Genomic DNA, 144,179 nt, shown 5'->3' with positions numbered 1-144,179 from the left:
GATATTTTTGCAGCAGAAATCCGTTTGTCACTTGGCACATCTCATTGTAATGTTATGTTTTGGTACAGCAGGCAAATCTACGAAGTCCTTAGACACCCAAAAAAGTTAATTTCATAGGAAACAAATTGACCTACAGTTAAAAATGTGGATGTGGGAGGAAACTCATGCATTTCCTTCAGGCATCTAAGAAGAAAATGTAAAACTCCATGCAAAAGTTACACTCAAGGCTGTGTCAATTATTATATTTTTAATCCAAAAACAAGATTGTATTTTAAAGGAGGAGATAAGAAGTATACAGGAAAGAAAGTTTCATAGTTCCCATTTTTTGGACTTCTGGAACTTGAAATCTACGGAAAAAGTGCAGCTTGCTGTGCTACGCTGTTTTCGTAAAGGTATGTTCACACGCAAACTCAAAAACGTCTGAAGGGGAGAGAAAACAGCCTCTGATTTTCAGGCGTTTTTGAAGCTGAAAATGAAGTTTCTTTTAATTTGGAGCTTCTTTTGAGGCTTCTTTTAAAGGAACAGTGTCATCACAAATTATTTTTTTATATGTTAAAGATGTTAGTGCTTTATTAAAAACGTTTATATTCATTTGTGTGTTTGTGTTTTACTTTTTCTTATTTTTACACTTTTTCTTCCCTATGGGGGCTGTCATTTTTTGTTCCATTTCTGTCTGTGTCGATTAACGACACATACAGACATGGAATACGGCAGCCACAGTCCCATAGGGACTGCGAACGGCTCCCGTCCCATTGACTTCAGTGTACGGCGTCTGTGTGGGAACTGCGCATGCGCCGCTCCCACACAGTCCAATTCGAAATTGGCGCCGTCCGGCGCCATTTTCCTGTGGACCGGAAGTCGCGGCCGGACAGTAATATTACTACTTCCGGTCGCGGCTTCCGGATTTGTGCACTTGGACCAGCGGCAGCAAACGGAGCGGAGGGGCCGGAGGGAGCCGCGGCGGCAGGAGCAGGTAAGAGATTTCAATGTATGTTCGTGTTTGTGTGTGTTTACTACTGTATGTAAACCTACTACACTGTGTGTTAGCTCAAAAAATGGCGACACACAGTGTAGGAGGTTACACCGTTCAAACCGCTCGTTTATCCCGGCACTAGCCAGGATAAAGGAGGGGGGGATGCTGAGAGCTCACTAGAGCGAGGGCTTTTAACCCAATGTTGCAATGCTGCAATTTTGGGAATAGCTCCATCTAGTGACCAAAAATGGGTAGTATTATAAATTAGAATTAATTTATAATATTTCCTGACTCGTGAAAAAAATAAAAAAAATGTGAACAATGTTTAATCACCCACACACTAAATGTTTAATTTAAAAAAAAAAAACATGTTTTTCTGGCAACACATTCCCTTTAAGTTTTTTTTTGAGGCGTTTTTCATAGTGTTCAATGGAAAATCAGCTCCAAAAAAATGCCTCAAGAAGTAACATGCTACTTCTTTTTACGGAGCGTCTTTTTACGCTCCGTTTTTTAAAACAGAGGCGTAAAAATCCGCCCCGTATGAACTAAATGCTGTTTTTGCCATTGATTTCAATGGGCAGATGTTTGTAAGCGTTCAGCTTCCGTTCCTACAGGTGTTTTTCGGGTTGTAAATGCCCCAAAATACGCCTGAAAACACTGCGTGTGAACATACCCTTTGGGGATGTTCACACGCAGTATCAAAATACGTCTGAAATTACGGAGCTGTTTTCAGGCGAAAACATCTCCTGATTTTCAGACGTTTTGTGTCACGGAGCGGGTTAGTGGACCCACTAGGCCGTACCGCCGCAGCGGGGAGGCAGCTGGCCAAACTACAGGACACCCCAGAAATACAATGTCCCGCACAAGGGTACCTGAATAGTCCAGATGGTGGCCACAGCTCAGGCACAGATGAGATGGGTGCAGCAGATGGCGCCAAACGTGGCGGATGACACAGGAGCCGCAAGTTGCGCCAGACGTGGCGGATTCCTCCGGACGTGGCAGATAACACAGGACGTGGCAGATTCCTCCGGACGTGGCAGATGACACAGGACGTGGAGGATTCCTCCAGATGTGGCATATGACACAGGACGTGGCGGATTCTTCCGGACGTGGCAGATGACACAGGACGTGGCGGATTCCTTCGGACATGGCAGATGACACAGGACGTGGCGGATTCCTCCAGATGTGGCAGATGACACAGGACGTGGCACGACTTGATACTAGGGCAAAGCACGGGAACCAGGAACGGGGAACAAGGTACGGGTAACAAATAGAAACGGGAAACACTAAGGGACCATTTGCAAGACAGACTGGGAAAACTAACAACGCTCAGGCATCGAACTAGGGGGCTGGACCCCTCTTATAGCCCAGGGTACACACGGGTCAAAGGTCGTTCAAGATGTCCGGTGCGCGCGCTGCCCCTTTAAGAGCGGGGACGAGCGTGTGCACGCACCCTGCGGGTTCCGGCGGAGGTGAGTGGATGCAAGCGCTGGCGTCTCCTGAGGAGGAGGCTGGGGCCAGCGCTTGCCGACTCGTGGTTGCGGCTGTCAGCGGGAGGCTGGAGCTGACAGCTCGCAGCCACGGACATTACAGTATCCCCCCTCTTACACCCCCTCTTCTTGGGACCGGAGCGAGAGAGAAACTTCTTTAGAAGAGATGGGGCATTGAGTTTCTCCTCTGGCTCCCAGGATCTCTCTTCGGTACCAAACCCCCTCCAATCCACCAAATAAAAGGTCTTTCCTCTCACTCTCTTGGTGTCCAAGATCTCCTTGACCTCAAAGATGTCCGAGGAGCCGCTGGGAGCAACCGCAGGGCTGGGAGTCTTGGAATAGCGGTTTAGGATCACAGGCTTCAGGAGGGAGACGTGGTAGGAGTTGGGAATCCTGAGGGTAGGAGGCAGCCGAAGCTTGTAGGCGACAGGATTGATCTGCTGCAGGACCTTGAATGGTCCAAGGAACCTGGGAGCGAACTTGTATGAGGGCACCTTCAAGCGAATGTTCCGAGAGGACAGCCAGACTTTAGTCCCCGGAAGATACTGAGGCGGCTCTCTTCTCTTAGAATCTGCCTTTCGCTTCATGCGATCTACTGCCAGCAAAATAGAGGACCGGGTCTGTTGCCAGATTTGCAGGAAGTCCCCATATGCAGAGTCAGCAATGGGAACCTGAGATGAAGTCGACACAGGAAGAGGGACTCTGGGATGTTGACTGTACACGATGTGAAACGGAGTGGAAGTGGTGGACTCACTTGTGTGGTTGTTGTAAGAAAATTCGGCCCATGGTAGAAGCTGTACCCAGTTATCGTGCTGTGAAGAGGTGAAGTGGCAGAGATAATTCTCCATGATCTGGTTGATCCTCTCAACTTGCCCATTGGACTGGGGGTGATAGGCAGAGGAAAAGTCCAATCTCACATCCAGGAGTTTACAGAGGGCTCTCCAGAACCTAGAGGTAAACTGAACCCCCCGGTCGGACACAATGTGAAGAGGCAAGCCATGCAAGCGGAATATGTGCTGAATGAAGAGACTTGCCAGACGAGGAGCAGAAGGTAGGCCGGTCAGCGGGATAAAATGAGCCATCTTAGAGAACCGGTCCACCACCACCCAGACAGTGTTACATCCTGCTGAGGGGGGGAGGTCTGTGACGAAGTCCATCGCAATGTGCTGCCAGGGGGCATTGGGTACAGGCAGAGGTTGAAGCAGGCCGGCAGGCTTGGAGTGAGTCACTTTGTTAGAGGCACACACCGTGCAAGAAGAGACAAAGTCCAGAACATCCTTAGGTAGCGTGGACCACCAAAAGTGACGAGCAATCATGTCTCGGGTTTTACGGACACCGGCGGGGACGAGCGTGCGTGCGCACCCTGCGGTTTCCGGCGGAGGTGAGTGGATGCAAGCGCTGGCGTCTCCTGAGGAGGAGGCTGGGGCCAGCGCTTGCCGACTCGTGGCTATGGCTGTCAGCGGGAGGCTGGAGCTGACAGCCCACAGCCACGGACATTACATTTTGTAACTACTCACGTTTTTCACGGCGTATTTTACGGATGTTATTGGAGCTGTTTTTCAATGGAGTCAATAAAAAACGGTTTCCAAATCGTCCCAAGAAGTGACATGCACTTCTTTTTCGCGGGCGTCTTTTTATGCGCCGTCTTTTGACAGCGACGCGTAAAATAACACCTCGTGGGAACAAAACATTGTAAAATCCATTGAAAGCAATGGGCAGATTTTTGTAGGCGTAATGGAGCCGTTTTTTCAGGCGTAATTCGAGGCGTAAAACGCCCGAATTACGTCTGAAAACAGTGCGTGTGAACATACCCTAACTCTTATTCACATCTATGGAAGTTACAGATACAGCATAGCTAAGCAAGCTTAGCTGTTTGCCTACTCCATACCACTTTGTCAGACAGTGGCCGGAGAGCAGCGGGAGCGGGACAAGGTAGGACAGAAGTCAGAGGGCCATGTACTAGAGATAGGTGCGGGCAGTGGCGGATTAAGTAGACCATGGCCCTGGGCTGTTACCAAAACTTGGGCCCCCCTTCCGCACCGCCGCCCTGCTGCGCCGTAACTATTTTTAACACTACCTTTTTGGGCAAGCATTAACAAATGGGTGTTACGATTCCCCTTGTCACAGGGCTGTGTCCCTACATACTGACAGGATCACACTGTGCTGGGACACATCCTCCTGACAAGGGGAATTGTCTATCAGTCCTGGACTGCAGAAAGACTTTGTGAAATACAAGGATCTCCTATAATAAACATGTCAGGAGAGGTGACAGATTCTCTATAAATCTAGTGACTCACAGGTGACGACGTCACAGATTCTAGTAGTTTTTTTTCCTCTTTTCTTTCTCCATCCGGTCCAGAGCTCATGACGACTTCTCCCGGACATGACTCATTTCTGCATAATTTGCCACTCAGATGTCTTCGGCTCCTCACTTTTCCAACATTTCCACACCTATAAACAAAACTAAAGTTATCATGGTGCCACGTACTGTGCCCCTAAGTATAATAGCACCAAACTCTGCGCACCTGAATATAATAATACCACACACTGTAAAACACCACATACACACAGCTCCCTGTACATAGTGCCACACACAGCCCCTGTAGATATTACACACCCCATAGATAGCACCACACACAGCCCCCTGTAGATATAACACATCCCCCCCATAAAGAACGCCACACAGCCCTCCGCCTCTTGTAAATAGCGCCAAAAAGCCCCCCCTATAAAGAGCACCACACACATACCGCTGTGGATAGCGCTACACAGCCCCCCTTTTATATAGTGCTACACAGCCCTCCCCTTTGTATATAGTGTACACAGTGCTCCCCCCCTTTGTATATAGTGCCACACAGCACTCCCCCCTTTAATATAGTGTCACAGAGCACTCCCCCCCTTTGTATACAGGCCCACACAGCGCTACCCTCCCCCTTGTATATAGGGCCACCCAGCACTCCCCCTTGTATATAGTGTAACGGAGCAATCCCCCCCTCCTTGAATATATACACAGTGATAGTCCTCAGCTAAAAAAATATATACAGTTTACTTACCTTAACCCGTGGCGGCCACTCCAGCTGGACGCGTGTGAATGCTCCGGACTAGACGCATGTGCAGAATGGCGTGATGCAGTACCTCATCACGCCGGCCTGCGCAGGGAGTCTTCCCAGCATCTTATAGGCTGCAAGCCGAACGTGACCTGCAGCCTATAGTATTCATTTGTATCTAAGTCCTGAGGACTCAGATACAAATGAATGTGGCTGCCACTAGCACCGGGGCCCGCTCTGGTGCTAGCGACGCCACCGGGCATGAGGGGGCCCATGCGATCATGTGCGGTTCGGCCGGCCATGGGCCCCCCGGAAGCCTTGGGCCCCAGGCGGCCGCCCGAACCGCCCTAACAACAATCCACCACTGGGTGCGGGTAACAGAGGTGGGATCTGCGTCTGTTGGACGTTTATGGCATATCCTTTAGATATGCCATAAATGTCCAAGATGGGGAATCCCAGGCTATGTACACCTTTTGAAACTGTTTATATACATATATATATATATATATATATATATATATATATATATATATATATATATATATATATATAAAATAAAAATGTGTATTAGTGTGATTAGTGCAACTTTCAAAATACTTTTTATTAAAAATTATTTTACTTTTTGACATACAGCTGCTTTGTATCCCGTATACAGAGCAGCTGTATCTAGAGCTGAAACCTCTATCTGTCTGGTCCGCGGGACTAACAGGTTTAGTGTCAGTTGGTTCTGCATGTGTCTGACACGATGGATGGAACTGTTACCGATCACATCTAAGTTATTTCCAGGGGAAGCTTCGGCCAGGCACACATTTCTCATTAATACTCCTTCTCTGCTACTTTTAGATCTACTACTGGTTTTAACTAAAAAGACAACTGCATCAACAACTTCTCTATGTGAACCTGGCTATAAACTATCATTATCTGTTGTAAAGGTTGTTGGATAAAAAAATGTTATTAACATTTTTGATTTTGTGTCAGTTTGATAATGTTAATACCATAGAGAGTTATACAAGTTTCTGAGAGAATGCTTCTAATAATAATGTTCAAAAAAAGGAAAGAATTTCTGGTGTGTATGGTCCCATTAACTTTTGCAAAACTTTACTATTGTAAAATTAGGCCATGGCTTTTCACAGACATCAGTTTGCCTAATAGCAGTGGCGTAACTACCATAGCAGCTGCTACGGAGCCCTACACAAGGCTGTATGGCACTATCTACAAGGGGGAGGTGGGGTACTATCTACAAGGGGGGGCTGTATGGCACTGTCTACAAGGGGGGATGGGGGCCCTATCTACAGGGGGGAAGGTTGACACTATCTACAAGGGGGCGTGACACTGTCTACACGTGGAGCTGTATAGCACTGTCTACATGGGGGGCTGTATGGCAGAATCTACAGGGGGCTGTATGGCAGAATCTACAGGGGGCTGTATGGCAGAATCTACAGGGGGCTGTATGGCAGAATCTACATGGGGGCTGTATGGCACAATCTACAGGGGGCACTATCTACAAGGCGGGGCTGTGTGTGGCACCCAGGGGAGGGGCGCGCCCAGTCAAAAATTTGCAATGGGGCCCAGTCTTTCCTAGTTACGCCCCTGCCCAATAGGATACCATATCTTCACTGCATCGTGCCATTGCCCACAGTCTTATAATTTAATATCTCCCATCTGTAAACTGACACAGTTTTCTACAACAGGTGTCATTCCGCCAAGAAACTGAATTTCCTGTTATCATCGGAGGTTTCCCAAGTTCCCCTACGTTGTATAGCATAGGTCTTTGTTAATACCCTTAGGGTATGTTCACACACACTATTTACGGACGTAATTCGGGCGTTTTAGCCCCGAATTACGTCCCAAAATGCGCCTCAATAGCGTCGGCAAACATCTGCCCATTCATTTGAATAGGTCTTACGATGTTCTGTTCAGACGGTCATTTCTTTTACGCCCCGCTGTCAAAAGGCGGGGCGTAAAAAAGTCGCCCACGTCAAAGAAGTGTCATGTCACTTCTTCAGATGTAAATGGAGCCGTTTTCCATGGACTCCATGGAAAACCAGCTCCAGTTACGTCCGTATGGGACGCGGCGTTCAAGCGCCTGCACATGCCGTTACGGCTGAAATGACGGGGCTGTTTTCTCCTGAAAACAGCCCCGTAATTTCGGCCGTTACGGATGCTGTAGTGTGAACATACCCTTACAGAACTAAGATCAGCAAAGCCATTATTTCATGAAATATAAATGATGGATTCTCCTATACAGTTTGTCAGGTAGCATACAATATGTTTCTGCCTATGCTACAATTCTATATACGTGATGTGAATCTTCTCCACACATCTAACAGCCAGAAGCATCAATCCTTGTAATCTATTAACTGGCAATGTTTGTTTGTCCTTTTCTGGGTGACAACATAAAGTGGTAAAAGAATGACCTTATTATGTCAAGCTGCCAGCTGTAACTGATGCCAAATGATGGATGATGATGGCGGTGAATTGTTGTGATAAAGCTAAGTACTTGAAAGTGATGAATTCATGCTGGTAGCAATCTTTTACAAGCAACCGAGGTAAGCAGGTCAGCAGCCTGTACTGTATCACAGCTGCCAATAACTCATGACTTTTTACAGACAGAAGAGGGCTCTTGTATGTATTTTGAATCAGCTGTCAATCTCAGGTACAGTAGGTATTCAAGGGTAATGCAAAATTCCTTCATGCTGGCTTAGGCCAGATAAATACTGGTAGCAAAGAAGAAGTAACAAAAAGAAATGAAAAAGAACCACCTGCGTAATATTCTTTCGGTCCCCTTCATGCTGCCAAAACCGCTCTGACCCATCGAGGTACAGGCTCCACAAGACCTCTAAAGGTCTCCTGTGATATCTAGCATGTTGCCATGAAGGGGTGTACTTGGTCTGCAACAATGTTTAGGTAAGTGGTACGAGTCAAAGTAACATCCACATGAAAGCGAGGACTCAAGTTTTCCTAGCATAAAATTATCCAAAGCACCCCACTACCTCCGCTGGCTTGCGTCCTTCCCATAATGCATCATGGTGCCATCTCTTTCCCAGGTGAGTGACACACACGCACACAGCCGTCCACATGATGTAAAACAAAATGTCAGGCCACCTTCTTCCATTACTGCATGGTCCAGTCCTGATGCTCACGTGCCCATTTTTAGGCTCTTTTGGTGGTGGATATGGGTCAGCATGGGCACTCTGACCGGTCATCGGGTTAGCCTTCGCTCTGCACGTGTATCAATGAGCCTTGATCACCTGTGATCCAGTCGCCAGTTGCTGGGTTGTACCTCCTTGGACCACTTTTAGTAGGTACTAACCACTACATACTGAGAACACCTCAAAAGACCTGCCGTTTTAGGAATGCTCTGACCCAGTCATCTAGCCATCACTATTTGGCACTGGTCAAAGTTGCTCAGATCCTTACGCTTGACCATTTCTTCTGCTTTCAACACATCAACTTCAAGAACTGACTGTTCACATGCTGCCGAATATATCCCATCCCTTGAAAAACACCATGGTTACAAGATTGATCAATGTTATTCACTTCACCTGTCAGTGGTTATAATGTTAAGGCCCCATGCACACGAACGTGGTTTTGCGGCCCCAATTCCCCCTAAAATCCACGGGAGAATTGCGGCCCCATTCATTCCTATGTGGTTTTCACGGTCCGTGCATGGCCGCGGCCATGTGCACGGCCCGCGACTTGCGGGCGGCTCACGGCTGTCACTCCGTGGCCGCCCAACCCGGAAATCACGGCCGCGCACGTGGCTGCGGTCGTGTGCATGAGGCCTATGTCTGAAAGTATATATATATATATATTTATTAATTATCTATCACCTTACCTTGGTGTCCTCCTTAGCACCGAATTTCAATTTTTTCAGCTTGAAGGGACATTCCCATCACAGACACTTATTGCATAGCCACAGGAGCCACCTCTGGTATCTATAGAACGGGGACCCCTGTGCTACCTTCTCCCGCTGTCACTGGGCTCTGGTCAATGAGTTATGAGATGGCTATGAGGTGGCCAGGAGCTACGCGGTTGACACAGCTTTCTAGTTCTGGAAACAGTAACTGTTATTGCATACAGTCATAGCGCCTCTTGCATCACAAGAAAAGCACCGAATGGAGGGGAAGGGAACTGATAGTTCCATTGCCTCACCAGCGTTGTCAAGTGTATCTGCGTCCTAAGGATGCAGATCAGGGCCAGCTTTAGGGGTGTGCGACCTGTGTGATTGCACAGGGCGTTGCAGCCTCCTCACATGGGGGCACCATTGGGCAGGCCGTTTGGACTCTGTTCTCTGCTCCTCGTTACACACACATGGAGGAAGCAGAGGCAGCAAGAGCAGAGGAAGAAGCTCCACCCACAGCCCGACCCTGCAAGAAGCCTGTGAGCAAGGAGAGATGGTAAGTGCCTATGTGTGTCTATATGTGTGTGTGTGTGTGTGTGTGTGTGTGTGTGTGTGTGTGTGTGTGTGTATATACATTGTGTATATGTTCCAGTATGTGTACAGTATATATGTCTCTGTGTATGTGTATATTTTTCTGTGTTTGTCTGTGTGTATCGATATGTGTGTGTTGTGTGTGTGTGTGTGTGTGTGTGTGTGTGTGTGTGTGTGTGTGTGTGTGTGTGTGTGTGTGAGCCTGTCTGGGTATAGTTATCAGAGTGTGATATCTGGGGTGTTACATAGAACTGCAGGTAACATCTACTACATTATCTGTACTCAGAATGTTATCACTGTGTGTTATCTGTGGTGTTACATAGGACTGCAGGTAACATTCACTACATTATCTGTACTCAGAAAGTTATCGCTGTATAATTTGTAGTGTTACATGGGACTGCAGATAACACTACTACATTATCTGTACTCAGAGAGTTATCACTGTGTGTTATCTGTGGTGTTACATAGGACTGCAGGTGTAACGTCTATGGCCGCGGCCCGTCTTTCTGACTTACCCTCTGACGGCTGCGGCCATAAACATGTGAGTTCTCGGCGGCATCTCCCTCCTGGGAGACGCCGGCACTCACTTCCTGCTTCTGAGACTGTTTCCCGCAGGGCGCGCGCGCACGGCCTTACAGGGCCAGTGTGCGCACAATTGCAGCTAATCTGCAATCAGTCCAGAATGCCGCTGGACTATAAAAAGGGCTCTGCCCTCTCGATCTTTGCCTGAGCGTTGTTGTATACCTAAAGTTTGTCTTGCAAATGGTCTGCCAGTGTTTTCCAGTTACCAGTGTTACCCGTTCCTGCTGCTTGTACCCTGTATCCTGTGCTACTGTGCCTCTGTGCCGTCTAGAGTTGAAGTCTAGCTGTGTCTTCCACTGCATCTGCTGTGTTACAACTACCGGGTGTCTGTCTGCTGACGGAGCCTTATCTTAAGCCTGAATCACCGCTACTGTCTACATTGCCACAAGTACCCGTTCTGGACTATATACCGCGTTCCAAATTATTATGCAAATGTTATTTTTCGCTGATTTTCCTAAATAGTCAATGCAAATGACAGTCAGTATAATCTTCAAGCCATCAACCGTTGGAGTATAATGCTAATTTTATTGAACAAATCTCCTAATGATAACAGATTTTTTTTTAGAAGTAAAAAACTCAAAATGCACTGTTTCAAATTATTATGCACAACAGAGATCAAAACATTGTAAAGGTTGTAAAGAGAACTAAAATGTTAATTTGTTGAATTTGCATAATCAGGAGGTCATATTTACAGAAATCAAAAGCTCTTTCAATCAAAAAAAACGTAACAGGCCAAGTTACATGTTAACATAGGACCCCTTCTTTGATATCACCTTCACAATTCTTGCATCCATTGAATTTGTGAGTATTTGGACAGTTTCTGCTCGAATATCTTTGCAGGATGTCAGAATAACCTCCCAGAGCTTCTTTTTTGATGTGAACTGCCTCCCACCCTCATAAATATTTTGCTTGAGGATGCTCCATAGGTTCTCAATAGGGTTGAGGTCAGGGGAACATGGGGGCCACACCATGAGTTTCTTTCCTTTTATGCCCATAGCAGCCAATGACACAGAGGTTTTCTTTGCAGCATGAGATGGTGCATTGTCATGCATGAAGATAATTTTGCTACGGAAGGCACGGTTCTTCTTTTTGTACCACGGAAGTAAGTGGTCAGTCATAAACTCTACGTACTTTGCAAAGGTCATTTTCACACCATCAGGGACCCTAAAGTGGCCTACCAGCTCTCTCCCCATGATTCCAGCCCAAAACATGACTCCGCCACCTCCTTACTGACGTCGCAGCCTTGTTGGGACATGGTGGCCATTCACCAACCATCCACTACTCCATCCATCTGGACCATCCAGGGTTGCACGGCACTCATCAGTAAACAACACGGTTTGAAAATTAGTCTTCATGTATTTCTGAGCCCACTGCAACCGTTTCTGCTTGTGAGCATTGTTTAGGGGTGGCCGAATAATAGCTTTATGCACACTTGCAAACCTCTGGAGGATCCTACACCTTGAGGTTCGTGGGACTCCAGAGGCACCAGCAGCTTCAAATACCTGTTTGCTGCTTTGCAAAGGCATTTTTGCAGCTGCTCTCCTAATCCTATTAATTTGTCTGGCAGAAACCTTCCTCATTATGCCTTTATCTGAACGAACCCGTCTGTGCTCTGAATCAGCCACAAATCTTTTCATAGTACAGTGATCACGCTTACGTTTTCTTGAAATATCCAATGTTTTCATACCTTGTCCAAGGTATTGCACTATTTCACGCTTTTCGGCAGCATAGAGATCCTTTTTCTTTCCCATATTGCTTGAAACCTGTGGCCTGCTTAATAATGTGGACCGTCCTTCTTAAGTAGTTTTCCTTTGATTGGGCACACCTGGCAAACTAATTATCACAGGTGTCTGAGATTGATTACAATGATCCAAAGAGCCCAAAGACACAATCCCATCCTTGAGTTTAATTGAAAAACGAATAATGAAATGTTTATGACACTTAAATCCAATGTGCATAATAATTTGGAATGCGGTGTAGACATTGTATTGTACCTGGTTGACCAGTGGGTCCACACCCCGCACAGTGACAGTACGCTCAGGCCATGGACCCCGCTGGTCAATTCAAAGGTCTGTCACCCTCCCAAGCCATGGAGGTGGACCTGCAGGATCTGTGAGCATGACAGGATCAACTTCTTGTGGCAGTAGATTCCATGGCACAGCAGCTTGGGGCGCTAGCTGCTTCATTCTCTGTTCCTGTTCAAGCTCCTGCAATTTAACCTCTTGCTACACCTCCTGGCAGCTCTGGTTCTGATCCTCGGTTCTCGCTGCCACTGCCACCTCGTTTCCATGGAGAAGCTAGCGCATGCAGGGGATTTCTTAACCAGTGTTATATCCACTTCACCCTGCACCCCAGAGCATTTCCTTCAGATGGAGCCAGGATCGACTTCAGTATCTCCTTCGACAAGAAGGAAGAAGAGACGTTGCCACCACATCGAGCGTATGATCGACTTGGTTCCTGATTCGTCCCCTCCTTGCGGTAGAGTATACCCTCTCTCCTCACCTGAAACCCAGTCTATGTCGGCCTACATTAAGGAGAATCAGGAGAGGGGCTTCATACATAAATCCTCATCCCCGGCCGAAGCCGGGTTTTTCTTTGACAAAAAGAAAGACGGATCCCTCCGACCCTGCATTGACTACCGAGGCCTCAACCAGATCACAGTGAAGAACATGTACCCATTGCCTTTGATTTCGGAACTGTTTGATTGCATACTGGGGGCAAAACTTTTTTCTAAACTAGACCTGCGGGGGGCCTACAATCTAATCCGGATTCGTCAGGGTGACGAGTGGAAAACGGCATTTAATACACGTGACGGCCTGTGTAACGCTCCCGCAGTGTTTCAAGAATTTGTCAATGACATTTTTCGTGATCTCCTCTATGTCTGTGTTGTGGTGTATCTCTATGACATTTAGATTTTTTCCCCAGATCCTGCAACTCATCAGAGTCATGTCCGCCAGGTGTTGCTCCGATTAAGGGAGAATCATCTTTATGCCAAGCTGGAGAAGTGCATGTTTGAAAAAAAGTCTCTACCCTTCCTGGGCTACATCATCGCCGATCAGGGCCTCAAAATGAGAAGGTAAAGGCTGTCCTGGAATGGCCACACCCTTAAGGCTTAAGGACCATACAACGCTTCCTGGGATTCATCAACTTCTATCGACTGTTCACTCCCAACTTCTCTTCATTGACGGCTTCCATCTCTACCCTCACCAAAAAGGGCATGAATGCCAAGGAGTGGACTCCAGAGGCAGAAGCCGCATTTAAAACCTTTAAAAAAGCCTTCACGTCAGCCTCTATTCTTCGTCATCCTGATGTATCCCTACAGTTCTCGTTAGAGGTGGACGCCTCCTCTGTTGGTGCTGGTGCACTGTTGTTTCAGAGAGATTCGAAAGCTAAGACTGTGGTATGTGGCTACTATTCTAAGCTGTTTTCTCCCGCAGAGCGCAACTATTCGTTTGGGGATCAGGAGTTACTGGCCATCAAGCTGGCCCTGCAGGAGTGGAGACACCTACTAGAAGGCGCAGCTCATCTAATCCTGGTCTTCACGGATCACAATAACCTGACCTATCTTCAGACAGCTCAGCGACTGAATCCTCGTCAAGCCAGGTGGTCGTTGTTTTTTGCTGAGTTCGGGTTCGAACTCCACAACCGACCTGCCGACAAGAATGTGAGGGCCGATGCCTTGTCTAGGTCATTTGAAACAGAGGACACTGTGGAGTCCCCACAGAATATTATTGATCCTTCCTGCATCTTCTCGGTCAATCCTCTGCAAGTTAGAGACATTCCTCCGGGAAGGACTTTTGTACGTCTGGCAGACAGAGGAAGAATACTTCGCTGGGGTCACAGTTCCAAACTGGCAGGTCACGCGGGTGCCCGTAAGACCCGAGACCTAATTACCCATCAGTTCTGGTGGCCCACGCTGCCCAAAGACGTTATAGACTTTGTCTCCTCCTGTACGGTATGCGCAGCAAATAAAGTTGCCCACTCCAGATCAGCTGGTCTGCTCCAACCACTGCCAGTGCCCGATGCCCCCTGGCAACATATTGCAATGGACTTCGTCACGGATCTGCCTCTCTCTGCTGGATGCAGTGTGATCTGGGTGGTGATTTTCCAAAATGGCTCATTTTGTTTCCCTGACTGGCCTGCCTTCTGCTGCTCGACTGGCCAATCTCTTCATCCAAAACATCTTCCGTCTGCACGGCTTGCCTCTGCATATTGTTTCGGATCGAGGGGTCCAGTTCACCTCGAAGTTCTGGAGAGCACTCTGCGGTCTCTTCTGTGTTAAGTTGGACTTTTCCTCGGCCTACCATCCTCAGTCCAATGGCCAAGTCGAGAGCGTAAACCAGAGTATGGAGAACTATCTGCGGCACTTTGTCTCCAGGCGGCATGATGACTGGGTGCAGCTGCTCCCGTGGGCTGAGTTCTCCTATAATAACCATACCAGTGAGTCCACCACCTCCAATCCGTTCTTCATCATCTACAGCCAACATCCTCGAATACCTCTTCCTGTCTCTACTATGTCCCAGGTGCCTGCAGCCGACTCTACCTTCTGGGATTTTCTGCAGATATGGCAACAGACCCGATCTTCTATTCTGCTGGCGGTGGACCGCATGAAGAGAAAGGCAGACACTAGAAGACGAGAGCCTCCCCAGTTTCTACCAGGTACGAAGGTCTGGCTGTCTTCCAGGAATATCTGGCTGAGGGTGCTGTCTTGCAAATTTGCTCCCAGGTTCCTCGGACCCTTCGAGATTCTGCTACAAATTAACACTGTGTCTTACAGGCTTCGGCTGCCTCCTACCCTCAAGATTCCTAACTCCTTCCATGTCTCCCTGCTGAAGCCCGTGGTTCCGAACCGCTACTCCAGGACTCCTAGTTCCGCAGTGGCTCCTGGCGGCTCCTCAGAGACTTTCGAAGTAAAGGAGATACTGGCCACCAAGAAAGTGAGAGGAAGGACGTTTTTTCTGGTGGATTGGAGGGGATTTGGTCCAGAAGAGAGGTCTTGGGAGCCAGAGGAGAACATCGATGCTACTATCCTCATGAAGAAGTTTCTCTCCCGCTCTGGTCCCAAGAAGAGGTGGTGTAAGAGGGGGGATACTGTAACGTCTATGGCCACGGCCCGTCGTTCTGACTTACCCTCTGATGGCCGCGGCCATGGACATGTGAGTTCTCGGCATCATCTCCCTCCTGGGAGACGCCGGCACTCACTTCCTGCTTCTGAAACTGTTTCCCGCAGGGCGCGCGCGCCCGCGCGTGCACGGCCTTAAAGGGCCAGTAAGCGCACAATTGCAGCTAATCTGCAATCATTCCAGAATGCTGCTGGACTATAAAAATGGCTCTGCCCTCTCGATCTTTGCCTGAGCGTTGTTGTATACCTAAAGTTTGTCTTGCAAATGGTCTCCCAGTGTTACCCGTTCCTGCTGCCTGTACCCTGTATCCTGTGCTACCGTGCCTCTGTGCCATCTAGAGATGAAGTCGAGCAGTGTCTTCCCCTGCAAATGCTGTGTTACACCCACCGGGTACCCTTTCTGGACTATAGACATTGTATTGTACCTGGTTGGCCAGCTGCCTATTCGATACGCGGTGCAGCCCAGTGGGTCCACACCCCTCATCTACTACATTATCTGTACTCAGAGAGTTATCACAGTGTTATCTGTGTGTATTGATATGTGTGTGTGTATATGTGTTTCCGTGCATGTATATATGTGCCTGTGTGTGTGTGTGTGTGTGTGTGTGTTTTCCTGGATGGCATACTGACTTCTTAGTTGTGTTCATTTGCAGGAATTAGGAAAAATACATGTATAAAGGTTATACAATGTTGACTATCCCTTGACTATCCCTTTTTGTCATTCTCGTAAAGGTGAATCCTGCTACTAGGACTCCTAGTGATCAGCTGTCATCTGTGGAGGAACACACATCAAGTGTCCATTTCCTCTGCATGGGGAATCCCTCTATGACGTCCATATGGCGTAATAGGTCATATGGTCTGGGGTTGTTCCCATATATTTTTTTATTTTTTATTTGATAAATACTGTTTGTTTTTTAAAAAAGTATTTATTTTATTCTTTTTTTTCATTGTTTTTTAGCTATTTATTTTATTGAACCTTAATTTATTAAACTATTTATATTTACCTTAAAAAAAATGTCCTCATTATAATGTATTGGAATATTTGTATGTTACAAAGCATTACTGCCTGTGCATGTAATATGGATTCTTACAGGACGGATCCGTCGCATGATAGACTTCAACAATGCCCAATGGAACCCATTCACTTTAATGGCTTCTATTGGTTTTGCGTCATGGTTTTCGTCATTTTACCAGAAAAAAATAGCTATTTTCTCTGGCATTTTTGAAGGAATCTGCATCAGGGGCTCCTAGCAGAGCCTCAGACGGCAGATGTGAATACAACCTAAAATTCTATGATGTTACTTTATTGTAACCATTAAACTATCTTGTTTTATGTTATAGATGAAAGAAAGCGCGAAAACAGGCTGTAACTTACAACTAGCTGTCCTCCCTGTACTGCTTTTACCCTCGCCAAGGTGACACAATAAAGTTAAGAAGATTTGCAAACGGGTGAGTGCCGCATTTTCATTTCTTTCATCTATATTATACTACAAGACCGTCTGTTTTTATGCTGAGCACCGCCCAAAGTTTGCTTAAAAGGGGAAACCCTGACTCCACTTGCATCTATCTGCCTGTTCCATGCTGTGAAGATTGAGAGTGGTGCCGACTTCCTTCTACTGTGCTTGATTTATCTTGTTTTATGTACTCATTTCTTATTTAATAATTTACTGGCAGGATCTTTGTATATAGAATATTTATTAATGTTGCATTTATCCAGAAAGGAAGGAAAAACCAAAGCTGCTGAACAAGTTTTGGTCTGAAACTATTGTCGGATGGCTGTCAGGGTGGGTATTTCCACCACAGTTTCAGTCTACACCCACCAAAGATTCCACAGTGTGAAAAAGTAAGTTATTGTACATAGCTAATGTGGCCATATGGAAATATGGTTTTTGTGGTTTATATAATGATTATTGAAATAAGCATACTTAAACTTATAACACAACCAAAATATTGCTGATCACAAGATCTATAACTCCTACAAAATGTTTATTCTCTCTAATCCGCACAGGCATTTTTCAGTTATAATCAAATGGTCATGAAATCCAACAGACTCATACACAGATTATGCTATGTGTTAGGCGCTGTGCGCTCTACATTTGGCCCTACGTTTAGTGTGTACGTCAGGATAGCTCCCGATATACATGCTAAACGTGTCCAAAGGGCCCCTTTAGCCCTACTGAGGCCAAAAGAGTGTCCTTTTGGCCTCTGTCGGGCTGGTATACGTCAGCATACCTTTTTTTGGAGGATTGGATAGCGTAGAATACTACATTATTCCCCGTAGTATACTACTGCGGCCGAGAAGTGAGGAGAAACGGGGGCCTTTGAGCCCCCTGTTCTCACGATCAGGGGAGATCCCACCGATAGAGACCCCAGTGATCAGACAATTACCTATACTGTGGATAGGTGATACATATCGATTATAGGAATATCCCTTTAATCAATGTAAAAATCAGCATCCATGTATGGAATAATTTGCATCATAGGTACAGTATTTTTTAACCATATGTTTTCTACGATTTACACCCATTTCCAACCATTAACTACATCTGTTTTATTTTTATTATATTGTTTCAAATATTATAATAAACTATTTATTAAAATTATCCCTTTATTCTTTTTTAATGGACAATTGTAGGTCTTCGAGGGGGGTCTCCCACTTGGGATCTACCTCTATTAGCCAGAGGGAAGAGCTACTAAGCAAGAAAAGGTCCTATTCTGGTGGACTTAGTCCCATCATGTGTTCAATCAAATGGGTGCCATATAATGCTACATTTCCCTGCAACATCCACAATCGAAGAGGCCCCACATGACAACATTCAGGGCACCTTGCTTGTAATGGTGCCATAGATATAATCACATGGTTGTTTGCCAATCAGGTCAAGTGGCAGACATGACAAAATGAAAAAACTCCCCTCATCATATTATATATCAGTACAATGCTAAATGTATTTTCTCCTTGTAGGAAATTCTTGTCTGGATATATGTGATCAAATCTTTTGTACAGCAGTTATTGTTTTATTATTACAGATGTATGCATTATTAATATACATTATATTTATGCCTAGAACCACTACACTAGCATAGTAGATAAATCAGTCACGACTGTTGTGCTGTCTTCAATGCCTTCAAAATCTTTTTGGGCCAAGTCATTTCCAATGTTATAGAATTATCTTATTCAATTAACAGGGAAAACTCTGTATTCCTCTAGTTTTAATGTTAATCTATAGCACTAGCTAATTCTACATGAAAGAATACCTTAAAGGATGCCACCACATTCTCGCAGCATTGTCCTATGTCTCAACCCACTCTTATGGGGCTATTGTAAAAGGGAGAGGGAGAGAGAGAGAGGGGGAGAGAGAGAGAAAGAGAGAGAGAGACGATTTTCACAGCGTTTTTTACTTGTGGCCATTGAGCGAGCAAAAAACACAGCAAAAAATGCTTTCTCTACCTCCCGTTGATTTCAATGGGAGGTCAAAGGTGGAACCACGGCAAGAAAGAAAATGGCACTTTTTTTTTCAGATGTTTTTTAAGCCACTCGTGTTTTTGGAATTCTTTTTCTATAGAGTTAATGAAAAACAGCTCCAAAGACGTCTCAAGTAGTGACATGCACTTCTTTTTTGCAGGCGTCTTTTTACGCGCCGTTTTTTTTAAAATGAGGCGTAAAAAAACGCCCCGTCGGGAACAGAACACTGTATTTCCCATTGAAATCAATGGGCAGATGTTTGTAAGTGTTCTGTTTCCATTTTTTGGGGCGTTTTTCGAGGCGTAAACGCCCCGAATTACGCCTGAAAACACTATGTATGCACATCCCCTAAAACAAACTCAGGCTCTTTTTTAAAGGAGCACTTTTTTAACGGTTTTAACATATGGTGAAATGTAGTGTAATGTTGTGTATTAACTAAACTGGTTCTCTATTTTACCCGCAGCCGCTCCGTTCGTGGACGCCCGGAGATCACGTGATCTTCAGTCTGACTCTGAATCCTACAGTAGAAACCAGAGGTCAGTGTTTCAATGCTAGTCTATGAGACTCACATTGACACTCTCATAGACTTGCATTGAGACACTAACTTCTGGTTTCTACAGCAGATTCTGTAGCAGAGTCAAAATCAAGATCCTGTGACCCTGAGCGGCCTGAAACCGAGAATCCACAGGTAAAATAGAGAACCAGGTAAATCAATGCACAATATTACACTTCAATTCACCACGTTAAAACGGAGGTGTAGAAAAAATAATTCACTGTAAGGCTGGATTCACACGAGCTCATTACGTCCATAATGGACAGACGTATTTCGGCCGCAAGTCCGGACCGAACACACGGCAGGGAGCCGGGCTCCTAGCATCATAGTTATGTACGATGCTAGGAGTCCCTGCCTCGCTGCCGGACAACTGTCCCGTACTGAAAACATGATTACAGTACGGGACAGTTGTCCGGCAGCGATGCAGGGACTCCTAGCATCGTACATAAGTATGATGCTAGGAGCCCGGCTCCCTGCACTGAGTTCGGTCCGGGACTTGCGGCTGAAATACGTCCGTCAATTACGGACGTAATGACCTCGTGTGAATCCAGCCTAATGCTTCTATATAGAGGCACTCTGTATGCTGCCTTATGGTACCCCTGTATTCTCTGTCATATGGCATCCTATGGAACATGCTACCATTTTTTCTTTGTGATTTGCACAAAATCCCAGCAAAAAAAAAAATCACAGACATACATAAGAACAGCATGACTCCATAGAAGTCTATCTATAATATAGTCGTATGCATAAGCCCTAAGGCTAGGTTTACATGGCAACATGTGTTGCGCAACAAACAATTCACCATGTCACTTGCGATTTCACAACTCATGATTGTCTATATGGTTGCAACTGCGACTGTGACGCAACTGTCGCAAAAAAATCCAAAGTTGTTGGATTCTGGGTCGCAGGTCACAAGCAACATGGCTTTCTATAGACAGTGTGGATTGTGTGCAAAAGGTCTGTTCTAAGTTCATGGGGGAAAAAAATCACAAGTCGCAGTTGTACACAAACAGCACTCAAAAGTAGCGCAACATCAAATTGTATACAAATCTTTATGTTGCGGGGCACTTTTATGATTTGATGTTGTGCGACACATGTCTAAGCAATATAACTTGTAGACCCTGTTAAATAGGCATATGGGTGCAATGTGCTATGAGAGACTTCTCCAATGTCTCTAATTAACGTAGTTTATATAGGAAAGCACGAGCCAAATATGTATCAGTTATTTTTCTTTTTAGCAAAATATATTTCATTCATAGGAAAGAGTAGTGTAAAGAAAATAAAATAAAAAAGAGGGATACTGTAGGCGCTGCTTGGTTGATAAAAGTTGGTTTATTGCATAAAAGCAAGGTAAACAGATTGCTACGCGTTTCAACGACGGACTGGCGTCTTCCTCAGGCAGATAACCTGAGGAAGACGCCAGTCCGGCGTTGAAACGCATAGCAATCTGTTTACCTTGCTTTTATGCAATAAACCAACTTTTATCAACCAAGCAGCGCCTACAGTATCCCTCTTTTTTATTTTATTTTATTTACAATTTTCATCAAGGCAACTCCTTTAGGTGTTTGCGTTTGGGGATCGGCAGCAGCTTGCACCACTTTGCATTTAAGTGCCAGTATTTGCAATTTGGAAAAGGAAGCACATATTTTGTTTCCCTGGAAAAACAAACCTCTTCTGGCGCCGTGTCCTTTTTTCTTTTATCTATCATTAGGAAAGAGTAGTGTCAGAATATTTTTGGTCAAAGATATACAGTGGAGGAAGTAAGTATTTGATCCCTTGCTGATTTTGTAAGTTTGCCCGCTGTCAAAGTCATGAATAGTCTAGAATTTTTAGGCTAGGTTAATTTTACCAGTGAGAGATAGATTATATAAAAAAAAAATAAAAAAAATCACATTGTCAAAATTATATATATTTATTTGCATTGTGCACAGAGAAATAAGTATTTGATCCCCTACCAACCATTAAGAGTTCAGCCTCCTCCAGACCAGTTACACGCTCCAAATCAACTTGGTGCCTGCATTAAAGACAGCTGTCTTACATGGTCACCTGTATAAAAGACTCCTGTCCACAGACTCCATTAATCAGTCTGACTCTAACCTCTACAGCATGGGCAAGACCAAAGAGCTTTCTAAGGATGTCAGGGACAAGATCATAGACCTGCACAAGGCTGGAATGGGCTGCAAAACCATAAGTAAGACGCTGGGTGAGAAGGAGACAACTGTTGGTGCAATAGTAAGAAAATGGAAGACATACAAAATGACTGTCAATCGACATCGATCTGGGGCTCCATGCAAAATCTCACCTCGTGGGGTATCCTTTATCCTGAGGAAGGTGAGAGCTCAGCCGAAAACTACACGGGGGGAACTTGTTAATGATCTCAAGGCAGCTGGGACCACAGTCCCCAAGAAAACCATTGGTAACACATTACGCCGTAATGGATTAAAATCCTGAAGTGCCCGCAAGGTCCCCCTGCTCAAGAAGGCACATGTACAGGCCCGTCTGAAGTTTGCAAATGAACATCTGGATGATTCTGACAGTGATTGGGAGAAGGTGCTGTGTTCAGATGAGACTAAAATTGAGCTCTTTGGCATTAACTCAACTCGCCGTTTTTGGAGGAAGAGAAATGCTGCCTATGACCCAAAGAACACCGTCCCCACTGTCAAGCATGGAGGTGGAAACATTATGTTTTGGGGGTTTTTCTCTGCTAAGGGCACAGGACTACTTCACCGCATCAATGGGAGAATGGATGGAGCCATGTACCGTCAAATCCTGAGTGACAACCTCCTTCCCTCCACCAGGACATTAAAAATGGCTCGTGGCTGGGTCTTCCAGCACGACAATTACCCGAAACATACAGCCAAGGCAACAAAGGAGTGGCTCAAAAAGAAGCACATTAAGGTCATGGAGTGGCCTAGCCAGTCTCCAGACCTTAATCCCATCGAAAACTTATGGAGGGAGCTGAAGATCCGAGTTGCCAAGCGACAGCCTCGAAATCTTAATGATTTACAGATGATCTGCAAAGAGGAGTGGGCCAAAATTCCATCTAACATGTGTGCAAACCTCATCATCAACTACTAAAAATGTCTGACTGCTGTGCGTGCCAACAAGGGTTTTGCCACCAAGTATTAAGTCTTGTTTGCCAAAGGGATCAAATACTTATTTCTCTGTGCACAATGCAAATAAATATATATAATTTTGACAATGTAATTTTTTTTAATTTTTTTTATATAATCTATCTCTCACTGGTAAAATTAACCTAGCCTAAAAATTCTAGACTGTTCATGTCTTTGACAGTGGGCAAACTTACAAAATCAGCAAGGGATCAAATACTTATTTCCTTCACAGTATATATAAAGTAATATCACCCAATGTTCCATAGTCCACAGCGGTCAGAGTCAGTTCACACATTGCGTAAATACGGCGTATACCTGTATTATAATACAAGTTTCATCCACACTCCGCGTAAATACTGAGCGGAAAAAATGCTCAGAAATGGACCTGCGGTGCAGAATTTTATTCCCCAGCAAGTCAATTCTATTTGCGTAAACGCTGCTTATTTGTTGCCGGTTTTCCACATTTAATTCAATGGGGAGGTAAAATCCACAACAAATAGCAGCTGGGGCGTAGCTAAAGGCTCATGGGCCCTGGTGCAAGAATTCGGCTTGAGCCCCCCTACCCCTCCCCTACCCCTCCCCAACACCACCAGACCCCTGCCCGCGCCTATGCCCAGCCACCTTGCCCAACAGTCCCCATGGATGTCCCCACAGTATAATGCCCCCATAGCTGCCTCCAGGGTATAATGCCCCCCATAGCTTCCCCCACACAGTATAATGCCCCTATAGTATAATGCTCCCCATAGCTGCCCCCTCACTGTATAATGCCCACATAGTATAATGCTCCCCATAGCTGCCCCCACAGAATATAATGCTCCCCATAGCGGCCCCATACAATATAATGCTCCACATAGCTGCCCCCTCACAGTATAATTCCCCCCATAACTGCCCCATAGTACAATGCTCTCCATAGCTGCCCAGACAGAATAATGCCCCCGATATAGTATAAGGCCTCCCATACAGTATAAGGTCCCCCTTAGCTGCCCCATACAGTAAAATGCTCCCATATCTGCCACCATATCAGCACCCCTCCCATACCCTGTATAATGCCCCCATATGTGCCTAATAAAAAATAATAACATAATTCCTTACCTATCTCCATTCCCACGACGGGTGGACAATCGTCACTAAACGAATTTCTTCCTTCTTTACTTTTTTTCCAACAATCAGGTCCACTAATAAGAAGTGCATTGTGTTTCCTGTGCCCAGATCTGACTTATTTATTATGGCTCATTGATGTCAACGTACGTAACACTGAAAGTACCTGCAGAGATTTTATGTAAATGGTTGTTCAATCCCTTCATCAATGAGGAAACTTCATATGCCAAGCAGTTGGAAATATTTTATTTCAATTTTGGCTGCCCCATTTAGCAGAATATATTGTTTGATAAGTGCTTAAAAAGTAACTTTTCTGCCAATCCTCAGCTTGAAACTTTTCTATGACTTTCTGTCCTTTGTCTGCTGTGTGGACAGATTAGAAAGTCGTACCAGGAAACCTCCCCAAAATGGTAGCACACACAAAATAGTATCTATGGGGTAAATATCCTACAGCAAGAAAGATATTATCCAGGTATTTCGATTTTTTTTGAAATTTCAGTTATTTTGTTCTCACTTTTGCCTTAGTCAATGGCTTCATATTATACCATTGACTATAATAGGCCGATCATGCAGTGACCGAAATAGGCAAAGCAGAACTGCCAGAAGCTGACATGGCACATTGCTTTCCTAGTGCCTGTGATTGGTAGGGGTCACAGAGGTCTGACCACCACTGATTGGACATTGATGGCATATCCTAGTGATCTGCCACCAAGTGAGATAGCCCCCTGTTTTATGAAGGGAAACCCCATCTATTACTTCAACATGCCCATATAACAATAATTTCTCTTAAGCAGACAACCCCTTTACAATAGTCCCATAAGGGTCAGAGTATGGCAGTCGATGACCTGGAAGGAGGAGCAATATACTTTAAGGATTTTGTTTCATACAGATAACCCCTGAAGAAATCCTTAATAATTCTGCTTGTTATATAGATTTTAAATTAAAGCACATTTATACTTTAAATTTAGCCGTGTTGATAACTTGTCTTCTATTAAGATGTGCTCGGTTTATCTTCATATATTAATTAGGTAAGCTATTGTTAAGCTACTGTTCTTCCCCATGTAGCTAGGTCCAAGAAATATCTCAGTTAAGGCAGACATTTATAGCAGCTACGGAACTTTCACTTAGTCACAGAGTCACCAAAGCTACAAAGTAATGTATATTGCTCTCTCAACTTCACTCCAATCATTCTGAAAAGATATGCAACCGTCTTATACATATGGTATTTAAAGGGAAAAACTCCTGTTCTGGAAGACTCAAGGCTGTCACGGTGCGCGGTGTGGACCCACTGGGCCGTACCGCGAAGCGGAAAGGCAGCTGGCTAACCAGGTGCAATACAATGTCTATAGTCCAGAAAGGGTAACTGTGGCAATGTAGACAGTAGCGGAGATTCAGGCTTAAGATAAGGCTCCGGCAGCAGACAGACATCCGGTGGGTGTAACACAGCAGATGCAGCGGAAGACACAGCTCGACTTCAACTCTAGACGGCACAGAGGCACGGTAGCACAGAATACAGGGTACAGGCAGCAGGAACAGGTAACACTGGGAACTGGAAAACACTAGGAGACCATTTGCAAGACAAACTTTAGGTAAACAACGCTCAGTCAATGATCAAGAGGGCAGAGCCCTTTTAAGGGCATGACCACACGTGGCGGATTTCCTCCGCAACTGTCCGCATCAATGCCGCACAGAATCTGCGTTGCAGATTCTGCTGCGGATCTGCACAAAATGTGCAGTAAATTGATGCGGACTAGCTGCTGCGGACTGCGGTAAAAGTACTTCCCTTCTCCCTATCAGTGCAGGATAGAGAGAAGGGACAGCACTTTCCCTAGTGAAAGTAAACGAATTTCATACTTACCGGCCGTTGTCTTGGTGACGCGTCCCTCTTTCGGCATCCAGCCCGACCTCCCTGGATGACGCGCCAGTCCATGTGACCGCTGCAGCCTGTGCTTGGCCTGTGATTGGCTGCAGCCGTCACTTAGACTGAAACGTCATCCTGGGAGGCCGGACTGGAGACAGAAGCAGGGAGTTCTCGGTAAGTATGAACTTATATTTTTTTACAGGTTGCTGTATATTGGGATCGGTAGTCACTGTCCCGGGTGCAGAAACAGTTACTGCCGATCGCTTAACTCTTTCAGCACCCTGGACAGTGACTATTTACAGACGTCTCCTAGCAACGCTCCCGTCATTACGGGAGCCCCATTGACTTCCTCAGTCTGGCTGTAGACCTAGAAATACATAGGTCCAGCCAGAATGAAGAAATGTCATGGCAAAAAAGCAAGACGCATCCGCAGCACACATAACATGTGCATGACAGCTGCGGACTTCATTGCGGAACTTAGAATCTCCATTGAAGTCAATGGAGAAATTCCGCCATGAGTCCGCCACTGCTCCGCAACAGACAGAGCATGCTGCGGACACCAAATTCCGCTCCGCAGCCTATGCTCCGCAGCGGAATGTTACGCATCGTCTAAACGAACACTTCTAAATAGAAGTGGAAGTCAATGCAGAAACGGCTCCGCTGCGGATTAACGCTGCGGAGTGTCCGCAGCGGAATTTAAGTGAAATTCCGCCACGTGTGAACCCAGCCTTATAGTCCAGCAGCATTCTGGACTGATTGCAGATCTCCTGCAATTGTGCGCGCACTGGCCCTTTAGGGCCGTGCGCGCGCCCTGCGGGAGACAGTCTCTGAAGCAGAAAGTGAGAGCCGGCGTCTCCCAGGAGGGAGATGCCACCGAGAACTCACATGTCCATGGCCGCAACCGTCAGAGGGTAAGTCAGAACGACGGGCTGCGGCCATAGATGTTACAAATGCCATTCAATACTAAGCTTCTCCTGCAGGGGTAATGTGAGGCTGTCTGTATATTCACCCTGCAATATCAGCTGATTATCAGGAGGTTTCTTACAGTGAATGGGAATACAGAGGCTGAAAATCATAAATATAGAAAAAAACGTTGGTCCTCTCACCATGCACCTCAGATGTTTCTGACATCACGCAGTAATTTTGTTGGTGCTTGTAGACATAGACGATTCTGCATCGGCAACAGATACAAATAGTAGATATATTGAAGAAGATAATGTCCAGCACTCGGTATAATAAAATTCTAATTTTAATACATAACTTTAAAACAAAGTAAAAACTTTCCTAGAAAGCAATCTTACGTGTTTCGAACAATAAACGTTCTTATCATAGCTTATGACTAAGAACCTTTACGGTTCAAAACGCTTAAGCGTCCTTCCCGGGAATGTTTTTACTTTGTTTTAAAGTTATGAATGAAAATTTGAATTTTATTGGACCGAGTGCTGGACATTATCTTCTTCAATATATCTACTATTTGTAGCTGAAAAACATAGACAGCTGTACAGTGGTACTATGTACTTTTTTCAGCTGAAAGATAGCTGCAATTGCATCCAGTCTTGGCAGATCGATACGTTTTACATACACTGATACATTGTAGCAAACTATCAGGACAGGAGTGAGAATTGTGCTGCCAGACAGCTTTGCCTTAACTGGATAAAGTGTCCCAAACTCTCAGCTGTGAAACGTATTAGGTCTGTATGTAAGCAAGTCTATTTCCATTGAATGACAGTGAATAAAAATCTAAAGAATGGTGAGGAGTTCTAAAAAAAAAAAGTATAATTAGAAAATTGCAGAACTTTTCATTATTATAATTTATATTAAAGCACCATTAATTCGAGGACGCTGTATAATAAATATGAACTTAATTATTGACAGACTGGTACAGAAGGAGAGAGGACCCTGCCCATGAGAACTTACAATCTATGTGGGAAGGGGGAAGGAGATAGAAGAACAGAGTAGAAGCTGTAAAGGATCTGCCAGACACAGCTGCTGTGTCGACGCCCGTGGGTAATCAGTCTGCACCTGCTCCTAAGTCTGAGAGAGTGACACGATCTTCTACCACTCAGGCTGGGAGGCTCCCTCGAGGAGACCTCCGGTCCCTGTTCTCACCCCTGATGGGGTAGAATTCGAGGTGGCCAAGATTGTGGACAGCAGGATGGTCCAAGGCTCCCTCCAGTACCTGGTCCATTGGAGAGGATACGGGCCTGAGGAGAGGACTTGGGTACCCGCCCGGGATGTTCACGCTGGGGTATTGCTGAGGAGGTTCCATCTTCGCTTCCCCAATAAGCTAGGTCCACCTAGAAAGGGTCCAGTGGCCCCTCTTAAAAGGGGGGGGGTACTGTAAAGGATCTGCCAGACACAGCTGCTGTGTCAACGCCCGTGCGTAATCAGTCTGCACCTGCTCCTAAGTCTGAGAGAGTGACACGATCTTCTACCACTCAGGCTGGGAGGCTGAGGAGTGGGAGAGCCTATCACAGCCTGGCCAGACGGAGCTAGCTCCCGCCCTCTGTCTATTTATACCTGCATTTCCTGCTCCTCCAGTGCCTGTGATTCTTTCCTGTTTCCTGGCTCTGCTGCTCCTGCTTTGATTATTGACCTTGCTTCATTTTGATCCTGGCTTTACTGACTACGCTCCTGCTCTGCGATTTGTACCTCGTACACTCCTGGTTTGACTCGACTCGTTCACTACTCTTGTTGCACCCTGTTTTGCAGTGGGCAACTGCCCCATTTCCCTTAGCTTCTGTGTACCATTGTCTGTTTGTCTGTCATGCACTTATTGAGCATAGGGACCGTCGCCCAGTTGTACGCCGTTGCCTAGGACGGGCCATTGCAAGTAGGCAGGGACTGAGTGGCGGGTAGATTAGGGCTCACCTGTCTGTCTCCCTACCCCGTCATTACAGAAGCGTTTCATCTGGTGGTGTAGTGGCAGCAGTTATTATAGGTTGTAAGCTTTTCTTAAATGGGTGGATTCTCGAGTTGCTTTTGGAGGTACCCATGGTGGGAGAAAGTCTAATGTGCTAAAGTAGCACCCAGAAAATGGGAGATGCATGGGAGAAATCTTGGAGATAATGATGTGAGGAGCAGACAAGAGGAGAGTAACGAAGGAAGTCTTGTGAGGACCGGAGATTACGTGTGGGTAGGCATCGGGGGATTAGGTCAGTGATGTATGGAGGGGACAGATTTTGGACAGCCTTGTATGTCATTATAAATATTGTGAACTGAATTCACTGGGCACGCTAGTAAAGGGATTGGCCGAGGGGCGAAATACACGTGAAATGAGGAGAGAGTTAGATTAACTAGGCAGCAGAGTTGAGGGTGGATTGGAGGTGTAAGGGTGTTAGATGGGAGGCCACCGAGAAGGAGGTTACAGTAGTGTAGGCAGGAGATTATGAGGGAATGTACAAGCATTTTTGTTTTAGGTGGAGGCGGCAGGAGGTGGTAAGGGCTTGGATGTAATGTTTGAAGGATAGGGCAGAATCAAAGGTTATCCCAAAGCAAGGGATTCTATTTTTGTGAAGTCGTTAACTGTGAAGTTCTGGTAAGAAGGCTGAGTGAGATGGGGGCATATGATAAATTCAGTTTTCTCTCTACTGAGTTTCAGAAAGCGGGAGGATGAGAAGGATGATATAGCTGATAAGCGCTCTGGAACTCTGGATAGATAAAAGGTAATGTCGAGGACAGAAAGATACATTTGTGTGTTGTGAGTAGTGCTGAAAGCCATGAGATTTTATGAGCTGTCCCAGGCTAAAGGTATAGATGGAAAAGAACAAAGTCTTGAGGGTCATCAACAAAGAGAGGGTGAGACGAGGATTTGGTGTGCAAGTGGGAAACACTAAATGCTTGGTAAGTGAGAAAGTGGAGATCCAGTCGGTGATTCCAAGGGACGAGAGAATTTATAACAGGTGGGAGTGGTCAATGGCAGAGGACAAGTCTAGAAGGAGGAGCGCAAAGTGATGTCATGAGGCTTTTATAGTTAAAAGATCATTAGTGACATTGGTTAATGCTGTTTTAGTAGAATGGTGAGGTGAGATAAGGTGACCAAAAAAAGGAATTATGTCATAGTTTTTGATAAAAAAACAATTTACGGTGTTCACCGTGTGGTAAAAGTAACGTGATATTCTTATAAATCAGGCTGTTCTGAACGCGGCGATACATATTGTGTATAGGTTTTTTTTTCATTTTTTATTTTTTTTTCTAATTAGAAAGGACTTAATCAGCGATTATTGTTTTTATTACTTAAAACTTTTATTTATTTATTTTTCTTAAACATTTTTTTTTAGTTTTTTTCACTTTTTTTTACACTTACAAGGGGACTTGAAGATCTGATCTTCTGATCCCCGGTACAATACACTGCACTACTTATGTAGTGCAGTGTATTGTAACTGTAATTTTTCATCTGACATTTAGCCTATTAGGTCCTGCCTTGGGCAGGACCTAATAGGCTTCCGTACCTGGCCACCAGGAAGCTGTTGCTAGGTTTCCTGGTTGCCATAGCAACCATCCATCCCGCGATCTCTCGTGGGGGGGCGGTGGGGTACAGAGGGAGCCCCCTCCCTCTGTCAACCACTTCAATGCGGAAGACGCCATTGACTGCTGCATTGAAGCGGTTAAACGGCAGCGATCGGTGTTTACGGCGGCCGCCGCCGTTGCAGCGGAATGTCAGCTGTATGTTACAGCTGATACCCACTGAAGATGAAGTGCGCACAGCTCCTGTGCCCGCTTCATCTTCATGACGGGTCTGATACGTCGGATTGCGGGAAGTTACTTGCAATGCCGACGTACCAGACCCGTCAATTTGCGGGAAGGGGTTAAACACAGAGTTATCATAATAATTTAAACATGTTAACAGGATGCTATAGAAACAAGAGCTTTGCTAAGACAAGTCTACAGCCCAAAGGGTTATGATTATAATTACTGGTACAAATGCTTCAACTCTTTAAAATTTCATTCATGTTCAGTATGTGTAACCACGATATACAGACGCCAACCCGTTCATATGGAAATGTGGCGACTAAATATGTAAATAGTCTTGGCAGACATTAAGCGAGAAATAACACCTGGGAACTAAACCAAAACTTCTTAACTATAAGTAGTTTCCAAATTCAGTTGCTTTATTACAATCTTTATCTCACATAGCTTTGGTTCTGTGAACTCTCGGAAATATTTTCATGTATACCAGTAAATGATTTTAGGAATTATGGCGGATTATCATATGGGCGATTCGGGCGGCCGCCCGGGGCCCGAGGCTCGCAGGGGGCCCATGGCAGCCCGAACCGCACATCAACTTACAAACCTATTCAGCATGCTAGCACTGCTAACTGCCAAAGATGAGGAGGGGAGGGGCAGGGAATTGGCCGGGAAAGGGGTAGGACACGCCTCCCTGACAAGTGCGGGCGCCGCCATTGAGTAACAGAACAGTGACGGACGGCTGTTCTGTTGCTCCAAAGCTGCAAGAGAAGAGCCGGACGGGCGGTCACCGGCGCTGAGGTTAGTTGGCTTATCCTCCTGCCCAACTGGTTCCCGACCGCAGGCTGTATTTTTACGGCCAGCGGTCAGGGACGGGTCCTTTAAAACCCGAGCCATAGACTTTCTACGGCTCGGGTTTTAACTTGCTGCCCACGCGATCGGGCAGCTGAATGTCGGGTCTCCGGCTGTCAGTGACTGCCGGGGACCCTGAGGAGAAGACAGAAGCAGCTTTCGCTGCTTCTGTCTTCTCCGATGTCTTCTTACACAGCGTTCAATGAACGCTGTGTATAGGAATAGAGACAGCAGCGGCGCTGTCTCTATTCCTCCCGGTGATCATGTGACTGGTCACATGATCGCCGGGTGCCGCTAGTGGCAGACTGCTGCTGGGTCTTACTAGACCCAGCACAGCCCTATTAGTGACAATCGTCACTATGAGAGGGCTGATTTCCCCTGTAACTGGGGCTGCTGTGCAGCCCCAGTTACAGGGGAAAAACATGGTGTAAAAGAAAGAAAAAATATATATAAAGTTCCCCAAAGGTCTTTTTTGACCTTTGAGGAACAGACCATAGTAATAAAAAAATAGTAAAGTAAAGTGCAAAAAAAAATGAAATAATAAATACACATAAAATACCCACCCCCAAAAAATACCGTTCCCCCCCACCAATCATTGTTGTAACGCTAGCGCTGACCCAATTACCCTAATATAGACATGTAATATATAAAAATTTACGGTAAACAATGACGATTACAAATAAAAGGTCTATTTTAGGGTAAAACTATGTTATTACCCAAAAAATAGCTGAAACGTAAAAAAGCTTATTTTTTTACTATTATTTTCAACCTTTATGAATAAAAATTCTAAAATAGCAAAAAAGGTGTGCATAAAAACGATAAAAAACGATAAAAAACGAAACCTGCATTGTCTATGGAAAAAACGTCGCAAAAATCACGTTGTTTTTATTTATTTTTTATAAAAATGTGTCTTTGGTGCAACTTTGTAATTACGTTTTATTAAAAAATATTTTCACTTTTTGAGATACAGCTGCTTTGTATCCTGTATCCGTCAGGTCAGCAGGACTGACGGGATCAGTGAAACGGGCCCTGCGCTAAATTATAATCTTAGATGTGATAGATTTGAGGTGGATCCTGCGTGTCACTGATCCGGTCAGTCCTGCTGACCTGACGGATACAGGATACAAAGCAGCTGTATCTCAAAAAGTGAAAATATTTTTTAATAAAATCAATCAATCAATCACACACATACTAATATATATATATATATATATATATATATATATATATATATATATATACATATATATATATATATATATATATATATATATATATATATATATATATATAAAATTATGATATAAAGTTTTTAAATGTGTACATAACCTTGTGGCACTATATACAAGGGGGAGCGCTGTGTGGCACTATATACAAGGGGGAGCGCTGTGTGCCACTATATACAAGGGGGAGCGCTGTGTGGCACTATATACAAGGGGGAGCGATGTGTGGCACTATATACAAGAGGGGGCTGTGTAGTGCTATCCACAGTGGTATGTGTGTGGCGCTCTTTATAGGGGGCCTTTTTGGTGCTATTTACAAGAGGGGGAGGGCTGTGTGGCACTCTCTACAAAGGGCTGTATGGCACTATCTATATGGGGCTGTGTGTAACGCTCTCTACGGGGGGATGTGTGATATATAGAGGGGGCTGTGTATGGCGATATCTATGGGGGTGTGTAATATTTACAGGGGCTGTGTGTGGCACTATGTGGTGTTTTACAGTGTGTGGTATTATTATATTCAGGCACGCAGTGTTTGGTGCTATTATATTTAGGGGCGCAGTATGTGGCACCATAATAACTTTATTTTCGTTTATAGGTGTGGAAATGTTGGAAAAGTGAGGAGACGTCTGAGTGGCAAATTCTGCAGAAATGAGTCATGGCCGGGAGAAGGATGAGCGCTGGACCGGATGGAGAAGAAAAGAGGAAAAAAAAACTACTAGAATCTGAGACGTCGTCACCTGTGAGTCACTAGATTTATAGAGAATCTGTCACCTCTCCTGACATGTTTATTATAGGAATCCTTGTATTTCACAAAAAGTCTTTCTGCAGTCCAGGACTGATAGACAATTCCCCTTGTCAGGAGGTTGTGTCCCTGCACAGTGTGATACTCTCAATATGTAGGGACACAGCCCTGTGACAAGGGAAATCGTAACACTGTTAATGCTTGCCCAAAAAAGTAGTGTTAAAAATAGTTACGGCAGGGCGGCGGTGAGGAAGGGGGGCCCAAGTTTGGGTAACAGCCCAGGGCCCATGGTCTACTTAATCCGCCACTGTATATAAACTTCACATTTATAAGGTGTGGACTGTTGAGGTGTATGTTCACTTCTAAAGCCACACGTATTAGGGGAAATACTGTATATATATATATATATATATATATATATATATATATAAATATATATATATATATATATATATATATATATATATATTACTGCGCCAAAGTTTTAGGCAGTTGTGGAAAAATGCTGGAAAGTAAGAATGCTTTTAAAAATAGAAGTGTTATAGTTTTTTTTATCAATTAACAAAATGCAAAGTGAATGAACAGAAGAGAAATCTTAATCAAATCAATATTTGGTGTGATCACCCTTTGCCTTTAAAACAGCATCAATTCTTCTAGGTACACTTGCACACAGTTTTTGAAATAACTGGGCAGGTAGGTTGTTCCAAACATCTTTGAGAACTAGCCACAGATCTTCTGTGGATGTAGGCTTCCTCAAATCCTTCTGTCTCTTCATGTAATCCCAGACTCGATGATGTTGAGATCAGGGCTCTGTGGGAGCCATATCATCACTTCCAGGGCTCCTTGTTCTTCTTGACGCTGAAGATAGTTCTTAATGACATTGGATGTATATTTTGGGTCGTTGTCCTGCAGAATAAATTTGGAGCCAATCAGACGCCTCCCTGATGGTATTGCATGATGGAAAAGTTTCTACCTGTATTTCTCAGCATTGAGGACACATTAATCCTGACCAAATCCCCAACTCCATTTGCTGAAATGCAGCCCCAAACTTGCAAGGAACCTCCACCTCTTTGTGCTTCTTCAAAAGAGTTTGAACAACACATCTTGAAACCGCAGTCTGCTTTGAAACCTTTGCCTGGGAGAGACTTTGCTGATGCAGTATAACTAACTTATGTCTTGCTGCTGTGCTCAGTCTTGCCATGGTGTAGCACAGTTTGGCTATTCCTCACCCAATTTTAAGCCTCCTACACAGCTGTTTCTGTTACGGTTAATGACTGTGTTTTAACCTACATATGAAAATGATGATCATTATCACTTGTTTGGTATAATTGATTAATCAAACAACTGACTATAATCCTACAACATCCATGACTTTGTGCAAGTGTACCTAGAAGAATTGATGCATTTTTGAAGGCAAAGGGTGGTGACACCAAATATTGATTTGAATTCTATTTCTCTTATGATCATTCACTTTGCATTATGTTAATTGATAAAAATAAAACCTGTTGACATTTCTAGATTTGAAAGCATTCTTACTTTGCAGCATTTTTCTAAAACTTTGGGACCGTACTGTACAAATGTGCCATTTATAACTAGTGTCGTTATATGTGGCACCAGGGTCTGGGTGCAACTACTACCTCTGCACCCCCTATAGATATGCCTCTGGTTTACACAACGTTTGTGTCTTCTTTTCAGCTGTATATTTTTTTTAGAAAAATAAAAGTACATTGCCAAAAAGGGATGCAACTATATATCAATCATTTACTTTTACAATTGGATACATGTGCTATTAACTTCTATTACAAAACAATATATACCATACAACATAATTTTCTTTTGTAGTGTCCAATTGATGTAAAAGTTTTGTAATCCACGTTTCTCAATAGAGCTAAAAAAAAATCCTAACCGATAGGGGACAGTTTTGTCATTCATCTAGCCCATAGAAGTCTATGGATACAATATAGTATATGTCTGGACACCTTTTTTTTTATTATTATTATTCCAGATGTAAACTGTCAACTGTATGGAAAAAATGTTGTGTGAATTGAGTCTTAAAGGGTAACTAAACGTTCAACAAACTTCTGACATGTCATAGTGACATGTCAGAAGTTTTGATTGGCGGGGGTTGACTGAGACCCCCACCAATCGCTAAAACAAAGAGGTAGAAATGCCTGTGTGAGCGCTGAGCCGATTAGTTTCTGTTTGTTTTTTTCCGGAAATGAATGTAGCGGTTTTCAATAGAAAGTCTATGAGCCCGTACTCCAATACATCGGATTTCCATAAAAAGCCGAACAGAAACTATGCGGCTGAGCGCTCACATGAGCACTTCTGCCTCTTTGTTTTAGGGATTGGTGGGGGTCTCAGTGATCGGCCCCTTACCAATCAAAACTTCTGACATGTCACTATGACATGTCAGAAGTTTGTTGAAAGTTTAGTTACCCTTTAAAGAGAACCATGCACGTTATCTTTTCATAAACCCCGACGGCATAGAGTATAAAAACAGAAGATCTCGCTAGTTATCGCGACATATCATGGCTATAAATAAAAATTATTATTTCAATTATGGAGGTACCTTCTCATCTGTACATAAATACAGTGTTAGAGCCTTATCCACCTCCCAGTACCAGAAGAGAGCTTCTGTATTGATAACTGCCTGCATTGCCTGCTGAGCTCTTGTGGAATAAATAAATCTCGCTAGTTATTGTAACATCTCGCGGTATCGGTACATGTGCAACAACCAAATACACAATTACTTATGCAACTTTTTCTGTTGCAGACTATGGTCGTCCTTTTGCAATTCCCTGGTTTCTAAGTAGAGATGATAGAAATGATTTGCCAGAGTGATTGACATTTTGGAGCAGCATTTTTAAAGATCTACTCACGTCTCTATATCAATATAGTTCCACCTTAGGTTCATCAAAGGTAAACCTGGATTTTACTAACCTGATTCAGCTGACACAGCCATGAGCAATGCTTGACTTCCTCATAACCTCTCTAAGAGCATCCACCATCCCAGTAGTGAAGTTTTAACTATACTAGCATTTTCCGGCTGCATATTGCTTGTCCATAGAGTATGACAAAAACAATATTTTATTTTGTATTACTTCTATGTCGCAATTGCTTGCCTGCTATTAGAGTCAGCAGTCTATGAGGGGTAACAGAAAACTTACAATAGTATTCTGCACTTCTTCCCTCTTGCTAAATCAATGTTAGCCGTTGCACAGAGATTAAATATATGCAGAGTCATGGATTTAGCCTTCCAGCATGGTCTGTTTTTTAAAGCTCTCTTCTGCATAAGTTTCATATTGCCAGTCATGACGAGAACGAGTTCAGAGGATCTGGCTTTGACGGTCAGCCACAGCGAGCTGCTTCAGCCAGGACGGAGCCAGAAGAGAGAGGACCTCCTATGAAAGCCCTCTCTGTACAAACTAGTTCTGCGACTGTGCCAGCTGGCACTAGTGTCCTGTTCATGGATTGTCCCTGACTTTCTGGTAAAAAATGTCACATACAGTTCTCTCTTTTGAAATAGGAATGTTGGTTTACAACATATCATGGCAATCGTTCCTCTGCTTTCTAAGGCCTTTATTTCCTTTGAGACCTAGGAGGCTTATATAATAGTGATATTTTTCATTTTTTCAAGGAAGAAACACTAATTTGAATATTTTTTTAATTTTTACATAAAAGGAGCGGAAACATATCATATTTGAGAGATTTTAGAATTATGGTTAAAGAAGCACTCCGGGTTCTTTTTTTTTTTTTTTTTTTTTTTACTGCCCCCCTGTTTGTAAGGCTGGGTTCACACGACCGATTTTCAGACGTAAACGAGGCTCGTTTTACGTCTGAAAATAGGGCTACAATACGTCGGCAAACATCTGCCCATTCATTTGAATGGGTTTGCCGATGTACTGTGCAGACAACCTGTCATTTACGCGTCGTCGTTTGACAGCTGTCAAACGACGATGCGTAAAAATACAGCCTCGTCAAAAGAAGTGCAGGACACTTCTTTCAGACGTAATTTGAGCCGTTCTTCATTGAACCCAATGAAGCACAGCTCAAAATTTACGGCTGTCAGAGAAGCCTCGCAAAATGCGAGGAGGAGCAATTACGGCTGAAACGAGGCAGCTGTTTTCTCCTGAAAACAGTCTGTCATTTCAGCCGTAAAAGCCTCTCATCGTGTGCACATACCCTAAATGTAATGTAGTGATGTGTATTGACTTACCTCATGCTGTATTTCACAGGCCGCTGCTCCGTTCTGCCGTGGGATCACGTGATCTGTACTCTGACAAAACAAATCCATCAGCGTCTACTGTAGAAACCGGATGTCAGTCTCTCTATGCAAGTCTATGAGACTCCCATCAAGGCTCTCATAGACTGGCATTGAGAGACTGACTTCCGGTCCTTACAGTGGACACTGTAGGATACAGGGTGTCAGAATGAAGATCACGTGACCCCTATGGCAGCCTGGAACGGATACCAATGAAATTCAGCACTAGGTAAGCTAATACACGTCACTACATTACATTTACAAATGGCGGGAAGGGGAGTGGGAAAAAAAACCTGTAGTGCTTCTTTAAGGGCGGGTTCACACATGGCGGAATTTCACTTAAATTCCGCTGCGGACACTCCGCAGCGTTAATCCGCAGCGGAGCCGTTTCTCCATTGACTTTCACTTTAATTTAGCAGTGTTCGTTTACACGATGCGTACAATTCCGCTGCGGAGCATAGGCTGCGGAGCGGAATTTGGTGTCCGCAGCATGCTCTGTCTGTTGCGGAGCAGTGGCGGACTGGTTGCGGACTCATGGCGGAATTTCTCCATTGACTTCAATGGAGAGTCAAAATTCCGCAATGAAGTCCGCAGATCTTATGTGTGCTGCGGAGCGTATTGTTTTTACTACCATGACATTTCTTCATTCTGGCTGGACCTATGTATTTCTAGGTCTACAGCCAGACTGAGGAAGTCAATGGGGCTCCCGTAATGACGGGAGCGTTGCTAGGAGACGTCTGTAAATAGTCACTGTCCAGGGTGCTGAAAGAGTTACGCGATCGGCAGTAACTGTTTCTGCACCCGGGACAGTGACTACCGATCTCAATATACATGTATCTGTAAAAAAAAATATAAGTTCATACTTACCGAGAACTCCCTGCGTCTGTCTCCAGTCCGGCCTCCCAGGATGACGTTTCAGTGTAAGTGACGGCTGCAGCCAATCACAGGCCAAGCACAGGCTGCAGCGGTCACATGGACTGGAGCGTCATCCAGGGAGGTCGGGCCGGATGCCGAAAGAGGGACGCGTCACCAAGACAACGGGCGGTAAGTATGAATTTCTTTGACTTTCACTAGGGAAAGTGCTGTCCCTTCTCTCTATCCTGCACTGAATAGGGAGAAGAGAAGCACTTTTCCTGCAGTCCGCAGCGGCCAGTCCGCATCAATTTTCTGCACATTTTGTGCAGATCCGCTGCAGAATCTGCAACGCAGATTCTGTGCGGCATTGATGCGGACAGTTGCGGAGGAATTCCGCCATGTGTGGTCATGCCCTTATAAGGCAAGTGGGAGAATGGCTAAACAGTTGCCAGGTCTTTTAAGTATTTTAAAGGGGGTTGTCAGGCAGATTACTTTGGGGTTTAGCATAAGGTCGAAATTGGCATTGTGTCTAGGGGAAGAGAAGTATCCAACCACATTACCATATTATGGTTGCATAAAAACTGATGTGTACGGAGCCATAACATGCACCCATAGAAGTCTATGGAGCCCTGGAATACTTCCACAGGCCTCCGATTTCATATGAAGGCATACCGAGGTTTTCTCTGTCAGTTTTCATATGAAGAAAAATTGCGTCATGTTCCACTAGACTTATCCTTCATGATCTGAAACTCCCACTCCTGTCCCTAGGATTTCTCTTGTGCTGCACCAATTCTCTGGAATGCGCTACCTCAGATTTAATTCCCAATATCCACATATCACATCTTTTTAGAAAGGTTTATTACATTCCCCAATTTTACTCCTATTACTGCTGCCCTAATTTACTCTTTAAGGGTATGTTCACACGGCAGCGTCCGTAACGGCTGAAATTACGGGGCTGTTTTCAGGAGAAAACAGCACCGTAATTTCAGCCGTAATGGCATGTTGAGGCGCTTTTTACTGCATCCAGTACGGACGTTAAATGGAGCTGTTTTTCCATGGAGTCCATGGAAAACGGCTCCATTTACGTCTGAAGAAGTGACAGGCACTTCCTTGACGCGGGCGTATTTTTTACACCCCGCTTTTTGACAGCGGGGCGTAAAAAAAATGACCGTGTGCACAGAACATCGTAAGACCAATTCTAATGAATGGGCAGATGTTTGCCAACGCTATCGAGCCGCATTTTCGGACGTAAATCGAGGCGTAAAACGCCCGAATTACGTCCATAAATAAGCTGTGTGAACATACCCTAACACTTCTTCTCTATTGTTCCACAGAACGCTATCATCAATCACTCCAGCATCTCACAAACTCCCTGCACCTTAATGCACTTGAAATGTGCTGGTTGGGTCACTGGCTCATTCAGAATTATGGAGGGAATTTATCAACCTTTCTACACCAGTTTTCTGGATTAGAAAAGTCCTAAAAGTAACCAGTAGATGCAGCTTGCGTTGCAAATTGCAATTTTTGCCCTTTTTACACCGCCTTCGCCACTTTTTTGAAAAGGGGCACGGTTTTCTAAAAGGGGGCGACCCTCAGAGGCCTGACAAATTTATAATAATTTATGCCTGAATTTTAGCGTAAATTATAGTACAAATCTACGCCAACCCTTAGCTGGAATAGATTTTACTCTGTGGGGCAGAGGGGTAGTCTCCCCCAGATCGGACTACCCCGCATCAGACTACCCCCCTATCAGACAATTAAATAAAAAAAATATATATGTATGCTCACCGCTCCTCATCTCCTCTCCGGGTCCCCTCAGGCTACCTCAGTTTTCTGCAGTTCATACAAGGTCTTGAGGTCGGGCAGTGTTAGGAGCTTGTATGAGCCACAGCATGTTGAGGGAGCGTGAGGGGACCTGGTAGGGAGAAGCGAAGAGGAGCGGTGAGGTGAGTATGCTTCTTTTTTATTTTATGTTCGAAAGGGAGGGGGGGATGGTTGGTGCATGGACACAGTCGTTGCGCCACAACTGTGGTGCTCGGCCGTCCGAAAGATGCAACACAATTATTAAAAGGCGTTCATCTCTTAATAAATGGGTCACATTTTATTCCAACTTTCTTTATATTACAACTGGTGTATGAAACGCCAGTCTTAATAAATTTCCCCCTATGTGTCTTCCCCACACTTTTACCTTGTGTGTGACCTAATTTTACTCATAGATTGTAAGCTCTTGTGAGCAGGGTCCTCACTCCTCTTGTTTGAATTGTAAATGAGTTTGTTATTCTGTAATATCTGATTTGTTTGTACATGTTTCGCCTTAATTGTAAAGTGCTGTGGACTATGTTGGCGCTATATAAATAAACGTAAGGCTTAAGACCATATCAATCAGAAGTGTTCAAATACATGTAGGTGGAGAACTACAATACTCCCATTTATAGACCCCTGTTTATTTAATTGGCATGAAAAATTTTGTGCGAAAGGAGCTGTTTACATTACGCTTTTGGCCTACGTTTAACGTATACGTTGGGATAAAACTCCTGACGCATGCGTTAAACATGGGCTGTGACAGATGCCTAACAAAGGATGCCGTCAAATTAGACTTAGTAATGGTTAAACAGACACGTCATGAATTCAGGTCATCAGAGTTCATGCCGTATCTGTTAAACTGATGCCTTTATAGTCTGTGGGTTTAACGGATTAGTCATTCATAGACTATAATGGTATCTGTTTAAGGCTTCGTTCACATCTTTTCCGCCCTGACTGATACAAACGGAAACCAGAGGTTTCCGTTTTCATCACCATTGATTTCAATGGTGACGTATCCGGTGCCAATAGTTTTCGTTTGCCTCAGTTGTGCAGGGATTCCGTCGGGTTCCGTAGTTTTGAAGAAATCAATAGCGTAGTGAATGAAGCCTAACACATGTGTAATGAAAGGCTATTGGAAAGCCCATAACGCATCGTTAAATGGATGCCTGTGATGTATTCCATACAGTGGCATATATACCCATAGGCTCCTACGATTTTTTCCAGGATCTGGTGGGATGGAATAGTGTAGTCTGCTAAAGGAGTCCTATAGAAACGTTGAGTGTGTACGCTCTCCCGACGTACATGCTAAACCGACATCAGGAAAACGTTACGTGAACAGGGTCTAAAAGTGACATCCATCACCCATAGGCTATAATAGCATCTGTTTAACTGATACTTCATGAACATGACCCCTTTTCATGACGTATCAGTTAAATGTATACCATTATAGCCTATGGATGACGGATGCCACTATTAGCCATCCGTTTAATGCATCTGTCACCCACAGATTATAATAGTATCCGTTTAAGGTATATATCATGAAAAACTATTGAAAACCTCATGACATTTCGTTTAACGGTTGCCTATGATGGATTCCATACAGTGGCATCCATCACCCATATGCTACCATGTTAAAAAATGTATAAGTTTAATGTACACTTTTTTTACTGCGGGATAAAATACTTTAGTCTACTATGCTATTCCATTCTTTTTTTTGCAGTATACTGACATATACCGGCCAGGCGGAGGCCAAAAGAACACTCTTTGAGCCTCTGTCAGACAGTGGAGACCTATGGCCACATTTAGCATGAAGGTCAGGAGCTTTTCTGATGTAGACACTAAACGTAGGGCCAAAACGCTATGTGAACAGGGCCTTAGCGAAACATTGTATGAGTGGATGAACACTTGCAGGTAGTTCTGGTGCTGCTGGATTTTTACCCTATTGTTTAGTCAACAGTAAACTGACAGTCCTATTATTTATCATAAACAGAAACTGACCCAGAAGAATAGTCCCCCTATAGAACAGCGCAGACAATAGTCACCAAAATGGGTCCCATAGTTTTATAATAAATATGAATAAAATATACAGCACTTCTGTGTTTCTACTTGCTCCATGTGTGATGGTTTTGACAACACTGGGTGACTAGAGGGCATTGCAGGTTAACGTAGATATTGTATATGTCAATCTGATGAAGTCTATATATGTGTCCCATCCATAAACAAATAACTGCTATGGTCTCCAATAGTATATTAGCAATTTAGCACACCACCATGTGCCAAAATATTGTAACCAAATACATATAACACTATAGAACCCCTTTACATCACATGTAAACATATTCTCCAGTTCTACCATTGAAACTCATTTAATATTGTTTCACCAGCTTTTACATAAACACAACTTTCTATTTGAAGCATGCACTTTAAGCAATAATTAACCCCTTCACAGCCACCTTATTTATGGAAACAGGGACATTAAATGGAGCGACAGTCGAGAATGCGTGCGGACGCTCCATTCCAAGTCTACAGGAATGAATATGGAACAGTGCTTGGCTGTTTCCATCAGTCCCATAGACATTGAATAGAGTGACAGGTGCATGCTCGATCACCACTCCATTCAAGGTCCTTCACACTGCAACAGGTGCAATGAAGAAAATGTGGGGGTTCAGTACCCCTATTCTCACGATTGGTAGGGGTCCAGTGGCACAGATGTTTTGCGGCAAAAAAAAATTATTTTTACACTCCATCTGTTCATTTTAAAAAAGGCATAGCTTAACAAAAGCAGCTGCACGACCACAGCCTGACAGATTTACTATAATTTATACCAGAAACTGGCGTAAATTATAGTGGAAATCTATGGCAGCTCGGAGCTGCCGTAGATTTCACGATCAGGCACACGGACAGCACAAAGATGCGACTGATTCCATGAGAGGGTACGACTCTTTATAAATTACTCGCATCTTACTACTACAGGCTTTTGACTAAGGGCTTGTCCACACGTAGCGGAATTGCTGCGTATTTTCTGTCCAGGATTGCGGACGGAAAATACGCAGAAGAATACAGTAGCAGCAAAGTGAATGAGGTTTAACAAATCTCATCCACACACTACGTAAAAATTCAGACCAGAAATAGACCTGCGGTGCGTATTTTGCGTACCGCAGCATGTCAATTTGTGCTGCGGAAAGTGGACAGAATTGCTGCGTTTTTCAGAGGGGACGTCACCGCTTAGCATTGTGAAAAACGCAGCAAAATACGCACCATTTACTGCAGTAAAAAAATGCAGGTAATGGCGCGTTTTTTCCACAGTGGAAAGTCTGCTACTTCAACGGAATTGCTGAAGACATTTTCTGCAGCAATTCCGTTACGCGTGGACAAGCCCTAAGACTGGCATATGAACTGCCAGTCTTTGTACATCTGGCCCTAAGTGTTTTGGGGAAAAATAAATAGTAAAAACAAATACATAAAAAAGTTGAAAAATAAAAACTACTATAAAACCCTGCACCATAACCCTCTACAACCCTAAATCAATTTTTTATTTTAGTCAAATAGAGCCGTAATAAATATGTCTAACAATTTTATGGCTATAGAGCCCTGTCTGTCATCACAAAATGACTAAAAAATGACTAAAATAGTCTAACAAATAAAAAGGATTGCAAAGAACTTCAAACTGTTTTATCATTCATACATGACTGTTTTTCCTTAAAGGGAACCTGTCAGAGTCATGGGGGTGGTGTCACTCCTCTGAAGGGTTACGTTGGCTGGTTCTCCTTCTAGCTAGGCCCCTAAGGCTGGAAAACGTAATCTCAAGTCAGCATCAACGGCATCCGGCACATGGGAAGTGAGGTTAAGGCCGGGTTTAAACAAGCATGTGCGTTTTGCGCATGCAAAAACACGGCGTTTTGCTTGCGCAAAAGGTACTTAACAGCTCCATGTGTCATCACCATATGATACGCGGCTGCGTGATCTTCACGTTGTGCTTTTCTGTTTTCATTCATCCTTTTCACTGCTGTTGCGCGAATCACGCTTGTCCCACGGAAGTGCTTCCGTGTGACATGCGTGGTTTTCACGCACCCATTGACTTCAATGGGTGCGTGATGCGCGAACAACGCACAAATATAGGACATGTCATGAGTTTTACGCAGCGGACTCACGCTGCGCAAAACTCACGGACTGTCTGCACTGCCCCATATACTAACATAGGTCCGTACAACACGCGTGAAAATCACGCGCGTTGCACGGACGTAATACACGTTCGTGTAAACAAGCCCTTAGTGTACCGACCTCAGCTTCATCTACCTGCTAAGGATCTAGCATGTAATAAAGTACCCTGATCTGTGAGATGTCAATCAAGACAACAGGACGACTGGCCAGCATGACTCTTCAGAGGTGCAGCACCGCCCCCATGACTCTTTAGGCTGGGTTCACACGTGGCGGAATTTCACTTGAATTCCGCTGCGGACACTCCGCAGCGTTAATCCGCAGCGAAGCCGTTTCTCCATTGACTTCCACTTAAATTTAGAAGTGTTTGTTTAGACAATGCGTAAAATTCCGCTGCGGAGCATAGGCTGCGGAGCGGAATTTGGTGTCCGCAGCATGCTCTGTCTGTTGCGGAGCAGTGGCGGACTGGTTGCGGACTCATGGCGGAATTTCTCCATTGACTTCAATGGAGATTCTAAATTCCGCAATGAAGTCCGCAGCTGTCATGCACATGTTATGTGTGCTGCGGATGCGTCTTGCTTTTTTAACATGACATTTCTTCATTCTGGCTGGACCTATGTATTTCTAGGTCTACAGCCAGACTGAGGAAGTCAATGGGGCTCCCGGAATTAGGAGACGTCAGTAAATAGTGTCCAGGGTGCTGAAAGAGTTAAGCGATCGGCAGTAACTGTTTCTGCACCCTGGACAGTGACTACCGATCCCAATATACAGCAACCTGTAAAAAAATAGAAGTTCATACTTACCGAGAACTCCCTGCTTCTGTCTCCAGTCCAGCTTCCCAGTATGACGTTTCAGTCTAAGTGACGGCTGCAGCCAATCACAGGCTGCAGCGGTCACATGGACTGCCGCGTCATCCAGGGAGGTAGGGCTGGATGCCGAAAGAGGGACGCGTCACCAAGACAACGGCCGGTAAGTATGAAATTCGTTTACTTTCACTAGGGAAAGTGCTGTCCCTTCTCTCTATCCTGCACTGATAGAGAGAAGGGAAGCACTTTTACCGCAGTCCGCAGCAGCTAGTCCGCATCAATTTACTGCACATTTTGGGCAGATCCGCAGCCGTAATCCGCAACCCGGATTAGGTGCGGCATTGATGCAGACAGTTGCGGAGGAATTCCGCCACGTGGGGGCATGCCCTTATAGGTCTTTTACATATAGTGCACACTATTTTCAATGTTTGTTTTCTACATTATGCTCCGTTGGCTAGAATATACAAGGGCATCAATGTTAAACTATAACACCTTGGATGGCGGTTTGGAAGTCTAAATCCTCCTAACAGGTTCCCTGATGTTTCAATAGTTTTATCACTTAACCTCAGTTACCTAAGTGCTAAAATTGCTAAAACTTTGTGACAAACATCCTATGAAAATTTAATTTCTGCGCTAAGATGCATAGATGTACTATTTATTTATACATCTCTACGCAATACTGGGGAGTTTTAGGAACTGTGTATCACCGTATGTGGATCTGTGCAGCGCTGCAATACAAAGAGTTGCTTCTAGGGGAGAATAGCTCTGTAATTTGCCATCTGGTAGTGAAAACCATATTTTTTTTCCGTCTCTCTAAGGGGAGATTCACACGAACGTTGCGTTTTTGCGCGCGCAAACAACGCAGCGTTTTGCGAGCGCAAAAACCATTTGACAGCTGCGTGTGTCATGCGTGTCTGATGCGCGGCTGCGTGATTTTCGCGCAGCCGGCATCATAGAGATGAGGCTTGTCGACGCCCGTCACTGTCCAAGGTGCTGAAAGAGCTAAATCTTTCAGCACCCTCGACAGTGAATGCCGAACACAACAGCGAAAAACCTGTAAAAAAAAAAGATAAAGTTCCTACTTACCGAGAACTTCCCGGCCGTTGCCTTGGTGACGCGTCCTTGGTGACGCGTCCTTGGTGACGCGCCTCTCTTGACATCGGGCCCCACCTCCCTGGATGACGCAGCAGTCCAAGTGACCGCTGCAGCCTGTGATTGGCTGCAGCCTGTGCTTGGCCTGTGATTGGCTGGAGCTGTCACTTGAACTGAAGTGTCATCCCGGGAGGTCGGACTGCAGGAAGGAGACAGGAGTAATCGGTAAGTTAGAACTTCGGTTTTTTTTTACAGGTTAATGTATTTTGGGATCGCAAGTCACTGTCCATGGTGCTGAAACAGTTTAACTCTTTCAGCACCATGGACAGTGACTATCTCCTGACGTCGCGTACCGATAATTTTTTTGCCGGGATCGGCCAAAACGAGTTTGCCCGAACCCGGTGAAGTTCGGTACGCTTGTCCGGCTTCGCTCATCGCAAAGACACTCCGTTTGGATGTTCGGAAACAGAAAAGCACGTGGTGCTTTTCGGTTTTCATTCATCCTTTTCACTGCTGTTGCGCGAATCACGCTCGTCCCATGGAAGTGCTTCCGTGTGGTGCGCGTGATTTTCACGCACCCATTGACTTCAATGGGTGCGTGATGCGTGAAATACGCAGAGTTTTTGAACCGGTCGCGTATAGTACGCAGCGAACAAACGCTGCGCAAGAATCACGCACTATTTGAACTGCCTCATTGACTTCTATAGTGCTGTGCGTGATGCGCAGAAAATACGCGGCCTGCACGCGCGCAAATCGCGCTCGTCTGAATCCCCCCTAAGGGTCAGTTCACACAAAGTTATTTGGCGCTGATTTTGACGCAGAAACCACATTGGAATCAGCTGCGAAAAAACTGCCCAAATCGCCCCTCTTTGTCTTTAGTGAGAGGCAGAAGCGTTTTTTTTCCCCGGGCTGATTCTGGCCGCATGCAGAAAAAAAAAAGCTGCATGCTATTTCTCAGAGCGCTTTCCGCCTCTGACATCCAATTGAAACCAATGAGAGGCAGAATAAACACGCGGCGCTCGTTTCTTAGCGTTTTTTTGCCTTTGGTCCTTGCATTACATTCAACAGCCGCGGGCAAAAAGCGCAGAAAAAATAAGATTTTTTTTTTCTACATGGTAAAATTTCTGCGTGAACTAGACCTAATACATACCGAATTCAACAGAAAAAATCCTTCCATTTGGTTCCGTATGAAATCAGGCATACAAAGGTACAGAAGAGTCCCCAAGAGATGTCTATGGGTGTTGAATTACAGCTCCGTATAATAACTTGGAGTTCGTACAGAGCCATAATATGTGAAAAAGCCTCTAGTCATGTTTATTCACAGCCTAACATATTATAGTGTAAAAATAAAGATAAACATTATTTTCATAACGTTTATATAAAGTGTGTTAAAGGGGTTTTCAGAAGGAACCCCAAAAGATAAGCTGATCACAGGCTGTCCTGGAGGTGAACTACGAGCAATCTACTGTAATATGTGGAAGGTTTAGGTTTCAAGTGTTCAATTTTCCTGCAGCGCCGCCACAGGGCAAGTGAAGCATTGCACAGTTCCCATTGAAATCAATGGGCTGTCCATGTAATGCACAGACTCTACGGATCCTCCGGAGCGTGAGATGCTTTTTGTAGTCACTTTCTGCTTTGGGTAATAGATAAGGGGCCTAAAGGGGGGGGGGGGAGTTGTGCTCTTTTAACTTTGAAGTCCATAATAGAATAGAAACCAGGAAACACCTACAAATATATGTCACATACCTTTAAATAATATATACGTATTAGAAATCCCATAACTGTACAACTTGTACAATAAAATGAGCACATAATGTATGGTAACCAGTGAGCTGTGTATAAAAGACTGAGAGTAAAAATTAAATTCATGACTGTCCCTATGGGGATCCTTTGTATGGTTTGGCCAGTCCCTATCCACCCATTATATGTTCATACATTCATGACATTATTCTGATGTTTTAGATGTTACAGGTCTGCATTCCTTAAATAAGTGTCGACTGAAAAAGACATAGACAATTGTAGCAGGAATGTGATCACCTTTATGTAAGGTGTATTTTTAGAAAGCTTGCATGCTAACCCCTAAGAAATGAAGATAACAAATTGCTGATGGATTCACAGGGCAATAGTGCAGAATTTGACATTTCCCCCAGCGCTGTATGTCTGATATCAGCTCCTATCTGCTTTTGAGTTAAAATTGAAGAGTTAAAGGACCTGGTCCCGGTACTGAAAATTCAATACTGAGCCACGTGTTAAATGAGCAATGAGCAGACGTGGAGCCAATGTGGGTCTCACACAAGTAATGGGTACCCACCTTACAGGGAACTACAATACGCTTTTTAACCACTTAACGACCTATGACATAATTGGACGTCATGGCCGGAAAGGGGAAGTATGCAGTGGGCACATCGGGCTGAGCCCACTCCATAGTCAGTGAATGTCGGCGGTATGTTACAGCCGACAATTCACTGTAACGGCCGGGATCTGAGATAACTGTCATCCCAACCATTTAACCACTTAGATGTTGTAGTAAACAGCAACTGCGACATCTAAGCTGTTAGAAAGAGGGGGGCCTCCGTAACCAGGGGCGTAGCTAAAGGCTCATGGGCCCCGATGCAAAAATTCTTACTGGGCCCCCCCCCCCGCAAACTCCTCATGGCCGACGGTCCGCAGCTTTCAGCTGCATCGCTGGGTCTCCTAAGTGACCCAACAATGCAGCACTAGCAGCCGGGGGCGTCACTAAGGCTGGGTTCACACACCCTATTTACGGACGGAATTCGGGCGTTTTAGCATTGAACTACGTCCGAAAATGCGGCTCAAAAGCGTTGGCAAACATCTGCCCATTCATTTGAATGGGTTTTACGATGATCTGAGCTGACGGTCATTTTTTGTGAACATACCCTCAGGGCTTAAAATGTCAGGGAAATAGCCCCAATACATATGTGTCCGCTCAAAAAAAAAGTGTGTATATGAGACAGCATAGCACTACGACCCTATAAACTATGGATAGGATTAGATACATTGGCTCAGCAGACAGTATCACACATGATAGGATTAGATACAGTGGCTTAGAAGGCAGTATCACACATGATAGGATTAGATACAGTGGCCCAGCAGACAGTATCACACATGATAGGATTAGATACAGTGGCTCAGCAGACAGTACCACACATGATAGGATTAGATACAGTGGCTCAGCAGACAGTACCACACATGATAGGATTAGATACAGTGGCTCAGAAGGCAGTATCACACATGATAGGATTAGATACAGTAGCTCAGCAGACATTATCACACATGATCGGATTAGATATAGGGCCCAGCAGACAGTATCACACATGATCGGATTAGATATAGGGCCCAGCAGACAGTATCACACATGATCGGATTAGATATAGGGCCCAGCAGACAGGATCACACATGATCGGATTAGATATAGGGCCCAGCAGACAGTATCACACAAGATACGATTAGATACAGGGCCCAGCAGACAGTATCACACATGATTGGATTAGATACACAGCTTAGCAGACAGTATCACACATGATTGGATTAGATACACAGCTCAGCAGACAGTATCACACATGATTGGATTAGATACAGGGCCCAGCTCGCTGACATTGCGTCTCCAGCGCTGGACCCAGGATAGGTAAGAATAATAATTTTGCTTCTTTCTGTGTTACTGATTATTTTTGTGTGTTTGTGTTTTTTTACAGGTTCGGTTGTTGGACTTCGGATACGAGGACTTCAATGACGGCGTTTTTTTTATTCTCAATAAAATGGTTAATGAGGGTTGTGTTTTTTTATTTCAATAAAATATTTTTTCTATGTGCTTGTATCTTTTTAAACTTTATTATCACCGCCTTAGTAATGGCCGCTGGCTGATTGACAACCTCCATTACTAAGGCGGTGCTTAATGTTAGCCGGTGCAGAGGCTACACTAACCCCCATTATTACCCCGGTACCCACCGCCACCAGGAGTAGTATTAGGCTGGGGAAGGCCAAAAACAGTGGCACCTACCACCCTGGTAATGCTGCCTGCTGCTGCTGTGTTGTATCTGGCTGGTTATGAAAATCGGGGGGGACCCCACATCGTTCTTTCCAATTATTTTTTATTTTTATTTTTTTTAAATGACGTGGGGCCCCCCCATTTTTCATAACCAGCCAGATACAATAAAGCAGCAGCAGCCTAGCATTACCAGGGTGGGAAGGGCCGCTGTATCTGGCCTTTCCCCTCCTGATAATACCAGCCTGCGGCCCCCCCAGTGGCTGACCATCACTACAGATGGTCAGGTACTGGATCGTACCCGGCTCTTCCCAGCACCCCTGGTGGTGGTGGGTACCGGGGTAATAAAGGGGGTTAGTGTTAGCCTCTGCATCCGCTAACACTAAGCCCCGCCTTAGCAATGGATGCTGTCAATCAGCCGGCGGCCATTACTAAGGCGGTAGTAATATAGTTTATAAAAATAACACAAAGACATAGAAAAAATATTTTATTGAAATAAAAAAAAAAAACATACAACCCTCATTAACCATTTTATTGATAATAAAAAAAAAGCTGTCATCGAAGTAGTACTGGAATCCGCCGTAGTCCAACGACCGAACCTGTAAGAAAACACACAAAAAATTATTAGTAACACGTGTGTTAGGCTTAAATACAGGGCCCATGTGTGATACTGTCTGTGGGACCCTGTATCTAAGCCTACCACAACGTAGGCTTAGATACAGGGTCCAGCAGACAGTAATCTTATACAGTATAAGATTACTGTGTGCTGGGGCCCTGTATCTAAACCTACAGTGTGGTAGGCTTATATACAGGGCCCATCAGACAGGATCACACATGGGCCATGTATCTAAGCCTACCATGTGATTGGCTTAGATACAGGGCCCAGCAGACAGGATCACGCATTGGCCCTGTATCTAAGCCTACCATGTGATTGGCTTATATACAGGGCCCAGCAGACAGGATCACGCATGGGCCATGTATCTAAGCCTACCATGTGATTGGCTTAGATACAGGGCCCAGCAGACAGGATCACACAATCTGTGATCCTGTCTCATGGGCCCCCTAAGCCTGCTACATCGTAGGCTTAGGGGTTGTGCAGTCCCTAAACATTGATGGCCTATCCTCAGGATAGGCCATCAATAGCTGATGTGTCTCTCGGGACCCGCAAATCAGCTGTTTTGAAGGGGCCGCAGCACTCGTACGAGAGCTGCTTCCCCTTCATTTCACTACTCGCCCACACTGTGAATCGCCGACACGGATTCACAGTGTGACCGGTATGAAGTGACAGGAATGAAGGGGAGCAGCTCTCGTACGAGTGCTGCGGCCCCTTCAAAACAGCTGATTGGCGGGTCCCGGGAGTCGGACCCCGCCAGTCAGGGCTAATCTTACCTTCCTCTTCGGCCGCGGCGGGAGTTCTGTCGTCTCGATGCTGTGCGCGGCGCATAGCGCTGTGACGTCATGCGCTGCGCACAGCGCTTGACGTCAGGACCTCCGCTGCGATCCGGAACCAGGAAGGTAAGTAAAGTATGTTACTATAGTAACAGGGGCCCGCGGCCCCAGTTACTATAGCAACTTTTTATTGATGTGGTGCGGGGGGCCGTGGGCCCCCCTGGCTTCGGGGCCCGGTCGCAATTGCGACCGCTGCGACCCCTATAGCTACGCCAGTGTCCATAACCCTATCGCCCCTCCGGGAGTGCAGGGTGCCGATGGTTGTCATGGCGGCCTGGAGCCTAATGAAGGCCGCCAGGTCTACCATATTTGTGCTTCTGTTAAGCCCTGCCAGAAGGCTTAATAGGAGCCAGTAAAAATTACAATACATTGCAACACATAAGTATAGCAATGTATTGTACCAGCAATCCAAAGATTTCTTGTTCACATCCCCTAGGTGGACTAAAACAAAAGATTTAAAAATTTTAATAACGTTTTTAATAATGTACAAAAAACATACATATATTTAAAGTTAAAAGAAAAAACAAAAGTAATATAAATGGTACCAATAAAAACTACAGCTCTGCAAAAAACAAGTCTGGACATCACTCCACTGACAGAAAAATAAAAAAAAGTTATGGCTCTCAGAATATGGCAGCACAAAACTATATTTTTTAACAAATTGATTTTTCTTTGTAAAAGTAGTCCATCACAAAAAAACTATATACATTTAATCGACTCACAGAATAAAGTGAACACAGTAAAAACTAAACACAAAAAACACTGGAGGAATCGCTATTTTTTTCTGATTTCACGCCACAAAGAATTTTTTTCACCTTCCCAGTACATAATATGGCACATTAAATGCTGCTATTAAAAACGACAACTCGTTGGGCAAAAAAATGAACACCCATATTTGTCGACAAAAAAATAAAAAAGTTATGGCTTTTGAATGGCAGGGAAGGAAAAAAGAAAAATGGCTGCATCAGTAATACGGCATTTAGAGAAATCTATGGCCCTAAGCTTTACCTCGATGTGCCTCAGGTTTTTCCTAGTGGCGTCTGTGTGAATCTGTATCAGAATAGTTCCCAAATAGCTCTGGATAGAGTACCCACTTATGTATTTCTAACAACCCACCAGTTAGGGTATGTTCACACGTACACGTCCGATACACCTGAAATTACGGAGCTGTTTTCAGGAGAAAACAGCTCCGGAATTTCAGACGTAAAGACAAGTGCAGGCGTTTTTCGCAGCGTCCATTACGGACGTAATTGGAGCAGTTTTTCTATGGAAAATGGCTCCAATTACGTCCCAAGAAGTGACAGGCACTTCTTTGACACGGGCGTCTTTTTTACGCGCCGTCTTTTGACAGCGGCGCGTAAATAAAATGACCGTCGGCACAGAGCATCGTAAAGCCCATTCAAATGAATGGGTAGATGTTTGCCGGCGCTTTGGAGCCGTATTTTCAGACGTAATTCGAGGTTAAAACGCACGAATTACGTCCGTAAATAGGGTGTGTGAACCCAGCCTAATTGTGAGCCATGAAATTCATTAGCTCAATCCATTACATGCAATCTAATAGACAGTAAGAAAGCTGCTTTTAGGTCTCCTTCACTGGGCAACTGCACAGATTGCACATGAGGTATGTCTGCCCCCAATCGCATGCCATTTTATGCAGGTATTCTACCATCAAGGCATTGCTTCCAGGGGAGAAAACTGTGTCTAACTACACATGCTTGAGAAAGCTCCGACTGGACTGAAACGTCGCACGGGTGGGTGAATAAATCCCTATGTATTTTGGAAGTGCTGCCTCGTCTCTATTTTGTCTGTGGATCACTACACATAGTGCCTACAGGTCCGTAACACAAACCCACAGAGATTTTATGTGTCACCATAGAGGGTTTGCGTGCACAGCGTTACTGCATATATGAGCCCTATGACTGCATCCACACACCCATATTTGTAGACCGTCAATTTTGTGTCAAAAACTAGATCGGATCCCAAAAAGGAAAGTCTTTTCGGTAAGAAAATTTTGCTATTAATGGGATCCGGTCTTATTTTTTACACAAAACAGATACCTCTCATGGACCGCAGTTTTGGCCGTGTGAACATAGCCTATGCATATAATCACACGCTTATACATAGTTATATAGAACTTTTAGATGACCTGTCCAAACTATGCAGTTGAAAACAGCCAGAAAACCCCTGTAAGGGTCAGTTCACACAGTTCTTTGACACGTTTTTTGACGCAGGAACTGCGCTGGAAAACGCGCCAAAAAACGGCCGAAAATGCCTCCCATTGATTTCAGTGGGAGATGGAGGCGTTTTTTTCCCGCGAGCGGAAAAAACGGCTCGCGGAAAAAAGAAGGAACATGCGTTTATGGGCGGTTACGTCTCTGACCTCCCATAGACATCAATGGAAGGCAGAGAAAGCATATTTCGCTGCGTTTTTGCCTGCGGCACTCAATGGCCACGCGCAAAAAAACGCTGCGGAAATCGGCGTGCAGGCAGAGAAAAATCTGCCTCAAAATTCCAAACTGAATTTTGAGGCAGATTTTCTGCCAGCAAAAAACTCATTGTGAACCCAGCCTAAAAGCTCTGATGGTAGTGTTTATATGAATACTGTGGACTGTTGTATTAGTGGCTGTTTCATGGTAAAAAGCATGTCTTATTTTAATCATAGTTTATTTATATAAATTGGTATCTACATCCACCACCATGTCAGTACAGGTGGTAATACTTTCAGGGGCACAGACAAATAAGGGGCACAAACTTATCTGAGTGTTGCCACCCACCCGCAATCCACCAGTCGCTGCATTGGAGCTATACACCGGTCAGCCATAACATTAAAACCCCCTACCTAAGATTGAGTAGACCCCCCTCATGATGCTAAAGCTGTTCTGACCCGTCAAGGCATGGACGCCACAAGACCTCTGAAGGTGTTCTGTGCAGTGGCGTAACTACCGCTGTAGCAGCCATAGCGGCTGCTACGGGGCCCGCAGCATGAGGGGGCCCGCGCCGCCCGAGGTTTGTCATGGAGAACTTCAGGGGACTTTCGCTGCGGTCAAGAAATGTCGAAAGATCCCCTTTTTGAGGTGTGGGAGTGATCCAGGAACCATAGAAAGCAAGCCTATGGAAGCCGAGGTCGGAACCTCCGTATGGAAAAGCTTGTTGCCTAGATCAAAAATCTTTCCCCAAAAGGGACGTAGCATGGGACAGTCCCACCAAATATGCGACATAGTTCCAGGAGCCCCCCCACACCTCCAACAATCAGCAGACACATCAGGGTATAGCCTATGTAACAAGGTCGGACAACGGTACCACCTGGTAAGTATTTTGTAATTCTTTTCCTGGGCAAAACAAGACATCGGTAACTTATGGGCTAATTTGAAGGCGGTGCCCCACTCCTCTTCAGAGTGTCTAACCCCCATTTCCTCGTCCCATGCGGCAGTGAAGGATAATTGAGAAAAAGAAAATTTTGCAGAAGGATCCCATGTAGGTGGGACAACACATGAGAAGGGGCTGTGGGCAAGGACAAGTAGAGTTCCAGAGGAGTCTTATCCTGTAGTAATACCAGACAGTCACCCATGGAAGGGAGATAGGACCGCAACTGCAAATAGGACCACCAAGTTGACCGCCTCCCCGGGCAGGCAGCAGATACATCAGTCATTGGCAACATGGCCCCGTCTGGAGTAAGGGTCTCAGACAAACATCCACCATTTCCTCTCTCCCAACAGAGGAATGTATCAACACCCTCCGCCGGAGGGAAAGAAGGATTATCAAATAGAGGAGTCAAGGGACCCGGGCGATGAACAAGGCCCGTAGTACCCAGGATCCGTTCCCATACCATGAGAAACTGACGTGTGAGGAAAGATAGAGAGAGAGTTTGTCTCTGAAGGACTGACAGCCACGGCAGAGAGGATAATGCAAGAGGAGACATAGCCTTTTCAATGCGCACCCATTGCTTACCTGTTTCCGAACGGAAGCAATCCACTACTCTCATAATTATCGCTGCTTGATGGTATCGTTTAAAGTCTGGGAGACCCACGCCCCCGTCTACTTTTGGCCGGCTAAGGACAGCAAACCGGATACGAGGCTTAGAGGAGCCTCACACAAACTTGGTTATGGCCCTATGTAAAACCTGGATGGTACGGCAATCGGGACGGTCTGGAAGATATACAGAAATTTGGGCAAGATATCCATTTTAACCGCATTGATACGCCCAAACCACGACATGCGGTTCCCGCCGTATTCCGCCAAGTCCTTCATGGTACGCTGTAGAATGGGTGTATAATTCAGAGCATACAAATCCGACTGTTGCATGGGGACATGTACCCCAAGGTATTTTAAAGATGTAGGTTGCCACCTGAACGGAAAAACCTGAGCGAGATGGACAGCTAGAGGGTGATCCAAAGAGATATTCAAGGCCTCCGATTTAGAGTAATTGACTTTAAAGTTACTTAAATGACCAAAGCACTCAAACTCCTCCGTCAAAGATGGCAAAGAAATCATGGGAGTTGTGATGTATACCAGGAGGTCATCTGCGTATAACGCCAATTTATGATGCTGTGAGCCAACGCGTATACCATTAATATTAGGGTTGTTCCGCAGTGCCACGGCCAGGTGTTCCATGACCAGAACAAACAAAAGAGGCGAAAGTGGGCACCCCTGTCTCGTGCCATTAGCAATAGACAGAGGATCAGATAATAGTCCGTTGACACGAACTCGAGCAGAAGGCCTTTGGTACAAGGCCATTATCCTATCCACCATGGTGGTGCCAAGGCCAACCTGCGTCAGGACACTGCGGAGGAACACCCAGTGCACTCTATCAAAAGCCTTTTCGGCATCTATCGAGAGTAAGCACATCGGTATCTTACAGGTTTGGCAGTATGACGTCAAAAGGAGGGTTTTGTTAGTGTTATCGCGCGCTTCCCGACCACATACAAACCCCACCTGATCATCCACGATCAAGCCAGGCAGTAATGGCGATAAACGAGAGGCAAGCAACTTCGCGAAAAGCTTCACATCTACATTGATTAGCGATATGGGCCTGAAAATTGCGCACACCGTTGGATCCTTGCCTGGTTTTGGAAGGAGAGTTATATGAGCCTCGAGGGATTGAGGTGCAAAGGGACACGAGGAGGACACCGAATTAAAAACTTTTGTCAGAAAAGGAGCCAATTGATCTTTAAATGCCTTATAAAATTTGTTATTAAACCCATCGGGCCCCGGGCTCTTGCCCAAGGGTGACTCTCCAATAGCACGCTCCACTTCGGCTTCCAAAAAATCCTCCTCAAGCTCCAAAGCCACCCCCTCCTCCAAGGTCGGCAACGCAGTATCATGAACATAACGGTCGATTTTATCCCGTAACGCCTCTGCCTGCATATCATGAAATTGGCCTTTAATATTGTATAGCGCCGAGTAATAGTGTTTAAAGCAGTCAGTAATACCAACCGGGTCATGAACCTCACCGCCCGAGGGAGATGAAACTTTAGGGATATATGACGCTTGTGTACGGGGATGCAGCATCCGTGCCAGAGACCTACCGCATTTATCCGCATGTTCGTAGGAATGCTTGCGCATCCGATCCCTGAACCGAGCGTGTGACTGGTCTATCAAAGAACGCAAGGATTCTCTCGCTGTAGTGAGCTCCGTAAAAATCTGTGAGGATGGAACCTGTTTATGACAGGATTCCAGATCCCGTATCTGAATCAAGAGACGTGCAATAGCAAACCCCTTTTCGCGCTTCAATCGTGACCCATTTTGTATCAGTACCCCTCGAATGATACACTTCAGTGCCTCCCACTGGAGTGGCAAGGGAGTAGCTTCATGTTCATGAACCTCAAAGAAACCGGTAAATGAATCTTTAATGGCCGCCATGCATACTGCATCCCGTAGCAAATTGTCATTAAGTTTCCAGGATTGGAAATTAGGCAACGAGTTAGGAAATGTAAGGGTCAGAAACACAGGGGCATGATCCGACGAAACCATAGGGCCCACGTCAGAGGTAGGATGCCAGGTAAGCAAGTGGTGGCTAACCAAAAAAGCGTCTATCCTACTGTACATGTTATGCAGTGGGGAGAAATAAGTGTATTCTCTTACCTGAGGGTGTAGAATCCTCCACACGTCAATCAACTGCATGGAATGCATCACAGTTTTCAGTGCCCCCAAATGCGACTTAGGGACAACAGACCTGCCCGAGGAGGTGTCAAGTTTGGAATCGAAAGTCAAATTAAAGTCACCTCCAACAATTAAAACGCCCTCAGTGAACTCCTCCAATTTCCTTAAATACAATCGACCCACTCGTGCCTGGTCCTTATTGGGGAGGTACAAATTAGCCAGAGTAAAGATCTTATTACGTATGGATAGCTTGAGAAAAACATATCGACCATCCGGGTCAACCAGAACATCAAGAATTTTATGAGAGAGTGACTTATGAATACATATACTGGCACCCTTGGACTTGGATTCCGGGTTGGTACTGTGGAACCAGGCCGGAAAATATCGATTTGTGAACTGTGGCGTATGTCCCGCCTGAAAGTGAGTCTCTTGTAGGAACAAAATATGTACCCGCTCTTTATGCATGTTATATAAAATTTGTGAGCGTTTTTCTGGGACATTAAGCCCCCTAGGATTAAAGGTACAAGCCTTCAATTGTGCCATCGCCACCTCTCACTGAAGGAACTCGTAGAGCAATGCACTAAGCAGAGGCGAGACGAACAACAGGACAAACAAGGAAGGGAGACACGACAACAAAGACAAACAGACAGGTGAAATAATCACCCACTCCTTGAGCTACTCAAGGAGAAACAATCCAATATACACCGGATATAACCAGTGAGTCCCTAAGAGGAGAAGTGTCAGACAAGGTCTAGCCAGCGCCCGCACCCCCCAACCCAGTACAAATATCACACATCTTAGAACCAAAACATGAATGGAAAGAATATCAAGGCAATTAGCTCAATATCACGAGAAAATGAAGTAATGGCCGACATTAGGTCAGGATCGAACAGAGATGCCAGCATAACAAGACATTCCCGGAGATGTACACATTTACCGCATGAATGTACAGGCATGTAATTAGTAAAAACGTAGATAATCACATAACATACATAGTGCAGTAGTACTGGCAGTTGAGGAGCATTAATTAATCACGGGCAAATGGCCTATCTGATCACCTGCAGCCCCTACCTAGAGCGAAAGAACCGGTATAACGGAGTATTACATGAAACACATCAGACCTTCGCCTCCCAAGATATAAGCAGTAACAATTGAAATTAACAGGCCTAAGCCGACTGCTGGCCGACAAAGAAACATCCAGACGAAATCACAGCGGATCAGCACGTCACCCACCAGGACGACCCATAGGAGAAGCGGGAGAACGATCACGCCGGCGTGGCCTTGGACGCTGTGGTGGTAGAGGGACATACGGCCAATCAGGCAGGGAAACTCTCGGCACCTGGAGGGCAACACAGAAGTCCGGGACATCTCCTGGGTCTCGAACACTCAGCAATGTCCCGTCCCTGCGAACCTGCAGCTGGAAGGGGTGACCCCAGGAATAGGAGATCTCATGCTCTCTCAGCACATCCAATAAAGGACGAAGCACTCGGCGTTTGTCCAGGGTCATCTTGGACAAATCGGATAACAACTGGATCTTGACCCCTTGTAATAAGACTTCTCCTTTATCTCGGGCCTTCCTCATGATCTGCTCCTTTAGAGAGAAAAAATGGACACGGCATAGCACATCTCTAGGCCTATCAGGATCCGGGTTACGAGGGCCAAGAGTCCTGTGAGCCCTATCCAGCTCCAATGGATCATCAGCAGGACGCTCCAGCAGGGAGTTAAACAAGGACTGTAAGACAGGTATGAGTTGCCCTGAAGATATATCCTCAGGAATACCCCGGAGCCGAATATTGTTACGGCGATTCCGATTCAATCTTTATTTCACATTTATTACTTATTTTATTAGTCCCACTAGGGGACTTTACTATGCGATCTTCAGATCGCTGCTATAATGCTTTGGTATACTTCGTATACCAGAGCATTATTGCCTGTCAGCGTAAATCTGACAGGCAATCTATTAGGACGTGCCTCCGGCGCGTCCTAATAGGCATATGTCCAGGTCAGACCTGGGGGCTTTTATCAAGACCCCGGCTGCCATGACACCCCATCGGAAACCCGCGATTGCATTTGCGGGCCGCCGATGGGTAACAGGGGGAGCTCACTCCCTCTGTAAACAAGTTAAATTCCGCGGTCGCTATTAACGGCGGCATTTAACAGGTTAAACGGCCGCGATGACAGTAACTTCGATCACGGGTGTTGGAGCAAGAGCCTAGCTGTCCCCAGACAGCAGAGCCCTGACTCCAGCCTGCACGGGACACCCGTGCAGGACTTAGACTAGGCTCACGTGAAAAGGCGTCAGCATAGCCTAAGGCCCCTTAGTGACGAACGTGAAAAGGCATATTGGTGGTCACTAAGGGGTTAATGTTCCAAACCTGGCCATATAAATAAACAGAGGTTTTGGGAATAGTTACACTACCGTTCAAAAGTTCGGGGTCACCCAGACAATTTTGTGTTTTCCATGAAAACTCACACTTATATTTATCAAATGAGTTGCAAAATGACTAGAAAATATAGTCAAGACATTGACAAGGTTAGAAATAATTATTTTTATTTGAAATAATAATTTTCTCCTTCAAACTTTGCTTTCGTCAAAGAATGCTCCATTTGAAGCAATTACAGCATTGCAGACCTTTGGCATTCTAGCTGTTAATTTGCTGAGGTAATCGGGAGAAATTTCACCCCATGCTTCCAGAAGGCCCTCCCACAAGTTGGATTGGCTTGATGGGCACTTCTTGCGTACCATACGGTCAAGCTGCTCCCACAACAGCTCTATGGGGTTGAGATCTGGTGACTGCGCTGGCCACTCCATTACAGATAGAATACCAGCTGCCTGCTTCTTCCCTAAATAGTTCTTGCATAATTTGGAGGTGTGCTTTGGGTCATTGTCCTGTTGTAGGATGAAATTGGATCCAATCAAGCGCTGTCCACAGGGTATGGCATGGCGTTGCAAAATGGAGTGATAGCCTTCCTTATTCAAAATCCCTTTTACCTTGTACAAATCTCCCACTTTACCAGCACCAAAGCAACCCCAGACCATCACATTACCTCCACCATGCTTGACAGATGGCGTCAGGCACTCTTCCAGCATCTTTTCAGTTGTTCTGGGGATCCTTGTCGTGGATTACGAGCTTGCGTCCTTTTGGCCAAAATGATCACTAATACCCCAGGTATTTTTCATTATTACTTATATTTGCTTCTTTTGGACACAGCCGGGTCTTTGATGCTGGGAGAGCATGGTGTGTTGTTGTTTGGCTTAGCAAGCAGGGTAGCCCGCTCTATGAATTATCAAGGCGTCACAAATAGGCTTCTACCTGGCTATACACGTTGAGCCTCATGACTTACACACTATCCCTCCATGTTTCACACACTTGCACCCCATTATTAATTTATTTTTATTGAGGCACTTTACTCATTACTGCCCCCTATATTTCACTTATATTATTACACTTGCACATACACTATTCATTTATTATTCTTTACTACACATCCCATGCACCACACACCACTCCCCTCAAGACTAGTGGGAGTGGCTATTATTATTTAAAGCATCTGTTCACTCTCCTTCATCAGCGTTTCTGACCTGGCTGTGTCCATTTGTAAGTATGGCCTTTTTCGGTGTTTTTGTATATATGTCCCCCTGTTTTTATCTGTTTTCCCTAAATAGTTCTTGCATAATTTGGAGGTGTGCTTTGGGTCATTGTCCTGTTGTAGGATGAAATTGGCTCCAATCAAGCGCTGTCCACAGGGTATGGCATGGCGTTGCAAAATGGAGTGATAGCCTTCCTTATTCAAAATCCCCTTTACCTTGTACAAATCTCCCACTTTACCAGCACCAAAGCAACCCCAGACCATCACATTACCTCCACCATGCTTGACAGGTGGCGTCAGGCACTCTTCCAGCATCTTTTCAGTTGTTCTGCGTCTCACAAATGTTCTTCTGTGTGATCCAAACACCTCAAACTTCGATTCGTCTGTCCATAACACTTTTTTCCAATCTTCCTCTGTCCATTGTCTGTGTGCTTTTGCCCATATTAAATCTTTTCCTTTTATTAGCCAGTCTCAGATATGGCTTTTTCTTTGCCACTCTGCCCTGAAGGCCAGCATCCCGGAGTCGCGTCTTCACTGTAGACGTTGACATTGGCGTTTTGCGGGTACTATTTAATGAAGCTGCCAGTTGAGGACCTGTGAGGCGTCTATTTCTCAAACTAGAAACTCTAATGTACTTGTCTTGTTGCTCAGTTGTGCAGCGAGGCCTCCCACTTCTCTTTCTACTCTGGTTAGAGCCTGTTTGTGCTGTCCTCTGAAGGGAGTAGTACACACCGTTGTAGGAAATCTTCAGTTTCTTGGCAATTTCTCGCATGGAATAGCCTTAATTTCTAAGAACAAGAATAGACTGTCGAGTTTCACATGAAAGCTCTCTTTTTCTAGCCATTTTGAGAGTTTAATCGAACCCACAAATGTAATGCTCCAGATTCTCAACTAGCTCAAAGGAAGGTCAGTTTTATAGCTCCTCTAAACAGCAAAACTGTTTACAGCGGTGCTAACATAATTACACAAGGGTTTTCAAGTGTTTTCTAATCATCCATTAGCCTTCCAACACAGTTAGCAAAGACAATGTACCATTAGAACACTGGAGTGATGGTTGCTGGAAATGGGCCTCTATACACCTATGTAGATATTGCACTAAAAACCAAACGTTTGCAGCTAGAATAGTCATTTAGCACATTAACAATGTATAGAGTGTATTTATGATTACTTTAATGTTATCTTCATTGAAAAAAACTGTGCTTTTCTTGCAAAAATAAGGAAATTTCTAAGTGACCCTAAACTTTTGAACGGTAGTGTATTAACCCCTTACTGACCATACAATTTTGTAACTTTTTCCATCATCGCATTCAAAGCGCTATAACTTTTTTACTTTTCTGTCGACATAGCTGTATAAGAGAAAAAATGTATTACAGAAAGTTCGCTCACCGCGTTTCCAAAGCTTTTCCAGTGCGTTATTTGATGCAAGTTGATTTCGTTCAAATGCTGCAGGTGCTTGAAAATACCCCCAACGCAGTCCTGTGTCGACAGCAGGTATACAAGGTAATGGAAGTGAGCAATGATGGTGTATCCAGCACTCAGTATAAAAGTTAAATGGTTTATTCTGTCATGTTAAAACAAAAGATTAAAACAAAAATCCTCCGCCCACGCTTACGCATTTCAGACCACTAGGGTCCTTAGTCATAGCTTGGTGTTGCACTAGTGGAGCTTCCATTACCATAGCTGTATAAGGACTTGTGATTTTGGGGGACAAGTTGTAATTTTTAATAGCATGATTTTGGGGTACATATAGTTTATTGATTAAGTTTCATTAACTTTTTTTTGGGGGGATAGAAAAAGAACAGGAATTTCGCCATTCTTTTTGTGTCTTAAATTTATGCCTTTATGCCGTTTACCGTGTGGTATAAATAACATAACTTTATTCAGTGGGTTGTTACTATTGCGACGATACCAAATTTACGACTTTTAGTTTTTATTGGTACCATTTTGGAGTGCATATGACTTTTTGATCACTTTTTATAAAAAATTTTTGGCAGGGTGAAAAAAACAGCAATTTTGGCATTGTCTTTTTTTTCAGTTTTTTACGGCGCTCACCGTGCGGGTTAAATAAATGTATAATTTTTTAGTTGGGGTCGTTATGGAGGCAGCAATACCAAATATGTGCATTTTTTTTTTACAAAAATCGTTCTGCTGGATTAGGCGTGGCGTCGCGGGAACAGGGGCAGATGAGAATGTTTTTTTTCTTTTACGGTGTACAGTGTTGGGGGCACTATCTGCAGGGGACTCTATAAGGGGCCCTACCTACAGGGGACGCTACAGGGGGCATTATCTACAGGGTCTGCGTGCTTCCAGCAAGGTTGCTCACTCCAAGCCTGTCGGTCTGCTCCAACCTCTGCCTGTACCCAATACCCCTTGGCAGCACATTGCGATGGACTTTGTCACAGACATTCCTCCCTCAACAGGATGCAATACTGTCTGGGTGGTGGTGGACCGGTTCTCGAAAATGGCACATTTTATCCCGCTGACCGGCCTACCTTCTGCTCCTTGACTGGCAAATCCCTTTATTCAGCACATCCGTTTGCATGGCTTGCCCCTTCACATCGTGTCTGATCAGGGGGTTCAGTTAACCTCAAAATTCTGGAGAGCCCTCTGTAAACTCCTGGATGTGAGATTGGACTTTTCTAAGGCCTACCACCCCAGTCCAATGGTCAAGTCAAGAGGATCAACCAGATCATGGAGAATTATCTCCGCCACTTCATCTCCATGCATCATGATGACTGAGTACAGCTTCTTCCGTGGGCTGAGTTCTCATACAACAATCACACAAGTGAGTCCACTACTTCCACACCATTCTACATTGTGTACGGTCAACATCCAAGAATCCCTCTTCCTGTTTCGGCTACATCGCAGGTACCCGCAGCTGACTCTGCATTTGGGGACTTTCTGCAAATCTGGCAACAGACCCGATGCTCTATTCTGCTGGCAGTCGATCACAGGAAGCGAAAGGCGGATACAAGAAGAAGAGAGCCGCCTCAGTATCTTACAGGTACCACAGTTTGGCTGTCCTCTAAGAATATCCTTCTGAAGGTGCCATCATACAAATTTGCCCCCAGGTTCCTCTGACCTTTTGAGATCCTGCAACAAATTAACCCAGTCTCCTATAAGCTTCGGCTGCTTCCTACCCTCAAAATCCCCAACTCCTTTCATGTGTCCCTCCTGAAACCTGTGGTGCTGAACCTCTACAGTAAGACTCCTAGTCCTGCAGTTGCTCCCAGCGGTTCCTCCGATGTGTTCGATGTAAAGGAGATCCTGGACTGCAAGAGGATAGGAGGAAGGACTCTCTATATAGTGGATTGGAGAGGGTTTGGTCATGAGGAGAGGTACACAGAACCAGAAGGGAATCTTGATGCCCCTACCCTCATTAATAAATTCTTCTCTCGCGTAAGAGGGGGAGTAAGGGGGGGGGGGTATGGCCGCGGTCGAAGACCGCAGACCCCTCTCATCCTGCTGACGTTATCCTCGCCGGAGACGCCAGCACATGCGGCCATCCTGTCATGCAGTGACCACTAAGGTGCGGGTGCGGGCTCATTCCTGGGCCTTAAAGGGCCAGTACGCGCACATGTTAAGAATTAACTAATTACTACCAGATCACCCTGGACTATAAAAGGAGCCCTGCCCTTTCACTCCTTGCCTGAGCGTTGTTTGTATTCCTGTTAGTCTTGCAAATGGTCATATCCTGCTCCCCCTACCTCACCGGTCAGGTGACAGGTCAGGTGACTGGACTGGTCCACTCCCGGGCTGGCATCGACACCAGTGAGAATGCCGCCGAAAGACTCCTGCCTTCTTCTGACGATGAGTGAAAGCAGAGCGGAGAGTGGCAGCAGTAGGGCCGGCTACCTCTTATAAGGGGGTTGTGTTGCGCTACCTACAGTGGGGCTATCTACAGGGAGGCTGTGTCTGGCACTATATACAGGGGGCCGTATTGTGCTATCTACAGGGGGCTGTATCTGGAGCTATCTACAGGGGGGCTATGTGTGGAGCTATCTACAGGGGGTTGTATCTCGAGTTATCTACAGGGGGACTGGGTCTGGCGCTATCTACAGGGGGGCTGTATCTGGAGCTATCTACAGGGGGGCTATGTGTGAGCTATCTACAGGGGGGCTGTATATGGAGCTATGTACAGGGGGCTGTGTCTGGCGCTATGTACAGGGGGGCTGTGTGGAGCAATCTACAGGGGGGCTGTGTCTGGCGCTATGTACATGGGGGCTGTGTGTGGCGCTATCTACAGGGGGGCTGTGTGTGGAGCTATCTACAGGGGGGCTGTGTGTGGAGCTATCTACGGGGGGCTGTGTGTGGCGCTATCTACAGGGGGGGCTGTGTGTCGAGCTATGTACAGGGGGGCTGTGTGTGGAGCTATCTACAGGGGGGCTGTGTCTGGCGCTATGTACAGGGGGGCTTATCTGGAGCTATCTACAGGGGGGCTGTGTCTGGCGCGATCTACAGGGGGCTGTGTGTGGAGCTATCTACAGGGGGGCTGTGTGTGGAGCTATCTACAGGGGAGCTGTGTGTGGGGCTATCTACGGGGGGCTGTGTGTGGCACTATCTACAGGGGGGCTGTGTCTGGCGCTATGTACAGGGGCCTGTGTCTGGTGTTATGTACAGGGGGCTGTGTGTGGAGCAATCTACAGGGGGGCTGTGTGTGGCACTATCTACAGGGGGGCTGTATCTGGAGCTTTGTACAGGGGGGCTGTGTGTGGAGCAATCTACAGGGGGGCTGTTTGTGGAGCGATCTACAAGGAGCTATGTGTGGAGCTATCTACAGGGGGGCTGTGTCTGGCGCTATGTACAGGGGGGGCTGTGTGTGGAGCAATCTACAGGGGGCTGTGTGTGGAGCTAGCTAAAGGGGGGCTGTGTGTGGAGCTATCTACAGGGGGGCTGTGTCTGGCGCTATGTACAGGGGGGCCATGTGTGGAGCAATCTACAGGGGGGCTCTGGTGGATGATTTTTCCATTGACCGGTAGCAGAGTTACACAACTGGAAAAAAAAATCCCCATCATGTAACTCTGCTACCTGTCAATTGAAAAGTCATCAACCACAGGGTCTCCCTCTTGACTTTCATTGTTCTCAGCCTTTTGGTTTGTCCTGCAGCTGCCGCCGTGATGAGCAAATGTTATACCCAAGATAGCAAAAGTAACATAAAGATGACATAACAGGATCCATAATATCTGTGATATCCAGACAGTCTAGAGATCCGCAGTGAGAATGTGCGCGTGTTATTTGCAGAAGGATCTGGCCGTGATTTGATGTGTTGATGCGGGATATGGGGCGTGGTTAGGGGGCGTGGCTTAAAATGTCCCTCTTTTCAGAATTCAATATGTATATAGCATAAGGACAGAAGTGTACAGACCATATTGTACTTCATAGTGTATGTCTGAGGTGAAAGCAGGTGGGAAAAAAAAGGCAGGAATATGGAGGCAGAGGGGGCTGCTGGAAGATGTGTGAGCTGGGAGAGGAGGTATTTATCAGAGTGCTATCAGATATTTTATAAAACCAACTTTAGATACTTAAGGTAGAGTAGAGTAGAGAGATGTGTCTGATATGCTAAATCCAAGATGTCAAATGCAAAAGACAACTGTGCTACAAAAGGACATTTGGTTTTCCTGATTGGCTGGCTGTTTAGGTGCATGATGGGAACTATGGGCAGATTGAATATTGCATACAGTACTGGCAAACATCACACACGGTAAGACACGCCCTAGCAACTGCCAGAATCAGGAAGTGTGAGAAAATAGATGTGGACGGTTTCACAAGAAAAAAAGCTGCAAAAACTGTACTTTGAAGTGAAAAAAATTGCTAGGAGTAATGGATTCACATAGAGGGACATAATAGCAGTTGAAATAAAAAAAAAATTGCGAAAGTTTATCTATGCTTTATTTTGAGGGTATTCACATCCTAATTTGAGGAAGGGTTTAGAAATTACAGCTCTTTAATATGTAACTGCCTCTTTTTCAAGGGACCAAAGGTAATGGACAATTATCTCAAAAGCTATTTAATGGGCTGCATGGGCTATTCCCTGGTTAATCCATCATCAATTAGGCAGGTAAAAGGTCTGTGTCACGTAGGGTGCGTGGACCCACTGGGCCGTACCGCCTTAACGGTATAGCAGCTGGCCAACAGGACACAGGTCAAAGTCTATAGTTCGTATAGTTGTACCTGTGGTAGCTTCAGACAGTAGCAAGGCAGGCTCGGATGGGACTTGGGCAGCAGGCAAGCGCCAGATGTGGTGTAACAGGACAGGCGTGATATACAGCACAGCACGACTCCAACTCAATATGGCACTTGACCAGGATAGCACGGGATACAGGTTACAGGTAGCAGGAACGGGATACACTGGGAACTGGAAGACACTAGGAGACCGTTTGCAGAGACAAACTAGGGTAATGACAACAACACTCAGGCAAAGCAGGAAGGGGCTGGGCCCTTCTTATAGTCCAGAGTTCTTATGGGCTAATTTGGCACTTTAACTCAGGTGCACGCTCTGACCCTTTAAGAGCGGGCACGAGCGTGCGCGCGCACCCTATGGGACCTGGCCGAGTGAAGCGGAAGTGAGCGATGGCGTCTCCTGAGGAGATGTGGGCCAGCACTCACTGATCCATGGCTGCGGCCGTCAGGAGGTGAGTAAACCTCACGGCTCGCGACCATGGGCATTACAGTCTGGAGTTGATTCCAGGTGTGACATTTGCATTTGGAAGCTGTTGCTGTGAACCCACAACATGAGGTCAAAGGAACTCTCAATGCAAGTGAAACAGACCATCGTTAGGCTGAAAAAAATGAAGAAATCCATCATAGAGATGGCACAAATGTTAGGAGTGGCCAAATCAACAGTTTGTTACATTCTTGAAAAAAAAAAAAGAGCGCACTGGTGATCTCGTGAACTCCAAAAGGCCTGAACGTCCATGGAAGACAACAGTGGTGGATTATCGCAGAATCCTTTCCCTGGTAAAGAAAAACCCCTTCACAACATCTACCCAAGAACACTCTCCTGGAAGTAGGTGTATCTGTATCTAAGTCTACCATAAAGAGAAGACTTCATGAGAGCAAATACAGAGGGTTCACCACAAGGTGCAAACCATTAATCAGCCTCAAAAATAGAACGGCCAGATTAGACTTTGCCAAACAACATGTAAAGAAGCCGCCCAGTTCTGGAACAGCAAGAAACTAAGATCAACCGGTACCAGAATGATGGGAGGAAGAAAGTATGGAGAGTGCTTGGAACGGCTCATGATCCAAAGCACACCTCATCCTCTGTAAAACATGGTGGAGGCAGTGGGATGGCATGGGCATGCATGGCTACCAAAGGTACTGAGTCACTAGTGTTTATTGATAATGTGACTGAAGACAGAAGCAGCCGGATGAATTCTGAAGTGTTCAGGGATTTACTTTCTGCTCAGATTCAACCAAATGCAGCAAGGTTGATTGGACGTCGCTTCACCGTCCAGATGGACAATGACCAAAAACATACTGCGAAAGCAACCCAGGAGTTTATAAGGCAAAGAAGTGGAATATTCTGCAATGGGCCAGTCAATCACCAGATCTCAACCCGATCGAGCTGCATTTCACTTGCCTAAGACAAAACTTGAAGGGGTTATCCGGGGACCAAAAAATTGCATTGCAATAATATATTTATGTGAAACTAAGTAACTTACTAATATACTTTAATTTAAAATTCTGTACTAAATGGTGCAGTTTAAACTTCGTGAATTGTTCCCGGAAGTGCTGGAGCTTTTCTAATAATGATGACGCTCCGACACAGCCCCACGTGACTAAGCTCTTGCTTCATGTGCTGTACGTGAACATGATCGCAAGGGGTTGTCACATTGCTTGAGTCCTGAGCAGAACATCAGCTAGCGCTTTGCTCGGGACTCCAGCACTGCTCCCAAAGTCCATATTTGGTCAATTCAGGGATTTTCTATCGCTGGAGTCCCCGAGCAGAGCATAAGCTGATGCTCTGCCTGGGGACTCCAGCACTTCTGCCAACGTCACTGTTAGGCTGGGTTCACACGACCTATTTTCAGGCGTAAACGAGGCGTATTATGCCTCGTTTTACGCCTGAAAATAGGGCTACAATACGTCGGCAAACATCTGCCCATTCATTTGAATGGGTTTGCCGACGTATTGTGCAGACGACCTGTAATTTACGCGTCGTCGTTTGACAGCTGTCAAACGACGACGCGTAAATGGACTGCCTCGGCAAAGAAGTGCAGGGCACTTCTTTGCCACGTAATTTGAGCTGTTCTTCATTGAACTCAATGAAGCACAGCTCAAGATTTACGAGCGTCTCAGACGGCTCGCAAAATGCGAGGAGGAGCATTTACGTGTGAAACGAGGCAGCTGTTAACAGTCTGTCTTTTCACACGTAACTGCCTCTCATCGTGTGAACATACCCTTATGGTCCATATATGGACCGTGACGTCGGCAGCAGTACTGGAGACCCCGAACAAAGCATCAGCTGATGCTCTGCCCGAGAACTACAGCTGTAGGAGGACCCCAGGGCTGTCTGAACATATTTCCTGTTGTTAGGGCATACTGAGGTACGTCCTAACAACTGCCTGTGTACGATCAGTAACAGGCTATTGTACTGGCATAAAGATCTATGCCCGCACATTACAGTTACAAAATCAAAATGATAAATCCCTTTATGGGATTAAAAAAAAAAGTTAAATGAATGTAAAAAAAATTAATGATAAATAAATAAAAAGTAAAAAAAATACACAGAAACACACATTTTTTATAATAAATAAACTTTTTAAAATATAAGTCCCAAAACATGAAATAATATAGACATATTTGGTATCGCCACGACCGTAACAACCTGTACAACAAATGTATAACATTATTTATGATGATCGGTGTATGGTGTAAAAAAAATATATATTAAAACTGCTGCGGAACTGCTTTTTTTCTGCATTTTTGCCAAAATGAAAATGTAAAGAAATTAAACGATAATGTATTTGTACCAAAAAATGGTACCTACATAAAGTACAACTCGTCCCGCAAAAAACAAAGTCTCATACAACTACGTCGTACAAAAAAATAAAAGAGTTATGAGCGTCTGGATGCAAAGAGGGGAAATGTAAAAAAATTGCTCTGTCCTCAAGGCTAAAATTGGCCGTGTCCTTAAGGGGTTAATAAAGATGGTGGTGGCCAATTTTCTCTCCACTAGTCTTAATTTTTTTTAAGCAGTTGTCTCCAGTAGTTGCGATTTATAATATCATAAAAACCTCCATACTTTACACTGCAGGCTGCATTAAGAGAACTGGGAATGGGGCAATATAGAAGTAAAGTTTATGTATCCTATGATGTGTTAGTCATGGCTGCATCTTCTACAAATAGGATTATGTTCTGTGACTGGCAGCTGCAGCACGACGCTGGAGAGTTGTTGTTGTGATCACGGGTAACACGCGTGTTCATACTCTACAACAGGGCCGCGTTATCTACAGGGGTCATTCCCCTCTCTGCTCCTTGAATAGCTCCGGCTGTTTGTGGCGAGTGTTGCAGACACGTTGCATGCAAGGGACATAAACAAACCACACTTCTCATCGTCCCGCACAGAACCATAATAATAACAAGGGATCGGCTATTAACCCCTTTCACGTTGGAGTCAAGCTAAAGAAGCCAATCACAGACGCCCATCAACAAGCAAGGGAAGACGAGGACAGGGTTAATCAAGTGACGTCGTCCTCTCGTCTCCGCCCACTCAGCGGCACAGCTAGGTGAAGGCAGGAGACACGGAAAAGTTCGGAGACTGGGGAGGAGACAGCGATACAACGCTGTGATTGGGCACTGTTCTGTCAGGGAAAACCCGCCCACCCTCTTCCTTCTTTGTAGAAGTGGGAGGGGCCGGCTTGTGACGGTAGTTTCCAGTAAACTGAAGCTTGTTGCCGGGGGGCAGGTTGGACATTCAACAGGCGGCTGCCGAGGAGTGAACAGCTAAGGTGTAGCCGGAGTGTGCGGCAGCAGAGTGTGAAGTGACGCAGCGAGCGAGTGACGCAGATTTCCTCCCCACGCAGCGCCGCGCTCATGAAGTGACAAACTTTTGCGGCAAAGTTATTGCGTAGTCCTGGGACTCACTGCCGAGTCATGGCTGAAGCCCCGCAGCCCCCTTCGCCCCCGGTGGTGGAGATAGACCCGGATTTTGAGCCTTTATCCCGGCCAAGGTCTTGTACTTGGCCGCTACCTCGTCCTGAGTTTAACCCCAGCAATTCAGCCAACTCGTCCCCGGCCCCTTCCCTGCAGCCTGAGCCCGCAGCCGGCAATGTGGACTTTATGAGCCTGCTGGAGGAGAGCGAGGACTATGACCCAGCCGTGTGCGGGGACTTCCAGTGCCAGGACGTCCTCCAACTGCAGCAACATCCCCACACCCAGCAACAGCACCCCCAGCCCGGTGCGCTCCATGCACCCCCTAGTTTGCCAGCCCTGTCCCCAGCGTCCTCCCCGTCCCCCCTGGGAGCCCAGCAGCCCCGCAAGAGCAGCTCCTCCCGCCGCAACGCCTGGGGCAACCTGTCCTACGCCGACCTGATCAGCCAGGCTATAGAGAGTTCCCCGGAGAAGAGGCTGACACTATCCCAGATATACGACTGGATGGTCAAGAGTGTCCCCTACTTCAAGGACAAGGGGGACAGCAATAGCTCGGCGGGCTGGAAGGTGAGAACACTTTTTCTTCCTGTCGTAGATCTGTTCACATACTTGAATACGATGATTGTCCTGTCTGTGGCATCCGATTGGATTAGAGATCGTTTATCTGACGGGGCTCATAACTTCTCAAACCTCCGTTGTGTGATTGTGACTTCAGTCTCCAGTCATTGTGCTCCTGTATACTCAGTAAATGATCAATGGTGTACCGGGGCCTCATTTATCAAAACTCTTTGTTGCCCATAGCAACCAATCGGTGCTCAGCTATCATTTTTTTAGTAGTTCAAGCAATGAAACCTGATCTTTGATTGGTTGCTATGGGCAATAAGGGCAATTGTAGTGATAAGACCGTTTTGATAAAGGCCACTAATTGCATAATTAGGATTGACACTGTCCAAGGGCCAATTAAGTTTATATCGCTGAGTGACGCTTCCATAACGTTATTTATCGCTATCAATACATACTATTTCACGCGTGCTTTGACCTCAGCCATCCAGTTGGGGAACTCCTGGCTGTCAGCGCATGCTGGGAGTTGTAGTTTCCCACCAGTTGATGAGTCCTTGAATATAATCCGACTATAAATCAGTGCTCCTGAATGTAGCGGTTGGAGACTATTTCCTCCAGCTCTGACACTTGACACAATATCTAGAGTGTAACCAGCACTTGAGTGTCAGATTACCGCATGATGTTCTCTAGTGATCACCTACTGCAAGGTGTCCGTGCCATCAGGTAACCCAACTCCTTGTAGTAAACCTGCAGCGCCACTTCCTGACAAACATCATTGGATGGGACACTAGGGACCACGTCTGTGCAGTATTGGACTCGGGACTGATTAGAGGAGCTATCCACACGATGATCCTGAATTTAATATAATAGGTCTCAGAGGCGTTGCTTTGGATATGTATGCTACACCCTCACTGCTGTATACTGTTTATACTGAGTATAGTGTATGCCATGCTATCACTGCTGTATACTGTTTATACTGAGTATAGTGTATGCCATGCTATCACTGCTGTATACTGTTTATACTGAGTATAGTGTATGCCATGCTATCACTGCTGTATACTGTTTATACTGAGTATAGTGTATGCCATGCTATCACTGCTGTATACTGTTTATACTGAGTATAGTGTATGCCATGCTATCACTGCTGTATACGGTTTATACTGAGTATAGTGTATGCCATGCTATCACTGCTGTATACTGAGTATAGTGTATGCCATGCTATCACTGCTGTATACTGTTTATACTGAGTATAGTGTATGCCATGCTATCACTGCTGTATACTGTTTATACTGAGTATAGTGTATGCCATGCTATCACTGCTGTATACTGTTTATACTGAGTATAGTGTATGCCATGCTATCACTGCTGTATACTGAGTATAGTGTATGCCATGCTATCACTGCTGTATACTGAGTATAGTGTATGCCATGCTATCACTGCTGTATACTGAGTATAGTGTATTCCATGCTATCACTGCTGTATATTGTTTATACTGAGTATAGTGTATGCCATGCTCTCACTGCTGTATATTGTTTATACTGAGTATAGTGTATGCCATGCTCTCACTGCTGTATACTGAGTATAGTGTATTCCATGCTATCACTGCTGTATACTGTTTATACTGAGTATAGTGTATGCCATGCTATCACTGCTGTATACTGTTTATACTGAGTATAGTGTATGCCATGCTATCACTGCTGTATACTGAGTATAGTGTATGCCACGCTATCACTGCTGTATACTGAGTATAGTGTATGCCATGCTATCACTGCTGTATACTGTTTATACTGAGTATAGTGTATGCCATGCTATCACTGCTGTATACTGTTTATACTGAGTATAGTGTATGCCATGCTATCACTGCTGTATACTGTTTATACTGAGTATAGTGTATGCCATGCTATCACTGCTGTATACTGTTTATACTGAGTATAGTGTATGCCATGCTATCACTGCTGTATACTGTTTATACTGAGTATAGTGTATGCCATGCTATCACTGCTGTATACTGTTTATACTGAGTATAGTGTATGCCATGCTATCACTGCTGTATACTGTTTATACTGAGTATAGTGTATGCCATGCTATCACTGCTGTATACTGTTTATACTGAGTATAGTGTATGCCATGCTATCACTGCTGTATACTGTTTATACTGAGTATAGTGTATGCCATGCTATCACTGCTGTATACTGTTTATACTGAGTATAGTGTATGCCATGCTATCACTGCTGTATACTGTTTATACTGAGTATAGTGTATGCCATGCTATCACTGCTGTATACTGTTTATACGGAGTATAGTGTATGCCATGCTATCACTGCTGTATACTGTTTATACGGAGTATAGTGTATGCCATGCTATCACTGCTGTATACTGTTTATACGGAGTATAGTGTATGCCATGCTATCACTGCTGTATACTGTTTATACTGAGTATAGTGTATGCCATGCTATCACTGCTGTATACTGTTTATACTGAGTATAGTGTATGCCATGCTATCACTGCTGTATACTGTTTATACTGAGTATAGTGTATGCCATGCTATCACTGCTGTATATTGTTTATACTGAGTATAGTGTATGCCATGCTCTCACTGCTGTATACTGAGTATAGTGTATGCCATGCTATCACTGCTGTATACTGTTTATACTGAGTATAGTGTATGCCATGCTATCACTGCTGTATACTGTTTATACTGAGTATAGTGTATGCCATGCTATCACTGCTGTATACTGTTTATACTGAGTATAGTGTATGCCATGCTATCACTGCTGTATACTGTTTATACTGAGTATAGTGTATGCCATGCTATCACTGCTGTATACTGTTTATACTGAGTATAGTGTATGCCATGCTATCACTGCTGTATACTGTTTATACTGAGTATAGTGTATGCCATGCTATCACTGCTGTATACTGTTTATACTGAGTATAGTGTATGCCATGCTATCACTGCTGTATACTGTTTATACTGAGTATAGTGTATGCCATGCTATCACTGCTGTATACTGTTTATACTGAGTATAGTGTATGCCATGCTATCACTGCTGTATACTGTTTATACTGAGTATAGTGTATGCCATGCTATCACTGCTGTATACTGTTTATACTGAGTATAGTGTATGCCATGCTATCACTGCTGTATACTGAGTATAGTGTATGCCATGCTCTCACTGCTGTATACTGAGTATAGTGTATTCCATGCTATCACTGCTGTATACTGTTTATACTGAGTATAGTGTATGCCATGCTATCACTGCTGTATACTGTTTATACTGAGTATAGTGTATGCCATGCTATCACTGCTGTATACTGAGTATAGTGTATGCCACGCTATCACTGCTGTATACTGAGTATAGTGTATGCCATGCTATCACTGCTGTATACTGTTTATACTGAGTATAGTGTATGCCATGCTATCACTGCTGTATACTGTTTATACTGAGTATAGTGTATGCCATGCTATCACTGCTGTATACTGTTTATACTGAGTATAGTGTATGCCATGCTATCACTGCTGTATACTGTTTATACTGAGTATAGTGTATGCCATGCTATCACTGCTGTATACTGTTTATACTGAGTATAGTGTATGCCATGCTCTCACTGCTATGGAGAGGACTTGTATGTATTATGTGCTATAGAGCGATATTCGTTGTAAGTGCGGCTTCATCTGACTGCCGTTGGATTGTATGACCGGGTCTTAGAGCTGTAGATAGTACGAATAGTGTTTTCTGTAGAGCGTACTTCTAGTGGGTTTTATACGTGATGTATGCTTGCTACTATAGAGATTATTTATGGAGGGTTGTGTATATGGCATGCTTTCCCTCGGGATACTACGTATAGTGGGTAGTGTGTGTGGCATGCTCGCTCTCCTAGGGATAGTACATATAGTTGTATGAATGGCATTCTCTCAGCTATGAATAGTACATATAGTGGGATGTATGTATGACGTGCTCTCTGTGTATAGTGGGATGTATGTATGACGTGCTCTCTGCTATTGATAGTGGGTTGTGTGTATGACGTGCTCTCTGTTCTCTACGGATAGAACCTGTGGTGGGTTGGATGGCATGCTCTGTGTATAGTGGGATGTGTGTAGGACATGCTCTCTGTGTATAGTGGGATGTGTGTAGGACATGCTCTCTGTGTGTAGTGGGATGTGTGTAGGACATGCTCTCTGTGTGTAGTGGGACGTGTGTAGGACATGCTCTCCTGTGTGTAGTGGGACGTGTGTAGGACATGCTCTCCTGTGTGTAGTGGGACGTGTGTAGGACATGCTCTCCTGTGTGTAGTGGGACGTGTGTGTAGGACATGCTCTCCTGTGTGTAGTGGGACGTGTGTGTAGGACATGCTCTCCTGTGTGTAGTGGGATGTGTGTAGGACATGCTCTCTGTGTGTAGTGGGACGTGTGTAGGACATGCTCTCCTGTGTGTAGTGGGACGTGTGTAGGACATGCTCTCCTGTGTGTAGTGGGACGTGTGTAGGACATGCTCTCCTGTGTGTAGTGGGACGTGTGTGTAGGACATGCTCTCCTGTGTGTAGTGGGACGTGTGTGTAGGACATGCTCTCCTGTGTGTAGTGGGACGTGTGTGTAGGACATGCTCTCCTGTGTGTAGTGGGACGTGTGTGTAGGACATGCTCTCCTGTGTGTAGTGGGACGTGTGTGTAGGACATGTTCTCCTGTGTGTAGTGGGACGTGTGTGTAGGACATGCTCTCCTGTGTAGTGGGACGTGTGTGTAGGACATGCTCTCCTGTGTGTAGTGGGACGTGTGTGTAGGACATGCTCTCCTGTGTGTAGTGGGACGTGTGTGTAGGACATGCTCTCCTGTGTGTAGTGGGACGTGTGTGTAGGACATGTTCTCCTGTGTGTAGTGGGACGTGTGTGTAGGACATGCTCTCCTGTGTAGTGGGACGTGTGTGTAGGACATGCTCTCCTGTGTGTAGTGGGACGTGTGTGTAGGACATGCTCTCCTGTGTAGTGGGACGTGTGTGTAGTGGGACATGCTCTCCTGTGTGTGTAGTGGGACGTGTGTGTAGTGGGACGTGTGTGTAGGACATGCTCTCTCCTGTGTGTAGTGGGACGTGTGTGTAGGACATGCTCCCTCCTGTGTGTAGTGGGACGTGTGTGTAGGACATGCTCTCTCCTGTGTGTAGTGGGACGTGTGTGTAGGACATGCTCTCTCCTGTGTGTAGTGGGACGTGTGTGTAGGACATGCTCTCTCCTGTGTGTAGTGGGACGTGTGTGTGTAGGACATGCTCTCTCCTGTGTGTAGTGGGACGTGTGTGTAGGACATGCTCTCCTGTGTGTAGTGGGACGTGTGTGTAGGACATGCTCTCCTGTGTGTAGTGGGACGTGTGTGTAGGACATGCTCTCCTGTGTGTAGTGGGACGTGTGTGTATGACATGCTCTCTCCTGTGTGTAGTGGGACGTGTGTGTAGGACATGCTCTCTCCTGTGTGTAGTGGGACGTGTGTGTAGGACATGCTCTCTCCTGTGTGTAGTGGGACGTGTGTGTAGGACATGCTCTCTCCTGTGTGTAGTGGGACGTGTGTGTAGGACATGCTCTCCTGTGTGTAGTGGGACGTGTGTGTAGTGGGACGTGTGTGTAGTGGGACGTGTGTGTAGTGGGACGTGTGTGTAGTGGGACGTGTGTGTAGTGGGACGTGTGTGTAGGACATGCTCTCTCGTGTGTGTAGTGGGACGTGTGTGTAGGACATGCTCTCTCGTGTGTGTAGTGGGACGTGTGTGTAGGACATGCTCTCTCGTGTGTGTAGTGGGACGTGTGTGTAGGACATGCTCTCTCGTGTGTGTAGTGGGACGTGTGTGTAGGACATGCTCTCTCGTGTGTGTAGTGGGACGTGTGTGTAGGACATGCTCTCTCGTGTGTGTAGTGGGACGTGTGTGTAGGACGTGCTCTCTTGTGTGTGTAGTGGGACGTGTGTGTAGGACGTGCTCTCTCGTGTGTGTAGTGGGACGTGTGTGTAGGACGTGCTCTCTCGTGTGTGTAGTGGGACGTGTGTGTAGGACGTGCTCTCTCGTGTGTGTAGTGGGACGTGTGTGTAGGACGTGCTCTCTCGTGTGTGTAGTGGGACGTGTGTGTAGGACGTGCTCTCTCGTGTGTGTAGTGGGACGTGTGTGTAGGACGTGCTCTCTCGTGTGTGTAGTGGGACGTGTGTGTAGGACGTGCTCTCTCGTGTGTGTAGTGGGACGTGTGTGTAGGACATGCTCTCTCGTGTGTGTAGTGGGACGTGTGTGTAGGACATGCTCTCTCGTGTGTGTAGTGGGACGTGTGTGTAGGACATGCTCTCTCCTGTGTGTAGTGGGACGTGTGTGTAGGACATGCTCTCTCCTGTGTGTAGTGGGACGTGTGTGTAGGACATGCTCTCTCCTGTGTGTAGTGGGATGTGTGTGGGACATGCTCTCCTGTGTGTAGTGGGATGTATGTGTAGGACATGCTCTCTTCTATGTATAGTGCGATGTGTGTGTATGACCTGCTCTTATCTTCTGTGCATAGTACCTGTGGTGGGTTGTATGTATGCTGCTAGATCCTCATTGTGACCCCACAGTAGCGCTTTGTATAGACATTCTATCCACTATTAATTTCCTCCCGAGTGTATGCTGAGGAAGAACTCATTGTCTGGTTACTCTCTTCTGAGAAAAACCTTGATCTTTCATGGACTGGAATTAATAATCAACCCTTAATATCTTGAGACACGGTAGAAAGAAATGAGTCCACTAGTGTTACAGTTGATTAGATATTACACACGCAGAATCTTGCCCCTCGACCTATTCGATTATTTGTGGTGTCCGATAAGTGATTAGTCTCCGAACAAGTCCGCTCTGTAACATTTGGTTGCTGCTGATGGGAGTTGTCATTTTGCAACAGCTGGAAAGACACAGGTTGTGGACCCCTCACACAAACCATCTATGGGAGCTGCTTAGTTGTGTGGTATTGCCGCTCTATGGATCAGGCTGTACTGTGGTGTAGGACATTGGGCATGACTGGTATATACCATTAATACTGTATAATGCACTAGTTATACTGGAGCGCTCACATCTTTCAAATCACATTTGTTGGAATAGTCTGGACTTTTTTCCTTATGAAATACATAAGTATGTTTAAATGTATTATATAAATTGTATATGCTTAACCCCTTAAGGACATGGCCAATTTTGGCCTTGAGGACAGAGCAATTTTTTTACATTTCCCTCTGCATCCCGACGCTCATAACTTTTTCTACGACGTAGTTGTATGCGACTTTGTTTTTTGCGGGACGAGTTGTACTTTAGGTGGGTACCATTTGTTGGTACAAATACATTATCGTTTAATTTCTATACATTTTTATTTTGGCGAAAATGCAGAAAAAAAAGCAGTTCCGCAGCAGTTTTAATAATTTTTTTTACACCGATCATCATAAATAACATTATACATTTGTTGTACACGTTGTTACGGTCGTGGCGATACCAAATATGTCTATTTCACGTTTTGGGACTTATATTTGAAAAAGTTTATTTATTATGTGAAATGTGTGTTTCTGTGTATTTTTGTACTATTTATTTATTCATCATTGAATTTTTTTTTATTTTTTTTTACATTCATTTAACGTTTTTTTTTTAATCCCATAAAGGGATGTATCATTTTGATTTTGATTTTGTAACTGCAATGTACTGGCATAGATCTTTATGCCAGTACATTAGCCTGTTACTGATTGTACACAGGCAATTGTTAGGGCATACCTCAGTATGCCCTAACAGGAAATAAGTTCAGACAGCCCTGGGGTCCTTCAATGGACCCTGGGCTGTCTGGCCATATGAGTTGTGGGCTTTGATCGGGTCACAGTTATCTTCTGTGACGCCATCAAAGTGCAGTCCCCCCTCCTTGATCAGCTTTGATTGTGGCATTCAAGGGGTTAACGGCGGAGAGAAGATGTTTCTCTCCTCTCCGCTGTCAGAGTGGGGTCGGGGCTGTGTATTACAGCCGTTGACCCGCTCCCGATCGCGCGCAGAGACGGCTGTCACACAGGACGAGAATGCTCGTCCTAATGCGCGAAGTACCCGCCGCTCAGGACGAGCATTCTCGTCCTGTCAGCAACCAGTTAAAGGGGAAATCAGAGGCCATGTATAAAATGTGTCCGCACCCAAGAAAAAGACTCCTAGTCTGCACTTTCCCAACTGAAGCTTCCACTATTTTTGGATCGGATATTCTAAACCGGATCCGTATGAGAAGCACACACTGATTGGCGAATGTTGTCGCAGTGTGGCATTCATACAGGTACTCTGTAGTATATCCTGAAAAAATACTATACATTTTTATTTTATTTTTTAAAGGGATCCAAGTGCTACAGTTTGGAAGCCATTGGCAAATGGACTTTCTGCAATCTGGATTAATCTGATCAACCTGGAGTTCCCCCTTACATTTTCCTGCCACCATATACTAATAGGCTTTAGAAGAAATATGATTGATATGAGTAGATGCATGTGGGAGTATTTTTTTTTTTACTCTACTCCTACCTGGACCGTCCGTGGTGTTTATGTAGCACTTGCTAGTGACACGATGCAAATTCTGTATCCTTATTTATGAGCAGTGTTCAAAAAAAGCTTCATAGGTCATCGGATCCCATGTATTGTGTGGGCTGTGCAGTGAGAGGCTCAATGTGATCTTCAGGAGGTTTCTTGGTGGTTTTAGGTGAACGGTCCATCATTTACATCTTGTGTCCTTTATCTTCACTGTGGCTTCCTATACTGTAGACGTTATTGGCCGTACTTGTGCCAAATAGTCCTCTTCCATAGACAGTGACATGTTTTCATATACGGTACAGTATCTATGATACTTTGTGCCCTTTCCTTCAGAGCCTTCATGCTCCAAGTTTGCCCGGTGTCTGTCCTCCAAACCCTTTGATAGTTTCTATTGCAATCCTTCAGGGATTAAACTTCACACGCCATCCAAGAAACAAAGGCAGATTGTGTCTTCCTTCATTTTTTATCTTTTTTTTTTTTTTCCGCCAGAAGGGTCAATCGTATTTAGTAGAGCAATTAATTTTTCTGAGCTGGCAAAATCCTGAATAATTATCGCACCTCGTCAGCCTCACTACCTGTAATAACATGAAGATTTGCTTCAAATGGCATCATAAAACCATGTCTATAAATTAAGACCGAGGCTTACGCTGAAGTTTTATAGCAATAGAAACAAACGCTCCTGATGACAAATATGTTGTAAAAGTAATGAGGTACTAAATGGAAAATAATTAGCATGTGAGTGTATAAATACCGTGCGTGACAAGAGGCTGGCGGAACAAATTAGCTGCATTTCTGGGATTCGAGAATACACTTGTTGAGTTTGTATTGTCGTTTGTGATCACTCTAATAGTGTAAGTGTACTGTATAAAATTCACATTTCCCATAATGTGTGTGTATGGTTACGGACAAGGTCCCTATGAATAATGGACATTTTTAGGTGATGGCCATCAATGACAGCCATAAGGGCTGTCATCAGACTTTGCATAACCAGTTCTATCCCTCCCTCGGTACTCTATGCCTTTGTGTCAGTCTTCACTGAAGCCCTGGCATTCTTTTCCGTATCGGGATAAGGGGCTTGCTCAGATAAATGTCTGAAGCGTGCTGCGGTGCATGGAGTTGTGGGAGCACAGATACAAAAAAAAAAAATGGAATGGAAATGGTAAAATGAAGAAAAAAAGTTTATGTAACTAAAGTTGCAAGTTTTGGGGGGTCTTCATAGAATAAAAGATTCCATCCTTGTAAAACTCTGACCACAATTCAAGGGGCTTGTGTGCTGTAGGCTACTGCCTCCCATGGCACTCCCATTCCCCTCCCCACCCCCAATCATCTCTATGGATTTCTATGCATTCTAGTGTAGAGGGGTCGCAATCATGGGACTCCCTCTGAGTTGGACAACTATTTTTCCTAGAGGCCCCAATGTCTAGCTAATCATCTGATCACACGCAATCCTACGGCTGGCCAGTAGAGGGGTGTCCTTGTTGGGAGACTCTTCTCCTCTGTAACCCCATAATGCCAGGTGTTGTCTAAACCAGACACCCGTTTTAATGTCATTGCCGCTCTTTACATAATCGTTAGCAGTTACAGACTTTCTACATCTGTCACTATTTTTATTTTTTTTTCTTGATTGAGATATTCAAAATTAATATATGTATGCGTGCTGGGGCCGTGCTTGTTTCAGCAGAGGAAATAGCAGGGGTGGAGCAGTCTGACAGAAACCCACAAGTGTGGCAGATGTGAATAATCCGAGCTTCACTTGTACGATGACTAATTCCCCAAAACTCTGATAAACGTCCCTGTAGAGATGTGAGATTTGCATAGGTTACTCACACCAGGGTTTGATGATAATGACGGGTGACTTGTAGTTCCGGAGTAACGGCTGTGTAAGGTATAAGCCATTAGACTAATGGGATTTCATTTGGGAACTTCCTATACGACAGGTTTTTTTGTTTTTTTTCTCCTCCTCTTCTCCATTGTTTTTTTTTCTCCCTTTTCTGACAGGATTATTTTGCGCATATTGGTCAAATCTGTGTGTGACTTAGAAGGCATTTAGAAAACTGGTCTGGCACTTGTACCACCTCACTGCCACAACCTCTGCTCGCCATCGTGATAAGCAAATACATTGAAACCTCTCCAGAAGACTGTTCCTGATCCAGACCAGATTTCCTGTTCCCACGCGTAGGATACGCTGAGTAAAACGACGCTTCGTATCTGACCAAGAACCCGCAGGGAATTCCATCCAAAAAACTGCACCAAATTGTGGTGCAGGTTTTGGGCGGAAAGCAAAAAAAAAGCCCTCACCACATTCTGTTGTCATGGTGATGCAGCCTGGCCTTCTGGGATGACGCTGCAGCAGTCACATGGGATGAAACGTCATCCAAGGAGTCTGGGCTGCGCTCAGTACAGGGGAACGCGGGGTTAAGTAATAGATTTTTTTAATTTCAAATGAAAAGCTTATTTTTATTCTCATTTGCGTTTTTTTTTTTGTTTTTTTTTGGGGCGGAATCGCAGCGTTTCTGCCACAAAAGTCTCAACGCTTGGCCGTTTGTTGCGGGTTTTACATCCTCATTGAATTCAGTGGGGAAAGCCCACAACAGAAGAGCAACGAATATGCATCATAAATTGACGTCCTGCAGATTTAAGGTCTTTGCTGCAGGTTAATTTATGAACACTTTCACGGCAGATTTTTTTTCTTCAGCGTGGGCCTGAGATTTGTTACAATTTCATTCACTTTGCTTCTATTGTAAATGCTCTGGAATTTTTATACAGAATACTGTTGTGGAAATTCTGCAGCTTTAATGCTACCTGCTACATGGAAACCCAGCCATAGGCCTCATGCACACGGCCGTGCCCATAATCATGGTCGATGGCGGGCACAGTCGGCCGCCGACACCCGCGGGCCGCATTTTGATGCAGTGCTTCCATTCAAAGTATGAGAACACGGCACGCAAAATCCGAAAAGTAGGACGTGCTCCATATTTCCTGGCACCGCTCTACGGCATGGACACCTTTCCCTAGCACTACGGATAGGTGTCCGCGGCCAATAGAACAGGGCGGATCCGTAATTATGGACCGTATTGCGGTTCGCAGTTAGAGTTTTTCCACGGTTGTGTACATGGGGCCATACTGTGCAAGCTGACCATCATTTTTGTGAAGACCATTTTTAATAAATTGTCATTTTAAAGTGTAGCTAAACGTTCGACAAACTTCTGAAATGTCATATTGACAGATCATAAGTATTGGATTGGTGGGGGTCAGAGCCATGTGAGAGCTCAGCTGCTTCGTTTCTATTCTGCTTTTTCCGGAAAGCCGATGTATCGGAGTACGGGCTCATAGACTTTCTATTGAGTCCGTACTCTGATACATTAATTTCCGGAAAAAGCCGAAAAGACACGAAGCGGCTGAGCACTCACGAGCGCTTCAACTGCTTCGTTCTAGCGATTGGTGGGGGTCTCCGTGCTCGAAACCACACCAATCAAACTTCTGACGTGTCACTATGACATGTCACAAGTTTGTTGAATGTTTAGTTACACTTTAAGTTGTAATTAATGTAATACTAAGTTGTAATTTGGGGTTTAGTGAAAGAGCACCTTTTTTTATTTTTTTCTGAAATCCATCACAAAAGTAGTTTTATCCCCAAGTAAATATATATATATATATATATATATATATATATATTGGTCATGTGCATGAGACCTAAGTGTGGCGTTTCTTAAAACCCCTACAGAGAAGCCAGAAAAATGACACACACACACACACACACACACACACACACACACACACACACACACACACACACACACACACACACACACACACACACACACACACACACACACACACACACACACACACACACATATACACACATATACACACATATATACACATATATACACATATATACACATATACACATAGTGTCATTTTTCTGGCTTCTCTAGGCGTTTTAAGAAACGCCACACTTGGGTCTCATGCACATGACCGTAGTGGTGTGCACGGCTGTGATTTTCGGCTTCGACGGCCGCAGTGTCAGCCCCGGCCTGCAAATAGCGGGCCGTGCACATGGCCGCGTGCATTAATTTCTATGAGCCTGGGCCGAAAAACACGGCCGTAATAAGACGTGTCCTATCTTTTTGCGGTCCAGGCTCCTGGGCAATGCACAGACCGTGGAAACCACTGTGGTGTGCATGGGGCCGCAGATTTGCGGGTGAATTGCGGCCGCAAAAACACGTCGTTGTGCATGGGGCCTAAGGCCTCATGCACACGAACGTGCTTTTGCAGTGGCAATTCCCCCGAAAATCCACGGGAGAATTGCGGCCCCATTCATTCCTATGTGGCCATGCACACGACCGTGGTTTCCACGGTCCGTGCATGGCCCCGGAGCCTGGACCGCAGAAAAACGGGCAAGCCTTATTACGGCCATGTTCTGCGGTCCGGGCTTATTGAAAATAATGGCCGCGGCAATATGCACAGCCCGAGATTTGCGGGCGGCTCGCGGCTGACTGTCTGCTGCCGGCCGACCCGAAAATCACAGCTGTGCACATGGCTACAGTCGTGTGTATGAGGCCTTAGAGCACAAAGTCGCATAGCAAGCGCAATGTATGTAGTGCATTTTATATTTGACTGTAGACTTTTAATGTATAATCTGGACGCAACTAAGTCACCGAAATCAGCAAAATGCTGGGTTTCCACGTAGAGTAAACACTGTGGAATTCCCGCAACGGCGTTCTGTCTGGAAACTTCACAACATTTACAGTAACAGTAAAGTGAATGAGATTTAGCAAATTTCAGCCACACGTTGCAGAAAAGTTGTGCGAAAAGTGTTCTGCGGCATGTCCATTTATGCTGCGAGTTGTGTGTGGAGATACTGAATTTTTGGCCCCCTAGACTTGAATGGGGAACATGAATTCTGCACTAAAATACGCAATTTGAGTTTTATTCAGCAGAAACATATATCTTGTTGTATTCAATGATTGACACTAAACCTGAAGGTAAAACCGTTTCACAGCAAAAACGCATTGTTTGGTGCGGATTTCTGGGTCCAATTTACCAGCGTTTCCGGTGTATGGGAAAATGCCTTCTTCACACGCTGCAGGTTTAGGGTCTCCGGCTGGATTCACACCGGACAGAAATGGTCTGGATTTTCCGGTGTTTTTGGAGCAAAATACGTTCGTTTTTATATGTGGATTTTGACGTGGATTTTCCGCATCAAATGCCACAATGTGTGCATGTAGCTTTATTCTCGATTCACACGGGACGGCAGTGCAGCAGGTTTTCCATACCTCTTCCAGATGGAAATCGGAGCATGCTCATTCTGTTCTAATGTTTACTGCGGATTTCAGTCTTTTCATTGTAGGAGTGAAATCCACAGAAAAATCCACATGTAACGTGCAGATTTTGCTGGTGAAAAATCCACAACAAATCTGCTACGTGTGTTGGTCCCCTAAATCTAGCCTCTCATAAGACAGCTCTCATTTCCAACTGAGATCGGACAAATAATCTTGATTTCTACAAGACCAGAAACAGAAGTCTGAACAAAGGCAAGCAGTTGGGAGACACCTCTTTAAAAAAATAAAATGCTTATGCAATATCTGCTGCTATTTTCAACTGTAGTCCTCCAGGTCCTCTACATTTATGAATTAATTTTATAGGTTGGGTTACATCAAGTCTTATTGAACTATAACATTTCTATTCGATAATTTCTGCAATATTCACTGCGTTTGTGGTGGCAGCAGAGTGGGAACCGATGTACAGGAATGAGGACGCAGAAGTCTATCCTCAGGCAGTCTCCTCAGGCTGAAAATTATACAAAATTAGCGATGCTTGGAAAAGTCCCTCTAAGAGGCCTCAGATAAGAGATCAGCAAGTATAACTAGGCAGTTTATACTATCCCTCAAGTACTCCAGGGAGATTGTGCTATTTAAAGGGATTGATATAATATACAAAGGTTTAAGGGGTTTCTCATTGTGGACATTATTTCATATACCATGAAAGTCTGATTTGTCATGGGGGCCCAATCTTGGGAAACGTCAATGATTCTGAGAACAGCGGTGCCTGCTGGAGAAGTGACTGCAGATCACATTTTATTAAAGCGAATGAGATTGGCCTGGTCTCTTTCCTTACCCTCTTTTATTCATTTAAAAATTATAATAATCTAGCATGTCCCCACATTTAGTTCACATGCCAAGACGAGCTCAGGGAGGACCGAAACCTCCCGTGGAGCGGAAGGGCAAAAGCTTGGCTCGTGGGATGACGTGGGCAAACGGAAACTTAACTGAAACAATTATTACCTTTTCGGTTTGGATTTTCTGTTCTCCCTCTGACGGATGAGACCTAAATGGGAGAAAGCGGTAGTGTGAACTTAGACTTAAGCTGGGTACTGTATTTAGGCCCTTGGAGTAACTCACATAATTTTTTTTCAGAATTTTTGACCCTTCCCAATTTTTCACATTTAGGCTAGGGTTACATGGAGACTTTTTGTTGAACTGACGTCCGTAAGGTTGTACTCAACCCTATGTTTTCCTTTGGACTGCAGCTGTAGCTCAAAAGTTCAAATCAATCAGTAGCATTACAAAAAGGCCTTGACCTTAAATGTTTCGGCTCATCCAACTATTTTTGATATAAGATAGACAAAATGAGTAAACCCAAAATGCAGCTTTTATATGATCATTCCATTTGAGAGAGAATTATTCAAAACCTGTATCACCCATGTGCAAAAGTAATTGCCCCCTAAACTTAACTGGTTGTGCCCCCATTGGCCGTAACCACTGCATTCAGACGTTTGTGGCAATTTGTGACCAGTCTTTTACATCGCAGTTGCGTAATTTTGGCCTGCTTTTCTCTGCAGAATTGTTTTCATTCAGCTATATTGAAGGGTTTTTGAGCATAAACTGCCTGCTTGTCTTCCCATCTCATCTCAATGGGATTCAAGTTCGGACTTTAATTCGGCCACTCCAAAACAATTTTTATGTTTCTTTTGAGCAATTCAGAGGTGGACTTGTGTTCTTCAGATCATTGGCCTGCTGCATAGCCCAACTGGGATTGAGGTTTACGTCGCGACCGGTCTTTCAGAATTTTCTGTTCTCCAATTATGACCAGTCGTCCAGGTCCTGCAGAAGCAAAGCAGATCCAGACCATCACACTACCACCACCATGTTTGACTGTTAGTATGATATTGTGATGGCATGCAGTGTTCGTTTTACGCCAGATATAACTAGACCCATGTCTTCTATAAAGTTCCACTTTTGACGACTCAGTCTACGGAATATTATCCCAAAAGTCTACAATCACCTAGGTATTTTTTGGCAAATGCGAAGCAAGCCTTTTGTGTTTTTGGTCAGCAGTGGTTTGCGCCTTTCAACTCTCCCATGGATGCCGTTTTTGCCCAGTGTCTCTTTTTATTGTTTAAAGAGGCTCTGTGACCAGATTATAAGTGCCCTATCTCTTACATAATCTGATCTGTGCTGTAATGTAGATAACAGCAGTGGTTTTTATTTTGAAAAACCTATTATTTTTGAGCAAGTTATGAGAAATTTTAGATTTATTCTAATTCGTTTATTAATAGACAACTGGGTGTGTTTTTACTTTTGACCAAGTGGGCGTTGTACTCCTCTGACCAATCGGCAACATACACTTCTCATTGTTCCAGCCCATTGTTACAGTGTGATTGTGCAATGAAAGAAGCTGGGCTGGAACAATGAGAAGTGTAGGACACTGATTGGTTAGCGTCATACACTCCTCTGTACAACGCCCAGTTGGTCAAAAGTAAAAACACGGGCACTAAAACTCATCAGCATAAATCTAAAATTTCTCATAACTTGCTAAAAAATGATCGTTTTTCAAAAGAAAAACCACTGCTGTTATCTACATTCCAGCGCCGATCAGATTATGTAGGAGATAGGGCACTTATAATCTGGTGACAGAGCCTCTTTAATCATGTACGTTGACCTTAACTGTGATAAATGAGGCCTGTCGCTCTTTAGATGTTTGTCTGGGTTCTTTTGTAAAGTCCTGGATCAGTCGTCTATGTGCCTTTTGGTGAAACTTTGGTATGCCGGCCACTCCTGGGAAGGTCCACCACCGTTCCAAGATTTCTTAATTTGTGGATAAAGGCTCTCGCCGGGGTTCCAGAGCCTTAGCAATGGCTTTGTTATGCTTTCTAGGCTGGCAAATTGTAATGACTGTTTGCATCTGTATTTGAATCCCTTTGGAACGTGGCACCAAGTGATGCTTTTTGAGACCTAAGCTGTTTCAATTTTACCAGACCGCTTCTATTTAAAGGGGTTGAGTAAGCTGATCAGTGTCCCCCTTCTGGGAACCCTAGCAATTGCCTCCTAATGTGGGGAGACCTGGCAGTAAGTGTTCTATTTTCTTGCAGTACAACTACAGGGGATGTTAAACATTACACCGTGCCCTTTCAAATAAATGGGTGTCTGTATAGTATAGGACAGGTCCCCTAGAACAAGACTCTTTGTAACCGCCCTTCACTATGGCTGAGAGATGAGGGGCCTGTACAGGGGACCTATGTTTGTATGTATGATTCTGTAAAAGAGTATTTGAAAAGGAGTTCTTTACTCTAGAGAACCACTTTTTTAGAGAGGTTTAGATTCAACGGGTCTGGCAGTAAGGTCGTGTTCACACTGGGCAGATACGTCCTGTGCACCGCAATGAATTCTGTGGTGCGATTTTTCGCCCGGATTGTCCACTACGGAAAGCTGCTGCATTAACCGGGCTGCTAGCAGTCCCACCACCTGTGATGACGTTTCATCCCATGTGACCGCTGCAGCCAATCAGAGGCTGCAGCGGTCACATGGGCTGGACTGCAGTGCCATCCAGGGATGCTGGATCGGATGGCAAAGAAGGGATGCATCACCATGACAACAGCCGCAGTAAATATGATTTTTTTTCCTCCCTACTGCTGCTTTCCGCATCAGAAATTCCGCCCGAAAAATTACACCAGTTTGTTTCTTTTTATGCAGCATATCTGACCCGTGGAAACCGGCGTTAAACGTAGGGCTGAATAGCAATTTTCCTTCCTAAATGAAATCGGCCTTTTGTGTTTACTTGGGTTATCTTTGTCCAATAATAAAACAAGTTCTCAAAGTATGAGAAATTTGAAAAAATAGAAAAAACGGAAGCGGCAAAGTCTTTTAAATAGCACTGCATAAATTCGTTTTATTCACTTTTTATATATATATTTTTTTTAATTTTCCCCTTTTTAAGAACATTTGGTCTAAAGTTTACTGCTCTGGTAAAGCCTTTTCATAGTAGACCATTCATCGGCTTATCACTGCTGTAGCACATGATCAGTGAAGCAAATATGACAACCTTTAACCTAAAAACAGCACAACTGTCTAACAGGAGTGTTAACACTTTAACTTTGCCTCAGAGATTGGCAGCTGTACAAAACGGGCAACAAAGAAGATCTAACATAAAAACCATAGAATCCACAGCGCGGCAGGCGGCCGAAATCACGACTTGATGGATGACTAATAACGGCACAATTTAGCCGGTGTTCACACGGGGTCTTTTGCCGAGTTTTTTGACGCGGAAACCGCGTCGCAAAACTCGGCAGAAACGGCCCGAGAACGCCTCCCATTGATTTCAATGGGAGGCGTCGGCGTCTTTTTCCCGCGAGCAGTAAAACTGCCTCGCGGGAAAAAGAAGCGACATGCCCTATCTTCGGGCGCTTCCGCCTCCGACCTCCCATTGACTTCAATGGGAGGCAGGAGAAAGCGTGTTTTCTGCCCGCGGCGCTCAATGGCCGCGGGCGAAAAACGGCGCGATCATTGCTATTCACACGGAGTATTTTGGGGGAGGAATATCTGCTCAAATAAAACTGACTGCACGGTAAAGCCGCCTGCAGCTGCCGTGCCTTGTGTTATTACCCTAATTGGATACCCTCTTGAGGTGTGTGTGTGTGTGTGTGTGTGTGTGTGTGTGTGTGTCCGATATTTTTTTTTTTTAAAGAAACTTGGTTTGTTTTACAACGGCCACTTGCCTTTGGATACATTTTAAAGGCTATGTACATCTTTAAAAACTCATATTTTAACCCCTTCCCGACATGCGCCGTACATGTACGGCGCAGTGATTGTGCGGGCTCAGAAGCAGAGCCGGCACCATCACCGCGGGGTGACAGCTGTATTATACAGCTGGCACCCTCCTGTAACTGCCAGGACCGGAGCTACTCTCCGATCCGGCAGATTAACCCCTCAGATGCTGCGCTCAATAGAGCGCAGCATCTGATAGGTTTTCACCCGATCGGCAACCCAGTGATGCAATCGCTGGGTTGCTGTGGCAATCGGACGCCAGAAAATGGCGTCCGAGTCTGCCTTGTACGGGAGCCCATGAGGACCCGCCTTCGGCGTGTCCTCATAGGCTTGCTGTCAGTGAATAACTGACAGCGCTAATACACTGCACTACGTATGCAGTGCAGTGTATTAGAGTAGCGATCGGGGCATCAGGCCCTCATGTCCCCTAGTGGGACAAGTCAGAAAAGTAAAAAAAAGTGAATGAAAATGTGGTAAAACAATAAAAACACACACATTTCAAATAAAAATAAAGCTAAACTGACTTTTTCCCATAGTAAGTCTTTTATTATGGGAAAAACCGTAAAAATTAAAAAAACTATACATATTTGGTATCGCCGCGTCCGTAACGACCCAAACTACAAAACTATTATGTCATTTATCCCGCACGGTGAACGCTGTAAAAAAAAACCATGAAAAACAACGCCAGAATCTTTGTTTTTAGGTCACGTCTCCTTCCAAAAAATGCTATAAAAAGTGATCAAAAAGTCACATTTACTCCAAAATAGTACTAATAAAAACTACAATCCGTCCCGCAAAAAATAATCCCCGACACCGTTTAGTGCACGGAAAAATAAAAAAGTTATGGGTCTTAGAATATGTCGACACAGAAAACAAATGATTTTATAAAAAGTGATTTTATTGTGCAAAAGCCGCAATACATAAAAAAACTATATAAATTTGGTATCGCCGTAATCGTATCGACCCGCAGAATAAAGCTAACATGTAATTTAGGGCGCACTGTAGATGCCGATAAAAAAAACAATAAAAAACTATTCCAGAATTGCTTGTTTTTGGTAATTTCCTTTACCAAAAAATGAAATAAAAAGTGATCAAAAAGTCGTATGTGTTCTAAAATGATACCAATAAAATCTACAGCCCGTCTCGCAAAAAACAAGCCCGCACACCGCTCAATCAACTGAAAAACAAAAAAGTTACGGCACTAGTAATGCGGTGATGAAAAAACGTCTCAATGCGCAGGCCGGAGGGGAACATTCCTGCAGTTTCAGGGCCCCAGGATTTAGGAACTAGGAAAGGGAAGGGACATCCGCTGGAAGCGAGGGTGCCCGTATTATATCAGCGCAAAACTTTCCCAGCAATATTTCCCAAACTACGAAGGAGAAAAAGTCCCCAAAAGGTGCAGAGCGTTACAGAAGGGGGATAAGAAAGAAAACCATTTATCAGTGTGACACCGGCCTGTGCATAACGGATCGCTTCACATCGTAACACACATCTATGGATAATTGTATTATTTACCCCATTATTATACCCTCTTATTATGCCCTGATATACTCCGCACAGATTACATATACCCTGATGTACTCCGCACAGCTTACATATACCCTGATGTACTCCGCACAGTTTACATACACCCTGATGTACTCCGCACAGCTTACATATACCCTGATGTACTCCGCACAGATTACATATACCCTGATATACTCCGCACAGCTTACATATACCCTGATGTACTCCGCACAGATTACATATATCCTGATATACTCCGCACAGCTTACATATACCCTGATGTACTCCGCACAGCTTACATATACCCTGATATACTCCGCACAGCTTACATATACCCTGATGTACTCCGCACAGATTACATATACCCCTGATATACTCCGCACAGATTACATATACCCCTGATATACTCCGCACAGATTACATATACCCTGATATACTCCGCACAGATTACATATACCCTGATATACTCCGCACAGATTACATATACCCCTGATATACTCCGCACAGATTACATATACCCCTGATATACTCCGCACAGATTACATATACCCCTGATATACTCCGCACAGATTACATATACCCTGATATACTCCGCACAGATTACATATACCCTGATGTACTCCGCACAGATTACATATACCCTGATATACTCCGCACAGCTTACATATACCCTGATATACTCCGCACAGATTACATATACCCTGATATACTCCGCACAGATTACATATACCCTGATATACTCCGCACAGATTACATATACCCTGATATACTCCGCACAGATTACATATACCCCTGATATACTCCGCACAGATTACATATACCCCTGATATACTCCGCACAGATTACATATACCCCTGATATACTCCGCACAGATTACATATACCCTGATATACTCCGCACAGATTACATATACCCTGATATACTCCGCACAGATTACATATACCCTGATATACTCCGCACAGATTACATATACCCCTGATATACTCCGCACAGATTACATATACCCCTGATATACTCCGCACAGATTACATATACCCCTGATGTACTCCGCACAGATTACATATACCCCTGATATACTCCGCACAGATTACATATACCCCTGATATACTCCGCACAGATTACATATACCCTGATGTACTCCACACAGATTACATATGCCACCACATTATAAACTGAAATACCAGCAAAACCCCAAACAGAACTGTTACCAAGCAAAATCCATGCTCAAAATGGCGGCCTTTCCCGTCTTAGCCCTACAGTGTGCCCAAACAGCAATTTATGTCCACAAGTAAGGCATTACCATACCCGGGAGAACCCGCTTAACAATTTATGGGGTAAGATTCTCTAGGGGCACAACATCTTGTGCGGTGAATGGGCAGATCAGTGGAAAAATTGCAATTTTCACTTTGCACAATCCACTGCGTATTCATTTCTGAAAAACACCTGTGATGTCTAAATTCTCACTACACCCCTTGATAAATGCCTTTAGGGGTGTAGTTTCTAAAACGGGGTCACTTTTGTTTGGTACATCAGTGGTTTTGCAAATGCAACATGGCGTCCGCAAACCATTCCAGCAAAATCTACGCTCCAAAAGATAAGTACCGCTCCTTTTCTTCTGAATGCTCCCATATGTCAACAGCTGATTATAACCACATATGGGGTGTTACCGTACTCGGGAGAAATTACTTTACAAATGTTGGGGGGCTTTTTCTTCTCTATTCCTTGTAAAAATGAAAAATGTTGATCTAAAACTACATCTTGTTGGAAAAAAAAAATATTTTTCATTTTCATAGCTTAATTCTAATTAATTCAGCAAAAAACCTTTGGGATCAAAATTTTCATTATACCCCTAGATGATTCCTCAGGGGGTGCAGTTTCCCAAATGGAGTCACTTTTGGGGTGTTTCCACTGTACTAGTACTACAGGGGCTCAGCAAATGTGACATGGCGCCCAGACACTATCCAAAATCCAAATGGTGCTAGTTCCATTCTGAGCCCTACCGTGTGTCCAAACAGCCGTTTATGACCACATGTGGGGTATTGTTTTACTCGGGAGAAGTTGCTTTACTAATTTTGTGGTGCTTTTTCTCCTTCAGTCCTTGTGGAAATGAAAAAAAAATACCTAAACCTACATTTTATTTGAAAAAATGTAGAATTTCATTTTTACGGCCTACTTCCAATAAGTTCTGTAAAACACCTGTGGGGTCAAACTGCTCACTGTACTCCTAGATAATTTCCTCATAGGGTGTAGTTTCCAAAATGGGGTCACTTGTTGGGGGTTTCCACTGTTTTGTCCCCTCAGGAGCTTTGCAAATGTGACATGGCCCCCGCAAACCATTTCTGCTAAATTTGAGTTCCAAAAGCCAAATGGCGCTCTTTCCCTTCTCAGCCTCGCCGTGTCTCCAAACAGCCGTTTATTACTACATGTGGGGTATTGTTTTACTCGGGAGAAATTTCTTTACAAATTTTATAGTGCTTTTTCTCCTTCAGTCCTTGTGGAAATGAAAAAAAATTAGCTAAACCTACATTTTATTTGAAAAAATGTAGATTTTCATTTTCACAGCCTAATTCCAAAAATTTCTGCAAAAAACCTGTGGGGTCAAAATGCTCACTATACCCCTAGATAATTTCCTCAAGGGGTATAGTTTCCAAAATGGGGTCACTTGTTGGGGGTTTCCACTGTTTTGTCACCTTAGGGGCTTTGCTAATGTGACATGGCCTCCGCAAATCATTCCTGCTAAATTTGAGCTCCAAGAGCCAAATGGCGCTCTTTCCCTTCTAAGCCCTGCCGTGTGGTCAAATAACCGTTTATTACCACATGTGGGGTATTGTTTTACTCGGGAGAAATTTCTTTACAAATTTTATGGTGCTTTTTCTCCTTTAGTCCTTGTGGAAATGAAAAAAAATTAGCTAAACCTACATTTTATTTGAAAAAAATGTAGATTTTCATTTTCATGGCCTAGTTCCAAAAATTTTTGCAAAAAAACTGGCCGGTCAAAATGCTTGCTACACCCCTAGATAAATTCCTCGAGGGGTATAGTTTCCAAAATGGGGTCACTTGTTGGGTGTTTCCACTGTTTTGTCCCATAGGGGGCTTTGCAAATGCGACATGGCCTCCGCAAACCATTCCTGCTAAATTTGAGCTCCAAGAGCCAAATGGCACTCTTTCCATTCTAAGCCCTGCTGTGTGTTCAAATAACCGTTTATTACCACATGTGGGGTATTGTTTTACTCGGGAGAAATTGCTCTACAAATGTTGTGGTGCTTTTTCTACTTTAGTTCTTTTGGAAATGAAAAAAAATTAGCTAAACCTACATTTTATTTGAAAAAATTTAATCTTCATTTTCATGGCCTAGTTCCAAAAATTTTTGCAAAAAAACTGGCCTGTCAAAATGCTTGCTACACCCCTAGATAAATTCCTCGAGGGGTGTAGTTTCCCAAATGGGGTCACTTTTGGGGGGTTTCCACTGTTTTAGTTCCACAAGACCTGTTCAAAGCTGACATGGTGCCTAAAATATATTCTAATAAAAAGGAGACCCAAAATCCACCAGGTGCTCCTTTGCTTCTGAGGCCGGTGCTTCAGTCCAGTAGCACACTAGAGCCACATGTGGGATATTTCCTAAAACTGCAGAACCTGGGCAATAAATATTGAGTTGAATTTCTTGGGTAAAACATTCTGTGGTACAAAAAAAATGGATTCAAAATGAATTTCTGGAAAAAAATAATGAACTTTGTAAATTTCACCTCTACATTGCCTTAATTCCTGTGCAATGTCTAAAGGGTTAAGAAACTTTCTAAATGCTGTTTTGAATACTTTGAGGGGTGCAGTTTTTAAAATGGGGTGACTTATTGGGGGTTTCTAATATCTAAGGACCTCAAAGCCACTTCACAACTGAACTGGCCCCTGTAAAAATAGCATTTTGAAATTTTCTTGAAAATGTGAGAAATTGCTGCTAAAGTTCTAAGCCTTGTAACGTCCTAGAAAAATAAAATGATGTTCAAAAAACGATGCCAATCTAAAGTAGACATATGGGGGATGTTAGTTAGCAACATTTTTGTGTGGTATAACTGCCTGTCTTACAAGCAGATACATTTAAATTGAGAAAAATGCAAATTTTTGCAATTTTTCGCTAAATTTTGGTGTTTTTCACAATTAAATACTGAATTTATCGGGCAAATTTTGCCAGTAACATAAAGTCCAATGTGTCACGAGAAAACAATCTCAGAATCACTTGGATAGGTAAAAGCATTCCGGAGTTATTACCATATAAAGTGACACATGTCAGATTTGAAAAATGAGGCTCTGTCAGGAAGGTCAAAAGCGGCCAAAGAGGGAAGGGGTTAATGTTTTGGGTTTTTTTAAGTATAAAAAAACATGATGCGCACGGGCTATGCTCGGTAGACCTACGTTTTCCATTGGGCAGTTCACCTGTAATCCCATGTCCAGGAAGCTGAGATTCATGAGGGAAAGAAATTCACTGGTGAAGATGGTTACAGGGATAACTAAATTACCTTTTACAGCAAACTTTCCTGGACCCTTCTTGGGTTCCTCAGAAGACTGCTGCAGGTACACCAGTCACTTTTTGTCGTCTTAAAGATGATTGGATATGCCTTTAACAAACCTAGGCCAGAATATAGCCCCCCTGCCCTTTACCTTTCCCTAGGCCAAGCTTCACAATTTTCATGATTTCCCCATCATAATAACGTTAGGAGTGACCGCTCTACATTGGTGAGGTCTCCATCAAACAATCCTTGTGTCTCTGCACACCCATCAGCAGCCTATATACAGTTCTAGAACCTACTAGAAGTCAGTCTGGTGTCTGAAAAACAGAGGGCGGACTAAGCACGGCACTTTAGTTTGCTGACTGACTCGGGGGCGAACACTGAGAATTTCCCTGTAGCTCACATAGCTAAAGGGAACCGTGTCAACCGTAATATAGCAGATTGTTAATTGTAGGATGAAAGTCTACTAGACTGGCAAGATTACAGTGACCATACAATGGGGGTTAAATGCTTTTTTAAAAATAAAAAAATATTCTGTTCTCATTATTGTAATGAACTTTCTGAAAACTTTGACCGCAAATTTATGCAGACTATATCTTCACGTGGGGAAATAGTCTCAACATATCTACTGGCAGGGCTCGAAGGATCTGTAACATCACATGGTCGGGTGGGACAAAGTTTGCCAGTCTCCAAACTATAAAACATATATTTCTATTCCATTTTTAACCAAAATTAGGTCGAAGCGACGGAACTCCGGGGCCAGACAGACCTCACTGATCTTATAATGTGGTTCTGTTGTGATGTCCGTCATTTTGGTGGAAAGAATAGCATTCCTCCTGTCAGAGACTGCCTAAAAAGGAAATGGTCATTTTTAATGTCTTCAAAATTGTCCCTGCTCTTCAATTAATATGTATCAAAATGTCTGCAAACTGCAGACACTTCAGCAATTTCAGCATGTTTAGGCCGGTGCTTGATATATTAAAGGAAAAAAAAATCTGCCAACTGTTTCTCCATACGATAAAAAAAAAAAAGTCCTTTTATATCTTTCTTTTGCCAACACAGTGAGATGAAATGCAGCAATTATAATTGGATAATAACTACTGATGAGTAATTACTGTCTGCTAAGTGAGAATGTAAAGCTTCTTATAATTGCAGTTATTCTTTATACAGTCGGCTAAACACAACTGAACGGAGACTGGCAATTAATTTCGCACACATTAGTGTTTCATGATCCTATTCTAAACGGTCTCATTCTCTCAACCTAAAGCTCGTATATATCAAATGCCAGAAGTTCTCCTTATGCATGGCCTAGGCTTACCATGTTTGCCCAATGTAATCTGGTCACAGTAGCTGGGAAGGTGCTACAAGCGTTCCTGTAAGATTTCAGCCATATGGTTGGACATGAAATAACCAAAAATTCATGTTGACCCTAAAGTAAAAATCATAAAATTTAGTTTAAAAACTTATCGCCGCTCAAATTGGGTGTTGGTGTTAAGCGATAGATGCTGGTAATATTTGAAAATGTCACATTAGGATTTCTAATCCCCCCCCCCACCACCACCACCACCGTACTAGGCTTTTTGAAAGTGAAACGCCCAAACAATTCATCCTTTCCCACAATGAATGCAGGTTTGATATCCGATGACCTTGTGTTTTCGGGCTGCCTTCTTATTCAGAAGGGAAACCATATTAAATTCAGTTCTCTTGAATTTTATTGTACCAAAATACTGAACTTTTTATGTGGAATCACCTGTTGTGGAAATTTTGGGTTCCAGATGTGGTGGGAAATGTCTAGAATGACCTGAAATAGATCCAGAAGTCCTAGTACCCTGCACTTTGATAGAATAATGAAATCGTCCGCTAGTCTGATAAATGTGCTTTTTTGGCATCACATAAATTTATTGGGTGGTTGAGGTCCCACTGCCTGCTGGGATTCTAGTTAGAAGTTGGTCCGGTACTCCTGCTTCATACCGGAACTCTTGTGTCATGTAGGGTGGTGGTCTTTTTTTTTTGGCATAGATATCCTTCTATTTGCCTCCACGGATGGTTTTTAATCTTGACCTGGAAAAACACTGATCAAACCTGAATACACAGTAGTTGACGGCATAAAAGAGCCGGTAGGTCGTTGTAGGCTACCTAGACACAATATCATGATGTGATCGGTTATTTTGGTTTTCCTTCATAACAAAGGGTCAGCTATAAAAATAGGCAGCAGTTGTTTCTGTTCTGATAAATGAAATTCTTTTTGGCACCCTTGTATGCTTCGCTCTGTTTTTTCCTCCAAGCTGTTTATGCCTTTTTGGTGTTTTTCATGTGTGCACATTGTATTTTTTATTTTATTTTTCCTGTCTAAGAAAACGTTTGTTATGAAAATTGGTTTCACTGGGGTCTTTGTTAATGAAATAATTAAAAGAAAAGCCATTCTGTTCAAGTTATGTTTACGTTTTTCTGTAAAAAGTCTTGCTGCCGATCCACAATAAGTCGTGAAAATGGCCCATTATTACAGCCCTGACTCAACTTGAACTTGCTGACACTTAGATGTTTTAGAGCCTAATCACAAGGAACAGGTTGGGGCAGACGCTATGGACGCCAGGTCTAGGGATTACCTGCTTATTCTGGTGTTTCACATATCCAGGTAGTAAATGATCTCTAGTAGTTACACTATGAACGCTGTGATAATTAAACTAAGCTTTTAGTGTAAATATTAATGAGGATGTTTTTGTTAAATAGAACTGGGTTGGTTGGAATCTAGGTTTGTGATTGATTCTGCATGGCGTTGGTGCTTTCTAGAACTCTTCTGAGTGCCAGTGAGGTGCCATGTTTTAGGGCTTCCTATCATCTGGGTGTGGATATTCACCTGCTATTTAATGAGGGAGGACGAAGGACATTGACCAGATCATGAATGTAGTACGAGAAGCTATGACTCAATGGTGACACTATTCTTTGGTGTCCCGTTGTGAAGAGGTCAAGTGCAGCGTGTGCTTGGCAATGGTACGGAAAGCATTTTCATTTAACGTTATTTATTGTATTTTTTTTCAGATGTTTTGTAAAAATGATGACGCACTCACTTGATGTGGATTAAGACCAAATGCACAGTATGCGTATTATGTGCGAATCCGCAGCTTGAGGTCTCATGCCCACTTCAATTTTGTTTGTTTTTCTTCAGGGCGCTATCAGTTTGTTTTTTTTTTTGTTTTTTTTTTTAACTGATAGCACCCTGACACATTCTTTCAATGGGGTCATGCACACTTCCGTTGTTTTAACGGAAACGTGCGGCCGTTCAGTCAAAAATAGGACAGCTCATGCTCCTGTCCGTTTTTGACGGAACAGTCTTGGCCTCTTCATTGATTTAGTCCATGAAACAAGCCATCCGTGTGCTGTCAGTATTTCACCGATCCGTCAGCGGCCGTACAACAGCCGACGGATGTGTGCATGAGGCCTAATACAGTACCAGCAAAGTAAACGATATATCAAGAAATCTCATCTAAGGCTGGGTTCACACGACCATTTTACGTCCGTAATGTACGGAACGTATTTCGGCCGGAAGTCCCGGACCGAACACACTGCAGGGGGCCGGGCTCCTAGCATCATAGTGATGTACGATGCTAGGAGTCCCTGCCTCGCTGCAGGACAACTGTCCCGTACTGTAATCATGTTTTCAGTACGGGACAGTAGTTCCACGGAGAGGCAGGGACTCCTAGCGTCGTTCATCACTATGATGCTAGGAGCCCGGCCCCCTGCAGTGTGTTCGGTCCGGGTCTTCCGGCCAAAATACGTTCCGTACATTACGGACGTAACCTGGTCGTGTGAACCCAGCCTAACACTGTTTTTATTTCGGCACGTAAATTAACCTGCGGTGCGTTTTTTAAAGTCTGCAGCATGTCAATTTTATATTGCATTTCCGCTTGGTTGTAAAAAGCACCAAAATCCAAAGCATAAAACCGCACTTATTTCCACATAAAAATCGCATCAAACACATTAAGTGCTGAACGACCTGTGTATACCTGCGGCTTTAAATCAGATTTTCTGCACCAAATTCCGCAGGAGAACCTTTCAACCCTCCTGATATGTCTATTTTAGTAATCCGTTGTATTCCCCACGAGAACAATTCTGGAACCTGTTTTCTTAGAACTTTGCATTGTGATGTTCCGCTGTTATTCCTCCTTTTAAATTTATGAATAAATTGACAACTGGGTGTTACCATTCCTCTTGTTAAAGGGGAGTGTCACTACTGTCTGTCACTGATTGGACACTGTCAGTCTGTTTCGGGACAGGTCCCCATCTGCTATAACCCAGTTGTCAATTTATTCATACATTTCTAGTAGGAGTAACAGAGAAACGACACAACGTAGAGTTCTAGGAATAGATGCTCCAGAATTTTTATTTAATGGGAAATACATTTGTTTACTAAAACAAACCTGACCGGTGTGGCGACTGGTCCTCTTTAACCCGTTGGTGACCGCCAATACGCTTTTTCACGTCGGCCACTAATGGGCTTTATTCTGATGCATAAGTCTTTTTACAGCACTGCATCAGAATAAATAAACAGAGCAGGGAGCTGTCAAATCTCCCTGCTCTCAGCTGCCAGATGTAGCTGAGGGCTGGGGGCGTCCCTGCTCTAACGTGTGAGATCGATATTAGTATCGATCTCACCCGTTTAACCTCTCAGATGCGGTGCTCAATAGCGAGCACTGCATCAGAGTTGTTTTGGAGAGAGGGAGGGAGCTCCCTCTCATCCCATTGACACCCGGCGATAAGATCGCAAAGTGTCTGTGTCTCCGATGGCAGCCGGGGGCCTAATAAAGGCCTCCAGGTCTGCCTGTAGTGAATAGGTCATGCCAGAGGCCTAGCAGATGCCTGTCCGTTTTAAACGGACAGGCAGTAAAACACTGCAATACAGAAGTATTGCAGTGTATTATAATAGCGATCGGATGATCGCATATTAAAGTCCCCAAGTGGGACTAGTAAAAAAAAAAGTTTAACAAAGTTAATAAAAAAATAAATAAATGCATTTTTTAAAAACTCACCCCGACTATAAAGCGATTACATTATTTAACCCGCACAGTGAACTCCCTAAAAAATTAAATAAAAAACCTATGGAAAATTTGCTGTTTTCTGTGAATCCTGACTTTAAAAAAAAAAAGTGATCAAAAAGTTGCATCCACTCCAAAATGTTACCAATAAAAACTACAAGTCTTCCCGCAAAAAAAAAATCTCTCATACAACTGCATCGGCGGAACAATAAAAAGTTATGGCTCTTCAAATATGGAGACACAAAAACAAATAATTTTGAAAAGAAAAAAGTGTTTACTGTGTAAAAGTAGTAAAACCTACAAAATCTATACAAATTTGATATCGCTGCAATCGTAACAACCCGCTGAATAAAGTTATTGTGTTATTTATACCACACGGTAAACGGCGTAGATTTACTTAAAGTTAATTTAATCAATAAATAATATGTCGCCCAAAATGGTGCCATTAAAAAATACAACTTGTCCCACAAAAAGCAAGACCTTATACAGCTATGTCGATGCAAAAATAAAAAAGTTATAGTTCTTGGAATGCGACGATGGAAAAACGTAAAAAATAGCTTGGTCATTAAGGTTTAAAATAGGCTGGTCATTAAGGGGTTAACAGTGTGCTGGTTTTCTTTTATTTCATTTGTCAGCTTTATTAATTCTTTTCAGGACCTACTAATTCATGGCTGGACATGTTCTAGGACCAGGTAACTTAGGCCTAGTTCACACAGTTTTTTGCAAGCAGAATAATCTGCCACAAAGTTATTTTAGGCTGCGGGCAAAAAACGCAGCGAATATGGCTTTATCTGCCTCCCATTGATGTTGATGGGAGATAAGAGACAAACGCCTCAAAGAACATGACCTTTCTTTTTTCCGTGAGCGTTTTTTTTTTTTTTTTTGTCCCTGCCACCCATTGAATTCCATGGGAGGTGTTTTTGGCGCAGTTTCAGTGTCAAAAACCGTGCCAAAAAACTGTTAACATACCCTATTGCTCCTAGAAAAGTCTTCTTTTGAGGTCTATGAAAGTTCAGTCGACTGCGCTATTGATGCCGTTGAAAAAACGGAAACCTGTCGGAATGGTGACAAATGGAAACCATTAGCAATGTTTCAGTCACCGTTATCAATGGTGATGCAAATGGAAGCTAAGGTTTACGTTTAGGGGTTCACCTGATGGAAACTTCCGACTGAACCCCCCCCCCAACGGAAAGCCAATGCTGATGTGAGCAGGCCCTTACTACAAAATGAATTGGTTCCTGGAGGCCAAAGTTTTGCATCCTGTTTATTGATACCGTTATGATGTTGGTCAATATTTTGTTTGTTTAGGGTATGTGCACATGTAGTGTGTTCAGCTGTTTTTCGGAAGCAGAACGCCTCCAAACATCTGCCCATTGATTTCAATGGGAAAATCTGCGTTCCGTTCTGACTGGGTTTTTCAAAACGGCCGCGAAAAAGAAGGGAATGTCGCTTCTTCAGCTGTTTTTGGAGCCGGTTTACATACTCTATAGGCAAAACAGCTCCAAAAACGCGACTTTGAAAAAAAAAAAAAAACATCTGAAAATCAGGAGCTGTTTTCCCTTGAAAACCGCTCAGTAATTTCAGATGTTTTTGAGTTTGTGTGCACATACCCTCAGAAGTACTTGTTTAAAGAAGATCTGTCACTAGTTTAGTAATGCTCATCTAATAGGCGCTGTCACCCTGATAATGCTAGTGAAAATTGTTTCCCAAAAAGTTCATTTTAAAAGTTATCAACGGTTCTCTAAATAAGTAAATGGGTCTATACTAGACAAGTGGGAGGTAACAGCAGAGATTCTCCTGAGGTGGAGCCTCCTCACAGTTCCATTGTATGACTGGCGCCATTGACGCCCAACGGAAACCATTGACTCCTTCAGGGCGTCCGTAGTTTTACTAGAAACAATGGCGTAGCATGTTTCCGATATTTCCGCTATGGTTTCTGATATTCTCGGCCACATCTGTGACGGAGGCCTCTAACAGAGCCTTCAACGCAAATGTGAGCAGGCCCTTCGAGGTTACATTTTCACTGTTTTGTTATGTTTGTACTGCTTAGTGTCCTTGGGAGAGTTGCACTGTCCATAGCTGCTGTGCCAAGGGTCATTGGCAGGTAGGTTTTCGTGACATAGTTGGATAAGATCTCTGTACTGACGTAGGGAACGCATGCAGTGGGGACTGTTTGTTGTTTATTGAATCCTTTTTGTTAGAAATTCCTGACCTCTGACCATGTGTCAAACAGGTCTGTTTTTCTCCCCTCCAGGTCTTTGGGATTAAAACATTTAGCCGAGCTAATCTGAAACTGAAAAGGTTGGCGGCTGTTGGCATCCTGGCTTTTGTAAGCCGCACATGAAATCCTGGTCAGTTACGAGGAGTCACTACTTTTGCATGTTAACATATTCATGTGTTTAGCCTTTTATGTTGTGTTTAGTTGGACTTTTATGGCTGTTGTGAATCTCTGCAGCGGTGACACATAGATATGCCGATATCATTAAAATAAGGTGTGACGAGGGTTGCCTCGATGCTTGTCAAATTGTGATCCAGAGACGGCGATGAAAATTAATTACTTTCGTTTGTGACTAGGTAGTAATCTTCTCTAAGCGTGATCAAAGTACAGCACTTTAGGGCAATTCAGGACAGGCCCTCCTTTTTTTTTTTTTTTTTTTTTTTTTAAATATGAAAAATGTCTCCTTTGTGTGTCGTAATGAGAAGTGGACTTCTGAGAGATGGTTTATCAAATAAAACGTAAAAAGATTCCTTGGAACCAAGAGATAGGAGATTTAGGGTAAGTTCACACAGGGCAGATACGCTGCGTAAAAGTAATTGACATGTGGTGCGTTTTTTTTTTAAACAGTTTTTCCGCTAATTTACGCAGTGTGGATTTGTTCAAATCTCATCCAGTCTGCTGCTACTGTATTCTGCTGCAGAATTTCTGCAACCAAATACGTTGCGGGAAAACTGCGGTATTTACGGTGTGACCTCTGTTTTAGGCCTTATTTACACGAGCAGTTTTTCACGGCCGAGGTGTATCCGTGCTCGGCGCTGCAGGACGCGATGTCTTGCATCCCCCATAGAGGAGTCTATGGAAGGATGCGTGAAAAGATAGGACATGTCCTATTTTCCCACGGACCCTTCACACGGTCCATTGAAACGGCTGTGTGAACGGCCACATTCAATTACATAGGTCCGTGGGACGGCCGCTGTTTCAACGGCTATCCCACGGGTGTTTAACACGCTCGTGTGAATTAGGCCTTAGTGTGAGTTTACATGTGGCACACTTCAAAAAAAAAAAAGTCTTTGGAAATCTGCTCTGAATGGGTTTGTTTCTGCACCATGTGCCTGAATTTCTGTAAGCCCCATTCAGATGACTGGGACCATGGCAGAAACTTCTGCAACAAATCTGGTGTGTGTGAATGGATCCTTAGGGGTATCCGCACAAGTAGTGGATTTGATGCAAATTTTTCTGCAGCAAAATCCATGCGTTATGTGCGGGTTTTTCTCCCGTTTTACATTGAAAAGAGTGAAAGTTGCTGTGAACATCCAGAACAGAATGAGCATGTTGGGGGTTTGAAAATCCGCAGCATCCTCTGATTTTTGTGCAGAAAATATTACGTAGCATGTAAATGAGATTTGTTAAACGCCTATTCACATGGCTGGGACTGTAATCTGCAGATTTTCCGTGCGTACGTCCGCATGGAAAACACTCAGCATTTCCGTCCCGTGTGCGGGGGCCTTACAATGTATATATTTGAAATATCGAATAAGCGATGATCTCTGTCCCTCATGCTGAGTGCTACCATTATATGTTGGGATTTTTACAACACTTCTTTACCACTTTTTATTTAGGCCTTGTTAAGCACCGTCCATACACAGCCTGCTGTGGCCCCGTACTGCCACTACGTGTGGCTCCATATAGAGGCACAACCACCACGACCCGTTAAAGTATTCTAGAGGTGTTGCTACTAGGTGATGATAGGGGGAGGGGTCTCTGATGCAACATACCGGAAACCGTTATTTGACCACACCGGGTGAAAATACTTGAACCTAGGCTGGCTTTGCTTGTTTACTACAGTTTGCCTTCCAGTAGGAAAAATGTGTGAAAATGTTTTATATTCTTTTGTATGGGCAAAGGTTTTGAAGAATTTTAATTTTTTTCTTATTACTAAAAGCGTATCCGCTTACGGAACAAAGCCCTGACTCTAAAGGGATTTACAAATATTTTCCTTCTGGATAAAGAGTTGACTGCTGTAGGAATATACGGTAGTAACTCTGCTGACCTTTTCTTTCTGTTGTCTGAATAATATCCTGGTTTTTACTTGCCAATCACATCATCCAATTTCCTTCGGTTCAGCCTTCAACCGCTCATCTTCAACAAAGAAATCAGCCATAACATTGTAAGTGTTGCTCTTTAGGTGTCTCTGAGAATGATCCCTTAGGCCCCATACACACTACCGTAGATTTTGGCCCTAACTGCGGTTCGTAATTACGGACCCATTCATTTCTATGGCTGACTGACCCCTTCCCATATATTTACAGGAAGGTGTCTGTGCTGTAGAAAGGCTCCGCAAAAGATAATGCATGTCCTATTTTTTGCTTTTTATGGACTGTGCTCCCATACTTTATATGGGAGCACAGCCCGCAAATGCACGGACTGTGATTACGGGCACAGTCGTGTGCATTTGGTATTACACTGCGTCCTCAACTAAACCAATTTTTTTTTTTTATATCGGTGGTGGTTTTCTATAGCCACTGTCCTGGAAGTAAAGTTGTGGGAATATGGCAGCTTTGGTTTAATTATAGGTTCGGTCTGATGCACACGACTGTTTTCTACAGTGTCCTATCTGGTTTGTTTGGGGGGTTTTTTTTTTCGGATCTGTGTGTCCCGGAAAATTGTAAAACCTGTTCTATTCTTGTCCATGTTTGCGATCCGTCTCCCCCATTCTAGTGTACGGGTAGCGAAAAGAAAAATCGGACCGCACATGGATGCCAAAACTGTTGTGTGCACGATGCCTTATGATGTATATATTTCTTCATACAAACCTTTTGAATTGACAAGTTTAGAAAGAATGGTATGGGGCTGCATTTTAGGAAGTGTTTAAATTAATTCTTTTGGAGTATCTAATGTTTTTGAGATATTAGTCTGCTAAGGAAGTGGTGTAGTTCCTCCTGGCAACCTATCAGTTCGCTGCTTTAATTTTCTACAGAGCCTCTGAAAAATTAGGTGAAATTTGATTGGTTGACATGAACTACTCCCTTTTTCCTGCAGGAGCTGTTTTGATCTGTCCCCATAAGATAGTTGGGAGAGATGGGACAGAATGTGAAAACAGATCAATTGAACCTTTTTGCTATGGAATTTCGAACTACTGTACCCCCGTGCTACAGTCTGACATCACTGACCCATTTTATTGCTTTGTTACTCATCAGAAATTACCTCAAGCTAAAAATGTTTGTTCTGATGGTCTGGAATTTCCATGGTTTAGATGCAGAAGTGGAAGGTTGGCAAAAATAACTACTTTTATATCTTGGCAGACAGTCACTGGTAATGGACTGAGGATGGCTGTGGGGAGTTCTAAGACTGATTCCGAAGGCCATTTTGGCCCATGGTCATGTGACCAGCCCCGCTGTACTCTATGTAATCGCTCTGCTACGGTTTGTACATGGAATACAGCGAGGATGGTCACATGATGAAGAGTTGTGTCGTCATGAACAAAGACTATGCACTAGACTTCCGGTCCCCCGCCAGTGCTATAAAAATCTATTAATCCCATAATCAGCGTGTCCGGGACTGGAATGTATATTAGTGAGTGTACTCGCATACTGTAGTGAGTAAACTGCTAATGATTTTGTGTCCTCACATTTTAAATGGGGAAAATAAAAGCAAAAAGCATCTAAATGTAACTGTAGATGACCAGTGTATTCATGTGGGAATATATGGAATTTACTTTAAAGAGGCTGTCACCAGATTATCAAGCCCCTATCTCCTATTGCATGTGATCGGCGCTGCAATGTAGAGAACAGTAACGTTTTTTTTTTGTTTTTTTTTTTAAACGTTCATTTTTGGCCAAGTTATGAGCTATTTTATATATATATATATACGCAAATGAGGTTTGAAATGGGCAACTAGGCGGTTTTTTTTTCGTTATGTCCAACTGGGCGTGTATTGTGTTTTTAACTGGGCGTGTTTACGTGTATGACGCTGACCAATCAGTGACCAGTCAGCATCATACACTCATCTCCATTGATTTACACAGCAGCGATGTGCAGCCACATAAACAGAGATTAACGTTAATCAAGTGTCCTGATAATGAATACACATGATCATCCTGCCTGGACGTCATGTGTATTCAGAATCCTGACACTTCTGACTCTTTTCTTTGAGATTTCTAGCAAGGGAAACGAAATCTCGCGAGATTACGAGATTTGTTTCCCTTGCTGGAAATCTCACAGAAAAGATTCAGAAGTGTCAGGGTTCTGAATACACATGACGTCCAGGCTGGATTTCATGTGTATTGATTATCAGGACACTTGATTAACGTTAATCTCTGTTTATGTGGCTTCACATCGCTGCTGTGTAAATCAATGGAGATGTGTATGATGCTGACTGGTCACTGATTGGTCAGCGTCATACACGTAAACACGCCCAGTTAAAAACACAATACACGCCCAGTTGGACATAACGGGAAAAAAACGCCCAGTTGTCCATTTCAAACCTCATTTGCATATATATATATAAAATGGCTCATAACGTGGCCAAAAATTAACATCACATGCAATAGGAGATGGGAAGGGTTAAACGTGCAAATCTTTTTGACCTGAACAATTGTAAGGCCCAAGATGTAACAATTCTTGCTTATTAAACAAATTTGCTGTGTTTTCAAGTCATAAAGCTATTATCCGGCCACATTCTTTGTACCACTAGGGCAAAGGTTGTGAGGAATGAAACTTCAAAGTCGGTTCTGATGTTAATGCTAACAGGAAGCGGACGAGAGAGAACCGGGCATTCCTGAGCTGAATATACATTACTCTTACCCCGTTAAAGCTAGACTGTAGATCCACCGCCCCATGTCAAACTATTGGTTCTTCCAATGTTAAATACACTTGATAGAAGAAAAATATATATATGGTAATAGAATGAGTACAAAGTTGTTATTGGGGCATTATTTGCTAATACTCTGTAAGGGTATGTGCACACGGCTTATCAAATCTGAGGCGGAACGCCTCCAAACATCTGCCCATTGATTTCAATGGGAAATACGGCATTCTGTTCGGACTGGGAGTGGTCTTACACAGCTGTTTTGAAAAACGGCCGCGGAAAAAAAACAAACGCCTTAAAAAAAAAAAGAAGTGCATGTTACTACTTGAGCCATTTTTCATTGACTCGCTTTAAAAAAAAAAGCTGCAAGTTGCTTAAAAAACATCAGTCAGGAGCTGTTTTCCCTTGAAAACAGCTCCGTGTTTTCAGACGGTTTTTGCTAAGCGTGTGAATACAGCCTTTTAGACCGCGTAAACTTAGACAAGGCAGGGGAAAAATTTAGCAAAGTGATGCATTCTGCTTAATTTTGGCGTCTCTAATTAGACCTGCTAGATGCTTTTCTCTTCTCTTCCTTATATGCCACCTTTTAGTTGGCTTTGTTTATGCCAGTTTTTTGCACACCTATTTTGGTGGTGTCACATTTGAAACCACTCGCCCCTTGTCGAGAGGAAAAAAAAAAGGCTCGATCTGTTAATAAGGCGCGCAAAATACACAGCAGTTTTCTGTCAACAGTCTGTCCCACTGTGTGATTTTAGAGCGCAGATCAAGAAGATGGAGTGCAAGAGATTATGTGAATAGTCTAGTAATCCCCACTACTTCTACACCGCACCCAAAAAAAAAAAAAAAAATTAAATATGATCCTAATGTTGATACAAAACTAAAAGGGGTTGAGTCATTTACATTCATAAAAATGTATAGAAAACGAGGAGGCAGCAGCAAGTTTGTAGGTGCATCAGCTACGTTGTTCTGGGATATGTCCAGCCCTGCACGAAGGCTTTATTTAGATGGCCATATTACATGTAGGACCTATGTATTTAACCGGATCAGATCCCTGCCGGGGAAAGCCGGTAAAACTGTCCCAAGCAAAACTGACAAAAGAATGTGTGTGTGTGTGTGTGTGTGTGTGTGTCCCACATAGAGGTGTAATATATGACCGCCTAAAAAAAAAAAGACTGCGGGTATGTCAACACGCAGCATAAATACTGCGGATTTCCCACAGCGTATTTCATTGCAGAAAATCGGCTGTGTAATACAGTAGCAGCAGAGTGGATGAGATTTGAAGAAATGCTGCATAAAAAAACCTCACGAAAAAACAAATTGATCTGCAGTGCATTTTATTTAATTTGCAGCATGTCCATTTATGCAGCGGAATCGCTGGTTTTGTGTTGCGGGTTTTCCCTATTTGATTCACAGGGCATATAAAAGCCACAACAGATTTTGCGTTTTTTGTTTTTTTGTTTGTTTTTCCCAGAAATACCATAGATTTTTTTTTTTCATTGTAATGATTGAAATCCGGAGCTCTCAACCTCGTAACATCTGTGCGATGTGTGAACTCTGCCAAAAGGGCTTTGTATAATAGAATCCATCACTTTTCAGTCTCTCATCTGGCAGATTTTCTATGACATCCTTGACTTTTTTGGGGGTTTTTCTTGCCCGCCAATCACTATTATGACTACGATTAATGTGTAAACAAGGATCATTATGGGAAATAGGAATGTTTAGTTTGTTAGGAAGGGAACCAAGCTTCCATGTAAAAATGGTTCCAGTCCTTATACCGTATACATAAACGGTGAGCTCAGACCGACTGTTCAGGTATTGGCCTGATCAACGGTTAACATCTGTTTGTTTTTGGACCTGTGCGCCACAATTGAAATCTCGTTGATCTTGCAGATTAGTACATGAACAGTGAACACTTTCCGTGCGTCATATCTGAATATTTCACTTTTTGAAATTTGTGTAACTTATCTTAAAGTTTTTTTAAATTAAAAAACAAAACCAAAAACAAACCCTGGGCCAAATATACCTAGACAACGGACAGGAAATATGTGACAACATAGGACACCGTGGATTAGCATTTATACATTTTTCATTTTTTTGGAAGGGAATGCAAAAAAGCAGTTCTGCCATTATTTTTTTATTACCGTGTGGTTAAATTAACATGTGAACTTAATTTATTTTTATCAATTTTACACGCATCGTTGACAGGTAACCTATTAGACCGTGCATCTGTTAGTCACCTGCTACCATAGTTACCCATCCCCTCAATTGTCACGGGGCTCCGATGGGCTGACCGAGGGAGACCTCCTCTGTAAAAGACCAAAGATGCCGTTGTTGCTATTGACAGTGGCATCTAAGGCCTCGTGCACACTTCCGACACCGTTTTCACGGCCGTTTTTGACGGATCCATGTGCCCGTTTTAGCGGCCATGTGCACTCCGTGTTTCCGTGCGCCGTACATGGTACGGTCCAGGGTGCTGAAAGAGTTAATGGGCTGCACTGATCGGCGGTAACTCTTTCAGCACCCTGTACAGTACCATGCTCGGCGCTCGGAAAATACAATTTTAATGTAATAAAAAAATAAAATAAAGTTCATACTTGCTTTCCTCCTGTCCGGCCTCCAGCGATGACGTTTCATCCATGTCGCCGCTGCAGCCAATCACAGGCTGTAGTGGCGGTCACGCACGTCAGGATGACGTCAGAAGGCCGGCCTCCAGGAATGACGCTTCATCCCTCGTGACCGCCTCTGCAGCCAATCACAGGCTGCAGTGGCCTAGGCAGCCATTCACAGGTTGGTCGGACTGGAGGAAGAAGAGGGACTCGTCACCAAGACGACAATGACCGGGTACGTATGTACTGCTTTTTTATTTTTAATCAGCAGCCTCTTCTCTCTATCAGTGATTGATAGAGACAAGTGGCTGCCGATTAGTGTAATATTTCTGTAATGTACTTCTGCCCGCCCGGCCGTTGCTAGGCAACGGCTCCGTCACACACGGACGGCACACGGATGCCTTCCGTGTGCCTTCAGTTTTTTTGATGGCCCCATTGACTTGCATGGGCCTCACGGTCACGGAATCTCGGACCAAAGTAGGACATGCTCTACTTTGGATCGGAACGGAGCAACGGGACCGTCAAAAAAACTGAAGTGTGCAAGGCCCCATTGAAATGAACGGGTCAGGGTGCTAGCCGTCAGAAAAACGGCTAGCACCCTGAAGAAAAACACTGAAGTGGGCATGGGGCCTAAGGTTTTAAACTGCCTGGATCAGCACAATTGAGGTGCTTCTGCCAATGATCTCGTGGGTACAGTAGCAGTACCCACCAGATCTGAGTGATAGATCTGTGACTGTGCAGGAACTAGCCCCCGCTTGTGACTAATATATCCGTGTTTCAGTGGTTGATATGTGTTCAGGTAGGCAGTAGTAGCAGCGAGTAGATGAGATTTGAACAAATCTCAGCCACACGCTACGTAAATGATAAGCGGAAAAAACGCGCGTATCAAATTGACTTGCCGTGCGTTTTTTTTTTTAATCTGCAACATGTCCGTTGTAGTTGCAGAATCGCTACTTTTTTGTTGTGGGGTTTGCCCCCCATTGAATTAAAACCCACAACAAATAGCAGATGTTGCGATTTATTTTTTTGCAGCAGTAATGCTGCAATTCCGTCGTAAAAATCTGGGCGGAGGGCTGGGCTGCAGGACGCATCGCCATGGCTACGAAAGTATAAAACTTGTATACATAGAAGCTGAATCACTTAAACTGATGGATTCGGCTGAGAGAGAACGATACAGCTTCTATGTATACAGGATACATAGAAGCTGTATCGGAAGAAGAAAAAATTTACTAAAAGTAAATACACAAGACATTAAGATCCGGTTCACACAGTTTTTTTTTGACGCGTCAGAAAACGTGCTGAAAATGCCTCCCATTGATTTCAATTGGAGGCAGAGGCGTTTTTTCCCGCAATTGACATCAATGGGAGGCAGAAGAAGCGTATTTCGCAGCGTTTTTTGCCCGCAGCGTTCAATGGCCGCAGGCGAAAAAACACAGTGAAAATCTGCCTCAAAATTCCAAAATAACAAAATGTACATAGCCTTTACTGTGTTTTTTTATATTTCATTTGTTTTGTCCTATTATCCACATCACAGGTTCCTGGTTGAGGACTTTGCAATGTTTTTTTTTTACCTGTAAATGACTTTTGGCCGTGTCCCTTGCGTAGGGACAATGTTGTAATATGTTTTTGTGTTGAAATGTTTTACCAACATAAAGTGAAAGCAAATCTTTCGTTAACACAATATTGATCTAGATGAGCGTTTTATTAATGAGCAGATAAAGGAACGTCTCCGGTTTTTGTTCCTGTTTTACAACGGCCGTCTACACCTGCAGATGTATTTTTGTCTGGTCATACGTCAGTGACCGCTGGTGGCGGCAATGTTTATCTTGTTGTGGAGAACAGCTGTCCAAGGATGAATGAACTTCTGGAAAATAACTTAACTGAACCTCTTAAAGAATCACAACGGTGTTTTTGAATAGTACAGAGAATACAATGCTGTGATGCAATGAAAATGTATATACTGTATAAATAGATGTACCGTATTCTGGTGTATAGATTTCTTTGCCAGTGGAATTGTAGTTTGTTTGGTCTAGTTTCGATTATTTTCCCCAGACAAAATAGCGCTGCGCGTTGTGCTGTTTTGTACCAACTTTTTTTTTTTCGGAATTTCGACTCTTAACAAAACCTCCAATGCAGGTGTGAACGAAGTAAAGCATCAGTAATCAGTTTACCAGATATGACAATATTTCCATAGAAGTCTGAAACTCATTTTGGTTTAATTTATGCAGGAGCTTTAAAAAAAAAATGTGTGGAAAAACCTTCTTCTTTTATCCCTGTCCCGGTGCATCTAAAATGGAAAGTGAAGAAACTTTGCAAGATTTTTATGGTCTAATCAATATTTTTATAAATCAAGAAATGTTTAAATCTTTGGTGTTTTTTTAATAAAAAGGTCAGTCAGAGTGATTAGTGCAAATTTATAAATAGTTTTTATGAAATATTTTTAGGCCCCATGCACACCAACGTGCTTTTGCGGCCTCAAAACCCCTGAAAATCCACAGAATTGCGGCTCCATTCATTCCTATGGGGCCATGCACACGGTCGTGGTTTCCACAGTCCGTTCATGGCCCAGGAGCCCGGACCGCAGAAAGAACGGACATGTCTTATTACGGCCGTGTTTTGCAGTCCAGGCTCATAGCAAATAATGGCCCACGATTTGCAAGCGGCTTGCGGGTGACACTCAGCCCCTGGCCGACCCGAAAAATCACGGCTGCGCATATGGCTATGGTCGTGCGTGAAGCCTTACTTTTTGAGATACAGCTGCTATGTATTCTCTATACAGAGCAGCTGTATCGTTCACCAAATCCTGCTCCCATTGGGTCCAAACTTAGATGTGATAAATTACAGGTGGATCCTGTGTATCACACATGCAGGACCCGCTGACACTCAACCACTCAGTCCCGCGGACCTGGCGGGAGCAATATTTAGTGAACGATACAGCTGCTCTTTTTAGAAAATACAGAATAGCTGTATCAAAGTAAATCATTTTTTATTAAACATTTTTAAAGGTGCACTAAACACACTTTTTTTTTTTGTTAATATACATTTGGTAGTTGGCAAGATGTAGTGGATAGATGACTGCAGGATAGGACTACACAGGGTTTTTGGACAGTAACCATTCATATGCATAGATGCTGTAAACACAATTGTAGGATTTTTTTAATCAAGACTAAATTCAAAGTTCATTCATCTTTTTGATTCATTGCAAAGGTGCATATAGCCTTTTAAAGATGCTCTTTCGATTGGAAATTACTCCTGTAGTACTACTTGGTATTTGCTTTTAAGGTGGGCACACGAGCGGCTAAAGCAGCATAGAGTGAAGCCCCCACTAAGCAACTCCTCATATCACCGCTTTCTTGATTCCTGTGAGGGGACTGCGATCTTGGGTTATTGTGGTTAAATGCAGTCACACTTAATGTTACTTGTTGATGTACTTTGATATTCATAAATTTGGTTTCCAATGATGTGGTTGTATTTGTTGTGGTTTGTTATTCTACAGTCCGTGTTCTGCTATATAAAACTTTTCCAGGTTCGGTTATGTAGAAAAGTTGGACTGACTAATCACATGTAAAGGGCTTTAGGATATCAAATCAGGGACTATTGGTATGCCAATGTTTTACATGTATTTGGCTGTATTCTAGAAAGAGTAGCTGCACGTTCACAAAAGTTTTGATATGTCAGACGTATCAGAAATTTTGATTAGTTGGGCTACGGGTGCTGAGGTTCCCAGTCGCTGATACTAAGGGGCAGAACTTTCTCAGCTGATCACTCGGCAGCTCTCGCTCTGATAGGTTCTCCCTGTCAGCCTTAAGATGATGGGCTCCCATAGGAAGTCTGTGCCCGTTTTCCGCCTAACGAGGAGGACCAAGATCAGCCGAAGGTGCAGAGTGTCACCTGTGTCCCATTGTTTCAGTGACCGGGTGAGGGGGGGCGGGGGTTCAGCACACTAACCCATTCCGATTCAAACTTCTGATGTTTTTGACATATCAACGTTTTCCCAAAAGTGCAGTTACTCTATAAATGTCTGCCTTAACCTGTTCTTACCTAGAGTACCTCATTGAACACCATCCATAATGAGTCTTCAGAAACTGCTGTTTACAAACACTGCAGAGGTCCCTGAGATCTTGGGTTGGTGACTGAGTTTCTACAGCATATGAAATGCAAAATGTCATCAATTTTTTTTTTTATTTTTTTTTTTTTGGTGGTGGTAAAGGTACAGATTTTAGTGACACCAGAAAATGCCTTTTATAGCAATGAAAGAAGAATAACTTAATCCTAATACATTATTATGCCCTCACCTAGTATTTCTGGTGGCCACATGGCCAAAAAGGCATGAAACTAAACACTATGCAGTGTTGAGAGATTGTATATAATGTATGTGTACTTATTTGTAGAATATGTTCAATTGTGTTCCATATTGGGCCTTGTTTTGTTTACGTCTGCGTTTCGTTATTCTGCTCCTTCATAGGAGCAGAACAATGAGAAAACCAGAAGTGCCAGATCCGTCGCATTATGGAAACCATGCCCGATGGAACCCGCCGAGGCTACTAATGCAGTCCAAGATTTAGAAATCTTTTTAGATAATTATTATTATTTTTTTAAATTGTCAGAGTAAACATTTGCACTAAAATCAGGCACATGTCTTGTTAAGCCAATCGAGCTGAAGAAACATTAGATTTGCTAGGCAAAAACGATAATCTGTAACGGAGCCTCTGACGCAGATGTGGACAGGACCTTACATTTGTATTTTTTGGTTTCGGAACTTGTTGAAGAAAATAAGACTTAAAAGTAGGCCGGGACCCACTTTTGGCCGAGATTTTTTATTTGGGACCCTCCACTACCGTACTTAATCCCATTTCGTCTGACATATGTCAACTCCATTCATAGCTAGATGCCGGGACTTGGCTCCATTCTAAAAAGTCCCTTCAACCATAAAAACAATGATTGTGCCGGCAGACGTGGGGCGAACTCAAGGTATCCTGCTGCTGTGCGACGCTGAGGCCCAACTATGTGACCCGACCCATCCATCAGTGGCCATCGGAGGTGTAGTTAATAGTTTAGCACGGGTGGGAGAAACACACATGAATGGGCCCCCACGCATGGAATAATGCATCCTCAGTGCCCCCACACAGGATAATGCCTCAGCATATTTCACCCCCCCCCCCCCCCCAGGAAAAAAAACCAAAAACCTAGAGTAACATCTGGCTGCAGAGTCTGTAATAAAATGAGAGCCTACATAAAGCTTCATGGCTTGTTGGACTTTGGGGTCAGTGGCGTTTTTTTTGTTTTTGTTTTTTTTCTTCAAAACGGACTTGCGTTTTAAAACTTTTTTATTTAATTTTTTCATATGCTGTTTTTTCATAGGTTTCTTTATAGAAATGAAAACGTGTTTCAGACGAGACCGTATTCTTGCGGGGTGGCGGGCTCCTTGCCTCATACATAACTATGATGCTAGGAGCCTGGCTCCCTGAACGGTGTTCTGTCTGGGAAATGCGTGCGACATGCGGTCCGTATATCACGGACCGAACGCTGTCATGTGCATGAGGCCTTACAGATCAAGATCTAGAATAAAGTTTATTGCTACAGTCGGTGAGTGCCTTTTTTTTTTTTTTTCCTTCGAAAGATGTTCACATTTGTGTTGCCCTATCCGTTTTTTAATATCAGTTTTATTTAATGGATGGTATCAAAATAACGGAATCAAACAGATTTACAATCAGTTTGTATCTGTTTTACATTGACACAAATGATTAAAATAATCCATTTGTGTTTTTGTTTAACGGAGAGAAAAAAGTCCTGTACTCTGCATCTCTTTACTGGACAGATAAAAGTGCAATTAAAATATCTCATTGATTTCAATGGGATTTTTAACTAATCCGTTTTTATCTGTTATTCTGATCTAAAAACTGATTATAGAAGGCAAGTGTGAACATGGCCTTATCCGGGTTCTTAAATTTTTAAGTGGCTTAAAATGAGATTTAAATTTAAGAAAAGAAGCAGGACTTGCCTATACCCCCCCCCCCCCCCAGTGATTCAGCGCTGATCCACCGGCAGTACTCCCGATGACTTCTTACGCACACCTAGCATGTGACTGGTGCAGTCAATCGGACAGCTCAGCTCTGACCGTATTTCATGCATAATTCCAGAAATATTGCACTTGACTGCTGAGCCCTACGTGCATGTGAGAGTATGTTCACACGCCCTATTTACGGACATAATTCAGACTTTTTACGCCTAGAATTACGGACGAAAAACCGGCACCAAACATCTGCCCATTGAATTCAATGGGTCTTACGGTGTTCTATGCAGACAGGCTTTTTTTTTTTACACGCCGCTGTCAAAAGACGGCGCTTAAAAAGACGCCCGCCTCAAAGAAGTGCATGTCACTTCTTGGGACGTAATAGGAGCCGTTTTTCATTGACTCCAATGGAAACCAGCTCCAATTACGTCCGTAAAAAACGCGTGCACTTGTCAAAACGTCTGAAATTCAGGAGCGGTTTTCACCTGAAAACAGCTCTGTAATTTCAGACGTATTTGGCGTTGTCGTGTGCACATACCCTAAACCATCACCTATAGGGCCGTCAGAGTGTCCGTGCTGGATCGCTGGGGGAGAGGATAGGGAAGTACTGCTTCTTTTATTATTTGCAGACATTGCAAAAAAAAATCAGAACCCAGATGACCCTTTTAACCCGCGGGAAGGATCCTAAATTCTTATCTCTTAAAATTTACAAGATGTTTTAGATTTCAGCTTGTGAAATCCACTGTAACAAATGCAACATGCTGATACTCAAGGTCTCCCACATTTGTATCCAGCCTGCTTTATTCTTTTGTTCCCTCACAAATCCCCATGTTTACTGCTGATCTCATGGTTACTAGGGTAGGGGACGTACAGTACAGAAACCTAGTGGGGTGGCGCAAGTCTCGGTGTTTAAAGTGTAGCAAAGGTGAAACCGTGGCCTGTTCGGGGAAAACGTGCTTATGAGCTGAACTTTGAGCTCAGCCAAGGTTGTTTATGTATGTGTATAGGTAAAAATATGCTTCTGTATGTGCGGTCATTGTATACTGATGGGTTTTATCTTTTATACGGAAGGTGTGATAAATTCAGCAAGCCTGTCATAACGATCGTAGCAAAATAAAAGGCCCATCTAGAGGAACTGAATATTCATACAATAACCCAATCACTGGCACTGATGATAATCTTTACCCCTGCGGTCAGATTATACTGTGGAAATTTGTTCAGATCTTTGTTTTTAGTTCCACGATCATCAATCTCCGTCAGAACACGAAGGGCTTGTCCACACGTAACGGAATTGCTGCAGAGAATTTCTGCAGCATTTCCACTAAAACTAGCAGACATTCCGCTGCGGAAAAAGCGCAAAATTTCCTGCATTTTTTTTTTTTAACTGCAGAAAATGGTGCGTATTTTGCTGCGTTTTTTCAATACTGGGAGATGGTGATTTCTGTTTTTCAGTGATCTGCTGCGGAACGAAAAATACGCACCACAGGGGAATTTCAGGACGGAAATTTTACACAGCGTGTGGATGAGATTTGTTAAATCTCACCCACTTTGCTGCTACTGTATTTTGCTGCGTATTTCCGTCCGCAATTCCGGATGGAAAATACGCAGCAATTACGTTGTGTGGACAAGCCCTTACTTTTAACGCATGCAAAGACAACCTAATTTGTTAATTATTGATTTGCATATATCCCTTTCCCAATGGACACTCCTGGATTTAATTTTTGTTTGTGAAGGATCATAGGTGATTGGAACGCCTGATTGAAAATGTCCGAGGTTACGTTTTAGTGCCATCTACAGGCTTAGCAGAACAAAGTTTGTTAGGGTGGGTTCACATTGGATTTGTATCTTTACTTGAGCCGGATACAAGTAATGGATAAGTTGTGCACCTGTCCAATGTCCATAGCCAGACTGATAAACGTTGCATGCATTGTTTTTCTATCAGCCTTGAGAAGATGTCTGGCATAACTGATGCCACCGGACACGAAACCGATCCCATAGAAAATGAAGGGATCAGTTTTTTAGTAATCAATTTCACAAATTCATAAGTAAGGCTGCGTTCACATCTGCGCAAGGGCTCCGTTTCGTCGAAATTTTCCATCAGAACGGAGTCCTGATTGACACGAACGGAAACCAGAGATCACCATTGATTTCAGTGGTGACAGATCCGGTGCCAATGGCTTCCGTTTGTCTGCGTTGTGCAGGGGTTCCGTCGTTTTGACTATGCTATGTAGTCGACTATGCTATTGATTCCGTCAAAACGACGGAACCCCTGCACAACCGAGACAAACGGAAACCATTGGCATCGGATCCGTCACTGTTGAAATCAATTGTGATGGAAACGGAAGTCTCTGGTTTCCGTTTGTGCCAGTCAGGGCTCCGTTCCGTAGGATGTGAACGCAGACTAAATGAACCATTATCTAGCACACCTAGGCTCTGAGGTTTTTACCCTTATTGTAATGCACAAACCATGTAATCACAATTACTTCGATGTTTATGGTATATCCACAGGATATTTGATAGATATTTGGGACCCCCACCTCTATCCAGAATGGGGGGGGGGGTCACACAACCCCTGTTTTGCCTGATGAGGCGGCTGCTGGGTGCCGATTCCAGGCGGGGACTAGTAAAAAGGGGGCCGCAAATGCACATATGTCGAAGCCTGGATAAACCCTTTAAATGGTCGCTAACCTAAAAAATAAATTTTGCATGAATCAATAGTATGAGAATATATATATATTTATTATATGTGTGTGTGTATATGAAAATCTTATTCGGCCTTATTCAGGCTAGCATGTCGGTTTTGTGTCCGCAAAAAAACTGACCGTATTTAACACAGTTCAGCTTTTAATGTCGGTGTTGGTACACGTTTTTTTTTTTTTTTTTTAATTTTTTCCTCAACATTTCTTTAGCCACTGTTTAGTGAAACAAGGACAGCACATGGATGAAGTCCGTGTGCGGTCTGTGATTTTCACGCACCCATATGCTTCAATGGGCGACGTGGCCCGCAAAAACGGACCAGACTAGGACATGCAGCAAGTTTCACTCAATGCAAACATGCTGTGTGAAAAATCATGGCTGTCTGAATAGCCCCATTGAATTGCCATTGTCAATGTGCTGTCCGGTTTTTTTAACGGACAGCACACGGATGTATAAAACGTTCGTCTAAATAAGGCCTTAAAGAACAATTTCATTTTTCCCATTTATCAGGCTCCTTCCACCCACCCCCCTCTCCAAAATGTTCACTTACTCTGAATTTACTGCTTTTTTGGTCTCCTCAACAAGATGGACTTTCATCTCACTGAGGGATCAGGTTACACTCTGCCCATAGAAGTCTATTTGGAGGGGGGAGGAGGAAAACCGAGAGAGACATACAGATGCTGCTGCAGCTTCTAGTGAGTGCTATCTTACCCTAGTTCTGTAGTGTGTGTGTGTGTGTGTGTGTGTGTGTGTGTGTGTGTGTGTGTGTGTGTGTGTGTGTGTGTGTGTTCTCAAAGACAACAGAGAATGAGAGCCTGCAAAGGGGGATAACTGCTAAATAATGAAGAATACAAGTCCTATCATGGCCAGAAAGTGTTTATTAGTTGTGTACACACATGTGACCGCTTCTTCTGAAAGGTTAAGTGCACTATAAATGACCAATTGGCCTCTGCTACATTTTTATGGTGCTTTCATGAAGCGTTAATGCCAAGGCCGCTGGATTTAGCTTCACAAGCTGAAGGCTCTATTCATTTAGTACATTCTTTTTTCCTTTCCCACATTCCTGAGCATAATTCTGCGAAGCACGAAATGCAACCTCACCTAAGACACCCTCTTTCTCGTAGCCGTGGGCATGTCTGACACTAACCGACCTCAAACAAATAAACTGATCCTTTTATCAAGCACTTAATAATTTGTGTGACTTCAGGCCTGCCTGTATTTGCTAGTGAAATTCTCCATGCACACTATGGAAATCTCTTGAAAGAATATTTCTATCAACAAATGTGTTTTCACAGAGGCTGAGATCACATGACCCTGAAGTTACCCATGTCCTCAATCTATAGAAATAAGTGGAGTACTGCTTAGCTCATGGGCAGCGTCACAGGACCGTCCTTCTTTTTTTTTTTTTTTTTTTTTTTTTTTAAATGTCAAATTTTTATAGTTCACGTAGAATTGTGATTGCAGAAAACTATTCCATTTACTGAATGTACTTGTTTTGCTTTATATCGTTTTATAGGTTCAAGAGACTTTTTGCTGTCAGGTCCTACCTGCTGCTGAGGAAGACTGCTCAAAAAAACTATGTAGTTGCTTCCAATTTACTTTGGAGAGGGGGGGGGGGGCACATGTCCCCCAACATTTTCCCCCAACATCTGATTATAAAACAACAAATTAAATCTTTAACCCCTTAATGACCGCCGATACGTCTTTTTACGGCGGTCATTAGTGGGCTTTATTCTAGAGCGCCGCTATTCTACGTCGCTGCTGTAGAATAAAGTAAACAGAGCAGGGAGCCGTCAAATCTCCCTGCTCTCAGCTGCCAGAGGCAGCTGAGGGCTGGGGGCGTCCCTGCTCTGCCGGGTGAGATCGATATTAGTATCGATCTCGCCCGTTTAACCCTTCAGATGCGGTGCACAATAGCGAGCACCGCATCTGAATGGTTTTGGAGAGAGGGAGGGAGCTCCCTCTCATCTCACTGACACCCGGCGATAAAATCGCCGAGTGTCTGTGTCTTCTATGGCAGCCGGGGGTCTAATAAAGACCCCCAGGTCTGCCTGGAGCGAATGCCTGCTAGATCATGCCGCAGGCATGACCTAGCAGATGCCTGTCCGCTTTAAACGGACAGGCAGTAATACACTGCAATACAAAAGTATTGCAGTGTATTATAATAGCGATCGGAGGATAGGGAAGTCCCCTAGTGGGACTAGTAAAAAAGTAAAGTTTAATAAAGTTAATAAAAAAAAAAGTGAAACAAAAAAAATGAAAACCCCACTTTTTCCCCTTACAAAATGCTTTACTATTAAAAAAACTACAATAAAGCAAAAAAGTTACACGTATTTGGTATCGCCTCGTCCGTAACGACCCCGACTATAAAGCTGTTACATTATTTAACCCGCACTGTGAACGCCGTAAAAAATAAAATAAAAAACAATGGAAAAATTGCTGTTTTCTGTTAATCCTGACTTTAAAAAAATGTGATAAAAAGTGATCAAAAAGTCGCATCTACTCTCAAATGGTACCAATAAAAACTGCAAGTCGTCCCGCAAAAAACAAGACCTTATACAGCTATGCCGACGCAAAAATAAAAAAGTTACAGCTCTTTGAATGTGACAATGTAAAAATGTAAAAAATGGCTTGGACATTAGGGCCCAGAATGCAAGCAGGGGGAAGGGGTTAAATATTAAAATCTAGTTGTATGTCTTGTTCTGACCGATGGAATGTTTAGCAATCGGAACATTATAAATTAAGATTGTTAACCTTTGCGCAGAGACTTGCTAGTTAGGCTCTGCACATCATGTTTTTGAACTTAGTTTAGCGTTGTATGTTGGGAAAGCTACCGACGCACTCTGAACGTGTCCATAGGACTCTGTTAGGGCCTGTTCACATCAGCGTTTGGGTTCCGTTAGATCCTTCCGTCAGGCGAACCCATCAACGGAAAGGCAAACGAAAGCCATAGCTTTCCATTAGCATTACCATTGATTTCAATGGTAATGCTTCTGTTGCTAATGGTTTCCGTTTGTCTCAGTTCCATAAGATTTCAGGTTTTTTTGGCGTAATCAATAGCGTAGTCGACTGCACTATTGATTTAGTCAAAAAAATGGAAACCTTGCGGAACGGAGACAAACGGAAACCATTAGCAACAGAAGCATTACCATTGAAATCAGTGGTAATGCTAACGGAAAGCTATGGTTTTCGTTGATGGCTTCCCCTGACTGAAAAATCTGTCTGAACCCATCAACGGAAACCCAACGCTGATTTGAACACATACTTATTCTGTCGGAGGCAAAAAGTTTATCCTTTTGACCTCTGTGTGGTTGGTATACATCAGTATACCTTTATATTCGAGGATAGAATAGTGTAGTAGATTAGGCTTTTCCATCCTGCGGGATCCCACAAAGAAATGTAAACTTTGCAGTTTTAAGTTTTTTTTAATAAGGGATTCTTTGGGTGACGTGTGGCATATGTCACAGATGTACGCCAAACGTATAGGTCATATACGTTATGAAAAGCTATTGAAAGTCTGTTAAATGTGCACCATTAAACGGTTTGGTAACAGATGCCACTGTTACGGCATCTGCCACCGCCTACGTTCTCTATGTATGTGTCAAATATGACGGCCCTGCAAATATGCACAGGCCCTTAACCTGAAGGTTGTATGAGGTTAGAAAAATCCGGTATTGCACTATCATCTTCATGATTTTCTAGTGGTACGCAGATGGCCTCCATGCCTGCAGTGTCCTCTACATCTTGATGGTCACTTGCATCTTCTCCTATGGTGATGAACCGGTAACATTAGAGGGGATATGGGGAGTAGGACCCCTTGTTTCAGTAACACGGTGGCCAACGATCTCTCTCGTTTGGAAATGACCGGTTCATTCAGGACGTTAGCTGCCAGACCCCAATGTGGCTAGTGCCCTTATTCTGTGTATAGAGTATGTAGAATATGTTGTTATGGTGCTAGTTGTATGTATATTCCAGTCAAAGATATCATTGGATATTTTTAATAACCTGCTGGCTCTGGAAACGGGAATTTGTATAATGAGCCAAGCAGACTCTTTCCTGTGAGGAAATTTAGCCTTAACACCACTTTAAAATATAATTCTTTTTTGGCTGCAGTGTAAATGTGACCCCAGACGTCCTCTCTGTAGTAGTTCTGGTTTAGGACACTTGAGTAATTAGCAAAGAGAAAATTCTTTAATGGACGAGTTAGTATAACCTGTCTGCACATGGTGTATGGTCCGTGCCCTGTCCAGATGGTCAGGGAATACACAGACCTATATCTAATTTAGTATTAAATCAAAGTGATCTAAAAAAGTACTTGCATCCGCTTTTTACCACGAGTCCGGCTTCAAAAACCCCTGGCTATCTAGCCCGGACTGCGGGAGAGGAAATGTATTGCATGTCGGTCATTGAAATGACTAGCCGTCCATGTAATACATAGATGGGCAGCAGCGCTCTTCTCTGCCTCAGAGGGACTTAAATGACCTCCGGCATGTGAGAGGCGTTGTAATGAGAGGAGTAGACTGTATGGACAAACTTTTATACGTCTGTATCCAAGATCAGTGCTTGGACGGAAGTTATAAAATCTCTCTTTTACACCAATCATAGCTGCACATTATTTAGTTTTTTGTTTTTTTTTTCTCTTCTTATATCGGGATATGTTCACAGGGTATTAAGTTGAAGTTGAATCTGCCTCAAAAATTCTGCACGTTTCCCACGTATATGTTGTATGTAGATTTCAAAATATACTTTGGTTTTGACCTTTTTACTGGTTTTTGTTTTTTTGTTTTATTTTATGTTTTTTGGGGGGTGTGGGATACCTCTGTATTGAATAGCATAGTCAACTACAGTTAAAAAAATAAATAAGTAAAGGGCATGCCATTTCATACCTCCATGACCTTTTCCAAGTAAGGCTATATGCACACCTTGCAGAATTTAATGTGAAAAACCGCAGAAATCTCTGCAGGTAAACTCGGCATTTAATATTGCTTTTTATTTATTTTTTTTCCAATTCTTGTTTTTTTTTTGTGTGCCGTATTTATATTTTGATGTGGAAACAGGTGCAGATTTTATGCTGCATATATTGGTGTGTTTTTATAAACCTGTTCGATACAATTCTGAGACGGAAACTCAAGATAAATTGACGTGCTGCAGATTTTAAAATGCAGAAATTCTGCAGCATCAAGATCAGTTTACCTGAAATCTAATTTTCTTTGGTGGTACTGTTACATCAATGGACCCTATGGATAAGCTCGGCATATGCAGACCGTGTGAGCTCCACCTTAACTTTATTGCTCTATAAGAACACTTGTAGAATTATTACTGTACTCTGATAATAAGCAACATTTGGTTTTATACACAATAATGATATATTATGTGTTTGGTTTTTTTCAGAATTCAATTCGGCATAACCTGTCCCTTCACAGCAAATTTGTGCGGGTACAGAACGAAGGGACTGGTAAAAGTTCATGGTGGATCCTAAATCCAGAAGGTGGAAAGAATGGTAAATCCCCAAGAAGACGAGCTGCCTCTATGGATAACAACAGCAAGTTTGCAAAAAGCAGAGGAAGGGCAGCTAAGAAAAAAGCCGCCCTACAGTCGGGTCAAGAAGGCAGCGGTGATAGTCCTGGGTCACAGTTCCCGAAGTGGCCGGGAAGCCCTAGTTCACACAGCAATGATGACTTTGAAGCGTGGAACACATTTCGGCCAAGAACCAGTTCCAATGCAAGTTCAATCATGCCAGAGGAAGAAGATCTTGGAGATGCTGATGTACACAGTCTCGTGTATCCTCCTTCTTCTACCAAATTGGCATCTACTTTGCCAAGTCTGTCAGAGATTGGAAACTCGAATATGGAAAATCTTTTAGATAATCTCAATCTGTTATCTCCAAACACCTCATTGACTGTTTCAACACAGTCCTCACCTGCCTCAATGATGCAGCAGCAATCTGGTTATTTATTTACATCACCAGACACAAATATGGGATCACCGGATCCTGAATTCAGAAAATATACATATTCTCAAGCTGGCATGAACTCCTTATCACAGATGTCTATGCAAAGTGTTCCAGACAGTAAATCTGCCTATAGGGCTGTGGGCCCATACAATGTTCCAGCTGGACTTCTAAAGGAACTGCTCACCACTGATTCTTCGCCACATAATGATTTGTTGGCCTCGGAGTCTGCAGTTTCTCAAGGTAGCAGTAGGGTCCTGAGTCAGAATGTGTTGATGGCCTCTAATTCTGGAATGTCTACATATGGCACCCAGGCACCCCATAACAAAATGAACACCATTTCCCATGCACATCGACAGCATACCCAGCAGAACCCCATGAATGGTCGTGCCTTGTCCCATGCTGGGAGTACCATGACTCACAGTGTGGGCATTAGCCGCTTATCAACGGTGAAAACTTCATTACAAGTGCCTATGACTCAGCCCCTTCAAATGCCCGGCATGGGCTCTTATCCTATGAATAGCTGTAATGGCTATGGCAGAGTTGGCATAGTCTCTATCCACCAGGAGATGCTGCCTAGTGACTTGGATGGCATGTTCGTTGAGCGCTTGGACTGTGACATGGAGTCCATTATTCGGAATGACCTCATGGAAGATGGAGAAGCAGATTTTAACTTTGATAGTCTCTTATCAAACCAAAGCTTTCCTCATGGTGTCACAACCACCACACACAGCTGGGTATCGGGATAAAGACAAAATTGTAAGTATGCAGCCTGTGTGTATAGTCTTATTACATATGTCTGTTATCTTACATCTGTATACAGCTTTACCCATAGCAATATGGTTGCAAAAAAAATATGCATTGTAGGTAACTTTTGTTCTTCACAATCTGAAAGGCCATCCTGATTCAGATCATGTGGTGTCATTTCTAAAATTTGGGGAAATTTCATTTTAAAGGGTTGGTTTCATGAAGACCATTTTTTTTTTCTTCCCACAAAGCTGACTCGGCGATCAGGTGTGGTTTCTGAGGGAAGTTGCAGCCAGTTATATATTTGCAGGGGGAAGCTATTATGACATGTCGGCCATATTGACCGCCCTATGGCTTCCATATTCTCTAATAGGGCATATGTAAAAGTGTTGAATTTTGTGAGACAAAACCTTAAAATCGACATACAGCTTACATCGACATCTATATATACATACAGTTTACACATTAAAACATTTTCGATGTAGTGTCTGATTTTAAAGATCCCCTTATAAAAGCCAACTGGCTTCGGGCTGAAAGGGTTTAATTTACGCAGATGTGCCAGTCTATCGCGCAAACATATGGTACATTATTATTCTTTATATTTTATTTTTCCATCTTCTACTATTACACTTTTTTTTTCCTGATCGGAGCGCACATTGCCTATATAAGGGAATTGCTGTATATTCAATGGATTTCACTAACGTGATCCTATAGAATTTTTTAACATTTGCTCATCATTTTGAGACCATTCGTATAACCAGTTCCTGATATGTTCTTATGTTGTGCTCATCGGGATTTCTTATTTCTGTCCCTGGTCCCATTTTAAAAGCTTGAGTCGTTTTTGTTCCTTGTTGTACGGCTGCGGAAAGTGTCATGACCGAGATACACTGGAACGAAGGGCACATCTGTAGGCATTATTACTAGAGCACCCTAAACACCCTTGTCTTTTATGAGCCATGATGTAATAGTGACAACTCTATGAATCACACGGTTTAATGGCTTATTCCAGTCATACGATTCTGCCTTCTTTTGGTGTAACATATTGCTATATCTAATGTCTGCTGATTTTGCACTAATGGTTAACGTTTACTTTATGGACGAGGCATTCAGTTTCAAGGATAAAATAAAAAAATAAAAATAATGTTACGTATTGACTATCGTTTTATATTTATTTGAATTCCATGTAAAACTATACTGTTGGAAACCTGGTCAATCTTAGGTGCTAATCTTCTTATTTTTATTTTAGGCGGCATTGCCATAAAGACAGTGGAAGACGTCTCCAAAGATGCTATTCTCCTGGTCTGGGTTGCTTTTTTTTTGTTTTTTGTTTTTTTTTCAAGACTGAAGAAATACGGAAATGTCCCAGTGTACGCCAGTGACGTGCTGCTCCTGCATCTCTATCACTATAAAGTGCCAAACTGACTAGAAAATCTATTGGGGAATATAAACAGCCTGCATTGTTGTTGCCATTCGGGTGCTTGTATGAGCAGTAAAGCAATGATGACTTTATGGTGTCGTGTACCCGCTTTTTACTCTAGGTGCTTGCTGTGGATGTGAGATCTGCTCAGCAGTGGGGCTTTTCGCTTATATCGTTCTATATTCAAGACTGGAAGCTAAATAAGTCCCTAATGCACTAAGTGCCCTAACAAGAGGCATAAAGAGCTATCGCCAGCAATTTTTTTTTTAAAATGCGACCTGTCTCTTTGGTAACTGCCAAATGTATGTTTAGTGGCAACAGTCTAATTTATTTACATTCCGAGCTAATGGGGTTCTCCCTGTTATTGGACCAACATATACATAATCCAGGGTTGGTGCTAGTAGTGTGTTAAAAAAAAAACATAACTTATCTGCCCTACAAATTTTTTGCAAAGTTTGATAAAAAAAAAAAAAACATACAAAAAAAATAAATCTGGAATGTGTGTTCCAGTGCAGAGAGTTTTTTCATTTTAAGCCTATTTTATTTGATGGAGATGGAGCTCTAATATCGGCTTTATTACCACAATGTCAGAGCATCCTTGGTTAAATTCCATGCTAGGTAATGGAATCAAAATGTGTTGCACCATTTTGGATTCATTCTCCAACACAGATTTTGGAACAAGTGAAAGCTTATATGCAGTTAACAGCCCAGACACCCACCTCATGCAGTGTTACCTGTGCACAGTATTTCACTGCACTCTTCAATTTGTCAACCTTTGCTACCAAATTTTGTTTTTATTGTCCCAATGCTTACAAAATGACACATGAAAGCAACTTTTCAAATGGTTTTTAATTTGAAAAATGTCAGACCATTTTTTTCCTACTGCTCCTATGTGTCGCCACAGCAACAGACTACAAACAAACTCTGTGAAGTCAGATGGAAGGGAGTGTGACTGCAGGATCAGTCTTTGACTTCTTGCTAATACACTTCTTTGGTAGGTTAGCAAGAAGCAGGGAACAGAACAGATGCAAGTGAGTATGAATGTAGCATCAGACTACACTTGGTTTTTGTTGTCTGTTACCATGGATATATTCATAGTTTTTATTCGGAGCCGAGAACACAAAACAATTACATTTTCCGTCAAGACTGTTTGCAAAGTTGCTTTAAATATAATCTTTGATGCATTTGAGCAATAAAGAATTAGTTGTTAACGTGTACATAGCCGTGGATGCAAAATTTTGATAAATCTCGATCTTGGACTCCGCCATGCTCTGGCATTTATGTATTTTTGATTTTTCAACATATAGTGCCTGGGTTGAATAGCTCTCTGCCTAAATTCGAGCACATCTTGGAACAGCATTATGTTGATCCAATTTAAGGGTTCAACCTACAAGCAGTAAACTATACAGACAATGGGCTACGTCAGATTTTGTAAAAAAAAAAAAAGTGTTTTTAATATCTATGTATAATTGTTTTATCTCCATTTTTTTCTGTTTTAGGTAAATCATTGTCGATTATCATGTTTGTTTGAACTTTGCCAGCATTCTAGAATCCCAGATAGCGCAAGAGCATTCAGTATTTCATTGTGTGCTATGTACCAGCTTTTGTACCTACAGGATTTGGGTGCTTTCCTTCCCCCCCCGTGTTTAATATTTTCATGAATGGAAAAATGGAGGAAGTCTTGTAAATAAGAATTAAATACTTTCTTCATTTTGCCTTAAAAGAATTCTATAATTTTGTACCGCTTGCTTCGGGGAGAATCAAGACTTTGCATTTACATGTATAAAATCCCTCCTCCCTTCGAGCTTCTGTTATAATAAATTTAATACCATAGCACTGCTATGAAATAAACGGGCAACATTTGTGGTCCCGGCCAAAGAATGAGACCTGTAGGCGCAATGTTAGTGAAGAAGTGTTTGCCATCTCTTGCTGTAAAAGTTTTTGCTTTTACTCGCTGGAACTGAAGTAGAACGTTGCTTTATTTTCCAGAGGTCCTCTTGTTGTCTTATAAATTCAAAGCACCATTATTCTGTATTACGTTTCCAAGGACCGTACTTACATGCTGCTTTATATACCGGCATAACTTAATCTGCAGCTGTACTTGGCATATGCTTCGTTTATAGGTATGGAATACTTACTCCACCCCATTCTGCAGCATTGTAATCCCGTTTTTCCTCTTAAATCCAATTTATTGCTTTAGAGGTGCCCTGATACTGTTGGACAACCGGGTGAGTTTCCAACAAAATGGCTAATGTAAGTGTTGATCAGGAGCTTGGAAAATAGCTTTCCCATTATTAGCACCCTCAGCCATTCAGCAGAGCTGAGAGGGATCACATGACCTTCTTCCAGGCCCTGGATTAGCATTTTGAGGCCCATTCATTGGGTGCACGTGCTCACACTAGTTTGGCTTTGGTAAGACCGCCTAAGATGCCTTTTTAAAGGGTTCTCCAGGATTAGAAAGGCCTGGGCCATTGTGCCTCCGCCTTCTGGCTTTCTAGCTGTTGCCCAACTGCAACTGTCGGGCTTTAAGAGTGGTAGTTTTGCAACAGCTGGAGGGCCACGGGTTGGAAACCTGTCCTGCAGAGCTATATTTTGAACTTGGGCCCCTACTTTTTCTCAATGATGCGCACCAATGACTGACTGTTCTTTTCACTTTTTTTTCTTTTGGGTATAAAAAAGTAAAATACTTCATTATTGCTTAAAAAAAATACATCCTTTTAAAAACTGGAGCAACTTTCTACATACATTTTGTATAGAAATGTATATAGAATTTAGCTGTAAAGACATTTCTGTATCTGAGCAGGGAACTTATGTTTCCATATACAATAAAATTTTAGGGTAAGGCTTAGTTCACATCTGCGTCGGGGTTCCGTCAGACCTTTCCATCAGGGGAACCCAAAAACGGAAACAATAGCTTTCCATTTGCATTACCATTGATTTCTACTACGCTATTGATTCCGCCGAAAAAAAAACGGAAACCTTACGGAACGGAGACAAACTGACACAATTAGCAATGGAAGCATTAACATTGAAATCAATGGTAATGCAAACGGAAAGCTATGGTTTCCGTTCATGGGTTCCCCTGACAGAAAGGTCTGATAGAACTCTGACGCAGATGTGAACGTAGCCCAAGCCTCCCTGCTCTTGTTTTAATGACTAATTCAGTAGGTGCGCTTTCCTTTTTTTTCTTTCATTTATGCAAAAACACTAAACATGGTTATATGACAAACTTTATAGTTACATTTGATATGTTACTTAAAGCGTTATTTCCAGTATCAACAATTACCACATATCCACAGGATAGGTTGTCCGATTCCTGAAGGCCCCAACCGATTTGTCAGAACCTAAGACTTTGAAAGGACAGGTGGTTGAGCAGGTTTGCTGCTGCTCCATTCAAAATCTATGGGACTGATGGAAACAGCCGAATACAGCGCTCAGCTGTATCGGTCAGTCCCATAGTCATTGAATCGAGCAGCGGGCGCATGCTCTATTCAAGCTCTTCCTCGCAGTGGGGGATGCATCGGTGAGGCACAGGGGCTCGATCACCGTTCTCTCAATCAGTGGGGATCAAAGCGGTGAGACCTCCAGCAATCAGACATCACCTATCCTGTAGATAGGTGATAATTGTCGATTTTGGAACAACCCCTTCAAAGCAACATGATCTCCAGCGCAGAAGACCCAACCTGTGCCCAAATGTGGATTGTAAAGATTTATCTATGCAGCATCTCGGCCCTGCTCGTACCATTCTAATGTCGTGTTCCCTTGTCAGTGGAGATTCCTTGTTTTATTAGTACTGTGTGTAATGTTTAGTTAGGCATAGATTGGTGCAGTTCTTGATGTTTCAGTAAGCTAAAGTCCTTGCTTTAATGCAAGCTTGTTACCTATGTGAACTTATTATGTGGCCAACTAGTGATCATGCCTGAATTTTGTCCTGCGTGTGCAGACATCTCGCCAGTAGTTTGTAACTGGACACATTGTGTACTGTGCAATATATTCCCTAAGCAAGCTGTTAAGTTTTGCACCAACTCATATGGGCTTAAGTGATCTTTGTCTACAAGGATCTAAGTGATTTAAAGATGCTCTCTCACCAGATTATAAGTGCCCTATCTCCTACATAATGTGATCGGCGCTGCAATGTAGATTACAGCAGTGGTTTTTATTTAGAAAAACAATCAATCTTGATGGAGTTATGACCAATTTTAGATTTATGCTAATGACTTTCTTAATGCCCAACTGAGCATGTTTTACTTTTGACCAAGTGGGCGTTGTGAATAGACATCGCGTCCTGGCTGGAAGCGATGTCTATTCACTCTCCCAGACACTTCAGTAACGTTAATGTGTGAGTATGTGACTGCACATAGTGAACAACACAGGATCACGATGTGCTGAATAAATGTATGGAGATAAGTGTATGACGCTGATTGGTCCGCATCATACACTTCTCTATACAACACAGACCTGGTCAAAAAGTAGACAACTGGGCGTGTTTTTATTAAGAAAGTCATTAGCATAAATCTAAAATAGGTCATAACTCTGTCAAAATTGGTTGTTTTTCTAAATAAAAAAACACTGCTGTAATCTACATTACAGCGCCGATCACATTATGTAGAAGATAGGCCACTTATAATGTGACAGTGCCTCTTTAAGAGCATTTCCCCTAAGGCCTTGTTCACGCAGTTCAGATTTGCTGCCGATTTTGCATGTATTTTTAAAGCCAAAACCAGGAATGGTACCTAAACAGAAGAAATTATATAAAGGAAGGCCTTAAAGTGTCTCACCTCCTGGATCCAATTCTCGTTTTGGCTTTAAAAAAAATCTGCATCAAACCTGCTCTGTGTGAAAAAGGCCTTAGCGTCCTTTTACACGCGCCGATAAATCTGTAAAATCGTTGATTTAGCGAGTCGTGGATGCTTTAAAGACATGCATTTATGTGTAACAGACGTGTGTTTTCCTTCGATCGCTTGGCTTTCGACCAGCAATTCCACACCTGCTGTCGTCTGCTTACCACAAGCAGATGTCTGCTTACTCGAGGGGATGTACTGCACCCACCAACGAGATTTTTAGGTCCCCATAAAAAAAGATCAACCACAAACCAGCAATTTCTTGCTGATCCCGCGGTCGTTGCACGTTGGTTGCAAATTTTTACTCGATATTACGATATTTTTTTTTACACTTTTTTTACAAATTGTGTAAATGCCTCCTAACTCAAAACCTGAACATTCAGATATGATTAGGGTTGAGCACGATGCCTACAAATGGCGGGAGGGAGGGGAGTGTCTATGAAGCAGAGATCTATGTTGTGTTTTTCAGGGTCCATGCACTTTAAGACTAGGTTCACACATGGTGTTTTAGCAGCAGCATCTGGATGTTCTGAGTGAATAGAAAAAACTTTCCGTTCACCGAATGAGGCACTTTTATCAAACTAAATGTGGCTTATTGAGTGTTAGAAATAATGGCATAAGTAATGTAGTTTTAAATCTTGTATTGCACAATGTACAACAGATTTGAAAAAAAAAAAAAATTCGTTAAAAGGCTGAACAACTCAGTTCTTGCCCTAAATTTACTATGGACAAACACCATTTTGTAAAATTTTTATTTTTTTTGCATTTTATTTATCGGCATAAAAGGGGTTGTCCAGGTTCGGGGCTGTTTTTGTTTAGTTTTTTTTTTTATACGGAAGACCTAAACACAGTACAGGTCATCAGTTTATGATGTGAGGGTGAAACACCTGGACCCCGCACCGATCAGATGTTCCGGAGGCAGCTGGAAGTTATGCAGGATCGGTGCCGGAAGCAGAAGGCTCCAGTCACTGTGTAGTGGCCGTGTTGGATTACTGCAGCTCTGCAACTATTCGCTTGAACATGGAGCAGAGCTGCTGCATGGCCGCTATACTGTGACCGGAGCCATACTGGATAGGCCATCAGTATGAAACGTCTGCCAGCCTGGACAACCCCTTATACGATTGTATAAGGGAGAGATGTATCTAGTATGCTGTGAGTTATGCCATAAGTAGTCAACACCTATTTTATAAATCAAATAACTTTTATCGTGTGTGTGTGTGTGTGTGTGTGTGTGTGTGTGTGTGTGTAGATTTTTTTGGAGCTGGTTTTTCTATTGACACAATGAAAAACGACTCAAGAAGTGACATGCTACTACTTTTTACGGGGTGGTTTTTTTAACGTGCCGATTTTCCCATTTGAATTCAATGGGCAGTTGTTTGTACGTACGTGTTCAGCTACCGTTTTTCAGGTGTTTATGCCCCAAATACGCCTGAAAACAAAGTGTGTGAACATACCCTTAGGCTACATTCACACGGGCGTAACAGATTCACGCGTGAAACGTGTGTGAATCTGGTCCGTGTGTGATGTGTTAGGCATCAGTGTGCTTTTAAAATGACTTTCAATTGAATTGATGCGCAAATCACGCACCGCACACAGATGTGAATCAGTGTGTGGTGCGTGGTTTCACGCACCCATTGACACCCAGTGTCTGTCAATAAGTTTTGATCCCTGACTAACGAGCTGCCCTGCAAGGGTTTAAAAAATTAAAAAATATAATTTTGACTCCTTGACCCGGCAGAGCTAATAAGCCTGCAACAAACAGCGCCATAGATCACTGCTTCCTAGATGGTATAACTGGAAAATTGTGCTGAACCCCAGTTTATAGGTCTGACCAATATAAATTTGCACTTGTTAAACCACTGGAAAAAAGAAAAAAAAGCGATCGGTGCATTAACTGATGTTTTCTTTTAATTTTAAAATTGTTAAATCCCTTAATTTATGATTGATTTATATATATTTTATGTTGTTTATGCCACACAGTGGTTCATGCAAGCAAATCTATTCTGACATTTAGTTTTTCCCGGTTTTTCAAACATCATCCATTCAACATGGTCAATAAATCCGCAATATCTGTAATGGTGGCATGTAAAAACTGCTTTCTTCTGTTGTATTGCAGCATTTTCATGTGTTGTTTTTTTGTTTTTTTTTGTTTTTTTTTTCCCTTTTTAATTAATGATTTCAATCTGCAGACAAGTGCCTGATGTATTTACAGACACAAGAACAATCTGTTGTATGAAGCCATAAATGTATATAAATTATGCTACAAATGACTGTCCTCTGCTTGTTTTGTCTTTTTATTTTTGAGAGAACCACTACAGTACATTGTAAAGAAGAAAAAAAAATGCAATGTAGAAATATTCTCCATCCCAAATTTTAAAGGGCTTTTCCAATCTTTAAAAATTGTGTGCAGATTTATTGTAGTAAGAAGTCGCATAAGCCCCTTTGACCCGGGCCGCTCCGGCGAACGAGCGCACTTTCGAACACTTGTTCCTGATCATTACATAAACATGCCCAGAAATCAGCTGACAAATGGATCACAACTTTTAGGCATCATTTACACGAGCGTAATATACGCGCGTGCGATTCACGCTTGTCGTACGCACCTATATTAGGCTATGGGGCAGTGCAGACAGTCCGTGGGTTTTGCGCAGCGTGAGTCCCCTGCGTAAAACTCACGACATGTTCTATATTTCTGCACATCACGCACCCATTGAAGTCAATAGGTGCGTGAAAACCACGCAGGTCGCACGGAAGCACGTCTGTGCGAACTGCGTGTTTCGCGCAACAGCTGTCAAACTCTGAATGTAAACAAAAGCACCATGTGCTTTTCTGTTTACAAACATCCAAACGGAGTGTCAAAATGATGGCGGCTGCGAGAATCTTGCAGCCGCGCATCATACACTGATGACACACGCAGCTGTTAAGTGCCTTTTGCGCACTCAAAACGCTGTGTGTTTTCCGTGCGCAAAACGCACAAGCTCGTGTAAATCGGGCCTAATCACATATTTGATGTGGGCATAAAATTCATTGGTTGTTGGCAGCACATCTACAACCCCCCGATGTAAATAGGGATGTGTCGCCAACGATAATAAAACGGCATGTTCCCTAATAATCGGTCTACGGAATGTCACACATCACATGCCTGTTCTCCACTGCTCCCTGGTTCTTACTCCGTCTCTGGAGAGATCGTGTTGCAAATGCTGGGCAGCATTACATGATGATCATGCCCTAGCAAAACGAAAATGCTGCTGCACAGAGCTGGGCATAATAATGAAGATTATAAATGACTACTGAGCTAGAGGTACTGTCTGGTTTTGTTTTTGTTTTTTTTGCCCCTTCCCCCATAGGCTCAGATAACCCTCCTTAAAATTTGTTTTTGGGAAATGTTTAGTGGTCATTTTTTATAGTTGGGTATACTGATATTTAATTATACATATTGGGTTAAAGATATTACGACTGGCATCTCAAATGCCAGTCTTAAACTAATGTATGTCGGGGAAAAATGTACGAAATATATTAAGAGGTGCACAACGCCATGTCTTTTGTGCATCATTGACTGACCTGCAATAAAAATGCAAATCTGCACCAGCTATGAGCAGGTACAGATTTGTGCCATAACGTACGCGGGTGCTTTCCCCTTGGCGTTTTGCGCGCGTTGCAATGCCGTGTGTCATAAGTGAATGGTGCATGGCTGCGTGACTTTCACGCAGATGCCATCCTTATGACACGTGGTTTTGATGTTTAGAAAAAGAAATGAAGGAAGTGGTTTTTATTTTTTCCTTCATTTCTTTATCTACTGTTGCGCGAATGACGTGTGACACATGGAAGTGCTGCGTGTGATTTTCACGCACCCATTGACTTCAATGGGTCTGTGAGGCGCGAAAAACAGCCAAGTATAGGACATGTCGTGAGTTTTACGCAGCGGACATAAAATAAAAAAAGCTGCGTGAAACTCACGGACTGTCTGAACGGCCCCATTGACTAACATAGGTCTATGTGAAAATCACGCGTGTATCACGGACGTTAAATACGCTTGTGTAAATAAGGCCTTATAGATACTGTAAGCAATAAAAAATTGCATGCTAATACAATACACAGGCTTAATGTACTGGTGCATTATAGTTTAAAAAAAAGAGAAAAAAAAATCGATAAATAAAAAAAAAATCCCACAAAATACACTCTTTAAAATAATGTTTATTCTGTATACTGCAGGACATATAGCTTGTCTGAACGGTTAAAAAAAAAAAAAAAAAAGACAAAATAGCATTTCCTAATTTTTTTTTTATGTCCTGCAAAATAATACATTAAAAAAATAAAATATATACTGTAATGCCAACGTTGTCTGAGATTAATGGCTGGGAGGGGAAGAATATCTGAGCCAGTCAGATGTCTAACCAATACACTTACACGGAAACCTTAAATGAGAAACTGCACCTGACTTTTAGGGTGAAAATTGTACATTGTCCAATGGCAGAAGTATTGCACGCGATTGCTCAATTTCTTTAATTGCAAAATATTTTTTTAGGCCTTCATTGTAATGTTTTCCGGGAGCTGCAGAAATTACACGGCTAATGTGCCACAAATACGAAGTGGTTAGTGAATGGAGGGGTTGAGGCGCTGCTTCTGAAAGAGAAGGAAATAGACTGTCTGCCGTGTGTCCACCCTATGGTTTGAGGAGCAGGTTCTGAAGGAGAAGGGAAGACCGTCTGCTGTGTGTCAGGCACGTTTCCATGCCATATGCAGGGGGTCTTAGAAAGTGGAAGCTGCCAGGGGTCGCAGTGCCCAAATAAGTAAACTGACCCAACCCATGGGTAGCAAAGAGGACTGTCTGGAGGTAGCCCTGAGATGCAGGGGTTGTATGCATGAATTGTTCTAATTATACTTTAAGCTGGACTAGAGGCCAAAATAATTTCTAATGTCCAGGATAAAGACACCTCAGCATCTTATAGATATAGCAGTGCATTGTCCCCATATACGTTAATGTGGATGATGGCCCTGTATATACCCTGTAAAATGTAGGTGTTTCGGATATGGACCATAAACGGCTCCATCACAGTAGCATATAACACTGGGAAGAGGGTGCACCCCTGTTGCGTTCCACGGAAGAGAGGACATTTTTGTAAGATGTACCTGTTGACTTGTACCCTACAGGGTAGCCATACAAAAGCTGTGCCCATTTGATAAATGTAGGGCCAAAACCCATTCTACTCATTGATGCCTATAGAAATGTCCATACAATAGAAAGGATCACATTGTTGGCATATACGCAAAAAGTAGTAAGGGGGACTGAATCCAAAATCAAATAGTATGTATGGTGCAAGTCTTAGAGGCTCTGTCCCACTTACCCTAGAATAACAACTGTCAATGTCTGAATGGTCCAAAAAATTATTCTCGGCTTAAGAATTGTAGACTTCTATATCCTGAGGTGCTATGGGTTGGTAGAGGTTGTCTCTAGATCCTGGGATAAGGATAGTCAGAACCGTTTGATCAAGCATGAGTCCATTTCAATTGGAGATTTGGTAAAGTAGGTATATAGAATGATCCAATAAGGGATACAAACTCCACCAGGACATATTTAGAGTGTCCCATCACTCTCCTATCAGGAGTAACCAGGGATGTGACAAAATGGTTTAAGTGCTCTACTGGCCATTTAAGCAAAGCGTCTACCGCACTGCTCCCCTTGCTCAGAAAAATGGCTCTTTCACAGGGAATATGTGGAAGAAAAAGGAAGAGGACAAACAGCGCTCCCCTAAGGTAAAATTGTTTGGAAAAGATATGAAGAACAGTAGTAAAGTGAGCTGGTTTACTCGCCTAGTTTCGTTGTGCAAGTATAGTCACAACACTACTGTTTTGCATAGAAGACGACGATGATCTCTCTTTAGGTGCCGGCTGCCACCCACTGCTATCCCACGGGTGAAAGAAGGTAGAAGGGAGAAAAAGTGCAGCATTTGGGACACGGCGCCAGGCAGGTAAATTATTCAATGGATGTATATTGCTTAGGTATAGGTATTTTATTGTCAAACACTACACATTTCAGGTCCCTTCCTCAGGCTTATACCTAAGGAAACACAGCATGAGCAGTTTGGGGAGCCAAATCCTCCACTTTAGAAGCATAGACTCTACACAGGTCCTTCACTGTCGAGGCCAGCTTGCCTTACAGGCATCCAAGTTCCTCAAGATAGAAGCGTCTCTTGCATAATGTAGGAAAAATGAGTCCTGTTGTTCAACAAATTATGGAGAAGGGAAGGAGTCCATATCAAAACGGGTTCATTCCAGCAGAAGAGGAGAGAAAATAGAGCATAGTCTAAAAAGAAGGAAGGTAGGAGCAGGCAGCCACTCAGGAGATTAGATGTCTGGACATCAAGACAAGGTCAATACGGGGCAGATCCTTTTGAGGGGAGTGGCAGGAGATTCTATGGGAGGTGGGGCTAAGAACCCGTTACAAATCTGTCAAACAGGTCTTCTACCAGACATTGTAGACGTGAAGGAGCCTGCCCTACAGGCGGAGCACCGGTAAGATGAAAACCACCTAGGTTCTTACCAAAGGGCAATTAAAGTCCCCCTGCCAGATTACTGCTGGGGTACTATGGGAAATCAAAGCATATTTCTTTGTGCATTATGGGGAGGGGACATAGATTCTAAGGATAATAAGGAGTAGTTGTGAAAAATACAGTTAAAAAAAAAACAATCATTCCTGTCTGTTTCCACCCTATGGAGTAGAAAGTTTAGAGAGAATCTGAACAAAACAGACACCCCACTGGCACGAAAAGAGCACACAGAATGGTATACCCACCCTACCCATTGGTTCTTAAGGGTAACCGTTTTGAACTGGTTAGAGCATGTTCACACGCAAAATCAAAAACGGCTGAAAATGACACAGCTGTTTCCAAGGGAAAACAGCCTCTGATTTTCAGACAGTTTTGTAGCCGAAAACGTTTTTTGAGGCATTTTTCTAGACATTTTTGGAGTTGTTTTCTATTGACGCTATGAAAAACAGCTTCAAAAATGTCTCTAGAAGTAACATGCTCCTTCTTTTTACGGGCGTTTTTTTTACCTGCCGTTTTTTAAAACCATGGCGTAAAAAAATCCCTGTCTGAGCTAAACGCCGTTTTTCCATTAATTTCAGTGGGCAGATGTTTGTAGACATTCAGCTACCGTTTTTTTTCAGGCGTATTTTGAAGCGTTTATCCCCCAAAATACGCCTGAAAACACTGTGTGAACATACCCTTAAGATGGGTTTCTTGCAGTCAGATGATTTGAGATTCTTGGGCCCATAGGAATTTAAGCGCAAGGCCCCTAACATTCCAGGTAACAAATTAAATAGTTCTATCCGAGGCTGTCAGCTGCACAAAATGGAGAAGCCATGGGTTGGATTAATGAATAATGACCATCAGGTTAGCTTCAGGACGCTAGGAAAACCACACATAAAATAGTATGGCGTACATGACCAAGAGAAATATTGTAAAATCCCACCCGGTCTTCTCACCTCAACATGGCTAGATGAATAAACCCGAACAAAATTTCCATAAGGAAAAGGCATAAAATAGTACATTCAAGAGAACATAGTGGTTAAAGGGATATAACAGCGTTGCGAGTCATTATCTATCAGGTAGCCAAGGCACAGCGGCAATACCTGGCACCGTGGTGAGGTAGCAGTGCCTGGGTGACTGGATTCTAGACAGTTATACACCTCCTGGTGAGTGGCGAAATAAACAAGGACAATTTTAGGGGGTGGAAAACTGGGCAAATGCAGTTGTCAAGGAGCAATCTAATAGTGGAGAATTGAAATTTTCACTGCTATGAAGCACCAGGGGCTTTACTGTGACCCTATTTCCAACCAGAGAAGAGGTTTAAATTATGAGAAAAAATAAGTGCGGTTGTTGGCAATGAACTTAAGGCGAAATGGAAAAAGCATAGCATATGTGAGGCCAAGTTCCAAAAGACATTTCATGCTTGAGAATTGTGCCCTCTTGCATTGGACTTCCATTGAGAAGTCTGGTTGTACATGAGTACAATGGAATTGGCCTTTCTCTCAGAGCATGTAAGATGTCTGTGCTGCTGAATGGCCAATAGTACCTCTTAGGTGTCACTCTGGAGGTCATGAATGGAGTGACTGGTGCTGTAAGTTATGAACTTAGATGTGATGGATAACAGGTGGATCCTGCATGTCAGAGACATGCAAGACCCACTGTCATTGAACCCGTCAGGTCCGCGAGAACTGACAGATTCAGTGAATAGTGCTAGATAAAGCTGCTCTGTATAGGGAGTACAGAGCAGCTGTATCTGAAAAAGTAAAAATAATTTTTAATGAAAAGTCTTTACAAAGTTACACAAAACACACTGATGCACCTTTTTATTAAAAAAGAATGTTGCCTTTTAAAGGTTTACAAAGCCTTTAAGCCCAGGGTGAAAATTAAGTATTACAATAGCTACAAACATTAGGGGTACTAGGGTTGTGCTGATCTAGATGGTGCAATCCCTCAGGTGTGTCAAAGCATAGCACAAATTACCTAGTCCAGAATGTGACACACATGGTAGGGCTACGGCAGGCTCTAAGTCATAGAGTCTCCAGCCCAGAGGCTGGCTACCACGACAGCAGATACAGACCAAAAGGGGGGCCTATAGGCAATATAAATCCAAGATGGGGTCGACAGTCCGGAAACTAAGGTCTTACTGGTGACCTGCAAGTAAGCTTCCAAATCGGTGGAGTAGGGGTGTCACCTACAAGAGGCAGGGGAAACTGTATACAGGCAGTTTGTCAACTCAGCGGCCTGGCTCCGCCATCCACACCCCACCCATTGCATTTGCAATACAACAGCCCAGGTGGCACCACACATAAGGTGATTTCACATTGGAAACTATGGTTTTCACCAGTTTCCCTTTAATCTCCATAAAAAGTTGAGTAATTTTGTAAATACATTGCACTACTTATCTTTTACTGATTCTGAGTTACTGAATGCAGCCTCAGTGGTAAGCACTGCTGCCTTCCAGCACTGGGGTCCTGGTTTTAAAGCTCACCAAGGACAACATCTGCATTGAGTTTGTATGTTGTCCCCATGTTTGTGTGGGTTTCCTACGGGTACTCCGGTTTTCTCCCACACTCTAAAAAATATATAGATACGGATTTTAGATTGTGAACCCCAATGGGGACAGTGTATGAAGACAACCTCCGTACAGCGCTGCAGAATATTTTGGTGCTATATAAGTAATATAAATAATCAATCTCCTAGTAACTATCTCTTCCTCATTATTTGCAGAGCTTGCTCAGGTGATATGTATTCTGGGACATAGTATATTGTGCATATCTGTCAACCGATTCCAGATTGTGAATTGAGCTCTCGACTATAACACAGGATCAGTACAAGATAAGTAAAGTATTTGAAATAGTTTTGTTTTTTTAAATAAAAATGTATATCAGTTTGTTTGGTGCAACTTTCTAAATACTTTTTATTAAAAATTATTTTTCCTTGTTAAGATACAATTTCTTTGTATCCTGTATACAGAGCATCTTTATCTTGCGCTGAAACCTGTATCTGACAGGTCAGCAGCACTGAAGAGTTCAGTGACAGCCGGTCCTGCATGTTTCTTATACGCAGAATCAAGCTGTTGCCTATCACATCTAAGTTCATAACGTGGATCCTGTCACTGAAGCCGTCAGTGCGGCTGACCTGACGGAATCAGGTCTCAGCTCAAGATACAGCTGCTCTGTATTCAGGATACACAGCAGCTGTATCTCAAAAAGTAAAAATTATTTTGAATAAAAAGTAATTAGAAAGTTGCACCAAACACACAGACATTTTTCTTTAAACAAAACATAAAACAAAACGATATTAAAGGTGTACATAGCCTCTAAAGTTTCTCCATTTTTTTGTAGATTATTTGGATATTTAATCTGTAAAATTGTGTTACAATGTTATTTTCAAAATCATATTAGTATGTCAGTGAGACAGTGACCTTACATCATTATTAAAGTGAATCTCCAGTTGTGAGCCAAGGTGGTTGTACTTATAAGAACTTGTATTTTTGTTACATTGTATTTTCGTAGAACCTTGGCAGAGACAAGATGTTGCCTATTTATGCAAAAGGTATTTGTGCTATAATTTGTTCACTGTATTCCATATCTGGCTCATTATAAGCAACCAGGTGTACAGAAGTAAAAGAAGGATCCTGTCTCCCAACAGCTACTGGTAATTTATGTATGATGATGAGAATGATGATGATGATGATGATAATGATGATAGCAACTTTGCAAATAGTGGAAACTTACAAAGACCTTCTCCAGAAAAGAACAGCTTCTTGGGAGTGGAGGGAGAGACCAAATTGAATCTACAGCACACAGCGTTTTGGTACGTTTTTTCATAGCTTTTCTTCCACTGTATTTTCCCGAAATTTTTTTAGGCCAAAAACACTGCGGCCAGATATTTCTTAAAAGTGTAGGTAATTTCAGGTGATTTTTCAGAATAAATCATATTTGTACATGAGGAATTACACTATTTCTGGCCATTATATGTCTTTATATCTCTAATTCTCAGTTTTCCGTGAGCTAGTGGGTGGAGACTAATGGCTATCCTGTCTGCCATACATTGCACACAGAGAATTAAACATCCTGCTCCCAAATCACTTTGTAGCACAGCCTCAGAAGCAGTAGCGACATGGAGGATATTATACAGCAGCAATGAGCAGTGTAGCAGGGAATCCAGCACTTGGGTGAGATATAAGGGTGCAGGCACCCTTGACAAATTTTGATGCAGAAATTTCTGCGACTGAAATTCAGATCCATTCAATTGAATGGGGTTGTTTCTGCAGCAGGAGCATGGATTTCAGCAAGTTCCATTGAGATGAATATAATTATTCTCAGTCGCAGAAATTTTTGCAACAAAATCTGCTACGTGTGACTGCACCCTAAGGGTGTACACGACTTATTTTCAGACGTAATGGAGGCGTTTTACACCTCAAATTACGCCTGAAAAGACGGCTCCAGTACGTCGGCAAACATCTGCCCATTGCTTGCAATGGGTCTTACGATGTTCTGTGCAGACGAGCTGTAATTTTACGCGTCGCTGTCAAAAGACGGCGCGTAAAATTATGCCCGCATCAAAGAAGTGCAGGACACTCCTTGGGACTGTATTGGAGCCGTTTTTCATTGACTCCATTGAAAAACAGCTCCAATTACTACGTCCGTAATGGACGCCGCGAAAAACGCGTGCACTTGTAAAAACGTCTGAAATTCAGGAGCTTTTTTCGCCTGAAAGCAGCTCAG

General features: G+C 43.5%; 1 protein-coding gene across 1 annotated transcript; it reads left to right on the top strand.

The window, feature by feature from the left end:
* The first annotated feature begins 71,084 nt into the window (after positions 1–71,084).
* FOXO1 (forkhead box O1) lies at positions 71,085–132,608 on the top strand. The gene is made up of 3 exons (XM_075851749.1): positions 71,085–72,019; positions 125,356–126,673; positions 127,908–132,608. The coding sequence occupies exons 1-2, from the start codon at positions 71,456–71,458 to the stop codon at positions 126,661–126,663; spliced, it is 1,872 nt and encodes a 623-aa protein (XP_075707864.1). The 5' UTR covers positions 71,085–71,455; the 3' UTR covers positions 126,664–126,673; positions 127,908–132,608.
* The last annotated feature ends 11,571 nt before the right edge of the window (positions 132,609–144,179 follow it).

The sequence above is a fragment of the Rhinoderma darwinii genome, chromosome 2 (assembly GCF_050947455.1).
Source record: "Rhinoderma darwinii isolate aRhiDar2 chromosome 2, aRhiDar2.hap1, whole genome shotgun sequence".
Taxonomy (NCBI): domain Eukaryota; kingdom Metazoa; phylum Chordata; class Amphibia; order Anura; family Rhinodermatidae; genus Rhinoderma; species Rhinoderma darwinii.
The sequence above is the reverse complement of the archived record's forward strand: the minus strand, read 5'-3'. Positions and strand labels throughout refer to the sequence as shown.

What these genes read in the sequence shown, in the direction of transcription:
- FOXO1 (XM_075851749.1), top strand. Translation starts at nt 71,456, where the DNA reads ATGGCTGAAGCCCCGCAGCCCCCTTCGCCCCCGGTGGTGGAGATAGAC. An exon ending in ATAGCTCGGCGGGCTGGAAG is followed by an intron (nt 72,020 to 125,355) that starts GTGAGAACACTT and finishes GGTTTTTTTCAG; the next exon opens with AATTCAATTCGGCATAACCT.